The sequence below is a fragment of the Diuraphis noxia genome, unplaced genomic scaffold, assembly GCF_037042655.1.
Source record: "Diuraphis noxia isolate RWA-SAM2 unplaced genomic scaffold, SU_Dnox_SAM2 contig0004, whole genome shotgun sequence".
Lineage (NCBI taxonomy): Eukaryota > Metazoa > Arthropoda > Insecta > Hemiptera > Aphididae > Diuraphis > Diuraphis noxia.
The window spans coordinates 46,938,796-47,058,172 of NW_028301714.1; the positions used below are offsets into that span (position 1 = coordinate 46,938,796).

Below are 119,377 nucleotides of genomic sequence, written 5' to 3' on the forward strand. Positions count from 1 at the left end.
ATAAAACGGATAGGCCGGAGTGGGGGTATTGGCGACAACAGGCAAATGATTTTTAAGGATCAAAAAAGAAATTTAGAAAAAATTACTGTCTTGGAATACTCTATGAAGATTGTGCTATGTATTCTCAAGAAAAATTAATGAATTAAAATATGAAGGATAATTAAATCTTGATAACATTATGTTTTTTTATTGGCAAGTGGCTAATAAAGTTTAAACATTGTGTCCGAAAATAAAAAAAATAACTATATTTTGAAAATAAAAATCAAAAGGGGGTATTGGCGGCCAATGGCAAATGATTTTTAAGGAACAAATAAGATATTTGGAAAAAATTATATTCTTAGAATACTCAATGTAGACTGCTCTATGTATTCTAAAGAAAAATAAATGAAAGATACTTAAATTATTTTAAAATTATGTTTTTGGATGAGCATGGTTAAAAAATTTAGAAAATTTTAACCACAAAAATAAACAATAGCTCTATATTGAAAAAAAAAATGGAAAGGGGGTTATGGCGCCCGCAGGCAAATGATATTTAAGAATCAAAAACGAAATTTGGAAAAAATTATTGTTTTAGAATACACAATTAAGTCTGCAATATGTATTCTAAATAAAAATAAAAAATAAAGAATAATTAAATCATGATAAAATTATGTTTTGTAGTTTAAAATGGTTAAAAAAGTTTAAAAATTGTGACCACAAAAATAAACTAGAACAATAATTTGAAAATAAAAATAGACAGGGGGTATTGGCACCCGCAGGCAAATGATTTTTAAGTATCACAAAAGAAATTTGGATAAAATTATGGTCTCTGAATACAAAATGAAGACTGAACTATGTATTCTCTAGAAAAATAAATGAAGGAATAATAAATGAAATAAAAAATTAAGGATTATTATTATGATACAATTATGTTTTTTATTGGCAAATTTCTAATAAAGTTTGAAAATTAGGTCCACAAAAACAAACTAGATCCATATTTTGAATATAAAAACGGAAAGGGGGTATTGGCACCCGCAGGCAAATGATTTTTAAGGATCACAAAAGAAATTTGGATACAATTATGGTCTTGGAATAAGCAATGAAGACTGCACTATGTATTCTCAAGAAAAATAAAAGAAGGATATTTATATCATGATAAAATTATGTTTTTTAGTGACAAGTGGCTAATAAAGTTTAAAAGTTGTGTCCACAAAAATAAACTACATCCATATTTTTAAAATAAAAATGATAATGGGGGTGTTGTTACACGAAGTCACTTGATTTTTAAGGATCAAAAAAGAAATTTGGATACAATTATTGTCTTAGAATACACTATTAGGACTGCAATATGTATTATGAAGGAAAATAAATGGAATAAAAAATAAATAATAATTAAATCATGATAAAATTATGTTTTGTAGTTGAAAATGGTTAAAAAAGTTTAAAAATTGTGTCCACAAAAATAAACTAGAACTATATTTTGAAAATAAAAATGGAAAAGGAGTATTGGCGCCCGCAGGCAAATGATTTTTTTGAAGACTGTGATATGTATTCTCAAGAAATTAAATGAAATGAAAAATGTAGGATTATTAAATCATGATAAAATTATATTTTTTAGTGGCAAGTGGCTAATAAATTTTGAAAATTGTGTCCACAAAAACAAACTAGATCCATATTTTTAAAATAAAACGGATAGGCCGGAGTGGGGGTATTGGCGACAACAGGCAAATGATTTTTAAGGATCAAAAAAGAAATTTAGAAAAAATTACTGTCTTGGAATACTCTATGAAGATTGTGCTATGTATTCTCAAGAAAAATTAATGAATTAAAATATGAAGGATAATTAAATCTTGATAACATTATGTTTTTTTATTGGCAAGTGGCTAATAAAGTTTAAACATTGTGTCCGAAAATAAAAAAAATAACTATATTTTGAAAATAAAAATCAAAAGGGGGTATTGGCGGCCAATGGCAAATGATTTTTAAGGAACAAATAAGATATTTGGAAAAAATTATATTCTTAGAATACTCAATGTAGACTGCTCTATGTATTCTAAAGAAAAATAAATGAAAGATACTTAAATTATTTTAAAATTATGTTTTTGGATGAGCATGGTTAAAAAATTTAGAAAATTTTAACCACAAAAATAAACAATAGCTCTATATTGAAAAAAAAAATGGAAAGGGGGTTATGGCGCCCGCAGGCAAATGATATTTAAGAATCAAAAACGAAATTTGGAAAAAATTATTGTTTTAGAATACACAATTAAGTCTGCAATATGTATTCTAAATAAAAATAAAAAATAAAGAATAATTAAATCATGATAAAATTATGTTTTGTAGTTTAAAATGGTTAAAAAAGTTTAAAAATTGTGACCACAAAAATAAACTAGAACAATAATTTGAAAATAAAAATAGACAGGGGGTATTGGCACCCGCAGGCAAATGATTTTTAAGTATCACAAAAGAAATTTGGATAAAATTATGGTCTCTGAATACAAAATGAAGACTGAACTATGTATTCTCTAGAAAAATAAATGAAGGAATAATAAATGAAATAAAAAATTAAGGATTATTATTATGATACAATTATGTTTTTTATTGGCAAATTTCTAATAAAGTTTGAAAATTAGGTCCACAAAAACAAACTAGATCCATATTTTGAATATAAAAACGGAAAGGGGGTATTGGCACCCGCAGGCAAATGATTTTTAAGGATCACAAAAGAAATTTGGATACAATTATGGTCTTGGAATAAGCAATGAAGACTGCACTATGTATTCTCAAGAAAAATAAAAGAAGGATATTTATATCATGATAAAATTATGTTTTTTAGTGACAAGTGGCTAATAAAGTTTAAAAGTTGTGTCCACAAAAATAAACTACATCCATATTTTTAAAATAAAAATGATAATGGGGGTGTTGTTACACGAAGTCACTTGATTTTTAAGGATCAAAAAAGAAATTTGGATACAATTATTGTCTTAGAATACACTATTAGGACTGCAATATGTATTATGAAGGAAAATAAATGGAATAAAAAATAAATAATAATTAAATCATGATAAAATTATGTTTTGTAGTTGAAAATGGTTAAAAAAGTTTAAAAATTGTGTCCACAAAAATAAACTAGAACTATATTTTGAAAATAAAAATGGAAAAGGAGTATTGGCGCCCGCAGGCAAATGATTTTTTTGAAGACTGTGATATGTATTCTCAAGAAAATAAATGAAATGAAAAATGTAGGATTATTAAATCATGATAAAATTATATTTTTTAGTGGCAAGTGGCTAATAAATTTTGAAAATTGTGTCCACAAAAACAAACTAGATCCATATTTTTAAAATAAAACGGATAGGCCGGAGTGGGGGTATTGGCGACAACAGGCAAATGATTTTTAAGGATCAAAAAAGAAATTTAGAAAAAATTATATTCTTAGAATACTCAATGTAGACTGCTCTATGTATTCTAAAGAAAAATAAATGAAAGATACTTAAATTATTTTAAAATTATGTTTTTGGATGAGCATGGTTAAAAAATTTAGAAAATTTTAACCACAAAAATAAACAATAGCTCTATATTGAAAATAAAAACGGAAAGGGGGTATTGTGATCGTGAATGTGATTGAATTGTGAAAGACAATGACAATGACAATGACAATGACCATGACAATATGTATTCTCAGGAAAAATAAATGAAGGATAATTAATATATCATGATAAAATTTTGATTTTTAGTGGCAAGTGGATATTAAAGTTTAAAAATTGTGACCACAAAACTAAACTAGAGCTATATTATGAAAATAAAAATGGAAAGGGGGTATTGGCGCCCGCAGGCAAATGATTTTTAAGGATCAAAAAAGAAATTTGGAAAAAATTATGGTATTAAAATATTAAATGAAGACTGCAATATGTATTCTCAAGAAAAATAAAAGAAGGATAATTATATCATGATAAAATTATGATTTTTAGTGGCAAGTGGATAATTAAGTTTAAAAATTGTGCCCACAAAATAAACTATAGGTATATTTTGAAAACAAAAATGGAAAGGGGGGTATTGTTACACGAAGTCACTTGATTTTTAAGGATCAAAAAAGAAATTTAGAAAAAAATATTGTCTTAGAATACACTATTAGGACTGCAATATGTATTAAGAAGGAAAATATTTGGAAGATAATTAAATCATGATAAAATAATGTCCACAAAAATAAACTACATCACAAAATTCGCTTTGGAATTGGAATTGGAATTGGAATTGGTGTTGGCATTTGTAATGGAATTGGTATTGGTATTGGTATTGGTATTGGTATTGGTATTGGTATTTGAGCACGCAGGCAAATGTATTTTGAGAATCAAAAAAAAAATTTGGAAAAAGTATTGTCTTAGAATACACAATGAAGAATGCACTGTGTATAACCAAGAAAAATAAATGGAATAAAAAATAAAGAATAATTAAATCATGATAAAATTATGATTTTTAGTGGCAAGTGGCTTATAAAGTTTAAAAATTATGACCACAAAAATAAACAATAACTTTATATTGAAAATAAAAATGGAAAGGGGGTTATGGCGCCCGCAGGCAAATGATATTTAAGGATCAAAAAAGAAATTTGGATAAAATTATAGTCTTGGATAGACTATTAAGACTGCAGTATGTTTTACCAAGAAATAAAAATAAAAAACAAAGAATAATTAAATCATGATAAAATTGTGTTTTGTAGTTGAAAATGGTTAAAAATTTTAAAAAATTGTGACCACAAAAATAAACAATAACTTTATATTGAAAAAAAAAATGGAAAGGGGGTTATGGCGCCCGCAGGCAAATGATATTTAAGGATCAAAAAAGAAATTTGGAAAAAATTATTGTCTTAGAATACACTATTAAGACTGCAATATGTATTCTCAAGAAAAATAAATGAAATAAAGAATGAAGGATTATTAAATCATGATAAAATTATGTTTTTTAGTTGCAAATTGCTAATAAAGTTTAAAAATTGTGTCCACAAAAATAAACTACATCCATATTTTGAAAATAAAAATGATAATTGGGGTATTGTTACACGAAGTCACTTGATTTTTAAGGATCAAAAAAGAAATTTAGAAAAAATTATTGTCTTAGAATACACAATGAAGAATGCACTGTGTATAACCAAGAAAAATAAATGGAATAAAATATAAAGAATAATTAAATCATGATAAAATTATGATTTTTAGTGGCAAGTGGCTTATAAAGTTTAAAAATTATGACCACAAAAATAAACTAGAGCTATATTATGAAAAGAAAAATGGAAAGTGGGTATTGGCGGCCACAGGCAAATGATTTTTAAGAATCAAAAACGAAATTTGGAAAAAATAATTGTTTTAGAATACACAATTAAGTCTGCAATATGTATTCTAAATAAAAATAAAAAATAAAGAATAATTAAATCATGATAAAATTATGTTTTGTAGTTTAAAATGGTTAAAAAAGTTTAAAAATTGTGACCACAAAAATAAACTAGAACAATAATTTGAAAATAAAAATAGACAGGGGGTATTGGCACCCGCAGGCAAATGATTTTTAAGTATCACAAAAGAAATTTGGATAAAATTATGGTCTCTGAATACAAAATGAAGACTGAACTATGTATTCTCTAGAAAAATAAATGAAGGAATAATAAATGAAATAAAAAATTAAGGATTATTATTATGATACAATTATGTTTTTTATTGGCAAATTTCTAATAAAGTTTGAAAATTAGGTCCACAAAAACAAACTAGATCCATATTTTGAATATAAAAACGGAAAGGGGGTATTGGCACCCGCAGGCAAATGATTTTTAAGGATCACAAAAGAAATTTGGATACAATTATGGTCTTGGAATAAGCAATGAAGACTGCACTATGTATTCTCAAGAAAAATAAAAGAAGGATATTTATATCATGATAAAATTATGTTTTTTAGTGACAAGTGGCTAATAATGTTTAAAAGTTGTGTCCACAAAAATAAACTACATCCATATTTTTAAAATAAAAATGATAATGGGGGTGTTGTTACACGAAGTCACTTGATTTTTAAGGATCAAAAAAGAAATTTGGATACAATTATTGTCTTAGAATACACTATTAGGACTGCAATATGTATTATGAAGGAAAATAAATGGAATAAAAAATAAATAATAATTAAATCATGATAAAATTATGTTTTGTAGTTGAAAATGGTTAAAAAAGTTTAAAAATTGTGTCCACAAAAATAAACTAGAACTATATTTTGAAAATAAAAATGGAAAAGGAGTATTGGCGCCCGCAGGCAAATGATTTTTTTGAAGACTGTGATATGTATTCTCAAGAAAATAAATGAAATGAAAAATGTAGGATTATTAAATCATGATAAAATTATATTTTTTAGTGGCAAGTGGCTAATAAATTTTGAAAATTGTGTCCACAAAAACAAACTAGATCCATATTTTTAAAATAAAACGGATAGGCCGGAGTGGGGGTATTGGCGACAACAGGCAAATGATTTTTAAGGATCAAAAAAGAAATTTAGAAAAAATTACTGTCTTGGAATACTCTATGAAGATTGTGCTATGTATTCTCAAGAAAAATTAATGAATTAAAATATGAAGGATAATTAAATCTTGATAACATTATGTTTTTTTATTGGCAAGTGGCTAATAAAGTTTAAACATTGTGTCCAAACATAAAAAAAATAACTATATTTTGAAAATAAAAATCAAAAGGGGTATTGGCGGCCAATGGCTAATGATATCTAAGGAACAAATAAGAAATTTGGAAAAAATTATATTCTTAGAATACTCAATGTAGACTGCTCTATGTATTCTAAAGAAAAATAAAAGAAAGATACTTAAATTATTTTAAAATTATGTTTTTGGATGAGCATGGTTAATAAATTTAGAAAATTTTGACCACAAAAATAAACAATAGCTCTATATTGAAAATAAAAACGGGAAGGGAGTATTGTGATCGAGAATGTGATTGAATTGTGAAAGACAATGACAATGACAATGACAATATGTATTCTCAGGAAAAATAAATGAAGGATAATTAATATATCATGATACAATTATGATTTTTAGTGGCAAGTGGATATTAAAGTTTAAAAATTGTGCCCACAAAAATAAACTATAGATATATTTTGATAACAAAAATGGAAAGAGAGTATTGGCGCCCGCAGGCAAATGATTTTTAAGAATCAAAAAAAAAAATTTGGATCAAATTATGATATTAAAATATTAAATGAATACTGCACTATGTATTCTCAAGAAAAATAAAAGAAGGATAATCAAATCATGATAAAATTATGTTTTTTAGTGGCAATTGGCTAATAAAGTTTATAAAATTGTGTCCACAAAAATAAACTAGAGCTATATTTTGAAAATAAAATTGGAAAGGGGGTATTGGCAAACGCAGGCAAATGATTATAAGCATCAAAAAAGAAATTTGGATAAAATTATAGTCTCAGAATACACTTTTAAGACTGCAATAAGTATTACGAAGGAAAATAAATGAAGGATAATTAAATCATGATAAAATTATGTTTCGTAGTTGAATATGGTAGAACCAGTTTAAAAATTGTGCCCACAAAATAATCTATAGGTATATTATGAAAATAAAAATGGAAAGGGGGTATTGGCGCCCGCAGGCAAATGATTTTTAAGGATCAAAAAAGAAATTTGGAAAAAATTATGGTATTAAAATATTAAATGAAGACTGCACTATGTATTCTCAAGAAAAATAAAAGAAGGATAATTAAATCATGATAATATTATGCTTTTTAGTGGCATGTGGCTAAAAAAGTTTAAAAATTGTGTCCACAAAAATAAACTATAGATAAATTTTGATAACGAAAATGGAAATGAGGGTATTGTTACCCGAAGTCACTTGATTTTTAAGGATCAAAAAAGAAAATTAGAAAAAATTATTGTCTTAGAATACTCTATTAAGACTGCAATATGTATTACCTAGAAAAATAAATGGAATAAAAAATAAAGAATAATTAAATCATGATAAAATTATGATTTTTAGTGGCAAGTGGCTTATAAAGTTTAAAAATTATGACCACAAAAATAAACAATAACTTTATATTGAAAATAAAAATGGAATGGGGGTTATGGCGCCCGCAGGCAAATGATATTTAAGGATCAAAAAAGAAATTTGGAAAAAATTATTGTCTTAGAATACACTATTAAGACTGCAATATGTATAACCAAGAAAAAAAAATGGAATAAAAAATAAAGAATAATTAAATCATGATAAAATTGTGTTTTGTAGTTGAAAATGGTTAAAAAAGTTAAAAAATTATGACCACAAAAATAAACTAGAGCTATATTATGAAAAGAAAAATGGAAAGTGGGTATTGGCGGCCACAGGCAAATGATTTTTAAGAATCAAAAACGAAATTTGGAAAAAATTATTGTTTTAGAATACACTATTAAGTCTGCAATATGTATTCTAAAGAAAAATAAAAAATAAAGAATAATTAAATCATGATAAAATTATGTTTTGTAGTTTAAAATGGTTAAAAAAGTTTAAAAATTGTGTCCACAAAAATAAATTAGAGCTATATTTTGAAAATAAAAATCAAAAGGGGGTATTGGCGGCCAATGGCAAATGATTTTTAAGGAACAAATAAGATATTTGGAAAAAATTATATTCTTAGAATACTCAATGTAGACTGCTCTATGTATTCTAAAGAAAAATAAATGAAAGATACTTAAATTATTTTAAAATTATGTTTTTGGATGAGCATGGTTAAAAAATTTAGAAAATTTTAACCACAAAAATAAACAATAGCTCTATATTGAAAATAAAAACGGAAAGGGGGTATTGTGATCGTGAATGTGATTGAATTGTGAAAGACAATGACAATGACAATGACAATGACAATGACAATATGTATTCTCAGGAAAAATAAATGAAGGATAATTAATATATCGTGATAAAATTTTGATTTTTAGTGGCAAGTGGATATTAAAGTTTAAAAATTGTGCCCACAAAAATAAACTATAGATATATTTTGATAACAAAAATGGAAAGGGGGTATTGGCGCCCACAGGCAAATGATTTTTAAGAATCAAAAAAAAAAAATTTGGATCAAATTATGATATTAAAATATTAAATGAATACTGCATTATGTATTCTCAAGAAAAATAAAAGAAGGATAATCAAATCATGATGAAATTATGTTTTTTAGTGGCAATTGGCTAAAAAATAAACTATAGATAAATTTTGATAACGAAAATGGAAATGAGGGTATTGTTACCCGAAGTCACTTGATTTTTAAGGATCAAAAAAGAAAATTAGAAAAAATTATTGTCTTAGAATACACTATTAAGACTGCAATATGTTTTACCTAGAAAAATAAATGGAATAAAAAATAAAGAATAATTAAATCATGATAAAATTATGTTTTGTAGTTGAAAATGGTTAAAAAAGTTTAAAAATTGTGTCCACAAAAATAAACTAGAACTATATTTTGAAAATAAAAATGGAAAAGGAGTATTGGCGCCCGCAGGCAAATGATTTTTTTGAAGACTGTGATATGTATTCTCAAGAAAATAAATGAAATGAAAAATGTAGGATTATTAAATCATGATAAAATTATATTTTTTAGTGGCAAGTGGCTAATAAATTTTGAAAATTGTGTCCACAAAAACAAACTAGATCCATATTTTTAAAATAAAACGGATAGGCCGGAGTGGGGGTATTGGCGACAACAGGCAAATGATTTTTAAGGATCAAAAAAGAAATTTAGAAAAAATTACTGTCTTGGAATACACAATGAAGACTGCAATATATATTATCAAGAAAAATAAAAGGAGGATATTTATATCATGATAAAATTATGTTTTTTAGTGACAAGTGGCTAATAAAGTTTAAAAGTTGTGTCCACAAAAATAAACTACATCCATATTTTGAAAATAAAAATGATAATGGGGGTGTTGTTACACGAAGTCACTTGATTTTTAAGGATCAAAAAAGAAATTTGGATACAATTATTGTCTTAGAATACACTATTAGGACTGCAATATGTATTATGAAGGAAAATAAATGGAATAAAAAATAAATAATAATTAAATCATGATAAAATTGTGTTTTGTAGTTGAAAATGGTTAAAAAAGTTTAAAAATTGTGACCACAAAAATAAACTAGAACAATAATTTGAAAATAAAAATAGACAGGGGGTATTGGCGCCCGCAGGCAAATGATTTTTAAGGATCAAAAAAGAAATTTGGAAAAAATTATGGTATTAAAATATTAATCTTCTATTAATCTTAGAATACACAATGAAGACTGCAATATATATTATCAAGAAAAATAAAAGGAGGATATTTATATCATGATAAAATTATGTTTTTTAGTGACAAGTGGCTAATAAAGTTTAAAAATTGTGTCTACAAAAATAAACTACATCCATATTTTGAAAATAAAAATGATAATGGGAGTATTGTTACACGAAGTCACTTGATTTTTAAGGATCAAAAAAGAAATTTAGAAAAAATTATTGTCTTAGAATACACTATTAGGACTGCAATATGTATTACGAAGGAAAATAAATGGAAGATAATTAAATCATGATAAAATAATGTCCACAAAAATAAACTACATCACAAAATTCGCTTTGGAATTGGAATTGGAATTAGAATTGTTGTTGGCATTTGTAATGGTATTGGTATTGGTATTGGTATTGGTATTGGTATTGGTATTGGTATTGGTATTGGTATTGCTATTGCTATTGGTATTTGAGCACGCAGGCATATGTATTTTGAGAATCAAAAAAGAAATTTGGAAAAAATGGTAGTCTTAGAATACACAATGAAGACTGCAATATATATTATCAAGAAAAATAAATGAAATAAAGAATGAAGGATTATTAAATCATGATAAAATTATGTTTTTTAGTTGCAAATTGCTAATAAAGTTAAAAAATTGTGACCACAAAAATAAACGATAACTTTATATTGAAAATAAAAATGGAAAGGGGGTTATGGCGCCTGCAGGCAAATGATATTTAAGGATCATAAAAGAAATTTGGAAAAAAGTATTGTCTTAGAATACACTATTAAGACTGCAATATGTATTCTCAAGAAAAATAAATGAAATAAAGAATGAAGGATTATTAAATCATGATAAAATTATGTTGTTTAGTTGCAAATTGCTAATAAAGTTTAAAAATTGTGTCCACAAAAATAAACTACATCCATATTTTGAAAATAAAAATGATAATGGGGGTATTGTTACACGAAGTCACTTGATTTTTAAGGATCAAAAAAGAAATTTGAGAAAAGGAAGATAATTAAATCATGATAAAATAATGTCCACAAAAATAAACTACATCACAAAATTCGCTTTGGAATTGGAATTGGAATTAGAATTGTTATTGGCATTTGTAATGGTATTGGTATTGGTATTGGTATTGGTATTGGTATTGGTATTGGTATTGGTATTGGTATTGGTATTGGTATTGGTATTGGTAATGGTATTGGTATTGGTATTGGTATTGGTATTGCTATTGCTATTGGTATTGGTATTGGTATTTGAGCACGCAGGCAAATGTATTTAAGGATCAAAAAAGAAATTTGGATAAAATTATAGTCTTGGATAGACTATTAAGACTGCAGTATGTTTTACCAAGATATAAAAATAAAAAATAAAGAATAATTAAATCATGATAAAATTGTGTTTTGCAGTTGAAAATGGTTAAAAAAGTTAAAAAATTGTGACCATAAAAATAAACAATAACTTTATATTGAAAATAAAAATGGAAAGGGGGTTATGGCGCCCGCAGGCAAATGATATTTAAGGATCAAAAAAGAAATTTGGAAAAAATTATTGTCGTAGAATACACTATTAAGACTGCAGTATGTATAACCAAGAAAAATGAATGGAATAAAAAATAAAGAATAATTAAAATCATGATAAAATTGTGTTTTATAGTTGAAAATGGTTAAAAAAAGTTAAAAAATTGTGACCTCAAAAATAAACTAGAGCTATATTATGAAAAGAAAAATGGAAAGTGGGTATTGGCGGCCACAGGCAAATGATTTTTAAAAATCAAAAACGAAATTTGGAAAAAATTATTGTTTTAGAATACACAATTAAGTCTGCAATATGTATTCTAAAGAAAAATAAAAAATAAAGAATAATTAAATCATGATAAAATTATGTTTTGTAGTTTAAAATGGTTAAAAAAGTTTAAAAATTGTGACCACAAAAATAAACTAGAACAATAATTTGAAAATAAAAATAGACAGGGGGTATTGGCGCCCGCAGGCAAATGATTTTTAAGGATCAAAAAAGAAATTTGGAAAAAATTATGGTATTAAAATATTAAATGAAGACTGCACTATGTATTCTCAAGAAAAATAAAAGAAGGATAATTAAATCATGATAATATTATGCTTCTTAGTGGCATGTGGCTAAAAAAGTTTAAAAATTGTGTCCACAAAAATAAACTATAGATAAATTTTGATAACGAAAATGGAAATGAGGGTATTGTTACCCGAAGTCACTTGATTTTTGAGGATCAAAAAAGAAAATTAGAAAAAATTATTGTCTTAGAATACACTATTAAGACTGCAATATGTTTTACCTAGAAAAATAAATGGAATAAAAAATAAAGAATAAATAAATCATGATAAAATTATGTTTTGTAGTTGAAAATGGTTAAAAAAGTTTAAAAATTGTGACCACAAAAAGAAACTAGAGCTATATTATGAAAATGTAAATGGAAAGGGGGTATGGCAGCAATAGGCATATGATTTTTATGAATCAAAAAAGAAATTTGGAAAAAATGGTAGTCTTAGAATACACAATGAAGACTGCAATATATATTATCAAGAAAAATAAAAGGAAGATATTTATATCATGATAAAATTATGTTTTTTAGTGACAAGTGGCTAATAAAGTTTAAAAATTGTGTCCACAAAAATAAACTACATCCATATTTTGAAAATAAAAATGATAATGGGGGTATTGTTACACGAAGTCACTTGATTTTTAAGGATCAAAAAAAAAATTTAGAAAAAATTATTGTCTTAGAATACACTATTAGGACTGCAATATGTATTACGAAGGAAAATAAATGGAAGATAATTAAATCATGTTAAAATAATGTCCACAAAAATAAACTACATCACTAAAATTCGCTTTGGAATTGGAATTGGAATTAGAATTGTTGTTGGCATTTGTAATGGTATTGGTATTGGTATTGGTATTGGCATTGGTTTTGGTATTGGTATTGGTATTGGTATTGCTATTGCTATTGCTATTGCTATTGCTATTTCTATTGCTATTGCTATTGCTATTGCTATTGCTATTGCTATTGCTATTGCTATTGGTATTTGAGCACGCAGGCAAATGTATTTTGAGAATCAAAAAAAAAAATTTGGATAAATTATTGTCTTAGAATACACAATGAAGAATGCACTGTGTATAACCAAGAAAAATAAATGGAATAAAAAATAAAGAATAATTAAATCATGATAAAATTATGATTTTTAGTGGCAAGTGGCTTATAAAGTTTAAAAATTATGACCACAAAAATAAACTAGAGCTATATTATGAAAAGAAAAATGGAAAGTGGGTATTGGCGGCCACAGGCAAATTATTTTTAAGAATCAAAAACGAAATTTGGAAAAAATTATGGTCTTAGAATACACTATTAAGACTACAATATATTTTACCAAGAAAAATAAATGGAATAAAAAATAAATAATAATTAAATCATGATAAAATTATGTTTTGTAGTTGAAATGGATAAAAAAGTTTAAAAATTGTGTCCTTAAAAATAAACTAGAACTATATTTTGAAAATAAAAATGGAAAAGGAGTATTGGCGCCCGCAGGCAAATGATTTTTTTGAAGACTGTGCTATGTATTCTCAAGAAAATAAATGAAATGAAAAATGTAGGATTTTTAAATCATGATAAAATTATATTTTTTAGTGGCAAGTGGCTAATAAATTTTGAAAATTGTGTCCACAAAAACAAACTAGATCCATATTTTTAAAATAAAACGGATAGGCCGGAGTGGGGGTATTGGCGCCCGCAGGCAAATGATATTTAAGGATCAAAAAAGAAAGTTTGGAAAAAATTATTGTCTAAGAATACACTATTAAGACTGCAATATGTAAAACCAAGAAAAATAAATGGTAAATGGAATAAAAAATAAAGAATAATTAAATCATGATAAAATTATGATTTTTAGTGGCAAGTGGCTTATAAAGTTTAAAAAGTGTGTCCACAAAAAAACGAGCTATATTTTGAAAATAAAAATGGAAAGGGGGTATTGGCGGCCACAGGCAAATGATTTTTAAAAATCAAAAAAGAAATTTGGAAAAAATTATTTTTTTAGAATACACAATGAAGACTGCAATATGTATACTAAAGAAAAATAAAAAATAAAGAATAATTAAATCATGATAAAATTATGTTTTGTAGTTTAAAATGGTTAAAAAAGTTTAAAAATTATGTCCACAAAAATAAACTATAGATATATTTTGATAACAAAAATGGAAAGGGGGTATTGGCGCCCGCAGGCAAATGATTTTTAAGAATCAAAAAAAAAAATATGGATCAAATTATTATATTAAAATATTAAATGAATACTGCACTATGGATTCTCAAGAAAAATAAAAGAAGGATAATCAAATCATGATAAAATTATGTTTTTTAGTGGCAATTGGCTAATAAAGTTTATTAAATTGTGTCCACAAAAATAAACTAGAGCTATATTTTGAAAATAAAATTGAAAAGGGGGTATTGGCAAACGCAGGAAAATGATTATAAGCATCAAAAAAGAAATTTGGATAAAATTATAGTCTTGGAATAGACTATTAAGACTGCAGTATGTTTTACCAAGAAATAAAAATAAAAAATAAAGAATAATTAAACCATGATAAAATTGTGTTTTGTAGTTGAAAATGTTTAAAAAAGTTAAAAAATTGTGACCACAAAAATAAACTAGAGCTATATTATGAAAATGAAAATGGAAAGGGGGTATTGGCAGCAACAGTCATATGATTTTTATGAATCAAAAAAGAAATTTGGAAAAAATGGTAGTCTTAGAATACACAATGAAGACTGCAATATGTATTCTCAAGAAAAATAAAAGAAGGATATTTATATCATGATAAAATAATGTATACAAAAATAAACTACATCACAAAATTCGCTTTGGAATTGGAATTGGAATTGGAATTGGTGTTGGCATTTGTAATGGTATTGGTATTGGTATTGATATTGGTATTGGTATTGGTATTGGTATTGCTATTGGTATTGGTATTGGTATTGGTATTGGTATTGGTATTGGTATTGGTATTGGTATTGGTATTGGTATTGGTATTGGTATTTGTATTTGAGCACGCAGGCAAATGTATTTTGAGAATCAAAAAAAAAAAATTTGGATAAATTATTGTCTTAGAATACACAATGAAGAATGCACTATGGATTATCGAGAATAATAAAAGAAGGATAATTAAATCATGATAAAATTATGTTTTTTAGTGCCAAGTGCTTAATAAAGTTTAAAAATTGTGTCCACAAATATAAACTATAGGTATATTTTGAAAACAAAAATGGAAAGGGGGTATTGTCGCCCGCAAGCAAATGACTTTTAAGGATATAAAAATGAATTTTAAAAAGTGTGTCCACAAAAATACACTAGAGCTATATTTTGAATATAAAAATGGAAAGGGTGTTATGGCGCCCGCAGGCAAATGATATTTAAGGATCAAAAAAGAAATTTGGAAAAAATTATTGTCTTAGAATACACTATTAAGACTGCAATATGTTTTACCAAGAAATAAAAATAAAAAATAAAGAATAATTAAATCATGATAAAATTGTGTTTTGTAGTTGAAAATGGTTAAAAAAGTTTAAAAATTATGACCACAAAAATAAACAATAATTTTATATTGAAAATAAAAATGGAAAGGGGGTTATGGCGCCCGCAGGCAAATGATATTTAAGGATCAAAAAAGAAATTTGGAAAAAATTATGGTATTAATATATTAAATGAAGACTGCACTATGTATTCTCAAGAAAAATAAAAGAAGGATATTTATATCATGATAAAATTATGTTTTTTAGTGAAAAGTGGCTAATAAAGTTTAAAAATTGTGTCCACAAAAATAAACTACATCCATATTTTGAAAATAAAAATGATAATGGGGGTGTTGTTACACGAAGTCACTTGATTTTTAAGGATCAAAAAAGAAATTTAGAAAAAATTATTGTCTTAGAATACACTATTAGGACTGCAATATGTATTACGAAGGAAAATAAATGGAATAAAAAATAAATAATAATTAAATCATGATAAAATTATGTTTTGTAGTTGAAAATGGTTAAAAAAGTTTAAAAATTGTGTCCACAAAAATAAACTAGAACTATATTTTGAAAATAAAAATGGAAAAGGAGTATTGGCGCCCGCAGGCAAATGATTTTTTTGAAGACTGTGCTATGTATTCTCAAGAAAATAAATGAAATGAAAAATGTAGGATTATTAAATCATGATAAAATTATATTTTTTATTGGCAAGTGGCTAATAAAGTTTGAACATTGTTTTTTAAGGAACAAATAAGAAATTTGGAAAAAATTATAATCTTAGAATACACAATGTAGACTGCTCTATGTATTCTAAAGAAAAATAAAATAAAGAATAATTAAATCATGATAAAATTATGTTTCGTAGTTGGAGATGATAGAAAATGTTTGAAAATTGTGACCACAAAAATAAACAATAGCTATATATTGAAAGTAAAAACGGAAAGGGGGTATTGTGGTCGTGAATGTAATTGAATTGTGAAAGACAATGAGATGACAATGACGATGACAATGACAATGACAATGACAATGACAATGACAATGACAATGACAATGACAATGACAATGACAATGACATTGACATTGACAATGACAATGACAATGACAATGACAATGACAATGACAATGACAATGACAATGACAATGACAATGACAATGACAATGACAATGACAATGACAATGACAATGACAATGACAATGACAATGACAATGACAATATGTATTCTCAAGAAAAATAAAAGAAGGATAATCAAATCATGATAAAATTATGTTTTTTAGTGGCAATTGGCTAATAAAGTTTATAAAATTGTGTCCACAAAAATAAACTAGAGCTATATTTTGAAAATAAAATTGGAAAGGGGGTATTGGCAAACGCAGGCAAATGATTATAAGTAGCAAAAAAGAAATTTGGATAAAATTATAGTCTTGGAATATACAATGAAGACTGCAGTAGTGCACTATGTATTCTCAAGAAAAATAAATGAAATAACGAATGAAGGATAATTAAATCATGTTATAATTATGTTTTTTTTAGTGGCAAGTTGTTAAAAAGTTTAATGATTGTGTCCACAAAAATAAACTACATTTTTTTAGTGTTTGTTGAACAAATTATGATCAAAGGACGCATTATTTACTGTGATTGACATTAGTTCATATGAAATACTGGTATAACACTAATACTCGTATGGCTTTAAAACCGTGATCCAAATTATGTCAATATTAATCAGGTATATAATATTTTAAAATAAAATAAGATTTAAGCATTAATTTTTTATTGCGTAAGCTAAAAAAAAGAAGTATGTATTATATATTAATATATTAAGTATTGTATTAATATTTTCCTCGTTAATTTTTAAATATTTTCATCATTATTATGTTGACAATTTCGAATACCTTGTTAGTTAGTAAGAAAGGTTCTATGCAAATGTCACGACCAGTGATGATAGTCGTCTATCATCACTTGAGCTCAACTTACCATTGTCGATAGGTACCTAACCTAAACTAACCTTCTGATGACTTATGTAGGTAACCATCTACTTGTCCGCGGGGAAGGCAGTGCCGTAGCCAGGGTTAGGATTTGAGGAGGGAATAAGTGTATACAGTACTATACACCCAATACCCCTCGGGAAGGCTGACTACGACACTGGGTTTAATAAGTATCAATCTAAATGATCGTAGAACAATAAATGCTATTTGGGTAACGCGTGACAAACGGATGGTTAACTAGGACCCTTTGAATAAAAAGATCCTTAGTTGATTTCCGATATAAGTGTTTACTTATCAAGTTGCTCTATTGATTGTTAACCTCTTAGAAATAGCTCTTATTATTAAGATGTTGAGCCTCTTGAAATATTTTTCTCCCTACTAGATTTTTAGGACTTCGGTTCAACTGCTTCTTAGATAATATATTATGGATAGAGCCATGCCCATTTTTTTGGTGTATATAACTTTAAGCACATATTTATATGACGAGTGTCTGGTCGCGATGAGTGCATAAATGACTATACGTGATAGTACATTCTATCAAGTCCCAATCAAAAATTGTCATCTAAACTCGCAAGTATGATTGGATGTAAATTGTACAAGTAATAACTAATAATTATTAAAGATTTATGTGTTTGTATTGTCTCCGACTTACAAAAGTCCTGTTGATGAAAATGAGAGTGCGACAGAAATGGTGTAATATCTAAATATCTAAATTATTTCCCCTTCCAACACACTAAAATTATAGTTATCATGCTATTTTGGGAGCAAAAACGACGGGTGGTACCATAATGGTAATTTTATTTTTATTTTTATATACTTAATATACTTAATATTCTTAATAAAAACGACTCTAGACACCAGAAATTGAATTATTACGATTTTGAATATTTTTTAAAGAAACGATCTAAAAAAATGTTTACACAATCTTTTCTACAATAAAATATTATTATTTATTATTTCAACATAACATTTTGCAGTGTGATTTGTAATCTTTACATCACAGTGTCTGTACATTTTTGTGACAAAGATCAAGTGTCCAAAAGAAAATTTAATCATCTAAAATATCTCAAATTACATACTTATTGTTAATTATTATTATTAAAAAGTTATAGTATGAAGTAAAATATCTCATATAGACTTAAACAATGTACAATTGGTTTCTTATTATTTTATTATTACATAATATAGGTTTTTTTTTTTAAACAAATCCTTTGGCAATTATATATCCATATTGCGTGTGTTTGTTTAGAAACACGTGAGTATGTGGGGTAAGGATTCGTCACTAAGAACCCAGGTGGTCACCCATCCAGGAGCTAGTGACGCCAGGCGATGTTTGACCTCGGCAAACCACCGCGCCACACCATACCCCAAAATACAGTATACAACTAGTGTGCAGTGAATAAACCAGGCCAGAGGCAATTTTTTTGTTTTCAATATATCAACTGCATAACCTGATTTTACTGTTTGGTTTTAAACACATGTAAATAAGACGAGGATTCGTCACTAAGAACCCAGGTGGTTGCCCATCCGGGAGCTAGCGACGACAGTCGATGTGTTGACCTTTAGGTCCAAAATTTACTTTTTTAGCATATAGAAACCATATCTTTAATATGAGATAATTAGTACTAGTACGTCTATTTTTCATCAAGTTCAAGAATACTTTTTTATTTTTATAGCTAATAATAACAACAACACGTATGTCACTTAAAATATTGAATACCTAGGTAATAAATACATACGTGAACAACAAATTTTTTTTTTTATTTCTAAAATCATAAATTTAAAAATTCCATTAGACAAGTCGAAAAAGTATACAATTAACACTAGTATAGATTCCAACACTCAACTAAAATAATACTTTAAAAGTGATTGTATTTTTCTGAAAAACTACCTATCACCAGATCTTATTTCTTCTTTCCAGTATTAGAGATTTGGATTAATTTTAAAAAAAAACTAGTAATATAAGTTGCTTTCAATTTCATAATGAAATTCTTTTAACTTTTAATCACCTTCAAAAGTTGTTTTTCTTTTATCTGGACAAACTACTATTACAAATTTTTATTTTAAAACATTTTATGCTTTCTAGAGCAAAGACTTTTTATGCATTTTATATTTTTTTCTTTTTTGTAAGCTTTATTGTATGCTTATTTCTAGGTTAGTAGTAGTACACAGCATATTTAAAAACTTATGTGATAAAATTCTAAATGTTTTTAGTGCATCTTTTGATAGTATATCGAAAATCAAGCACTTAGGTAAATATTTGTATGGGTCGAAATATAATTATATTAAATATGAAAGAAAAATGAAATTTTTACTAGCGCTTTAATTTTTTTTTTTGTTTTTAATATATACAATATATCATGTGTCTCAAATAAGAGGGTACACTTTATTGCTCATTAACCTGTAAATATTTTTAATTCTGTTTGTTGGACATTAAACTAGACAAATCAATCATAAAATTCTTATAAGTCATGTATTTCTTCATTCTTTTTAAATGGAAATCCCTATTTTAAATATCATAACCTGGATATCATGAAATTCTCATACAAGGAATGGCTCATCTGATCACACCAATCTAGTTTGTCGGACTCCAAAAAAAAAATTTAATTTTCAATAATTTAAAAAATAAATTATACCGTTGTACACTATAAAAAAAAACCAAATTTACTGGAGACCAACCTAAAAAACTAAAAAGTATATATAACACAGAGATGTTTAGATTCAAATAAAATAAAAATATATTATAACTATATTATAGTCCAAACGACAACTAAATATAAATAAAATATAATCCAAAGAAGATTAATACAATTTTAATAAAAGAATTAAACACAGAGATGTTTAGATTCAAATAAAATAAAGGTATATTATAACTATATTATAGTCCAAATGATGACTAATAATAAATATAGACCAAATAAATATATTAATATAATATCAAATAAAATTAAAATTATAGTCAAAGTGTTGAACAATAATAAATAAAATAAGATAATCCAAAGACGATAAATAAATTTTTTATAAAATAATTAAACACATAGGTAGTCGTTAAGATTCAAATAAAATTAAGATTATAGACCAAACGATGACTATATAATAATAAATAAAACATAATCCATAGCAGATTATCGGGAATATAATTAATAGCCGACTTTTAACAAATAATTCTGATTTAAATACAAAAGAAAAAAATAATGATAAAAAAATTATTTAGACAAAAGTCACGGAATAGTAAGCTTTAATCCAGGTGACCAAGAATTAATAAAATTTCCATTTTCACAAATAGGCAAAACGCCTAAATTAGCACAAAAATACAGAGGCCAATTTAAAATTATTTAAAAATAATAAATAAATATCAGAATCAAATTATAAAGTAAAATAACCTAACCTAACTGAAAACATCATTCATGTTAGAAGAATAAAATCATATTATTACAAGTTAACCATACAACAAAAATACAAATTTAACATAATAACCAATTAAAATGTCACAATTTACAGATTTCTACAACAAAAAAATCTAATTGAATCTAATTACAAATCAATGTTCAAAAACAATAAAATAAAAATTTTTAATTTATAAAAATAAATAAATGTAAGCTACAAGAGATTAAATGGATTATCTATTCAGATTCCAGATCATAATCATGAAATCCTTATATAAGGAAGGGCTCATCTGATCATACTAAATCATTACAAAAACAAAATTCTAATTTTCAATGATTTACTAAATGAATAATGTCATTGAACACTATTGCCACAATCAAGCAAGTATTCCAAAAGTCTAAAGAAAAAGACAACAAAACATCAAATAAGAATAATACATTAGAGATTCTAATATCCAATCTCATACATATTAAGTAGGTACGTTATAAAAAGACGTTCGATATTCTACCACCTACATACCTACAAGTTATCAAGAGAAGACATTTCTACGATAAATTATTATGCCAGGAAACGCTTCATCATAAATATAGACAACAATAACAACATAATATACAAATATTAAAAGGCATCTTCACAAATCTTCTCAATTTACCTCGCATATACAACATGAAAATGAATTTAAAAAAAAAAAACACTAAAGATAATAAATTTAAAGTAGACGTAACATTTCAACATTATTCAATCACAACAACAAAATGCCTTGATAAAACCAAAATCAAAAACATTCAATGAAGCATCACCATACTAAACACAGGACTTAACATATCCCTACTATACCAAACTTTTGATTGGAGTATCAAAATATTAGCAAGACATTTTACTAATCTAACACAAAGTCTCATGAATAAACAACATAACAATATATTCAAAAAAAAAAAAATAATACTCAAGGGAAACAAAAAGTAGAAGTATACGCCAATCACAAAAACAACAAAACCAAGTTGTATGGATACCACTAAAATATTTGAGTTAAAAGAATTTTAAGTCATATAGGAATTTATGATTGATTACAGGGTATAATTAAAGGGTAATGAGTGATAAAGTGTAACTACCCTCTTTTGCGGGACACGCGATATATATATATAAACATATGATAAAATGCCTAAAATATTTAATTAAGTACATAAAAGTCCTAGCTCTACAGTTATTAATTATAACTTTTACTTCCAATCATGCCTACTTTCAATTTTATTTTTTTAATCACAATCATAATACAATCTTGTAAAGTAATATTAAACAAAAGTATTCAAATATTTTATTTTGAAATTGAAGTCCTAAGATGAATATTTTGAGAATGAGAATTTATAATATTTAAATTTTTTTACTTATCAAGCCACAACTCTAATACTTTTATTTTATTGAGCATTTCAATATTTTTCATAATAAGACTATTAACTATAATATGTTTAATGAAATTGTAAATTTGTATATAAAAATAAGATTTGTTATTTTAAAGATAATATTCATTTGATTGATGTGATATTTTAACAAAATATGTAATGACAAATTCATACTTTTTACAAGACTTATAATAATGTAAACAATCACAATCACAATCAAGAGCTTTTTTGACTTGATAACACTTAAGAGGATGTCAGTGCATTTATTTTTTTTCTCTCTGACCCACGCACAACATAGCAAATATTACGTTCACTATAATCATAATAATTTCTAAAATTAGAGTGAAATGGCCTCTTTTAAAATTTTAAGATACTTATGATTAATACCTAGAGCATCTTATAGGCTATATTTGAAGCGAGTTATGAATACTTTAAAATACTCATAACTCACTTTTTTAATTATAATAAGCCTATGATATGCCCTAGATAAAAATCTAACCATTCATTTTTCTCTAATTTTTGAAATTATTAAGATTATTGTGAACATAAAATTTGATATATTGCGCAAGAGTCAGAGAAAAAAAATTCCACTGACATCCTCTTGATCAGCCTAACCAACCTTCTCTTTTTATTCTATCCCATAAGTCGAAGGTTGTAAACCTTACCTAACCTGGTAGTATCACTCAAAGGGTCGAGTGACCTTTGCAATTTAAGATCCTTTCCTACATATTCAGAATTGTTAACATAACTATTCTACCTAACTATTCCCCTTCCCCCCCCCTAACCTAATCCTCTCTCACTGCCACTACCCCTCTTTCTTCCTATCCCTATCACGCCCTCCCCTTCACCTATCTCACTGTCTCTCACAACCTCTCACAATTCTCTCTCGCTTTTTGTTCTGTTCCCCCAACTAACCTTATCATCTCCCTTTAACACTACCTCTCTCTCACCCTATCAATTTCACACCATCCCCCTCACCTATCTCTCTCACACTCACTCGTCTGACATTCCCCCTCTACCCGTTTTTCTCACACTTGCACCCTCTCATTCACTTTATCTCCTTATCCTTCATCCTATCTACCTCTCTCACTCCCTCTCACACTATCCCTCTCTCGCCCTCTCTTTACAAGTCACTATAGTACCTACCTTACCTAACCTAACCTAATCTAACCTTACCTCACACTATCTATCTCTCTTACTATCCCTCCTTTTCTTTCTCACCCTTTCTCTCTATTTTTCTTCTGCTTCTATACCATCTCTCTACACTACTTCTCTCTCTCTCTCTCTCTCTCTCTCTCTCTCTCTCTCTCTCTCTCTCTCTCTCTCTCTCACTCTCTCTCTCTCTCTCTCTCTCTCTCTCTCTCTCACTCTCTCTCTGTCTCTCTCACTCTCCCTCTCTCACTCTCTCTCTCTCTCTCCTCCCTATCTCTTTATCCTTCTCTGCCCCCACTCTCAGACTCCCAGTCCCTATAGTACCTACAGGTCATCGTACCTGATAATTGGTGAAAATATTTAAATATCATTGAGGAAATTATTAAAAAAAAAAATTTTTAATATTATACCTAACCAACATCCTAATTTTTATCATGATTTTATTGATAACTTGAATAGTGTTATACCAGTGGTTACAAAACGAATAATTTAAAAATTTCAAGTAATCTATCCCCTGATCAATTAATAAGTTAATAAAATAAAAATAAACCTACCGAAAAATATGAAATCACTTACCCAATATCTGAATCTACTATAAATCATCATTTTCGAAACATTGTTAATACATTTCACACAGGCTTCACAACGAATATGATATTTAGTTGTCAAATCTTCACTGACGAATACCATCGCTGAAATTTCAATAAAATATTCAAAAATAATTTCTGACCTATTCATTTAAGATTCTGAACGAAATGATGAATGTATTGATTTTAAATGATGTGTGTTTTTTTTTTTTTTTTGTGTGTCTGTGTACAGCATAACTAGTCGAAATAATGATTCAATTTTGATACGTTGGGGGTGGTTTCCGATATAAAAGTGAATATCCTTGGTGCATTATAGAGGTCAAAAGTAATCATAGATTATTCTTATAGTGATTAAAAAATTATAAGAAAACATAGGCACAATTTTTTTTTATTAGCATTTGAAGTTCAAATATTGACAAAAATTCGTCAAAACCATGAATATATTTATTTTTTGTGTCTGTCATCACGTTTTGGGACAGTAAAAGTACTTTGATTTTTGACTTCAGTATCTTATTCGATCAGAAAGTGAATCTAGTTAGTACATTGGAGGTCAAAAGTATTCTTAATATTTTTCTAAATAATCGGGCTCAACAAACTAAAAATTAAGGGAAAAACGGGAAATTTTACGCACAATCAGTTTTCGACAAAATCAATTTTAATTTTTAATGTAACATTAAAACAAATGACCATTGATACATGAAATCTTCACCGAATGTTTATATAAGTATATATAAGTATACTGATATAATATAAGTATTCTATCCACCATGAAATTTTCAAAAATTTTTTACTTCAGTTGAACTATTCATAGGTATATGCAATTTTCGATCATTATTAGTTTTTTTTTAATTAATATAGATAAAAAAGCGGGTAAGTCGTGGATGTCGCTCTGCTGTACTGTAGGTTACTGTAATGGATGGGATTAAATTTGAATGCAATGATAGGTATCATTGTATACGAAAAACGATTCTGAACGGAGATGATTTGTCAGTCTAGGATATATTTAAATATTGTCATATATTCTATTTTGAAACAAATATTTTATTTTTCAATTAAGATGCATTTTGCATATGGCATGGTTAATCAATTAGTGTTGTTATCACGGCTTAAGATAGAAGTCTTCTATCTTAAGCCGTGGTCGTTATCATCTAGTTATCATAATTCATAATACCTTATATTATCATAGATATACATGTACCTGGTTTGAGGATAAATCGTTATCATTACGCGATTTCATAAAAATTTAAAACTCAAACGCTCAAAACATTTTTCCTATAATGACGCTTCACATTTTCTCTATAGCTATTTGAAGCAAAACTTATGGAAAACTTGGTGTTAAATTTAATAACCTTAGATATAAATACAAACAATATCATGAATTTTGAACTACTAAATAATTTGCAAATATTCATGGTTTTGACGAATTTTTGTCAATATTTGAAATTCAAATGCTAATAAAAATTTAATTTGAATTTCCGATGGAAATTTTTTTTGTGATAAAGATTGACAAATTTGTAAGGAATGTAGTATTGAATTATCAAATCTTAGATTTAAAAACAAAATATTTATGAATTTCTAACTTAAAACAATTTGCGAATTTTTGTGATTTTTACGTATGTTGTCAAAATTAAAATTTTAATGCATGTAAAAAAAAAAATGTGGGTATATATTTTTTTTATTTTTCAACTGCTATTGCAAAACTATATTATGAGCCTTGTATTAAACTCTCAAATCTTAGAATTAAAAAGAAAAACTTTTATGAATTTCTATCTAAGATAATTTGAACATTGCCGTATTTTTTATGTATTTAATCAAATTTTGAACTGTAAATTCTTGAAAAAAAAATTTGTGACTATGTATTTCTTTTATTTTTCAACTGCTATTGTAAAAATATGTTAGGAGCCTTGTATTAAATTTTCAAATCTTAGATCTAAAAAGAAAAACTTTTATGAATTTATATCTAAGATAGTTTGAAAATTGCAGTAATTTTTACGTATTAAGTCAATATTTGAACTTCAAATGCTATAAAAAAAAATTGTGCCTATGTATTTTTATAATTTTTTAATTACTATAAGAATAACTTATGAGGAACTTTGTATTCAATTTCCAAGTATTTTGATAGGGCCAAAAGTTTTTACCGACACTTCAAAAAAAAATTCTCAAAAAAGTCGAAAATTTCATTGGTCTATACCTACATAACTCAAAAAAGTCAAAAATTTAGATAGCACTACCATAAACATTTGGTGAAAATTTCAAGTATTTACAGTGATTAGTTTTTGAATTACAACCATATAAAAAAATTGATTTGGTCGAAAACTGATTTTGCGTAAAAATTCCCGATTTTCTGTCATTTTTTTTTTTTGTTTTTCTCGATTTTTTTGAAAAATGTTGGAAAATGTTTACTTTTGACCTCTATAATGCACCTAGGATCTTCAGTTTTACATCGGAAACCACCCCCAAAGTTTGAAATCGAAGCATTATTTCGACTAGTTATGCTGTACACAGACACAAAAACAAAAAAAAACACACATCATTTTGGGTAGAAAATCTTGAAAATTTAATACAAGGCTCTTAACATATTGTTACAATAGCAGTTGAAAAATAAAATAAATTCATAGTCACAATTTTTTTTATAAGCATTCAAATTTTGAATTTTGACAAAATACGAAAAAATCACAAAAATTCGCAAATTGTTTTAAGTTAGAAATTCATAAATATTTTGTTTTTAAATCTAAGATTTGATAATTCAATACTACATTCCTTACAAATTTGTCAATCTTTATCACAAAAAAAATTTCCATCGGAAATTCAAATTAAATTTTTATTAGCATTTGAATTTCAAATATTGACAAAAATTCGTCAAAACCGTGAATATTTGCAAATTATTTTGTAGTTCAAAATTCATAATATTGTTTGTATTTATATCTAAGGTTATAAAATTTAACAATAAGTTTTCCATAAGTTTTGTTTCAAATAGCTATAGAGAAAATTTGATGCGTCATTATATGAAAAATGTTTTGAGCGTTTGAGTTTTAAATTTTTATGAAATCGCGTAATGATAACGATTTATCCTCAAACCAAGTATATGTATATCTATGATAATACAAGGCATTATGAATTATAATAACTACATGCAATGTTTTTGAAAAAATTGATTAACCATGCGTCCATGCCTTATGCAAAATGCGTCCTGATTGAAAAATAAAATATTTGTTTCAAAATAGAATATATGACAATATTTAAATATAATATACCCTAGACTGACAAATCATCTACGTTCAGAATCGTTTTTCGTATACAAGGATACCTATCATTGCATTCAAATTTAACCTACTCTTGACAGAGGTCCACCCCACCCCCTAACCTGTACAGCAGAGGGACATCCACTTACCCACTTTTTTTTTATCATTACAGATAATATATAGCTAAACAATCCGTTTAATGTTATTATGTGTTTTGATTATTTTATTCAAGAACTTAATAATTTTATATGGCTATAAAAACATTATACCTACTGTATGGCTACAAAAACTCTAGTACCGATTCATTTTTATTTTAATAATTTTTTATACAAACTTTAATTATTATTGCGTATTTTAGTTTGATTATTTATTTTATTTCAAGAATTCTTGAATATTATAATTATTATTCTATAATAATTTTTGAAAGATTGATTTTTATAAAGTGAATAAAAATTCGATTGCAATAAATTAGAGTTTGGTTATTTACCTAACCTCACGTAACTTCATAATAAATAATGACTGTACAATTTTGAAGAAAATAATAACTCCTGTGTGTATGTATTAGGTAGATACACTATTTTAACAGATATTTATTATATGTATGATAACTAAGTTATAATATATTTTTCATAACCGCTTAGTTCACCACTCAGTGATCAATTCTTTTAGTCTTTAGGTCACAGGGCTTTATAGGTGTACCTACAATGTAATAACTTAATAAGTACCTATGATATTAGATATAAGATAAAGAATAAAGGTTATAAATAACTATAAATATCTATAATATACATAATTTATCGAAATAAAATATATTTTATTCTAAATTCCTGACTTCTAACGTTGGATTTCGAACAAATTACCATTTACGAATTAAAATTGATCCCTATGAGTTTTGGAGACTGGAGTTATCAGTTAAAACGGTTATTACAATTAACTAACTAAACAAAAATTGAAAAATGTCGATTACAAACACATACTTAGGTTATAATTATGAAATTATAATTATTATACGTCTGGCAACCTGAAAAACGACGCAGCGCGTTTATATTATTCGATCTCGCGTATTTCTTAATTTCGCGCTTAGAAATAAAATATGCGTCAACGATACTTGGAACTTGGGAATATATTTTTCGTGACGTTAAATATTTATTTAAAGCCTAACATAAGATTCGAACCTCAAAAGAATATGAAAATAAACTCACCTCAAACATCGACTCTTATTCGGGGTTATGGTGAAATCCGAGACGTGTATGGGTACACTCCGATACCGACGTAAGAACGCATCAGATATTCAGATACTTAATTGAAGTCTGAAAATATTATTAATTATGAAATTAAAATTATACGGAATACAGAATATTTTTAGTTCATGTTTGCTCTATAGTGTTCATTGAAATTATAATTTTAGAATTTTTAATCGACTGCCACTTCTGATTCTGAAAAGGCAATTGCCACAGATTATATTATGTTACGCTAATAGGATGAATCCAAAGATGTGTAATATTTCAATAAAACTTCTATTACCAAGGAGGTTCACGCTTATGAATAATGTTCATTTAAATAATTAAATGTGATACAACAATAAACAAAAAATATTTGTAATTTTAAATTTAAATTATAATATAATATATTATTTTTCTTAGCCTATTTTTGTTTGATTATTGATTACGATCATGCTTCTTTTATGCATTACAGGTATTATATATCTAAAATAATCCGATTAATGTTTAATTTTTATCTTCTCTACCTAGTTATAATGTGTTAATTTATGTTTTTTTTTTTTGAATATTTTATTCATGATCTTATTGTTTCTTCACTAGTTCACTAACCACAACGAGTTATCTACTAAAACTCGGATACTTACCGGTTCGTTTTTATTTTAATAACGTAAAGATTAGTTATAATTACTTGTATTAATGTGTATTTATTTTACTTCGATAATTTTTAAAAATATTATTCCAATTTATTATTTATTAATTTTTTGATATATTGTGTTTTTTTTAGAATATAAATAATAAATGCAATTTTAATAAATTATTGAATTAGGTACCTACGTAAAATATAAAATAACATATTCATGAAAAAATCTAGACATAATTAATTTTTTAAGAAAAATATATTATATTATATTATATAAATCTATGTCAGTTGTTGGCTTATTGTATATATTTTGTATAATATTATATACCCAAATAAATACCGAATGTAATTCATTCTATTAATCATTTTCTGATAATTTCTAATGTACAGAACCTTATCAACCATAAATTTTAATTTAATTGTGTTATTTTTCTATGAAAATTTTAACAGCTATTAAAAATGCAGAATTTAATATTACAAATAAAGTAATATTGGATGGTTAAATACTACTTCTTCAGTGATAAGTACATGAATATGAGAACAGTAAGTAGGTACTTAGCAGCTACACAGTTGCAATTTTTTACAAGCTATATTATTATAATATTTTTTTAGACGATTTACCATTGAAAACCACACATGACACATTCAAACAAATCAAATGAAAGTTCACAAAATTTCATTGAGCTAGTTACTAGCTGCTAGTAGGTGCCAATGGAAACTTAGTGTGATTAAATAACTGACTAATAATAAATAATAATTTTATGTTGATCTCAATGATCTCGTGTTTATATGAACTTTATGTTACAACACAGTTTGTATTCTGTTTACAGATTTAGATGATAGTATTAAAGACAGGGACTGGAAGGAAAATAAAAGCTCAGGAACATCATAACAAAGGTCTAAAATCAGAATTTGATGACATTTTAACTAGAACAAGGTGTCATAGTAAAGATTTTTGTAACAACTTTAATAAAAATAATATCGGTCAAATGGTTTTATAGAGAGATATTAAATTAATTAAAGTTAAAAAAGAATTCCCTGATAAATTGTTTTTACAACAATTTAAACAACTTACGGGCAAGCAAATTATCAATAAATTATAGTTTTAAAGAAAAATAGAAATTCAAAAATAAAATTACCAAACATACATTACATATGAAATTTGCATTTATTGAAAAGCCTGGAATCTTACAAATAAAAAAGATTTAATTAATCAAAACTTATTCCAGATACTTATTATCATTTTTATAAAAACTTAAAAATATCTGAAATTGATAATACTTAAAACAAATACTAATAAAATAATAATAATAAACTATATGAAGATGGTGATTAATTTATATAATAAAATGAGACTTTTTATTTATTTATTTTCAAAGCTATAGGTAGCATAATATTATTAAACATAAGGCCATGATAATTATAAAGAGTAACTTTTTTTTAAAATTGTATTTCAAACAAGTATTACCTATATTATTAAAATAATAATAAATTATTCAAATTCGTACATAATGTTATAGTCTTTTACTCTTGTTGTTCAAAAGCATTTGATAATTTTATAGTCATTATCAGGTTTGAATATATTTTTTTAATTTGTCATATTATTTTTTACTTTGATACATAAAAATAAGCTTATTGACTTAAAGACAAGCAGTATTTTATTTTTTATTTAGTGTTTTATAGTAGATTATTTTTAAAGATATTGATTACATACCTACAACTATTAAATGATTAATTTTCATCCTTATATATATTAGGTACCTGTACAATTATAAATTATAACACAACAATAATTTTAATCAAATTTAAAAAAAACTAACAGTTAATAATATTTTATTATTCATTAATAATTTAAAGTTCAATACTGCCATAATTGGATATATGAAACAAAAATAAACATAGCTTAAATTGGTATGTAATATAATTTGGTATGTCTGAAAATCAATTTCTGTATGCAATACCATGTAACATATCAAAATATGACAGTCTTGCATTTACTTAAAATATTGTAAAAGGCCATAATAAGTCTGACTTTTTGGGTTCAAGGGAATATTTTATTATATTTGAAAAAGTCACAATATAAAGTATGTTTAAAGTACCTATTGTAGTTTTTAATTTCAAATGCATAGGTGAAGAACTCTTTGCAAACATCACCATTGTAAAAGTGTACGAACGTGTACCTCAATTCTTTTATAATATTGAGTCGCAAAAGAATCGGTATTAAAACAAACTTACCTACCTTAAACATCAATTATTTTGGGCTTTGTTAGAGTCCGCGACGTGTATGCACTCCGACGCTGAAATGGAAACGCATCAGATACTGCTGAATTGAAGTCTAAAAATAATGTGATTTATGAAAAAAAATATTAAACGGAAAGCAGGATATTTTTCGTTCATGTCTACTTTGCTAGCAAACTGAAATGTTAGAATATTTAATAGACTGCGTCCTCCGCAACGACTTTGACAATCGCCATGGATTATATTGTAGTAAATCAATAAGAGAAATCCATAGATACCTAGGTATATATTATAATTTATAATACTACTTTTATATCAACGAGGCTCTTGTATACAATCTGTTCATTGCAGGGCATCGGGCAATAATTAAATGAGATAACTATACCGAAATAATGCATAACTTTAAATTAAAATTATGTATAATAAAATAAAGTACCTTGGTATTATTTAAATTTTTTTTTTTTTTATTTGATTATCGATTAAGAATATTTAAGATGGTGTTTAAATGTTAGAAGCACATACATATTTTTACTAAAATATATTTCTTTATGAACTATTAAATAAAAAATATGTTGATTTAAAATTTAAATAAATGTGATTATTGCTTTTTAAAGTTAAAATTAAGTTATACAGTGTACACATTAATTTTACGTACCGACCATGTCAGGTGACAGCTAGTTTGTAAAATTCCAAGTCAAAAGTTTTCTCCGAATACGAAACTAATACCTAATTAATTACAAATTTGTGATTTATTATAATAAATTAATTATCTACGGCAAAAGCCACCAATATGCCAATTATGTGCCACCACAATCTCATTAAACACATCTTCATCGTAGCATAATAATATTGTTAATCATAAGGTCATGACAATTATAATAAGTAGGGCTAGGGTTTTAAAGCAAATACTTCTTTTTTTCATATAGGTACGAGATAGAAATTTAATTTTTATATATATAAATTAGACTCACGCCATTCTTATTCCAAATAAACCAATTTATTTTGGCTTTTTTTTGTTTCTTTCAGTTATTTTAGTTGTATATAATGTTTATTATAGTAATAAAAACATTTTAATTTAAGTGATAAGAAAATACGGAATACGCATTGCAGACTAAATGAGTTATTGCATGGATTTTTATATGTATAAAAATTTTATGTCAGATATGTCTGTTGCAATAGTCAGTTTCACTACTGAAATCTTGCCAAATATAATATGGTAGGTAGTGAATTCTTTTAGATTCTGAACGGAGTGATGAAAATATTGATTTTACAATGATGTGTGTTTTATTTTTATTATTATTTTTTTTTTTTTGTGTGTCAGCATAACTAGTCGAATTAGTAGAATTTTATTGAGACAAATGGTTATTAATGTTTAAAAAATGTGTACACAAAAAAATAAACTATATTAAATTATGAAAAAAGGGGAAGGAGGGATTAGCAACCGCAGGCAAGTTTTTTTCAAGAAACAAAAAAAAAATTTGAAATATTAGAATATTAGAATTCATACTGAAGTTTGCGAAATGTATAATTCCAATAAAAAAAAATGAAATAAACTATTAGAATAATAAAATCGTCATATAATTGTATTTTTGGTTAAATGGTTATAATTGTTTAAAAATTTGTGTACTCAAAAATAAACTATATTATATAATGAAATAAGAAAATTGGGGAGGGGGGTTGGCACCCACAGGCAAATGTTTTTCAAGATGCAAAAATAAAAAATTAAAAGTTATATTGTTAGAATAAACACTGTAGACTGCAGTATGTAATCTCAAGAAAATTAAATGAATAAAACTATTGAGAATAATAAAATCGTGATAGAATTGTCTTTTCAGTTAAATGGTTATAATTGTTTAAAAATTGTGTACACAAAAATAAACTATATTAAATAATGAAAAAAAAAATTTTGAAATATTATGATGTAAGAACTAAGAATACACACTGAAGACTGCTGTATGTAATCTCAAGAAAATTAAATGAATTAAACTATTAAGAATAATAAAATCGTGATAGAATGAGTTTTATTGAGACAAATGGTTATATTAATGTTCAAAATATGTGTACACAAAAAAATAAACAATATTAAATTATGAAAAAAAAATGTTTGGAAGGGGGGAATGAGGCAAATTTTTTTCAAAAAGCAAAAAAACGAAATTAGGAAACCTAACCTATGACTGCAGTCCACAATCTCCAAACTCATAAGCCCAAAAACTTATTTCTAGTTATTATTTCTTTGATGAATGAAGATTTAGACAGCTCCTGTTTAGAATGTGGTGTATAAGAAAATTAATTGAAATTTATTGAATATCTAATCATTGTGTATAATTTTTACTATTACACCAATATTAGTTTATTAAATGAAAATATATATTATGAAGGCAACATGAGTGAACGCAATAAAACACCTTTAAATTTCAAACAATTTTAAAAATTAGGAAATCTATTGGCTTGTAGTCATGGACTGCCGTCAATTTTAAGTTCCATTTCAAATTGTATTTTATAAATCAAAATTATATTATAAATGATGATCAGAGGATGCATTATTTACTGTAATTTACATTTCTAAGTACTTATGAAATACTGGTATAACACTAATTTGGACTTAAAACCATGATAAAGATTACGAAAATATTAATCATGTGGCATAAATAGATTTAAAATAAGATTTAAGCATTAATTTTTTATTGCGTAAGCTAAAAAAAAGAAGTATGTATTATATATTAATATATTAAGTATTGTATTAATATTTTCCTCGTTAATTTTTAAATATTTTCATCATTATTATGTTGACAATTTCGAATACCTTGTTAGTTAGTAAGAAAGGTTCTATGCAAATGTCACGACCAGTGATGATAGTCGTCTATCATCACTTGAGCTCAACTTACCATTGTCGATAGGTACCTAACCTAAACTAACCTTCTGATGACTTATGTAGGTAACCATCTACTTGTCCGCGGGGAAGGAAGTGCCGTAGCCAGGGTTAGGATTTGAGGAGGGAATAAGTGTATACAGTACTATACACCCAATACCCCTCGGGAAGGCTGACTACGACTCTGGGTTTAATAAGTATCAATCTAAATGATCGTAGAACAATAAATGCTATTTGAGTAACGCGTGACAAACGAATGGTTAACTAGGACACTTTGAATAAAAAGATCCTTAGTTGATTTCCGATATAAGTGTTTACTTATCAAGTTGTTCTATTGATTGTTAACCTCTTAGAAATAGCTCTTATTATTAAGATGTTGAGCCTCTTGTAATATTTTTCTCCCTACTAGATTTTTAGGACTTCGGTGCAACTGCTTCTTAGATAAACATAGGCGGTCCTACGGGTGCAGCCACTGCAGCCTGTGCTGCACCTGACATTTCAACCGCCCTCCACGTTTGTTTTTTTTTATCAGTTGAAATAATAATATTAATTATAATTATTCATAACTGCTAAAAAATAAGATTTAAAATTCCAAGTAGAAAAATGGAATAAAATGTTTATTTGTGTGTGTGTATGTATGTATTTATATGTGTGGTAATGATATTAGGAATTTGGTATATAAGTATTAAATATAAGTATAATTTAATGTACTGCACCTGATGTAAATTCCTGGGACCGCTTAAGTAGATAATATATTATGGATAGAGCCATGCCCATTTTTTTGGTGTATATAACTTTAAGCACATATTTATATGACGACGAGTGTCTGGCCGCGATGAGTGCATAAATGACTATACGTGATAGTACATTCTATCAAGTCCCAATCAAAAATTGTCATCTAAACTCGCAAGTATGATTGGATGTAAATTGTACAAGTAATAACTAATAATTATTAAAGATTTATGTGTTTGTATTGTCTCCGACTTACAAAAGTCCTGTTGAAGAAAACGAGAGTGCGACAGAAATGGTTAGGAAATTATTTCCCCTTCCAACACACTACAATTATAGTTATCGTGCTTTTCTGGGCCCAAAAACGTCGGGTGGTACCATAATGGTAATTTTATTTTTATTTTTATATGGTACCTAATAAAAACGACCCTAGAAACCAGAAATTGAATTATTACGATTTTGAATATTTTTTAAAGAAACGATCTAAATAAATGTTTACACAATCTTTTCTACAATAAAATATTATTATTTATTATTTCAACATAACATTTTTCTGTGTGGTTGGTAATCTTTACATCACAGTGTCTGTACATTTTTGTGACAAAGATCAAGTGTCCAAAAGAAAATTTAATCATCTAAAATATCTCAAATTACATACTTATTGTTAATTATTATTATTAAAAAGTTATAGTATCTCATATAGACTTAAACAATGTACAATTGGTTTTTTATTATTTTTATTATTATATAATATACGTTTTTTTTTTAAAACAAATCCTTCGGCAATTATATATCCATATTGCGTGTGTTTGTTTAGAAACACGTGAGTATGTGGGGTAAGGATTCGTCAATAAGAACCCAGGTGGTCACCCATCCAGGAGCTAGTGACGCCAGGCGATGTGTTGACCTTTAGGTCCAAAATTTACTTTTTTAACATATAGAAACCATATCTATTATATGAGATAATTAGTACTTGTACGTCTATTTTTCATCAAGTTCAAGAATGTTTTTTTATTTTTATAGCTAATAATAACAACAACACGTATGTCACTTAAAATATTGAATACCTTAGGTAATAAATACATACGTGAACAACAACAATTTTTTTTTTATTTCTAAAATCTTAAATTTAAAAATTCCATTAGACAAGTCGAAAAAGTATACAATTAACACTAGTATAGATTCCAACACTCAACTAAAATAATACTTTAAAAATGATTGTATTTCTCAGAAAAATTATCTATCACCAGATCTTATTTCTTCTTTCCAGCATTAGAGATTTGGATTAATTTTAAAAAAACTAGACTAGTATTATAAATTGCTTTCAATTGCATAATAAAATTCTTTTAACTCTTAATCAACTACAAAAGTTGGTTTTCTTTTATCTGGACAAATTGCTATTACAAATTTTTATTTTAAAACGTTTTATGTTTTCTAGAGCAAAGACTTTTTATGCATTTTATATATTTTTTCTTTTTTGTAAGCTTTATTGTATGCTTATTTCTAGGTGAGTAGTAGACAGTAGTACACAGCATATTTAAAAACGTATGTGATAAAATTCTAAATGTTTTTAGTGCATCTTTTGATAGTTTATCGAAAATCAAGCACTTAGGTAAATATTTGTATGGGTCGAAATATAATTATATTAAATATAAAAGAAAAATGAAATTTTTACTAGCGCTTTAATTTTTTTTTTTTTTTTAATATATACAATATATCATGTGTCTCAAATAACAGGGTACACTTTATTGCTCATTAACCTGTAAATATCTTTCAATTCTGTTTGTTGGACATTAAATTAGACAAATCAATCATAAATTCCTATATGACTTAAAATTCTTTTAAGTCATGTATTTCTTCATTCTTTTTTTAAATGGAAATCCCTATTTTAAATATCATTTTTGGATATCATGAAATTCTCACACAAGGAAGGGCTCATCTGATCATACCAATCTAGTATGTCGCACTACAAAAAAAAAATTTAATTTTCAATAATTTACATAATAAATAATGCCATTGTACACTATAAAAAAAACCAAATTTACTGGAGACCAAACCAAAAAACTAAGAAGTATAAATAAAATATAAATCATCTACAAAAAATTGTTTAATCAATTATACTTATATTAACCAAAAAACCTATTTAATCAAAAAACAAAATTTTTAATCAACATTGTTATACTAAACTATTATAACTATAATTTTTATAAGATTTAAATAAAAATATTTAACCAATTTATTCACTTTATATAATTTTTTTTATTATTATTATTATTAAAAATTAGGTATACAACCAATAATTATTCATAGAAATAAGGCAAATTAATAACATGATATTATGAGAATAATATCAATAAAACTGGAGTGAATGTAATGATGTAGATATCATTACACTTATACAGCTTCATGATTCAATATCATTATAATACTATTAAATATGGCATTACCAAGGAAACACAAAAAATAACTGTACCCAAGTAGGTTTTATACCCATTATCCCATTACCCATTATATTATTCAAAATGTACAAAACTATTAATAGGTAATAACTAGGGTTAGGATTTATATGCAATAAAAAATTGTAAAATATGCATTTTATTTACCAAAATATATGCAAAAACAAATTTTTGTTATTATTTATTATAATTCATAATTTATTATTATTACTTATTATTAGCTCATATTATTACATTAAAATGTTAATTGTGTATTAAATTATTAATACATACTATTCTGTATAGTTTATAGTCTGTATACTGTATATATACAACATGACAAAATAGATCTGTTTTATCATGGTATACTGAGTGATCCATTTAAGTGGGTACACTAATTATCTCGAAAAATTTAACTTTTTTTAAACATTTTTTCTCTTGTTACTTTCAGGTTTATGTTTTTCTAAAACTACAAAAGGTAAAACCGTATATTTTAATTTTTTTCACCCTTATATTTATTGGTAAAACCACTATCAACTTTTAATTTTCAAATGGTAACATATAATATAAATATCACGAATTAATAAAACTATTTTTTTTAATGAATTTACGCATTAACATTTTTATTTTTTGTTGATTGGTTTGCGAAATTCAGATACAGCTCCTCAAAGTATTGGTGGTTGAGTTGAAGGAGGTATTATAGTCAGTAAATACAGCATTGTTAAATTGTTTATACTATTTCTTAATTTGTAAAGACTAGGAGCTTTAACTAATAAATTTGATACCGTAAAATTACCGTTCGACCTAATAGGTAACAATAGTCAATATTGAAAGCTGTTGTACTTAGTACCTGATTAATTAAATGTACTATTACACCCATATGCAAATTTGATCATAATTCTATGAAAAACATAAATCTAAAAGTTAAAACAAAATTTTTTTAAAAGTTAATACTTTTCGAGATAATTAGTGTACCCACTTAAATGGATCACCCTGTACAGTATACAGGTAACTAGGTACACTGAAAGTTTTTGCCACCACATCAAGAGATCAGTAAGTCACCAGGTAATAGGCTTAGATTATATATGATCTAAGGCAGCGGTTCTCAACCTTTTTATAGTCATGTACCACTTACACAATTTGAAAATTTTTACGTACCACCTGACCATTATTTTGCTTATTAATAATGTGTATGTTTATGTTATATGTATAGAATTTTATTAATAAATTAATTTTTTTTAAAGGTAGATTTTCTTCGCGTACCACCACTACCACCTATGAGCTTTCCTTTATTTTACCAAACTATTATATACATTGGAAAATTACAGATAATTTCTTACTTAACACCCCACAAAGTTCTGAGTATCTAATAGATTCATTTTCTTACTAAAAATTATGCTGATTCAAAAAGTAAGTAAGTTTAATAATATTATAAGAAATACATAAGTTTGAATTAATAATTATGTCATTCCATTATCAGGTATTTTAAATACAAATTAATGTTTGATTTCTCTGTATCTACACGTAGCTAGTTATTTACTCATTTAACTATTTAAGGTTTGATTTTTTGAACCTTTTTATTTTTTCTAGGGTAGGGGAGTGTTGATACTCTGGACCACCCATAAAATACAACATTGCCGAAAATATGTTGTCAATGCACTAATTGTTAAAATAACTATTTTTAGAATTTGGTATGTTCCAAATGTCGTTGTTTTATTTAGTTAAAAATAAAACTATAAATATAATTAATATACACAAACATTTTTTTAAATAATAAAAATACTCTTAAAATACTGATGATGCCGAGAACTTGGACCATGATGGTCCAAAGATGGTTTAGTTGTAGGTGATAATGTAATATTCAAAAATCATAATAACGAATGAATAAAACTATCTTTATAAAATGGTAAATATTTTATAATCTGTAAACAATGGAAACCAAAAAAATAAAATAAAATGTTTATGTAATATAATGATCATAATAATATAATAAACTATGTACTATGTAGCCAACCACATCTCTATAAAAAAAAACAAAATTATGATATTTGATGTGAATGAGCTACAGTAAAAATCTTGTATGTCAATTGTGTGAGCTATACTTCATCCATCAAGAGAGGTTGAAAAAATATGTTTTAAACCCTTTTCAAGTCTCAAGGTATCTCTATTGATATAATATTTATTGAAAACAATCTAGTAATTTTGAAATCATTATCTAATAAAATTTTAATTTAAATTTTTTAAATTTTAGTATACATAATGTTTATTTTCCTATGTAATTACTACAATTAATATTGTTTAATTTTTTAAAAATATAATATATTATTATACATGTTATTAATAATAACATAAAATAATTGTTTTCTTGTTTTATCAATGATTATGAATGGGATAAAATTTTAAATGTAAATAAAACAATTTAAATATTTCTAAATACAATCTAATACTATAAAATGCATAAACAATAATTTGGCATTTATTTGACTAGAGCACAAATGACAAATTTGATAACCATTTATACAAAAAATATAACCAAAATTTTAAAATAATAATAAAATTTACATAATATCTAATACAACAACATACATAATAATAAACCAGATAAAAAATAATACTATTAGTTAATTATACTACATACTTCATGTTTTACAACTTTCAAAATATTAACATTAGTATGTTAATATTATATATAATTAAGAACATTTATACTGAAATATGATGGAAAAAAAATTCAGCGTATATCAATTTAACATAAATACAACATGCAAGTTCATCTAAAATGTTTTTATAACATATCATATTTAATATTTAAACAATATTATTTTCTGTACAATCAGCGGTAAGTCTTAGAATACATTTGTTAAAAACACATGTTTGCAACAAAGTTTCTGATTTCCTGTTATAAGTAGTGACATAAATTTTTGATTCCGATAAATATAAATGTATCCAAAATCAGAACACAGCTTTAGGGTTACAAAACTCCAAACACCTCTTAATTTACCAAGTATAATTTAAAAAAAATAAAATAAAATAATTATTATCAAATACACATACAATAAGTTATCAAAATAAAATTAGATTAAGTATTATGTTATTTATATTGCCTTTAACATGTTTATTAGTGTTGGTGGTATTATTGCTATATTGATGATTAACTGTTACTTTCATATACTAATATACTGTGATAGTATATCAATGTTGTTAACAGTAATTATTGATGTACAAGTTACTCATTTTAACTTAATTATGATTTATTGATGATGGGTAAAAAATGAATGTGACAAGAAATGAATATTTGATTTTGTGCATAGTTCTACATAATGTTAAAGTAAAAATACATAATTTAATAAATATTTTATACATTAAGCAGTCCACTATATATTTTGAAGTGTTTAAAATACTGAAACTTAAGTTTCGTGTTTTTTCTAATTGTAAGCAATATTTTTTGTACATAATAATATTAATTATGTGACATTATGTTATTTCATTGATAATTTTGTGGGGTACATGATGTATACAATTTTACTAATTATTTCATTTAAATTACAAATGGTAATAATATTTTAAAAAGAGTTAAAACTTTGTATGGGAAATAGAAAAAAATTTTAAATCAAATATATATCTTATTAAGATTTGAGAGATCATAATAAATTGCATGAGTATTAAAATTACTCTTAAAGTATACTCAGTATAGATACCTTCATAAATTTGTTAAATTATTAGGTTTTAACAAGATGTTTGTATATCATATTGCGGTACCTGGTAATTTTATCCAAAAAAAAAAAAGATCAAAATATAGTGTAACATAGGGATTCTATACATCTCGTATTTTAATGAAGTGTCCCGGTGTTCCAACACAAATATTGTTAATTGCTGACATAACTCCCTTCAACCCCTCCCAAGGTTAATACCAATGTAATTCTAAAATATAGATATGATCTAAAATGTCCAATATTTTTAAATATAAATCTAGGATCCCAAGTGTAACATGGTCAGAGATTATCAGTTAAATAAAAGATATTTAGGGAAGAAGTTAGTTTCTTTTGAAAATATTTTAACTGTAGTTCGGGAGCAAAAATGGTAATTAGGACTTAAAAATAAAAAATAAATGTAGATTAATTCACATAATTATATCAATACATAAAAGTTTATTATTATTTACAAACTAAGTTTACCAACATTAGGGCTGTCTCGGAGTTCAGGTGTGTGTGATAGTAATCGTGGAGAACTGCTGTTCCCTTACATATTGATATTTGGCCTGAGCCTTACAATAATAAGTGTGCAACAAAACAAGAGGGGCTTAAAATCTAGTCAGCATATTGTTATGTTTATAAAATATAATTAATGAAGTAACAATTGTTACTATAGTAGAGACTAAATTATGACAAATACTTACTGGAGAGTAAATTGCTAATACTACCAGCACCATATTTAAGTATTTTAACAATCAAAAGTTTACTTAAAGTAATGAACTATAATCCAAACTATATTTACTTTAAGCCGCTTAGTCTAATACAAAACAATTCATAATTGCTATGATGATGGTTCATTTTCATTTGAGTGGTTACTTTTTTTTACATGTATCATTTCTAGTTGTTTTTTGAGGTTTTGGCTTAATTGTGTTAAATATTCCTAGATAAAATAATAAATCGAACATTATTCAAAATATCTATGTATAATCATATCAAAGTCATTCTTAGATTTACCCTGTGTATTGATTTTGAATCGCAGAAAAAAAAACCCATAGAAAAAATATACAAATTATTTATACCATAATAATATAGTAACAATATATATTAACATTATTTCTTAATTTAACAAATTGACTGAGAACTTAAAATTTGTATACTAAATGTAAATTCAATACATTAATACAGCAACCTATTCGATGATGAGGTACACTATACACCGATATAGTAAAGTATTTAATGTAGTAACCTATACATAAATATAAAATTATATAAGTAGGTATTTAATAATATAAATTGTAAGCTGCATAGGCGCGCGCAGATGGGATGCTGGACATGCCATGGCATCCCCTACGGTCTGCAGAGCCAGCTTGATACAAACAATTAAACAGATAAATTATGACAATGAATTAATGAGTTTAAAAATGTGCATCCTTTTTTATAGAAGATTAGAACTATAATTAAGTACAATAATATTATTTCGTAAAAATAAAATAATTTTATCACATTTCTAAAATAATTTTGTCATATTGCTGTAATAGGTATGTGTATTCAATATTCATACAATTTTTTTTTTTACTAATATTTTGCTTAGCCAATTTTGACATTAATAAATTTAATCCTGTATTATTTTATAGTTGTATAATTAATTAATTAATAATGATAAAAATAAAACACAATTTTATGATTTTTAATTTGACTGAAAGGTAAAAATACTAAACAAATACCCAATACAGTAGGTTACGCTGCCGGTAGATCACATACTAAACGAATACCTAATTTCAGTTTTTGTTTCAACATTGACAATACTTATAGATTAAGATGAAAAAAATGTTATCAATACTCACTTTTTCATTTTTGAGCTTTTTAATTTCTTCATCATCTTCATCTACTTCTTCATCGCACAAAATTTCTTCTTGACTTAATCGCTCTGCCAATTGCTCCATATGTCTTGATAAATATGCTCTTTCGGTTTGCACTTTTAAATATTCTTGAGCAAGCTAAAAATATGTATCTATTAGTTTATTTTTTCAATTTTGTAGTGGCTTGTTAATATTAAAAAATTAAAAAATAATAAAATATTTATCAATTATATAGGTACTGGATAAACTCAAAAACAGATAGTTTTTTACAGATTTAGTATTTTTTGAAAATCCTAAGAATTTATTATTTACACCTTATTAGTAACCTTACATTGAGATTGGAATAATTTATTAAAATTCATTCATTTAAATAATTTTCACTTTGGTTAATGTTAATTATAATTCAAAACATATAATTTCCATATAAACTATATATCAATAATTTTGGTTACTTAATTATTACAACAGTTATTAATTCCTGTAACAATTATAAATCCATTTATACAGAAATAAGACTATGATATATTTATAAAAGTAAATTTAAATAGCTTATATAGCATAAAAAAATAAAATAATTAAATTAAATTTAGGTACCTGTTTGTGTTCTTCAAATATTTGAACTGATTGTGGACAAGTGTTATCCGGGGGTATTGGATGTAACTGTTGATCTAACATCAAGTACAAATTATCCAGTTCAGGATGAGTTCCAGAAACATCTGGATAAATAACATTATATAAAATTGTTAAAATATTAATACACTAATCATTATATTATATTGACAGTTTCCAAATCAATAATTATTGGATTATGGATTGTGTTTAATAAATTGTAATTTAAGTAATTTTCTATCATATATTGATTTACAATAATATCTATTGATGAGGCAGATCATTAAGCAAACGAAGCCAAATAGATTGGCTACTTACTTACTATAGTATTCATTTGTGACGCACTCACTAAGCTCACACATAGTTGTTGTCCGTCAGGAATCGAGCAAGGAAATAAACAGACAAATACACAACACTAGGAAAACACTACTCTCTCTACAGCCGTGTCGTGTCTAAATCTAGCCGAATGACTCACACCCTTTACAACGTGAGCCAGATCACTCCAGACATCTGGACCACAGATCTGACATCCGTTAACCACAAATCATGAAAGTATTTTGTTGAATAAAAAAGGTGTCGTACCTTCATATTATAATGCGTAACTATATTAAAAACATAAATAAATATTTATTTTCAACTAAAATGTACAACAAATACATCATGTACATCTGTTTTGGAATGCATCATCCAAGGGCAATTACGCAATATTCTGATATTCTATTCAAATTAAAAGTGAAATAAGTACCAAGGTATTATTATTTAGTAAATTGTATGCGTAATTTGTTCAACTAATATATTCAAACTATTTCGAAGATGAATCATTGTAAGTTTATAACTGTTTCCTAATAACTATTAGTCTATCGTCTCACTGCCAATATATAATAATTGCAACATTTTTTGTTCAAATAAATACATCAATTCATGTTTTGAGTTTAAATATTAAATGTATCTTAAGTTTTGATATATAAAACAATATTTATTCATTATTGACCTTAAAGTTCAATTCGACGTTTTACCTGTAAAATAATTTTAGTAATAAGTAATAACCAGGGCTGTGAATTTAATGCATTTGCATGTTTTTTCACTACACTTTATAAAAAAATGGATTCGGCCAAAATTTGTTTTGACTTATTTGTAGTTCAAATACCAAATTTTATTTTGCATATTTTTGTATATTTCATGGGTTAGGGCATATAAATGTATGTTTTAATAATTTTTTTGTTTAAATGCTTTTTTTTCGTAATATTTACATTTTTTCGATCAATCTTATAGTATAAACTATAACTTTTATAGTTTTATCGAAATTATTCTATTTTTACTCGGGTATTTAACGTGTAATATTATTGACTATTGTACTATTGAAATCGAGATTAAATTAAGTTACTGAGATATCAACTCGACGAAGACCAAGACTAGTTAAGATTAATAACTCATATACTCATACCAAGAAGTAAAAATACTAATATTTAAACTAAAATTAATAAAAAAAAATTATACTAATGAAAAAAATAAAAATAAAAGTTTAATTTTTGCATATTTTAAGAATTTTTAGAGCATATTTTGTCAGATTTTAGTGCATATATGCATGCATATTTAATAGTTTTTAAGTGCATTAAATTCACAGCCCTGGTAATAACTAATAAATGACCACGAGGAAAAATAACCACGAAAAAAACTATTATAATAAAAAATTATTATTTAATATTATTTAAAAAATAATATTACGAAATTTCAATTCAATATTAAAGTAAATTAACTATTACTAATAACTAGTTAATTAAAAGAGTTATTTTAATTTTAACATTAACTGTTTTATTATTTTTTCGAATAAACGGTTGATATTTAAATTATTTTTATGTTTTGAATATGTATATAATGTATATGTATATTGCAATAGTTAATTTATTTACGCCAATACGACTACCAAGTACTATAGTATAATTAGTAGTTTAATACCTACTACCTACTAGTAGGCGTATTAGTGTATAACTTACTGTTACTTAAGTTTAAGGACTTATGATTATAAATTTATGATATTCTATAAACTATAAAGTACAGATAGGTATTATTCAATTTCTTGTAGTACAGTCATAATTAACTATATGAATGTGAGATGAAGATGCCATGACTAGACACCAGAGTGACTATAATATTATAGTGAGTACTGAGTAGTACTTTAAAGATACTTATTTTGTTGCGTTTTTAACTTTGCCAATATCTATTAATTAGTATACTCAAAACTGTATGCTACTACAAATTACAGTTAAGAATAATACGAAAATATTAATATGATTGATTATGAGTCATAATATTTATGACTTTGATCTATATTATAAATAGGGTTAATTTCACTAATAGTTGGAGTTATTTTAACATCGAATAATTTATTATAGTTACCCAAAACATAATTATTTCAAATAAGGTAGTGATTATTTCAACTCAACATTTTAACAAAGATAACTAATAATTACGTATTTAAAATAAATGTTTTAATCAACATTCAGTTTTTGTTAAATTGACAACAAATTAGGACTGGCTGGAAAACGACGTACAGTTACGCATATCATTGACACTTTCGAGAGTTAAATCAACTACACTTTTCTATGTGTGATACTGACGACTGCTATTTAAGAGATTACTAGCGTAGGAATTTGCAGTTTTTTTCTTTCTGACCAACACGCAATAATATGGTCATATGGCGAATTAAATTTAAGCTCAATCAATATTGTGTTGTAAGATTTAGTATTAGACTAAATTTACCAATTATCAAACTTAAAGTTACGAACATTTGAAAATTATTTGTTTGTATGGTTACATTTTTAATACATTTGAATTTTAATTTTAACTGTGAGTTTGTGAAATATTAAAAACGCTTAAAAATTTAAATATCGTTAAAAGAACGAAAAAATTAAGTAATTCGTGTAAGTTAGAGAGAAAACAAATAGTGTGCTGACATCTTATAAGGTACGTACGATGAACGAGATTATCAACCGTGCAATTAAAATTAAAATAGGTACACCTAAGTAAATAATAAGTTCTCAAACTGTTTGCCACTTAGTAATTTATTATTAATTGTAACATCGCCAATTACTTAATAGTGTTAGGCAGCCATTTAGTATACCGGGATTTTAAACACCGAACACGTCTTTGTGTTCCGCTATAGCTATTTACGTAAATTCTAAATTTATCTGGCCACGTTCTTTATTAAGAGACGTTTTCGTCGACTACCCTCTCGTTCAATCTCTTTACACAAATGTATTTTTATTATTATTCTAAACAATTGTAAAAAGGCTATATGAGCAAACGAGATAAATTTAACAAGTGACAACAAAATATTTTATATACAGCTAATATAAATTTAATATTCAAATGCAGAAGCCCAAATCCAATAGCCCTATTTTAGAAACAACGATACATTAAGAAAAATATATCATTTGCCTATTTAAATGTTTTGTTTGTATAGTGAAAAATGCATTTTCTGTGTTTATAAATATAATTTTTTTATTTAAATGTAGTAATTTTTTCTTAGAAAAAATGGATTTTAATAAATAAGATATACACTTTTTAAGGCAATTTTTAATAACATTATTTAAAATATTGTAATAAGTCAAATACATTATAATTTAGGCGTGAAAATAATTTTAAAACACTAAAAATAGATACGAGCGTATGAATATTTTGTATTTTGTATATACTAATAGATTAGTGTGGATTACTATCATAATAATTTATATTTTAAAAATTATACGTTTACTAGTAATAACCGAATAAAAACATCGTAAAAAGATTTTTTCGAACAAATTCATTAATTATAGTCAAACTATTTTGTTTTGAAATAAAATTTGAAATAGAACATCAGACTTTTTTTATTATTTAATAAAATAAGACTTTCCTCACCAATATCTATAAATCTACAAATATTGTAAAGTTAACAATTGTTTTCATAGATCAAATTGATTATAAATACATTTTTTACATAAGTGCTTTAAAGTAAAACATCGGACATTGATATTGGAATAACAAGAATATTAGTTGAACAACTATAAGGTCACGTCCTTCTGAGGCTATAAACACCGGAAACACTATGTTTGCATTGACATACTGTCCATACTGATACTGGCGAATAGCCACCTTACTCATAATACGAGGCAAAACTGGAATATACTGACTGACATGATGGACGTGCTCACGGGGGATAAGGGTGCAATTCCCTGCTTTGGCTTATTTTTGTCAAATAAAATGTATGACAAAACAAGGTCTAAGAATAGTTAAAAATTCATATTTGCGCCTATCTAACAGCAAAGCACATAATTAAAGATGGACATTGGGTTGTTTTTTTTTTTTTTTTGGAGGGAAGAGAAAGTATTAAGTCGTCCCATAAGTTCTTGATGTCTGCTTATGCCTGAATGAAAAAATATTGATTTCATTTACATTTGCAGGCCAGACCAATTTAAAAAGTAAGCACTAAACTCATCTCAGAAGGACGATTTAATTTAAATTCTTTATTTGAATAATTATTAAAGATAACTGTTAAATATACTTCTGTATTTACGTACACAAATAAATAATAATATAATGTAGGTGCATATCAATCTATTATTCAAGTTAGGTTAAGTAGAATATCTTCATAAAAACACTTTATGCATAAAATGTTATAGTATAAAATTGAATACAATTTTTATTTGTATAATATTAGTAGCTATTGTTAACATCTTCATAGATTATATTTATTTATGTTTATAAAAACATAAATAAATATATGTATACCTAAATACATTCTAAGAATATATGCTATTTTATCAAATTTTAAGATATTGAATTTAAAATTGTAAACAAAAACATTAATTAACAATATTGTTTAAACACTTCAGTCATAAAAATTGTGTAATTGTTATTGTTATGCTGTTGAGCATTAAAATTTTATAATTAACACCAAATAATAGCTGATTGCATATACACATAAGTGCATTATACAACAAATAATCTAAAAGCTTTTTTTTGGCCAAGCCATGGGTCATTCACCATATGACTCACGCTGATGTGATTTATTATTAAAATAGTAACTTGCATTCACGTGACATCAGGAAAATGATCTCTTTGATAGATCATTTAACTTTGCGGTCATTGCCTTAAAAATTTTTTTTAAATAAATCAGAGTACTCAAAAAGGGTACACAGTGGGGCAAATTTTAAAAGGGTATTTTTAGATTCTGAACGAAGTGATGAATGTATTGATTTTACAATGATGTGTTTTTTTTTTTTATGTTTGTTTTTGTGTCTGTGTACAGCATAACTAGTCGAAATAATGCTTCAATTTCAAACTTTGGGGTTGGTTTCCGACGTAAAAGTGAATATCCTTGGTGCATTATAGAGGTCAAAAGTAAACATTTTCCAACAATTTTCAAAAAAATCGAGAAAAACAAAAAAAAAATGACAGAAAAACGGGAATTTTTACGCAAAACCAGTTTTCGACCAAATCGATATTTTTATATGGTTGTAATTCAAAAAATAATCACTATAAATACTTGAAATTTTCATCAAATGTTAATGTTAGTGATATCTATATAATAATATAGTTTAATTTTCAAAAATTTTCGTCTATTTTTTAGTTATTTATAGACCACTTAAATTTTCGATTTTTTTGAGAATTTTTTTTTGAAGTGTCGGTGAAAAAATGATGGACAACCAAAAAAACATGAAAATTTAATACAAGGATCCTTATGAGTTGTTCTAATTGTAACTAAAAAAAATTAAAAATCGTTAGTCACAATTTTTTTTTATAAGCGTTTATAGTTCAAATTTTTACGAAATCTATCGAAAACGCGAATATTTGCAAGTAATTTTGAAGTTGAAAAATCATGAAATTGTTTGTGTTTATAACTAAGGATTAAAAATACAACACTAAGTTTTCCATAATTTTTCCTTCAAATAGCTATAGAGAAAACTCGAAGCATCATTATAGGAAAAATTTGCGTTTGAATTTCAAATTTTTACGAAATAGCGTAACGATAACGATTTATCCTCAAACGATTAAAACGAACTTTTTAATATATTTTAGTTTTGAAGCGAATTATAAGTATTTTAAGATGTACAAAATATTTATAATTTTATACATTTTATAACTCGATTCAAAATTAAAATATAGAAAAAACCCATGAGGTCGAATAAATAATATTCTTACCTTTAAATGTTATAAGAGGTCAATTCACTCTAATTTTTTAACTAACGGAGTTAAAAGTGATCTGCTGAGCATAAAATTTGGTATGTTACGCACATGTAAGACGGAGAAAACAAATAAGGGCACAAATCACGTCCTCTTAATAATAATGAACATAAACAATTTTTTTCACATGGTCAATATTTTTTCTTATACAATATATAATATTCATAATACAAATACAAATACACACATGTAAATGTAGATATTAAACACACACAGACCAACTTCTTTTATAAATAATTAATAAATATAAATCAAAAAGTATCCAACTATACAAATTTAATCATAGGAATATTTTAATCATGACATTTAAATATGACTGTGATTTGAGTGAAATTTATGACGAGTTTTTTTCCCTAAGAAACAGTTTGAATCTATTTTTGCTATTTATTCTGTTGGGTCTGATCCAATTAATTTCTATTGTTTCTGTATGACATAAATTTGATAAATGATACATAGACAAAACAAGAATCCAAATTCTTAAATATATGATTCAAATATAATCATTAGTTAAATATTTTGATTGAATTTATGTAAATGAGTATGAAATGTGTTCCATTAGTTCAGAAATCGTCATCCATTTTACTTATGCGGGCATATATTTTATTAGCTTTTTATTGAGGGGCGCATACTTAATTAAAATAATAGTTGTTAAAAATACAATTTTTATGAAAAGCAACAATCTTGTTATTAGATTCACATTGCGAGGTTTACTTATTAATTAATAATTCATTAGTAAAGAAAATTAAAAAAGGCGGGTAAGTCGTGGATGTCGCTCTGCTGTACAGTAGGTTACAAGTGAGTTACTGTAATGGATGGAATTAAATTTGAATCCAATGATATTATATCATTGTATACGAAAAACGATTCTGAGCGAAGACGGTTTATCAGTCTAGGATATATTATAAATTATTAAAAATTTTCAAATCTTAAATTTAAAAAGAAAATTTTTTATGAATTTCTAGTTTAAAATAATTTGCGAATTTTCGTGATTTTTACATAATATGTTGTCAAAATTCAAACTTTGAATGCTTAGAAAAAAAAATTAAGACTACGCATTTCTTTTATTGTTCAATTGCTAATGGTAAAAATATTTTAGGAGCCTTTTATTAAATTTTCAAATCTTGGATATAAAAGGAAAAAATTTTATGAATTTCTAACGTAAAATAATTTGCGAATTTTTGTGATTTTTACGTATTTTGTCAAAATTCAAACTTTGAATGATTATAAAAAAAAATCGTGCCTATGTATTTTTAATATTTTTTTTTACTATTGTTAAAATGTTTTAGAAGCCTTGTATTAAATTTTCAAGCTTTTCTAGCCAACAAATAAATTTTTATCGATATTTATAGAAAAAAAAACTAAAAAAGTTGAAAAATTAAGATGTCAGTTAACAGCTCAAAACAAATCTAAATATTTTGAAAATTTTATCAAATACAGAAAATGCCTATATAAACATTCAGTGAAAATTTCAAGTATCTGTGTTCATTCGTTTTAGACTTTTAGAGTTACACCAAAATAAGAAAATAGCTAAATGTGAAATCCAGTGAAAATCCAATGTTGTAAATTTCAAATGCTCATAAAAATTTAATTTGAATTTCCGGTGGACTATTTGTGATAAAAATTTACAAACTTGTAAGGAATCTTGTATTACATTTTCAAATCTTAGATTTAAAAAGAAATTTTTTTATGAATTTCTAGCTTAAAATAATTCGTGAATTTTCATGGTTTGTAGGTACATAATATGTTGTCAAAACTCAAACTTTGAATGCTTATAAAAAAAAATTGTGACTATGTATTTCTTTTATTTTTCAACTGCTATTGTAAAAATATGTTAGGAGCCTTGTATTAAATTTTCAAATCTTAGAATTAAAAAGAAAAAATTTTATGAATTTCTATCTAAGATAATTTGAACATTGTCGTAATTTTTACGTATTTAGTCAAAATTTGAACTTTAAATGCTTATAAAAAAAATTGTGACTATGTATTCCTTTTATTTTTCAATTGCTATTGTAAAAATATATTTATGAGCCTTGTATTAAATTTTCAAATCTTAGATATAAAAGGAAAATTTTTTATGAATTTCTAGCATAAAATAATTTACGAATTTTCGTGATATTTACATAATATGTTGTCAAAATTCAAACTTTGAATGCTTATAAAAAAAAAATTGTGACTATGTATTTATTTTATTTTTCAACTGCAATTGTAAAAATATGTTAGGAGCCTTGTATTAAATTTTCAAATCTTAGAATTAAAAAGAAAAACTTTTATGAATTTCTATCTAAGATAATTTGAACATTGCCGTAATTTTTACGTATTTAGTCAAAATTTTAACTTACATCAAGTTACATCAAAAATCAAAATCGATTTTGTCGAAAAATGAGTGTGCGTAAAATTTCCCGTTTTTCCCTTAATTTTTAGTTTGTTTTTCTCGATTATTCAGAAAAGTATTAAGAATTTTTTACTTTTGACCCCTCAAAGTACCAACTAGATTCACTTTCTGATCGAAAATCGAAGCATTTTTACTGCCCCAAAACGTGATGACAGTCGACAGACACATAAAGAAAAAAAAACACACATCATGGTAACATTCATCGCTCCGCTCAGAATCTAATATATATATATATAATATACATATTATAATATTACCCTAAACATCTTGCAAAATCTAAGCGTGATTTACTTTAGATAGATATACTATAACCATGCATAAACTGATAAACTCAGAACTCTTACATAATATACTTTAATTTTAACAATGAAAACTCTTTATAATGAAACTAAAAAATATTTATTTTAAAATAATCAAAAACCAAAATCGATTTTGTCGAAAAATGAGTGTGCGTAAAATTTCCCGTTTTTCCCTTAATTTTTAGTTTGTTTTTCTCGATTATTTAGAAAAGTATTAAGAATGTTTCACTTTTGGCCCCCCAAAGTACCAACTAGATTCACTTTCTGATCGAACGAGGTGCTGAAGTCAAAAATCGAAGCACTTTTACGGCCCCAAAACGTGATGACAGACACAAAAAAAAACACACACATTATGATGAAATCAATACATTCATCGCTCCGCTCAGAATCTAAAATAAATATTTATTAAATCCTTGAGTGCAAAAGTATTTAGTTTCTAGTGTGATTTTCGGGATTGAATTTTTCGGGCTTATTCGTTTATATCCGTTTTTATATTGAATGTTGATACTCTTAAAACTGTATTCATATGTTCGTCGTTTAAACGTGTACGATATTTATTTTTTCGAAATTTAAGTATTGAAAATGTCTGCTCTCAAACTGTTACCGGAAGCAGCAGGTAGCCAATTTTTAACAAAACTTTTTTTTAGGTAAATACTAGGGTGCAGATTTGTATGTATTAAAAATTCAAAAATATGTACATATATATGTATTTAATTTTATCTAAATATGTAATTAAAAATACAATATATGTAAAAAAAAAAAAAAAAAAATGTTTTTATTCTTAACTAAAATAATATAAAATGAGTACGTAAATATAAATTATACAACACTACATTATATTATTCTTTTATGAATATTAATTACTAATTACTATTTAGGAATACAAATTAAATTAAAAATTAAAAATTACAAGTATTCATTCATTGGAATCTACTTTGTCGTCAACAAAGAATTGACAATCATATACTTTTTTAGATTGTCAAAAGTAAATCGACGTCGATTAGGACGCAATATGTTTTTATAGCGGTTAAAGGATCTTTCCACATCGACGGAAGTTATAGGAGCAAATTTAAAAGCCCCTAATTCAGCAAGACTAAATTGAAAAGAAGTTTGCGTATAAGACTAATAATATAAGACTCAATAACTACGAAAAACACGAGGATACACGGACACTTCTCCAACGACTAAACAACAAATAACGAAATTAAATTTACTTTTATCGAAACGCGTATAGCGATACTGGGTCGATAATGTGTGGAGTATGGACTAATAGTCGCAGTAATCAGTGATTACTTTAGCAGTCTTAAGAACGGTTAGAACACGATTCAGAACGGTCCTTATCGGCCGTACTTTTTTTAATAACGTGATTGAGAACTTTTTTACCTGCTAACTTTTATGCAACGTTGCCACATTAATTAAAAATACAAAATAGAAATAAAATATACAATATACTCGTAAAAGGTGTCCCGTACCTATATTGTATATTTATCCCGATTTACCCATTGTAATATCTCCCGAAATAATGGTGATATCGAAATTCTGGTTTTGTAATAAGACTCACAGGGATAAGAACTGCAAGTATTTCATATTTTAATTGATTTTAATGTTATGGTAAAAAAGTTAAAAAAATATATTTTTTTATTTAATTAACCAAAAAAATTAAAGATAGCCATTCTGTAGAGTTTATTTTTTTGAAAATATTGACGTTTCAAAATTTTATTTTCATTAATTTCCTGATTTTTAATATTTTTTTTAGTTTCCAGAAAAATTGCGAATTATTTAACACCGTATGTTAATAAACATGGGACTCGCCGCGCCGCGCGCATTCCCATACGGAATTAATTTATAATCATATTTTATTTCTTCAAAACTAGAAAAAATATTAAAAATCAGGAAATGAATGAAAATAAAATTTTGAAACGTCAATATTTTCAGAAAAATAAACCCTACAAAATGGCTATCTTTAATATTTTTGGAAAAAATTAAATAAAAAAATATATTTTTTACATTTTTTATAAAAACATTAAAATAAATTAAAAAATGAAATAATTGTAATTCTTATCCCTGTGAATCTTATTATAAAACCAGAATTTTGATATCTCCATTATTTCGTGAGATATCGCAATGGTAAATCCCAGGGGCGTGACTAGGGGGGGGGGGTGTGTGTTCAACCCCCCCCCCCCCCCCCGAAAAATAAAAAAAAATTATTAATAAAAGTTGTACACTATATGATATATACGTGGAACTTGATTAGGCTAGGTTCACATGATGTCTTTGCATCGCTATCGTGAAACACGCTCATTGTTTCATATCATACTATCATGTGAGCAATATATCAATATATGTATAGGTATAGGAAATCCGTATACCCATAAATACGCGCGGATTCATTCTATGATTTTTTTCTTATATTATAATATATATGACGAGTGACGACAAATTGTTCAAAATTTATTTTAATGTATTATAAATTATTATTATTATTTTTTTTTAATATTATTACTATTGAATAATATGATGACACGATTATAGCGAATTAATATCTAGTAAAATAAAAATCGCGGTCTACCAGCGATTTACGAATATAGTATGCGGTCTACCGAATAAATAAATTAAAAATATCATAATATTATAGTATAATTATTGTAATAGTAATATCTAGTAAAAAATTAATCATTAAAAATTTATATTTTTTGACATCCCTTTCTCTTACAACGTAGAACTCTCCTTTCCTTACCTCTCTCCTTATACATAGGTATAAATTCATAGCACTTCCACACTTAATACATTCGGCATTTTCATTATTTGCCACAAGATTTTTGCTAATTAAAAAAATTGTGGTAGATTCGTCACTACTAATTATTATTACTTTTGCCAACATATTGGGTGTACAAAATATATGGTGTTAAAATGTGGTGACCCGCAATTAAAAATGACATACTGAACTATTGAGCCAATACTTTTACAAAATGTTGAAGTATTGTTATCTGTGTATAATACAATTAAGATAAAGTATATCTAAATGATAAAAAAGATTAAAATGTATCTATTAAAAATAAACTTAAGCCTAATATTTAAAAACCGCAGGTAGACCGCATCCTACAGCGGCCGGTAGAACGCATTTGCCTGTAGACCGCATACTATATATGACAGCCATACATAATATAATAAAACCTAAATATTTGTGTGATGGGTATTACCAGTGGGTGACTCCCCCTATCATGTGAATCATGTTATGTTCATTTCTAATTGTTATCATAATGACTTATTGTATAGATTATGTGAATAGATTTTCTTTTTCTTGATAAAAAAGGTATTTTTTTAAGATTAAAATTAAAAAAATTAAATTTTATTTTATTTTTATTTGTCAGTTTAAGATTAAAAATTTTAAAAAAATCAATTCAAACCAAAATCAAAAGCAAACCTGCCGAAAGTCTTTTGTTAATCGCAAGAATTTTCGTTCATTTTATAAACAAATTTAAGGTGAATTTTGTCAAGAAATGCAAAAGAAAATACAAAAAAAAAATCAATTTTAATCAGCAACAATTCAAACCATCAAAAAAGATGCCCTTGCATCGAAATCTCAGCCCTAAAAATTTACTAAAAGTTAAGATACAACACCGTTAAAAACATCTATCGTTGTTTTGTAATTCTATGTTTTCCATCTGTAAAATATTAGATTAACCATCGTCAATGTGAGCAGAAAAAGTGTTTTGAAGCAACAAGATTTTTATCTCTTGTACATAAAAATCTCAAAATCGTATATTTAAAATTTTAATTTTAAACACCGTAATATTTTTTCGCAAGGCCGCAGAAAAAAATTCCTATGACCACATATTTTTGAATTACACAACCATTACAATGACGTACTCGACAACTATACTGTACAGCAGAGCGGTAACCACTTGTTCACTTTTTTTTTTATACATACATGATGAATGATTATTGATGATATCAAATTTAATTCATTATACGTCAAAAAGCTTAAAAATGTAATATAAAATTCCTCCTAACTCCTAAGTTGTTAATAACAATTCAAAAATATTAAGGATACATAGACATGATATTTTTTCTATAAGAATGATAAGGTTAAGTAATAAATATATCAAATAATATCAAATAAACGTCATCAAAATCACACAAATTTTCAAATTATTTTGTAATTAGTAAAATATATACATGGAAATGTAGGCCAGCAGACACAAAATCGTTTTGCATTTTGTGAATGCAATGATTCGTATTCATTTTACGTATAGGCATTCAAATTTAACACAGCTATTACTGTGATCCACTCGACACCTACTGTACACTAGAACGGATGGTATAAAAAGTCTCGGGCGGGGAAAAAATGCTGTTTAATAAAGACCTTTGCAATCAAAAACCTTTCTCAAAGTTAAATCGAAGCATATCTTTAAATATTTTTCATGTATAAAGACTCACTACACACATTATTATAAAATCTTGATTGTTATGATAATTATTGTTATAAAATAGGTATGAAGGGGGTGCGTGTGTGTCTTAATAAAGGGGCAATATTTAGGCAATATATAATTTCGTATCTATCGACCATAGTTTTTGATTAGTAATCAATGATCGTATCTGTATGCTATTTATCAACGTACACGCTGCACGTGCCTACATGGTCAACGGCACTGCTGAATAAAAGTAAAAAGTACGATTTTTACTCAAAATACGCTTTACAGGAAAAAAAATTTACGTATCATAGTGAGTCTGATTTGATTGATTTTTTATTCATTACAAAGAGGATGATTTTTATAGGGTGCAATGCTCTTTGATTTTTAATTTCGTTGCTTAAAAGTTAACACAAATATAATAAAAGCTTGTGAAAACTGGCCATATTCAAAGTCGTATTATATGGTTTAGAATTATAAAAATCCAAGTTCAATGTCTTTTTTTGTAATTTTTTATAATTTAATTTTTTTTCCGTAAATTTATAGTAATTAAATTTAATATTTAGTTAATTCAAAATATATAATATATAATCTGAAAAATATGACAATATTTATTAGTCGTAGGTATTATGGTGGACGATAACTAGGGTTATAAATCATGTTTATGATCTTAAAAACTCAAAAAATGTATGCCAGAAAAAATATAAAAATATGCCCTTAAAACAATAAATATGACATAAAAACTTTAATTTTTGTTCAATTATCATACAATTGTGAAGAATAAATAACTAGATATAAAATTATTTTTAGTTTTTATTAAAAAAAAAAATTAATGTATCTGATTCTATGAAACAAATTTATAACATGATCTGCGATCTTCAAAACCAAAAAAATATGTATTAAAAAATTATTCATAAACATATTACATCCTAACTCAATAAATAAATTTTTTATCATATATAATTTAGTAGGTATGTAGGTTGTATCCTAATTAAGTACAGTTAAAATTGTATCTTGTTTTGATGATACTTTATTTTAAACTTTATGACACATTGGTTGGCAATCAAATTGACAATCAGCATACAAGCATAAATCACACACACAGTGTCAATATATTGACACATATGCTAGCCAAACAAAAAATTTGCTATGATTCATTTGAGTAGCTGAGTGGTCTTAATTATTTAAGGTTATTTATATTTTACAAATTTAAATGTCTAAACAATTTACACATTTTAATCAGATAAAAAACAATTATTTTTTTTAAATATTACTATTCTAAATATATATGATATACATTATATAATTTATATAATATATATACTATATAGTATATAAACATATAAAGCTATAAATGTGTAATTATTTAAAAAAAATACATCTATTATAGTTATATAATATATTATACTCATACATTTTCTTTAAATGACACAATCTTGTTTTGGAACTAGTTTAATTCTATTATAATCAAATTACATATTATATTTGTAACTAGGTATTTGCACATACAACATAGTTAGCTCCAGCCTCCAGTGGCATAATTTTTTTTTTTTATTATTGATTCTACATTTTTGCGGGCTACTTAAAATCATTACCAGGCCACAATTATGAACGCTCATTATTATGAGGGCAGAAGGGTCAAGCGAACACCATACTCTCTTTAAAATTTTTAAAAAACTGTAGAAAATTTGTGTTATTTATTAAATTATGTCAGAATTAAATTATTACCATTATCACATTTTTGGTCAAATTTTGTGCACTTATAATATATATTTATATTTGTATTTGTCTTGTAACAAATACATTTATGGGTATATGTGTCTAAATCATAAAATTAATTAATTCCATATAAAATTGTTTTATATACCAAACTAAATGCTCACAATGACACAAATGCGGTAAATGTAATATAATATACAGGCCACTTAATTTATAGTTTTTTATATTTTCATATATTATTTTAATCTAATAGCAAACTATGGAGTTATGAAAACAAAAATATATATTATTATAAAACAATATTATATAAGTGGATATCTTTGATTTTTCAACTTTTCAAATTTAGACATTGCATGTTTTAAGGTTAATTCTATTAGCCTTTCCTTTTTCTACACTTAAACTCCTTAACCTCCAATGAGAAACTTAGAAGCTTATCTTTTATAGTTAAATAAGTATGAAATTTAATTTTATTAACCCTTAAGAGATGAGAAGAAATTTTTTGTTTGGAGCCCTAACGTTAGAATTAAAAATATTATTTTGAATTTTTCTGAAGAATACAGGAAAATTTTTTAAGTAAGAAATAAATTCACCAAAATAAAATTGTTTTTTTTTTTTTTTAAATAATCAAGAGAATTTTTCAGATGGAAATTTGGATATAATTTTTGACTTATTAAATTAAAAATAGTTGTAGTGGCTTATCAATAATATTGAGTGAGGGCAGTTAGGATTAAAAAAAATATTGCTTAATACAGAAGCGCTCAACTTGGATAACACACAATAGCTGGTATCTTTCTAAACCTCTCAAAGTTAGATAAACTTTATTATAAACCATAACCATTTAGGAAACAGTAAATTAAAAATGTGATACAATGTAATTTTAAGTATTTGTGATAAAAAAGAACTTCTAAATAATAATTCAGGAGAATCTTACCTTTTTCATTATTAGTGCCATCTAGTTGACTTTGACACTTTGAATTTGTTTCATTTTCCCGGTCAGTTGAGTCAACAGTCTGATAAGCCCCAACTTTGTCAAATCCAGGCATGGTTAATATTTTTAAGTCTTCATACTGATCAAACTAATAAAACCATTATAACCAATTATAATATATGAATTAATAGTGCAATAAATTATAAGGTATAAAAATAAACATACCTTGTTCTCTACATTAACATTTAATGGTATTGATAAATTGGGATTAGATTTTAAACTATCATTTGTCAACATTCCATTAATTCCTTTATGACTTCCTACCAAATAAATAATTGTAAATTACTTATTTTTATTAAACAAACATTCAATGTGACATTTATATAAAAATTAAGATTGTTGATTGTAAGCTAATATTGGTGTGTTTTGGTAATGCAGTTTTGAGCAAAATGTATACTACTTTGAACAAACAAACTTATATCTAATTAGCAAAACTACATTGTTCAAAATTGCATCACTAAAACAAGTCTATTATAACCCCATAATGGGAGACGAGGTGGCCGAGCGGTCTAACGCGTCGGCTATGGCTCAGCCGGAACAGGTTCAATCCTCGACCATCAGGCGGCATTTTTCTCCGGGCAAGTCACGGTGTCTGGAGAACAAGTGCCGCCATCCCCCACTCTGGGGCATGGCAGAAACCTACCGGTGTGCCCATTAGGAATTCTGCCAAACAGGCCTCCGGTATAGGTTAGGTTAGTACACCCAGACAATAACGCCATACGAGTATTTTTTTAACCCCATAATCACTCATTAAATAACAGGATCAGAAACATTAAACCTACTTATACCATTTTTCTAAGAATTAAACAATTTTTCAAATTCATAATTTTGCGTATTGCGCTATTTTAATAACTATAGTATTTTAAATATGCAATAATATGCAACAAACATATTTGGATTTTAGGTGTAATTATGTAATATGAAACAGATTCATATCAAATCACATTTTGATTTGAAATTTCCTAAGAAGAAGACAAATGCATGAAGTTTCAAATCATAGTATAATAACATTTAATTTTATAAAAATAAATATTTAAGAATGAAAGAAATTCAACATAAAATACTTATAACAATGTCAGATTAGGTATCTAAAGGTCCAAAGATTTTTTCTCAAATGGAGACACCATAAGAAAAAAAATGAAGAAACTCTTTACCAACAAAATAATTGTTACAGATTATGTCTAAAAAGCACCAGAATGCTTAACAAAAAATTAGATTTGCAATGTTAAGGTTATCAGTTTCAACATAATAGTGTTAAAATAAATTTAACAATTTCTTAAAAAATGGCATACCCCTGAAATAGTCATATATGTATAGTTCTCGCATGTTTATGACTGCATATTTTTTTTGAGCAACCAAAATTATACCAGAGTATGATATAAATTCATGAAGTCTAGATTACTAAATACTAATATGCAAACTTATTTTGCATGTTTGATATTTTTGAGCATATAAATACATATATTAAACATATATTGAATATTTCTGCATTATTTAGCATATGTATATAATATTAAAAATTGTCCACATTGTTATCATTTACCATCATTCATTTGTGAAACTTCATCAAATAAAAAATTATCGCTAACATTTTTCTGTTTATGAGTGACATACTTATAGAATTAGAAGATTAGATATTTATAAGCCAGTAACACAGTGGCATGGAAACTGAAGACATTGTTAAATATTTAAGTATGCACTGATCAACTCTGAAAATGAGAAGTGGTTGTTTTCAATTTATAAAAATATATTGTCAGATCATTGAAGATCTTTCAAATAGTAAAAAATATCAGAAAAATAATTGTTACAGCGTAATCCTGATACTTAAAGTACCAAACCCATGTTAAGTTTAACTTTAATAGATAAGAATCTAATTAATCATATTTTCATATTTAATAACTGTATATTTTGTAATAAAGTAATTTTAAATACACTATACTCATTTAAAAAGAATAATTTTTTTTTAAATTAATGTTTACCCTTTTTAGCATATTTTTGTTGAAAAAATAGGTATATTTAATATATTTTATGGCTTATAATCGCAGATTTTGACTTTATTAAATGCATATTTTAATGACATTTTGGTCATTAACATCCGAGCTTTAGTCATATATTATTAAAACCAAGGGATTTAGATGAAAACATCTTCAGTGATACTTAAAAATCCAATTTTTTTAAGGATATAAAGTGAACAAATAGGTGAATAATGAGTCAAAGATAATTAAATAGGAATTCTGTCAACACTTCTAGGAGAAAAAAGATGAAGACAAAAACTCTGGTCTAAAAGAAATTAAAAAAAAATCCAAAAGTTCTAACTATTCAATTCATAAAATTTACATTTAAAATAAAAATAATAATATATATTTGATGTTATAAGCACAATTAGTTAATGTAATTACCAAAACTATTATTTATTAATTTTGATTCCATGAATTAAATAATTTGTATTTTTGGACTATTTATCTGGATTTTTTCAAATTAGACTTTTTTTCTGGGGTTTAATTAAATTAAACATGATTTAAATAAACATACTTAAGCTTTCAATATAAGAGTCAGAAATTTCTGGACAAGAATCTTCAGAAGTACAGTCTTCTTCAAATTCATTACCTATAAATAGAACAATATATTATAAAGTATAGAGAAAAAATACAATAGTTTTATACATACTAATGGAATAACAATAATTGGGATACATTAATGGTTGGTCATGTCCAGAACAAAATTGTATTAAAATCCTCATAACCTGAACAACATGATCTATTGATGGCCTAACATTTGGATTTTGATCCCAACACCTTTAAAAACAATATACAAGATAGTAAATTATTGAAATTAATTTGAAAAAAATATGATCCAATATGCTATATCTCTACAATTCAATTTTATTACTTAAAGCTAATAATTTTTATTGAATGCTATCAGAAAATACTTGTTGAATTTAGTTGAATTAATTTTCATGTGTACATTATATTATTATTGAACTTTTAAAGCAATGTTTGTATTAAAAACATAAAAAAAATTCTATAAATATTTAAACTATAGTGATTATTAAATTATTTGTTGTCCTTAAAACAAGGAAATCAAATACACAATAAAACATTATGTTGTTTATTAAAAAACAAATAATTAAAAATAAAGGAAATTATAGTAATTTAATGAAACAACTAACAATCAAAGAATAGTGTTTATTGTATTGTATGATTAAAACACATTGATCACTCTTACAGTTTTTAAAGGATATGTAACATATTTTTATTATATTTATTCAATAAAGTTGCTGGTATTTTTCTCTGATTAACTACTGGAGATTGTTTAAGTAGAGGAAATATTTGTGGGTGACCTGCATATCATCAACAAAAATTGATTGTAGATCAGGTCATTTCTTAAGTCGAATAGAGTAGAGTATGAAGATACCAGATTTAGGTAGATTTATACATTACTATTTAACTAAGTAGCATATATGATCATATTAAAAAAAAATATTTGTGTAATTATTTCCTACTCAGTAATCAATTCCTGGAACGGTCGAGGACATTGTTCAAATATTGGTGGTCTGGTTCCTTTATGTACAGCCCACATAATTCCATAAGCAGATCCTCCAATTTCATTAAATGGTTTCAGCCTTGTTAGAACTTGCCATAAAATAATACCCCAGCTATATATATCACATTTTTCAGTATAATTTGAACCTTAATAAAATATAATATTAATGGTAAAAAACTATTGCAATACAAATTATTAATTTCAAACCTTCAAATACTTCAGGTGCCATCCAAGCAGCACTACCTTTATTGTTGGTCATATATGTTTTTTTATCACAAGCAGTTCCAAAATCACATATTTTTAATGTTTTTCCTTCATTCACTAAGAGTAAATTTGGTGGCTTTAAATCGCTAAAAAAAAAATCATATTTTATGTATTCTATTTAGCTTTAAATGTTTATAGTTTATAAATCACAAATATAATTTGGTACCGGTGAATTAATGGTTTAGGTTTCATATTATGAAGATATGCTACACCTTCAGCACATTGTAATGTCCAACTAACAGCATGTCCCAAGTTGTATTGAGGTTCAGGTTTACAATGTAATACTATTAACATTTATCACAAAATACAATTAAAACATATTTAAATGATATTAATAGTCAGTAGAGTAATATATTAGAAGACAATTAGACTAAAATTTATTTTCTTTATTCATTATATTTTAAAATACGAAGATTGAAAAATAAATTAGGACTTTAGGTAAAAACCAGTGCAATACCATTATTGCACTGATTTTTTCTATCATTATTTTGTATAAATTTAAAATTTTAGTTTTTTCAATAAATACAATCTAACCGTTGTATAATGATCCTCCTTCTGCAAATTCCATAACTAAACATACAGGATTTGATGTGCATGCACCATATAGTTTGACAATATTAGGATGGTTGACTCGAGACAACTGTCGAACTTCGATTGTAAATGCTTTACGCTCAGCTTCAGTATCTATGTGTTTGACAGCCACATAGTTGTTACGCCACCGTCCACGGTAAACAACACCAAATGACCCTTTGCCAACAATCTACATAGGTAGCATAAAATAACACTGTCAATATATTTTAGACACCAAAAACACTATTATAGATATAAATTATGTACTTCAAGTTTTTCAATTTCATCGTAATCAATTTCTTCCACAAACTTTTGTTTGTGTCCGTGTGTCTCTTTAATAGCCATTTGATTTGTGCAAGTGCCTCGGATGGCATAGGATGTGTTCGGCACCGTACATCGCCCAAATAAACTGTGTAAATGTTGAAAAGAATGGATTAACAAAATATCAATACGCTTATGTATTTTATTATTTTTTTAAATATATATATATATTTTTTTTTTTTTTTGAATTATTGTTATCCTTTCATCACTAGTGAGTACTGAGTTGTGAATGTTTTGATTGATTGATTGAATGATTGATAAAAAAAATAAAGTGATAAATAACTCTTAAATTACGTTTATTTTTATTAAAAAAAAATAATATAAGTCACGTGATTACACTCGCTTTATCATTGATTCAAGTTATACCCACAGATAATAGATAATAGATAACGGAAACCATTGGCTGATCCGCCGAGAGGTATCTAACCATTAAACCAATAAACCATCAACGCACCTCGCAAATATAAAATACATTAGTTTTTATTCTTTAATTTTTATTTGTATCATGAATTATGAATTAAATTACTAAGATAGGTAAATGGTAATCATAATTCATAATTATTAATATTTAATTCTTGTTTTGTTTTTTTGTATCAATTTGTAAATTGTAATAACGATTTACTATTCAATTAAGTATTTAATATTCATGTCTTTTATCAATTTTCAATGCTTAGTCTCCTGAAAATAGATACCTTCTGAGAATTAAATAGAAAAAAAATGCGTGTAGAACGTAGTCAAAGCCCTACTGAGCAGGTTATCTAAGAAATATATTTTTAGTTCTAAAGAAAATAGTTTTCATTGTTGTCCATATTTAATTTGATTAGATGACCAGTATTTTAAATGAAGCTGCTGTGGCTCCTGATGAAAATACTAAACTTGATTTACTACTTAAGGCTAAAGAAGTGCTGTTGTATCAAGAACCAAAATTTTTACCACAATTTATTAATGATGTAATAGCGTATCAAAATGACCATAGTTCAACAATAAGAAAATTTGTTGTAGCGTTCATAGAAGAATGCTGGTAATTTAGTTTGAGAACTACTACTGTCAAAGGTATTTAATTACTTTTTTTTTCAGCAATAAAGACAAGTCGAATGTATGTGTCACATTACCAAATTTATTAATGTTACTGAAAGATCGATCACTTGTTGTCCAAAAAAGAGTGGTGCAAGCAGCTAGCAATATATACAGAGCTGGATTACAATGGATATCAATGATTGATTTACCTAGTTCTGATTTATCGAATGTATGGCAAGATTTATCAAATTTAAAATCGCATGTTATTAACATGATTGACAATGATAATGAAGGGTATTTAAGAGTTATTGTAAATTTTTCTCAACTATTATGAATAACCTAATTTAAATATATATATATATATTAGTATTCGTACTCAAGTAATTAAATTCATGGAAACAGTAATACTTGTACAAACATACAAAGGTGAAGGCGGTGTGGATCGTGAGAATGATATGTCACTTGAAGATATACCTTTAACTCTCAAAGTTACTCGCCGTAGAAGACTTGAAGATGAAGCAAAGTACTTACTATGCAATTACATTCTACTATATAAAACAAATAATATTATATTATATTGACAATGATTTTGATCTTAGGGTATTGTTTGATCTTCTGTCAAGATTTTGTCATTCTGGTAATGTAGGCTGTGCAAATTTAATGACTTGCATGGGATCATTAACACTGATTGCCAAATTTCGTGTGTCATTTATTGAAAAAGTCTTAACCACATTAGAAACATTAACTAGTAAGAAACATATAAAAAAGGTTTTCAAACAAATACAAATTAATTTGTATTTTTTTAATTAATCTTTTTTTTAGAAAATATACCAAATTCATTAACTCCGAGTCAATCAACCTCTGTTCAGAAAAATCTAAAGTTACAATTTTTAAGTTTATTGCGTCTCCCTGCTTCAACTGAACATCAGCAAACAATTGGGAGACTGTTATTAGATATTGGTGCTTCCAATCAAGAAGTAGTTTTACAAATATTTTATGATATATTTATTTTAAGTTCCATAACTTATTATTGTATTTAATTTTTAGATTATGAAAGCACTTCAAGTTTTGTCAAAAAATGAAGATAGTAAAAAGTTATTACGATCCTTAAAACGTAAAAATGATGACAAAGATGATAAAAAACTAGATAAAGATGACATTCCGGAAAAAAAGAGATGTACTGAAGGCACACCATCAGATCGACATATTAATTCAATTAAAACATGGGTTCTTGAAAAATTATCTCCAGAATCCATCACAAATCTTATTATGACATTCATGGTAAATATAAATAATTATACTTAGATACATAGTTATTTTTTTAGTTCTGAACCGTGCTCACCATACTTTAGATTCTGGTGGTAAAATAAATGTATTGGTTTAATACCAGTTTTTTATGTATGTTATCAATTATAAATTATGACATCTTAAATCAGAAAAAAATGATTCTTTCTCTAACTTCTGGTTTCTGGTAGCCAATTAGATCTAGTTGAAACTTCCCTTAAATAATAAAAGTTATATTATAATTCAAAAAATATTAATTGTTAATACTTGAAACTTTTCGGTATTATTTATAGACAATATTATTTTTAATGCACAGTCAATTTTTCAAAATATTAAGAATAATTTAAAACTATTTATTATATTAACACCATTCTACTGTATTTAAGTATTTACTTACAAGTTAATAACAATATTATGTGACATCATTTTTAAACAATTGATAGCGTATCATAATATGTAGAGAGCAGATTTTTAGATTTTCACTTATATTTATGGATTCTAGGACAAAATATCCAAATTTATCCGTTGTTACGTATATTAATAGATTATAATTTACTTTCTAATAAAATTAACGCAAATATCAAATTATTTAATTATAAAAATATACCTATATAATTAATATATTATATAATATATAAATTACTTTAGTTGTAATAATATCACAAAATATACTGCACACACATTAGTAAAATAGCCAAATAATATACTACACTATTTTCTAAAAATTTAGAAAATCATTTTTAAAAATTTACTAATTAGTAATTACTAATTATTACGAATTGTCAAATAAATTACATTAATAGTACCTAATAACATCATAAACTATACTGCACACACATTAGTCAAACCCCTGCTTTGAGTTTTTAATTGTTGTTGATATATGTCTATATATATATATATATATATATATATATTAATTACAATATATATAATATTAACAAAACTCGCCAAGCGGCCAAGCTCAGCTCATGGATCGACGCGCAGTGTACATAAACGCACATTTTTTTTTAAACATTTTTAAATTTTTAGAAAATAGTGTAGGTAGACATTTTTGTAGCACATTATTCCTGTATTCATAAAAACAAATTGTTTTACATTTTATTTTATATTATTTGACTATTAGACTAATGCATGTGCAGTATATTTTGTGATATTATTATACTAGTAACATAATTTATATATTTAATATTTAGGAGTTAATTTTATTAGAAAGTAAAGTGTAATCTACTAATTTACGTAAAATATGGATATTTTGACCGATTACCATATTTATGAACTATACAGCTCATTGTGAATGACTTATCTATTATAATTTGTTTTGCATTGTAAAGCCTATTTTAAATATAAGAGAATAATTCAACCTATATTTCATACTCAAAGTATATTATAGTTCATTAAATAATCATATTTGTTATATTTCCGAATAGAAGTTAAAAATGATCGAATTGGTCAATAACTTGCTTGTAATTAAATCACTATTTACTTAAATGTGATTAAATTTAATTAATTTACTAAATAAAAGGTGTACAATAATTGAGTTTGAGCTTAATATTATTACAGAATGTTTAGTAGCTAGATTGGTAATGTAAATATTATAAATGTTTAACGTTTAATGTTGACATATACTATATTAAACATAATTTACTTTTTACTTTCTTATTATTAGAAGTTATGCACACATTTTTAAACTGTTTGAAAAAAAAAAAATATATTTTACCTGTTTAAGGATTATTAAGAGAATATTTTGAGGATTATATTTACATATGTTTGGCAAAAATTAATACATCTTACCGTATTACTAATAGAAAATAGAAAAGTCTTATAAATAAATTATAAAATGGCCTTAGAAATAAAGACTAACATAACATATTCTCTTATAATCATTCATTTGTATACAATGATTTGTCATTCATATCCATAAATTTATTGTCATAAAATTGCCTGGATGGTTGCTTCATTAAAATAATAATTTATTGAATATTTGAATATTTTATCAATGAGTAATCTCAATTATGATTACTCAATATATTAATTTAATTATATTAATATTCTTAATGATAACGACATTAGTATCTATACAAAGCAAACTTTAAAGTTTAAATCCATTTAAAGGGATTGATTTAATATTTTTTGATGATGGTGATATCTACAATTTCCAAAACATTAGGATTCAATGTAATTCATAATACAATATTCATGGATAATCCTAATTAAAAATTGTCTTTTAATGTTACATTTTTCTAATAGTAGTTTTAATTTTAATTTATAGCCTAAATTACCATCAAAAATGCCCTCAGCTTTTGTAACAAATTATACTCCAATAGCTGCAGCTGGTACTGATAGCCACATAAAACATGTTGCAAAATTATTAGCTGCTCAGATTTGTGGATCAGATATTGTTATTCCTGATTTAAAGTACATAACTCTAAATGACGATGAATCATTAGAAGGAGTAAAAGAAGAAATTATAAAAATGGAGGAAGAAGATATACTTTTAGCTCAACCGGCAGAATTAAATACGAATAATTGTCAAATTGATCCTACTGAAGCTCAAGAACTATCTAATGATGCTTTACTTAGAGTTTTAGATACTAGTAAAATTGTTTTGTCAAAAAAGTTTAAAGAAGTGCACATTAAAGCTATAACTAAAGTGGCAGTTATGTGTAGTGATAATTTTCGTGACAGTAAGTAATACTTATTCATGTGTTTTGTTGAAAAAATAATTATGAACCTAGAATACATGTTTATTTATTCTTTGTTTAGTGATACTCGACTATATAAATCTGGATATCCCAAAAAATATGAATTTATGCTTATCATGGTTGTATGAAGAGTATAGTGTAAGTCAAGGATTTATTAAACTGCCAACAGCATTCAGAAATACTTTAACTTCAGAACAAAATTACAGTACTGTTTTATGCTCATTAATCAGAGGGGCATTAAATATTGGAGATCTCAAAGAAAAAGAAGAGTAAATTGAATTATTTTTACTGAAATAACATTTTGATAGATACTTTTGGTTTTAATTGTTATTTAAAATTTACAGTGCTATAACAACTTTTTATTTTGAAAGTCCATTTATTACTGATGATGCTGTAGATATTTTGAAAGAAATTTGTGGTGATCATGCGTTTGGTCTTTTCATTCTCAATGAATTGGTTACTAAACGTCCTCCAAGACAATTAGTGTATTTAAATGCACTTCTTTTCTTCACTTCACATAAGAATGATAAAGTAATGTATACTCAATATTTTATAAGTGTATTTAATGATTAAAGGTTGATAAAAAAAAATACTATAGTGAGACATCAATAAATACATACTAACCAGACATGTAACCATAAGAAACATATCATCCCACCACCAGACATAGTCTCTATTCTAAAATTTTAATATAAACATTATTATTAACTTATTATTTTAAAGATTTTGTTAAAAAATAACATTACGTGTTATTTTCCATAATATATTTTAATACTGACAATCAATTTTTACTACAAAAACACAACCATTAAAAAAAACAAAATATGTGATGTTTAAAGATCCTTGGTAAATCGCCTTATTTTTTATATTTATTTATGTGCAAATATGAAATATTAATTCTATGCTACTATTATCTGTTAACAATATATTATTATTATTTACTTTTCTTTGTAAATGTTATAATGATAGATAAAGAGGTGGCGAGATAATACATTTTATTTGTTGTGGTGGTGGGAAGATTAAAATCAAGTACTTAATTTCCTTGCAACAATACAGGTTTTTCCACTAAGTTTTGAGATTTGAAATGTTCTCTAACTTGTGTTTAATAGATTATAGAACAGTCATGATATCTTATATGTACAAAAAGTATACTAAACTCTTAAAGTTCTACAGAAGACCATAGATAACCAAAAGTTAACTGTATTTTAATTGTGTAATATCAATATTAAACTGTACATGTACAATGTACACAATAATATAATCATTCATCATTTATTTTATTTCCAATTACAGGAAAAATTGTATTTTTATTAAATATAAATACTTAAAGAAAAAAAAGCTTAATATCTTTGTTGACCAGTTGAATTGTGTTAAATATTTTTAGCTTCGAGAGATTGCGTTGAATTTTATCAGTAAATTGTATAAAAATAAGGATTTGAAAAATATTATTGAAGAATATGCTACTTTTTATTTGGGATTCTTAAGATTACAACTTCCCCCTGATGTACTCTTTGGTCATGAAACAGGCCGATTGGTCAAATCTGAAGTGTGGGATGAAGACTCAACTACAGCTTGCTTATACCTATATTTCATGTTAATGGCCGATAATTATGAACTTATTCATGAGTATGATTTTTATTCTTAATTCAATAATCTAACTTATGCAGTTAAATAATATGTATAATATATTTTATGATGCATTAGATTAGCGTCTGTATTTTCCAACTCGCAAGGAGAAGTAAAACGTTCAATCATAAAACTTTTACCACAACCTATTCAAAATATGCCAATGAATTCAGCTGAAATGTTTAGACTTCTTGAAGATATACCAAAAGGGTCTGAAACGATGATAACTAGAGTATTGCATACTATTACTGAAAAAGGTAAGTTGCTATTTTTAAGGACACATTACAAAATAATTTATGATAAAATGTCCATGGATAATAATGATTAAAACCAAACGGCTGGATCATTTGATCAGCTGACTACTTGATAGTTGGTTCTTTCATGGATATAGTTAAGAGTAAGTTATAAATGTTAAATGAAATAAATTAAACAAAAAATAATAAACTTTTACTTAATATTTTTAATACACATGATTTCAGTGGCGCCAAAGTCCAAAATTTTACCTATGACATTAGACACCTCCACATAAAATTTTGACACCCTCCTATTTCTTATAATTACCTTACCTTATAGTTTTTATGAAATAAACTTTTAGTTTACAATTGACAGTAATATCTAATACATGCAATTATCCATATCGTAATATATTTAAAATGACAAACGTAACCCTCCTACCTACTAAAATCATCTATGACAGCTGTCATAGGTAAATATATATTTTGGTGCCACTGCATGATTTTTAGTATTTGTACTATATATATTTTATAAAATTTACATAAACAATATTACACTTCATTCACTTTATTAAGTAAAAAATGTTATAAGTCTAAATAAAATATAATTTTGGTTATTGTGTCCAACATTTTCAAAATAATATTCATGTATTAAGATTATTGGGGAGGAGATTTATTTTTATTTTTTGATAGTTTATAACTATGATTCCACTTTATCAAATTCGTGTAAAGTTAAATGGAAATATAGTTTAATTTGTAAGTTTTAGATGGCCTATGTCATTTTATTGTTACCTACCTACCAATTAAATGTAAGAAATAACACAAAATAGTGTAATTGTAATCCAGCTATAGTCACAAAAACAATGAAGAATGAACATTTACATTTTGATACAAGTATACAACTATAGACTATTTGATTATGATAAATAATATTTAATAATGTTATAGGTTATAACCAGGTTTCAGGACTTATAGAATTTGCTTATTTTTATGGTTTGAAATAAAATTCAGCTGAGTGCTATGGAAGTGCATGGCATGTTACAACCATTTAATATTTAATTGTTTTTTTCATTTTTTTGGTAATTCAAAAAAAAATGCTTGCTCCCAACATTTCTGCTTTTTTGATAATTTTTTAATTTACAAATACATATTTCAATTTATTTCTGGGTACTTCTGCGTTATCGCGACTACCTTGATTTCACTTGTGCATTATCGCGACTATACCTTGATTTCGAACGCAACATATTTTTAATACGTTTATAATAATACAAAACTACCCATATAATCATATATTATATTTGATGACCCAAGACCAGTGTAGGCCACTGGATTTTAGATTTTAGACTACCCAGATTTTTCTCAATGGTTTTCCTCAACATTTGTTTTCGATAGAATGAAAGTGGAAGTAATTCTATTATTTTACTTCTAATGTTTCTAACTAACTTTTAAGTCACAATTTTGTTTTTACAAGGATTCAAAGTTTGAATTTTGACAACATACGTAAAAATCACGAAAATTCATAAATTATTTTATGCTAGAAATTCATAAAAAATTTTCCTTTTATATCTAAAATTTGAAAATTTAATACATGGCTCCTATCATATTTTTACAATAGCAATTGAAAAATAGAAGAAATGCGTAGTCACAATTTTTTTTTACAAGCATTCAAAGTTTGAATTTTGACATCATATGTCAAAATCCCGAAAATTCGCAAATTATTTCAAACTAGAAATTCATAAAAATTTTTCTTTTTAAATCTAAGATTTGAAAATTTTTTATAATCTATTATATATCCTAGACCAGATAAACCGTCTTCGCTCAGAATCGTTTTTCGTACACAATGATTTAATATCATTGGATTTAAATTTAATTTCATCCATTACAGTAACCCACTTGTAACCTACTGTACAGCAGAGCGACATCCACGACTTGCCCGCCTTTTTTTATATGGTTGTAATTCAAAAACTAATCACTGTAAATACTTGAAATTTTCACCAAATGTTTATGTTAGTGTTATCTATATGCAGTTTAATTTTCACAAATTGATGACTTTTTTGACTGAAATTTTCAATTTTTTTGAGAATTTTTTTTTGAAGTGACGGTAAAAAAATGTTGGACGTCCAAAAAACTTGAAAATTTAATACAAGGTTTTTTATGAGTTGTTCTAATTGTAGCTAAAAAAAATTAAAAATCGTAAGTCACAATTTTTTTTATAAGCGTTTATAGTTCAAATTTTTACGAAATCTGTTGAAAACGCGAAAATTTGCAAGTAATTTTTGAAGTTGAAAAATCATAAATTTTTTTGTGTTTATAACTAAGGATTAAAAATACAACACTAAGTTTTCTATTAGTTTTCCTTCAAGTAGCTATAGAGAAAACTCGAAACATCATTATAGGAAAAATTTTAAGTGCGTTTGAATTTTAAATTTTTACGAAATAGCGTAACGATAACGATTTATCCTCAAACGATTTTAAATATTTGTAATTATTCAAAAAGTATAAGTAGTAGATACTTGAAAATTTCACAAGTTATTTAGATTGACATTTTCTTTACATGATTTTCAAAATATTTTGACTTTTTTTGAGATATTTATAGACAACTGAAATTTTCAATTTTTCATAAATTTTCTTTTGAAGTGTCGATAAAATTTTTTGGCCCTATCAAAATACTTAAAAATTTAATACAAAGTTCCTCATAAGTTATTCTTATAGTAATTAAAAAATTATAAAAATACATAGGCACAATTTTTTTTTATAGCATTTGAAGTTCAAATATTGACTTAATACGTAAAAATTACGGCAATTTTCAAACTATCTTAGATAGAAATTCATAAAAGTTTTTCTTTTTAGATCTAAGATTTGAAAATTTAATACAAGGCTCCTAACATATTTTTACAATAGCAGTTGAAAAATAAAAGAAATATTTAGCCACAATTTTTTTTTACATGCATTCGAATTTTAATTTTGACAACATACGTAAAAATCACGAAAATTCGTAAATTATTTTATCCCAGAAATTCATAAAAAATTTTCCTTTGATATCTTAGATTTGAAAATTTAATAAAAGGTTCCTAAATTATTTTTACAATAGCAGTTGAAAAATAAAAGAAATGCATAGTCACATTTTTTTTTTTACAAGCATTTAAATTTAAATTTTGACAACATACGCAAAAATCACGAAAATTCGCAAATTATTTTAAGCTAGAAATTCATAAAAAAAATTCCATTTAAATCTAAGATTTGAAAATGTTTAATAATCTATAATATATCCTAGACAGATAAACCGTCTCCGTTCAGAATCGTTTTTCGTATACAATGATACCTATCATTGCATTCAAATTTAACCTACCTGAGTCAGTGGTCCACCCCACCCCCAATGTACAGCATAGCGATACCCACTACCCGCTTTTTTTATTTGTTTTTTTAGCTTCATTTTATGAGCTTATTCAATAAATGTTTAGTTTGATAGTTTTAAGTACATTAAGTCCCGCCGAGTCCTGGTTATAACCAAGGATGTAGTGGAGGGTATGCGTGAGTATTCGGCGCATACCCACTTTTCAATTTTTTAAAAGAGAGCATACTAAAGAAAATAACTTGAGACCGGGAGTATGCGCTGAAAATCATGCGTATACCCACTTCACAAAAATTGTTTTAAACTAGCTGACAGAACTATTATTATATTATGTATTATGTAAATAAATATACTTTATAATAATATTAATTACATTGTTAAAGTTATTATAATTTAAAATCAACTTAATAAAATAATAACTAATTATATGTTATTAATTTATATAAATGAAAGGAGGTGGAGGTGGAGGGGTTGATGCAGGCCGTAGTCATACCAAATTTTCTGGTGGGGCAAAGCAAACTTTAGGGGGGGGAGTTATATATAAAACAATGTCTGTCTAATATTTTTAAGGGGGCAACGCCCTTTCCCACCCCGTGGCTACGGGGGCCTGGGTTGATGACAAAAACTGCCACATATGTAGCATACTCACAAATAACTTTAGGACTACATGCCTGGTTATAACTAATGTCTATATGGTTTTCGGCTCCCGCTTTAAATGTAGACACCTTTTTGATTAAAATGATATACCTATTGTAATATTTCTTTGAGCAATTAAATAATAGTGGTTATAGAATTTTAAACTAGATAGCGCTTCTTGTTATTAAGATAAGGAGACCAACGTTTATAAAGTGGCCATAGATTATTCTGTGGCCATTCAAAAGTTATATTTTAATCTATGAAAGTGGACCAACAAAATGCGGACTGTTTTTGTCACCAGAAGTGCGTCATTCAATAGGAGGGCTACATTTTACAATTATAGCATTTAGTATAATAGTGTTTATGTACGTTTTTCGAATTAAACTTGATTTATTATTTCTTTAAAATGCTTTATGATTTGGATCAGATCTAAAACATGTACACACAAGTAGGTGACTCGGTTAAAATTGGGCGCTTATAAATTGCCCCCATAAGCAGGAAGTAAAAATACTATAGTATAATGCTCCAGGGATTTTTTGATTTCTAAAAATAAGTATTGTAAATTGCGCCCGAGATTTTTTGGGGTTTAAAATGGGTATAGTAAATTGCTCCCATAATAAAATGTTCACGATTATTTTAACTATGAATTAGTGCCAACGATGCCATGAAAATAATTGGCAATGTTCTTGCTATATTTTATTTGTTGATTTTTTTCCGAATATTTGGGCATCAGCTTCCGCAACATTAACACGGACAACTAATGCCAGCGAATCTTTCCACAGTCATTTAAATAAAAGCTTTTATATAGTCCATCCTCATATTTATAATTGCATGGCTAAAATATTAGAGTTACAATCTGAAATTTATATAAAATTAATAGCATAAAAAAATTGAAATAAATTATTCAACAATACAATGAAAACACTATTACGAGGATTGAAATTGTATTTTTTATTATTAACATTTTTAACCTAACAAAAAATATATAAAACTATAATTAATACCATAATATTTTAAAAAAAAGTTCTATTTTTATTAACTAACCAAGCAAACCAAAAAATATTTTTGGAGGACAGTGATAGCCGCTTCATCGGGTGTCCTCTGGGTAATGCCAAATAACTATTATAAAAAATATATTTCTATAGGGCGCAATTTACTTCACAGAAATTTGTACCTGATAAATACCCGGCGTAATTTACGTTTGCTCTTAAAATTGGTTTCAATAATAAAAATAAAATATATATTATATGATTCAGGGGCACAATTAGAAGTGACGAGGGGGGTAGACCCTCCCCCCTTTTATTTTACTGCTAACATTTTATATTTAGTGAGGTAGGTTACTGTATGAGGCTTACAGATTTTACTAAAAACATATAATCTCCCTCCCTCAACCAAATTCCTAATTATGCCATTGATATGATAATAGCTATTAAACACATGGACTTGGATGATTTATTATTATGCTTTGATTATTTAAATTAAATAATTATTCATCAAAGTATAGTAATTATTGTAATTTGTATTTTTGTTCCTACACATTAAAAATGGTTAAATGTTGTTTTGTACTAGGGTGTAAATGTGTAATATTGGTTATGAATTATGATCTAAATGTCAAACAAAAAACAATTCAATTAAAAAATAAAAGTTTATGTTAAAAGCACCCAAAGTAAAAAAAACAAAACATCTTTACCTTATTTATGAATAATTATTTTCCTATTTAATTATTTGTTACATATGTTATTTTGAATACAGAGCTGAGCTTTTAAAAAGATGGCATAGAGCTTTAAAAAAAAAAACCGTTAAATAATTGTCTTTTATAATAGATTTTTAAGAACAGTACTATACGTTGTAAGGGTTTTTATTACCTCTTCATTATCAATGTAATATCTTTTTCACATGATATAAGCATAAGTGATTCTAATCGATCTTCTCCCATAGTACTTCTCAATCTACTTTTGATTAGCTTCAATTTAGAAAAGGCTCTTTCAGGAGAAGAACTTGAAACCGGTAAAGTTAAACATATACATAATGCAATATAAATTGATGAATTGATTAACTCTTTGCTCTATCTTGATAACTATACAATGACTACTCTTCTACTGTTCCAAGACTGGTTTTCTATCACAGAACTAAAGTTTTAACTTTAAAGTTCCCAGTCCTCGGACCACCCACCCCCTTAAAAAGGTGTGGCGACTGCCACACCTAATACATGGGTTCGGCGCCACTGTAGAGCTATATCTAAATCTATTAGAAAACCCAGAATGCTAGATAATAAATGGATGTATGGATTAATTGATTATATTATAATATTTTGAATTTTAAATTTTTATATAGCAAAAACTGTTTGAACTTTAGTTAGGCACATTTTATCATGACCAGGCTAATCAATAACAAATAATAATTTACATTTCATACAAATTCAAATAAATAAAAAAGAAGTAAGAACGTATATTTATTATAGTAATAGTAAAGTACGTATAATAAGTGGTAAAATGTAGCCCCTCCTATCGAATGACGCGCTCCTGGTGACAGAATAACCGTGAAACTTATGGGGCCATATTTTGTATACCGACTAAACCGAGCATGAACATTAGAGGATTCCTCTAATGTTCATGATACCGAGTTTGGTCTCTTTATCTCTGCTCTTTATGGTTAATACATATTACATAATATTGTTTAGTTTTGTTCATGATTAAATAGATACCTAGGTATGTGGGCAAGTTTTTGATACGCATCGTTACGAGTAAACCCCGTCTTTTAGCAGGTTGGTTCAACTCTGTACTGTATATTGGCCGCAGAATATAACAGCCAATGAGATGAAGTGAACCACGACCATTGTTATGTATATCTATGACCACGCGACTATGGTTGGGGTGGGTGAGATGCGTGAACAGTAGTAACAGTACCAACTACCAGAACTCGTGTAGTTGCTGACATACTTATCTATTCTGTTATGGTTTTGTTTATGATTTTTCATCCAACTATTAACATTTTTAATTTTTGATTAGTTAATAGTTTTAACTGTTTTATTAATGTTAAATTAAATTAATAGTTATCAAATTGGTCGATTCCATATCAGTCGATTTTCTAATTTTAATATAAACCACGCTATTAAGTGTTAGTTTATGTTATGTATTCGTCAAGTGAAGAAGATTCACCTTCAAATCCTGTTGGAATATTAGTATCACATAGACAACTTGAAGGCTGGTTATCACAAGAAAATCCAATTCCTTCTCCGTCTGAATTATATACTTTTCGTTGTCCTTACACGTTACGCAAGACTGAACAGTTTCGATTTATGAATCAACTTTGGACTGTAGGTGATATTGTATCTTTGAGTGGATCAAAATCTAACAAAATCTTTTATGCACAAATTATTAAGTTACATGAAAATGAGCTATGTGAAAAACGAGCAAACATCATGTGGTTGGCACCTAAAGCAAATATAGGAGTTACTGATGAATCAAAAAAAGTGCATTATGATACTTTCAAACCTAATGACTTTGTACATGTTTCTGTCGATAGCAGATTAGTACCCATCCATTGCCTAACATTTGTTAGGAGTGTTCCAAACTTATTTGAGTATAAAAAATACATTGGTACTGATTACCTAGTCAATACACATATTGTATCACATGCCGAAAGATATGCAGAATCTGATGAAGACGATGGACCTAAGTCCAAGAGTAAAGTGAGACGGCTACTTAATAAGTGAATAAAATAATTATATTAATTATTTTATAATATACTTAATTTTAAGCCAAAAATTAACCATTGTTGATGTATTCCTAATTTTAATTAGATTATGAAATGTCTTATTAATATTAAATTAATGTAGATATTTAATTTTATGTTATAATAAAACCATTTTTGTTTCAAATATAATTCACACTATTATCTATTAATGCATTTATAAAAAAATATATTTTATAATTTGTTAAAATGAGCTATGTTAAAACATAATTTTGATAAATCATTGCATATTTATTTTTAATTCATTGTATTCTGTAAATGTGTAGTATTATTTTACATCTTTGTCATAAGTGACATTTGATAAATACAGAAATAAATAAATGTGCTTATGATAATAATATTTAAATAGGATAATAATATTTAGATAATATTTAATAATATTTAGATACTTACTCTATATAAAAAAATATAATATTTTAATTACATATTATAATATAGGTAAATATAATTTTTAAATACATTTTACCAATAGATATTAGGTATTGTACAGAATAGTATAATAATATATATTCAAGTCTGACACTTTTTGAATATTATTATTATTAATATTGTTATTGTTATTATTATATTATCTTCTTAATTTTGCTAACTATTAAAACACCACTTTTTCTGAAGGTACCTAAATATTTTAATGTATGCTCTACTCATACATTTATTTTGCTATGTATAATATTATTTTTTTGATGAATGGTGCTATATAAATTTAATTACATAGTTTATACTATATAGTGTATTTATATTTTTCAAAAATAAAGCAATTCATTTTTTACATACATAAATATTAATTAATATGTGTTTATAATGTTAATTTTGTGTAATTCTTAATGCTTATTTTAAGATTTTAAACAATTATAATTTATAAATTTACAAGATTAATGTTATGTCAAATATATATTTTATTTTTCTCTTAGAAATTCCATCAACAGAGTTAGTATCAAGAGTTAAAAAGTTATATGAAAATCAAATAGTTGAAGTACGTTTCTTGGTACCAATAATATCTGGTTTGGATAAGAAATATATTTTGAATGTCTTACCTCAACTAATAAAATTAAATCCAAATGTTGTAAAAGAGGTATAGCTTACAAATACATTTAGTTAAAAATATGTATTAATTGATTTATATAATCAAGTATATTTTTTTAACTGTAGGTTTTCAATAGGATTTTGGGCATTAACTATTCTAACTCAAATCCTCCCGTCAGTCCAGCTGAGCTATTAATTGCATTACATACAATGGAGTCTGATCCTAATGACCTCAAATACATTATTAAAGGTATAATAACAACTTATAAGTAATAATATTTCAGGACAGTTTATATTGTTAAGACTTATTGATTAAATATATTTTTTTCTAATTCATATTATCATTTTATTTTGATAGCTACATCATTGTGTTTTGCGGAAAAAACAGTATTCACGCAAGAGATATTGGCCATCGTCATGCAGAATTTAATGGATGTAAATCCATTACCAACTTTATTGATGCGTACAGTTATACAGTCTTTAACAACTTACCCCCGTTTGATTGCTTTTATAATGAATATTCTCCAGAGACTTATACTAAAAAAAGTATGGCACCAAAAGACACAATGGGAAGGATTCATAAAGTGTTGTCAGAAGACAAAACCTAATAGTTTTCAGGTGTTGTTACAATTGCCACCAGAACAGCTGGAAGATGTCTTATTTCAATGTCCAGAAATGAGAAAATCATTGTTAGATCATGTACTTAGTTTTACCGAAGTACAAGTAAGAGTTAATCATTTTAATTAGTATACATTTTTTAAGCTAAAATGGTTTTTAATTTTTAAGCGCTCACACATTCGTCAAGCAATTATGGATGTTATATTTGGAAAAAAAATGGAAGTACCAATGTATCAAAATTTAAAAGTGAAATGTGAACCTGTAAGCAATACAAACAATCAACAAGTTTTAGTGTCTGTAAGTAAATTAAAACAATTTATTTGGATAAACCTAGTTGTTGCCAAAGTATAAAATCCATATTAAAAACTTGGATTACTATGTAACTGACTATAAATAATAAAAAATTAAAAGTATATAAGCCATAGATTAAGTGCTATTAAGTTGCCCATAAGTGCCCCCTCCAATTTGCAATAACTGGTTGTTGTGTATGTCAAACACACGGACTCGGGACTCCAGCATATATAGAAGTCCAATGATAAAAACTGAAAAATATGTAAAAATAAATAAAATAAAACCATCGTATTTTAATAATTTTTAATGTAGATTAAACACTTGATCAATTGTTTTTTGTACTCATTACCGTACATTAACAATTCTTATTAAAAATAGTTTGGTTGCTGTTGATTAACACCAGCAAATGCAAATGCATGTTATGTGTAGTAACAAGGATTTTAACTTGCATAGTGTAATACATTTCAATTATTGATGTTTATTATTTCTGATTAAGCTGATATTATTGTTTAGAAGAGTTGACTTTTATATTATTTTCCAATGGATTTATCCTTATTATATTATTTTCGATTATAAAAAAGAGATATTACTTTACCTGAGCAGTCATTTTTTAAATTAATTTTATTTACCTGTGGGCCCAAATTAGTGTATTTGCGGCACTGGATTTGTCGCTTCTGATTTACTAAGCTATCACAAATTAATGCATAGATTTTGCATAAAAATTGTGCAATAGTTTAAATTACCTGCATTTACAGTAGATACTTTCAGTGGCATACATAATAATATAATATTTTTCAATGGTGAGGGGGCTTTAGTGGTCAACTACTTATTCTTATTAATATAACAGGCATAGTAAAATTTTAAATGTTTAAACAAATTTCATCTTCCTTAGCTTTTAGATTTGAAAAATCTTTAATTATCTAATTTTTCTAATTTTGACTTTGAAATCCTATTTTTTTCTTTATTGATCACAGCAAATTTTAAATGTCAATTCTCTGGTTACCTGAATTTTTTGTGATTTTATATTTTGAAAAGTATTTTTCAGTGGTTGTAACAATTACTAGCAGTTTTAATAACATTAAACAAGCTACTAAAATCTTGGAGCGAAATGTTGCAATATTATTATTTAGTTTGAAAGTGATACAATGTATTTAACAAAAATCAATTCAACCTACCTATATTATCCTTATAAAAACAATATTAAAATTAAATAAAATACTCTAGACTGACACTCTGTCTTTACTCAGATTTATTTATTGCATACAATTTTATGTCATTGAATACAAATTTAAAAGGATGCTGCACCCGTATGTGTTGTCTCTGTCTTATAAATGTAAAACACTGCAAAAACTGTTTTGCATGGGAAAGAACCACTCAAGCTGTAATCCAAGCTAAGCAGCCAAATATTCACACTTTAAAGAGGAGAATATTTACAGTACACTGTTGTATTTATTTTTTCGATGTCAGAACTAAAAAAAGTTATTCAAGTTTGGAAAACTCAAAAATAATGAACTCTTTTACAATAAGAACTTTTTTCGTATTTGTGATATCGAAAACTTAAAAACAACATTGCACAATAAATATTCTGCTCTTTATGGGTGGAAATTTGGTTGCTTAGCTTGGGTTACAGCTTAAGTGGTTCTTCTCATGCAAAATAGTTTTCACAATTTTTTACATTTGTAAGACAGAAACAACACATAGCGTCCTCCTAAAGTCCTAACACATCTATTACAGTGACCCACTTGACACTTACTGTATAGCATAGCAGATCCCACCATCCAATTTTTTATTTATTTAAGCTATGCTAATTAATTAAAAGATGATGTATGAATTTATGTCCTTGTTTACTATTTGACAATACAGACAATACAATATACATTTACTTTAATAAATATTTAAAAATTAATAATAATATGGGCGCAATGGTAGCGGGGATATAAATAGTACCTTATGATACAGTAACTATTAAACTATAGTTTATTGAATTTAGTAGGTTCAATATTTACTTTATTTTTCTAACAATATAAAGAAAACAAATTTATTGACTTTATTACCAATGATTGTTTACATATTATGATTAAAATTAAGCTATATATATTAATATTTTTCATATTTTTTACAGAAACAAGAAAAACTATCACCTGAAAAAATATCTAATATGAAAGAAGACGAGCTTAGGCCTCCAGGTGATTGTGATGAAGACTCAATTAACGGAATTTAGTTGTATTATTAATTTATAACATTATTACTATGTCCCATGTATTTGTACTTTTTTTTTAAATAATTACAATTAATCCAATAAAGTGTTGTATTGATTAACTGTAAATTGTAATTGAATAAACTTTTAGTTTAATATATTTATTAGTTTTGTGTATTTATATATATATTTTTCTAATTAAATACATAATTCTATAATAAAGAAAAAAATCAATAATACTCTTGTTTACTATGCCCTAAATTCCATAAGCTCCTTGGTAACAGTTTATGAAAACAAACAAAACACTCTAGCAAGTTATGATAAAGTGGTAGACAAGGTTTTTAAGTTCTTAAAAGAAGTATTAACTATAACAGTAGAATAAAAATTGTGAAATTTATCAGTTATTTATTTGTTTTACATCTAATAATACAATAATGTATAACAGAGAACATGTAACTAAGCTACCAAAAACCAGTTCAGAAATTATTAGTGAAGCGAAAGCAGCTCTAATTCCAACTCTTTATGTAAAGCCACTTACAACAAATAGACCATTTACCCCTCGAGAAAGGGTTTTCTTCTGTCATCGGCGAACAAATCGTCCACCTAGTGCTTTTAAGTATGTGAAAATGGTTTCAAAATTATAAACACTGGTGATATTCATGAGGTCTGTATGTATAATAGGTTGCAACACGTGCAATTTCAGGAAAAGAAAAAAACAAGTTGCACAAAACTACCAGCTCTTGATAATACAAAATATTCTACACCCAATAATTGTAAGAGACACTACGATTGTTTTAAATGTCTCAGTAAATTTAATATTTTATTTCTTATGTAGTAGATTGTAAAAAAGAAATCAAAAGACAAACACATAGCAGTTCACTAAGCATTATACGCCGACGTTCTAATTCAGATGTGGCCAACAACGTAAATATATCAAGAAAAAAAATATCATCATTATCTTTTCCTCTGTCAATTGACACACTACTTAAGGTACAATTTACTGTCTTGATAGTTGATTCAGTCAATTAATAGTATTGATATTATTGTTGTATACTCTTGATAGTTAAGTATTGTGTATTTATGTGATATGTATAGCATATCTTTCTGTGAGTAGACATAGATTGCTTTAAAATGTATATAGGCACATTAAAAATAAATATAACAACTACATATTGTATGGAAATCATTAAAGCATTATAATGTATTAATGTATGAACTACCTACAATGTTTTTATAGTATCTAGAGTAATTATAATTTATTTATTAGATTATAATATTAAGTTGGAACCTATTTATTATTGACTGTTATCTTTCAACTCTATATAATAATTTAGGTATATAAAATGTAATATTTGAAATGAATATACATTTAGTTCAAATTGTTTTTATGGAAATTAGAAATACCTATATATAAAGTTCACAATGTTTTTTTTTAAAGTTTTATTTGTTTTTATTAAGATTAAAAATCGCAAATTCATTTTAAATTTGAATGAATCAAGACTCTTGGCTAGTCTTAAATTTGGCAGGAGATTAGGACCTATAAAAATACCTATTAAGTTCCTTATAACAAATGTGCCCTCAAAAAATGAGCTCTCTATTATATTTTGAAGTAAAAATTATCAATAAATTGAAAAATGTTGTACTACTGGCTATAATATTTATTGAAGAATATAATATGTAGGTAGGTATTTACTTTGCTAATATTTTCCTAGTTAAAACACATTATGAAAATAATCTTTAGCTTATTTTAATGTTCAATAGAACAGGTCACAATACAAAATTCAGGGCCGCATAAATCGAGGTGCCAAAAGAGCATTTGCTCCAAATGTCAAATTTTGAGTAGCGGTAAAATATTTATTATTTGAACTACCTATCTGAAAAATATATTATATTAAATTAAATATTACTTAGAAGTTAACACTTTATTTTTATGAAGGTATTTTAAAATTTTAAGTAACAAAAATGAGTTAAATTAAAGATATTAATTACTCCATTTAAAACATCAATTTTAATTTATATTTACTAAACAGAAATTATTGTACAATAAGATAGGTTTAGAAATAAATCATAATGAAACAAAATATTTATTCACGTTTTTACATACCTACATTTCACTTAATAATTGATCAAGTGCTTTCAGGCATTGAATCATACTCAAATCAATCAAACAGATATTTTGAGCCCAACAATGAACATTTTGACCAAAGTCTATTTGATTTTTTTTGATTTCATGAACTAAGTTTTCTTTTTTTAGCTCACGAATTCCTTTTTTAAGTTTGTACCGCAAGTGAATAGTGTTTACGTTTGGATAATTTAATTTTAATTCATCTAATAATATGTCCATCGTCGTCGATCGATTGATCCTAATTGCTTCTAATACAACTTGCATTACTCTATTTAATTCGATATGCAAGGAAGAATCCATCATAATTATTATCATATATGCACCTATATTATATGTACTTAATATATAGTCAATCTCAATATATTATTATTATTACGTTAATTGTTAAATAATAATAAAATAAATAATAATGTAGATAAATTGTTGGTAGACGGTAACCTTAGGTACAAAATGCATCAAAATCATAAGTTGAAAAATATAAAAATCAATGTTTATACTTTATAGATACAAAAAAATAACGAATAGATATTAATATTACTTTAATACAATTTCATATATTATAATAGCTTGTTATATAAGATACCGCAAGCATCCCAAAACACGACGTGAATAGGGTTGTCGACCATCGTTTAAATAGGTATAATACAGGTACAGTATAAAATAATTTAAACAATAACGAAAGTTTTAAGTGCAAGTGAATTTTTTAATTACAATTAACATAATTTATATATATAAAATAAATATCATAAATACTTCCTTTAATATCAAATTTAAACCTAGAATTTTTATATAAAATTAAGAACAACTTGTGTAGAATCTTGTGTTATATTTTCGGTATATTTCTACTTTACGGGACACTTTTTTTTTTGTATAATTGCAGTTTAGCACGAAGCAATCTTTTTTTGAAAAATTTAAACATATATATTTCAACGAGAAGTTTTATTGTTCCAAACTTTGTGATATTACGTATGCGCGGAATATCTACTATATGCTTTAATGTCATGTGGAGGTAGCCACTATATAATAATACTTAATATGTTACTTTAACAGGCGGTTGAATCTGGCGACCTTAAGATGTTAAAATGAAATAATTGAGCATTTATACCTTATATGAATCTTTAAATAAGTACTAAACTATTTGATAATTGTCTTGATTCTGAAGAATTTCATCAAAATGGAATTCTAAACACTTATAATTATAAAACAATTGGCACTTTGTATTTTCGATGTATTTAATTGAGGTTTGATTGTTTGAACAATTTATGAGGAACCTTGAATTAGTGTTCAAGCTTTTTAACTAGAAAACAAAAATTTCAAATGTCTATAAATAGCACTAAAAAATCCAAGATAGTTGAAAAATTTCCCTATGGCTATAGAAAATGTAAACACAAAATAAATTTTTGATAAATTCAAATTCAAGTAATTAACCACAGTATTCATTTCAGAATAGATAACAAAAAAAGAAACAAAATTGTTAGATGAAAATACCAACTACATTAATATTGCTACCAACTAAATCACTCCAAAGTTGAAAACTTGAAACACTAGCTCCAAAAGGTGATGACCGATAATTGACACAAAAAACAAAAAGTTAAAAAAAAATACATTATTATTGTAATTCAAATTTAAAAAAATAAATTATATCTATATATATTTATAGATGTACCTATAGAATGCTTTTAACAGATAAGCTTGGTGTGTGACCTATTTTAAATAAATTACTTTATTATATTTTGGTTATACCTAATATTGTAAAATAAAAATACCTAGGTATTTAAAATTAATTAAAGCCATACTATTACTTAGTTAATTAACTATATAACTAGGCATGTAATATAAAACATAATAAATTATACATATATTAATAATTATAAATATTGAGATATTTTTTAATTAATCGCTTTAAAAAAAAACTTTTTAGAACCATGAACAAAACGTTTACGATCATGAATACATGAACCATGAAAACGAAATCAATGAAGCGAGAGCATTATGCTTTGATGTTCACACAGACTGCTTATGGATCATATCACTAATTGAAACCAAAATGAAAAAAAGTATTGAGTATTTGTGTGACAATTTATTTCATATCTACTTACTTAATATTAATTAGTGATGGGTCGAACCCTGATTTTGTAACTTGAACCGAACTTTAAATTTTTTTTCTAACCCGAACCAAACCTGGAATCAATTTAAGTTGAACTCGAACTCAACATATTTACTATTATTTTTAAAATTACATATAAAATATTATCGTTAATTAATAATTATATAGGTAGTAATTATTTCTAATCACTATTAATTTTTATTTTTTTTAAATAACTTTTGAATTGTACAAATATTTGGTCTTTGAATTATGGTGGCTTTAAGTGTCCGAAGTCTATTATACAAATTTATCATTATATACATAATGTATTATTAATACACTGCATAATTTATAATTTATAGTTTTACACACATGAATATATTATGTAAAATATAAATAAGTAGTATGTGCATTTTTAAATGAACTTAATAATTACATTTGTAGACTTTGAAACTAGTGAGATGTGCTCACTTTTGAATAAACTAGCAATGATCGTAAAACGGGAAAACCTATCGGTAATACGTGACGAAAATAAGAAAGAAACCATATTGAAAACAATATTCAAACTTGTTAACACTTCTCTTGATGATGAACTTACTGTCCATATATTATTAGTGTTACTTCAGGTAAGTTACATAATTTTTCAATATATAAGTGCAAAATATACAATATATTAATTAATTAAACAGATAAATGTTGATTTTTAGATGCAAGTGACTGGAAAATATTTAGCAACTGTTTGTAAACTAATATTCAAAATATCTCGTTCAGATAAAAACGATAATTTATTCCTCGAAACCAACGTGTTAACCCTTTTTGTAGATATACTTGGCTTAGCTACTCCACACGAAGATTCCGAGTCTTTGATTTACGGCTACGGAGCTTTAAAATTTCTTACAATGAATCCAGATTTAATGGAACGTGCCATGAATAACGGTTGTTTATCGCTAATGTTGTTACATTTAAAAATGATAAATTTAGAAAGAACAGAACGCCAAGTCTTGCCGGAGGCAATCAACCATGTACTATACCAGTTAACTGGTACACTCAGAAATGTAGTCAACGACAGAAAATTTTACGTTGAACTTTTGTCTTCCGGTGGTTTGGTGACTATTTACCGTGCTTTGGAATTGTTTTCTGGAGATATTGATGTGGTTACGAACATTTCTAGAATTTTAAGGTACCAACAATTTTTAACGGCATCCATAATAAGTAAATATTATAACATATTAATAAACATTATCAGTATTATGTCCACTGATGGGAAATGTTGCGAAGCACTTGTGGATTGCTGGTCAAATGTATCCGTATTGATGTCAATAATAGACAAATATCCAGGGCAAGAAGAAATAGTAGTTCGTATTACCTATACATTAGGAAACATACTGACCAATAATGAAAACGCTAGACACCAAGTAATATTACTTGAAAATGTTGACTGCAGTTAAAATACCAAGTACATTTTACCTATACTTTATTTACCTCCGTGTTTTATAGTTATACGAGACATATTGCTCTATGGGAACATTTTTAAATTTAATGCAATTATACTTGGAAAAAGATTTAAACAACATATCACGTGACGTTAAAATCAACGTTGTCGAGGATGTGCTCATCAAAGTAAAATAATTATTGTTTTTTTTTAAATATAAAACAATTAAACGTATATATTTGGTTAATATAGATAATACGCGTCATAGTAAATATGAGCATACAGCCAGAAATTGGTACTAAGTTAGTAAAGGCGGCAGACGATTATCATCCAATTCACAAAGTGAAAGAATGTGAACAATTTTTAGATTCTTTATTGACTATACTTAGACGAAAATCTATTGATGAAAACGAAGAACTTGTACTCGCTGCGTTAGCGGCTTTAAATAACTTATCCTATTATGCGGATATGTCAAACCCAAATTATGGTCCTTTTGGCGCTCGTCAGTTAGATATAACGCAAGGTGCCTACCTAGTTATAAGCCAAATGATTTTGAACTAGGTATAGGTATCCTATGTAGATAGGTATTAAATGCAATATTATAATTGTTTTAGCATTGAGTTTGTTACTTACAACTAGAAATCAGTCTTGCAAAGTGGAGGTAGCTAGAGTATTTGGAAACTTAACTAGATCATCTACAGTTCGAGATTACTTATTGGAGACAAGTGGTAAAATCAATTTTTAATTATGTTTATATTGTTTAGTTTATATTCCATTTAGCGAGGAATATCGAATGTGTTGCGTGTGAAACACGTAATGTTTAGGGAGAATCTCCCTGGGAGATTTATATCCCTATAATAAAAATAACTGTATGTATTACAACGTTAGATTATTACATATATGTATAATTATTTAGTAGACACAAATAGTAGGTAATACTAAGTATATAGTTGTTATATTAGTAAGACAGTTAATATATTGAAGATCAAGTTTTATTTATAAATTTTTATAAAGTTTAATAAGCATTATTCATAAAAAGACAAAAAACAAAATATGAATGCCCGAATATTACATAGTTAAGTTGAATATAATATATATTATTTACTCTTAAATTCGTAAATTAACTCTAAAATAATTTTAGAAAATAGGTAGTTATTATTTTTTTGCCTTAATTTTTTTTTTTCAAAAAACTATGAAATTCCTACCAAAATTAACAAAGCTTATATTTTGCAACCATTTCTGAATTTTGTCGTTTGAAGATGCAAAATAATTATAGAACACCTACAATTTACACCATGCAGGTCTCGGTTTAATTTGTGTGTAGGTAGTAGGTACGTGAGCCATGTTTTTGTGTATTCTGCATGCATGCCAGTTATCTTGGAACCTAATTAAATACTGATATTAGGCAGTGGTAAACTTTCTCGTTTTTTTGAATCTATATGGTAAACTCTCCCAGATCAACATTATATTTACTGTAAGGAGATATAATTTTATATTATTATTTATTAATTGTAATTTATATACTTGAAATTTGACTATTTAAAAATATGTATGGTCATATTCTATGCGCTATATAATGATACAAATATACAATAGTTTATTATGTACCTAGTAACGAAGTTTCAAGTTATTATAGACTCGGGAGAGTTAACTAATCATTGAAGTCAGAAGAGTTTACAATCGTTACTGAATTCTAATATAATACTTACATATCGCATCATATTTTACGTGTCCTTTATATATTTATATTTAATTTTTGAAGATCCTTTCTTTTTACAATTTTGCTTCAAATACTCTCATAATTACTCATACTTTATGTTGGCCTTTTATATACGTATTTCAGGATTATTAACGGTGACCAATTGCTTGGATAGTGGCAACAAAGAATTACTAGTCGTGTGTTGCGGCGTATTGGTTAATATGACCACTGATGAGAACAACCGAGAAGCGTTCAAAAATTACAACGGTGTTTCAAAAATGGTAAACATTCTTAGGTCGTCGGGTGAACACAATTGGACCTTGTCAGCGCTAATCTGCCAAACCCTGTGGAACGTGTGTTCAGGCAGTGACCATTTTCCTGGTGACCCTTTGGCAGTACTCGACACGCTGGTCAAACTCACAGGTAGAAGTCACAATCGTAATACAAAATTGATAATATTATAAACACATTTCTTTAATATTTTTCTATAAAATTATTATTTCATGTATTAGATGAAGAACGATTATTTGGTGAACTATTGTCGTTGAATGAGGAGAAAGTGGCAGAGTACAAGCAATGGGAAGATTTTGCTTCGGTGGCTACGAATCTTTTAGAGTGGTTAGATGAACTACTAGAAGGAAAATTTGATAACATAGAACAATAATAGGAACTGACCGTATAGTTCACGTATTATTTATTATTGTTCTCAATCTCAGATGTCTTTAGTACATCGTTGGTTAACAAATTAAGTGAATACCCGGTACCACATAACGCGTAATCACAACCAAATCAATTTGAAGAATAGAAAAATATATTCTAAAATAAAATAATAATAAATATTAAAATATTAAATTGCAATGTTTGAGAATATTAGAAGCACCTATATAATATATGTATTCAAAATTCAAATTTGTTTTGATTATTATTTCGTTTTAAAATATTTTTTTTTTATTCTTTAGACTTTTTAGAGTACGTTGTACCCACAGATATTGTAATATCTTCATAATATTATATTACCAAAGCATATAAAATTAAAATTTACGTTCAGCAGTTTCAATTTTGTATTATTCAAAAATTGGAAATTTTTATTCTTCGGTCCTATGGATTACAAAGTCTTTGGTGTGATGTCCTCTTAAAATTAAGTTTTTTGTCGATACCTTAAAAATTGCCAAAAACTATTACACCTATTACAGGTATAAAAAGTATGATTTGATTATTATCAATTTAAATTTCAAATATTTAATGTTTTTTGGAGAACATTAATTTCTTACTTTCTTATAGATTGTTAATCAATAATCATTATGCATCATACATGAGTCCCTCGTATATGACCATTTATTTATGAACTTAACAGTTTGCACTAATGATTCTTGTCTAACACATTATTAGCTTATTTAAGTTATTATAAACATTGAATGGTGGGTGGAGTGGCCGAGCGGACTAAGGCGTCTGTTGCCATGCACGCAGTCGCCGGTTCGAACCTCGGTCACGGGCGGCAACGCTCTTTGGGCATTTTCGCGGTGTCTGGAGATAGAGGCCGCCGCCCCCCTACCGGGCATGGCAGAAACCTACGGGTGCCCATTCAAAATTCTGCCAAAGTTACCCACGTGTTTAAAACCTACAGTACCTTCCCCTACAGTTCCCCCAGGCTAATGACCTCAGTTGTCGAAGCCTTAATCCTAAAAAAAAAAAAAAACATTGAATGTATTAGGTAGAATAGGTACTATAGAATGTACTATTATTAATATATTTGTATTATTGTTAGTTGTTACCTACCTTAAAATTACTTAAAAATAATTTAGCTGTTAGATAACACTTTTATATTTTGTAAATATATACTATTTAAACAACTTGAGTATACTTATTAGTGTTAAGTACATATTTTTTTTATATCAACAAACGCCTATTGAAGTATTGACTATCATCGGTATAAAGTGTTCAATGTTTTTAGTTAGAAATTATAACTTGGAATGTATGGCAGTTGTATGCTGTTCTGTATATTATTGAATAAATTAACTCTAATATTAATACTAAAATTAATGCTATTTACTAGTATTCTAGTATATAGTTGGGTACTAGGTGGGTTAGGTTAGTAAGAATGGTTAAAGTTTTTCATTCTATTTTATACTATTTTATTTTGTTATACTACAGCTGTACAATGTACATACTATACTAGTGTGTATAAAATAATATAATATTATGGTATTCATACGTAATTACTAATTACCTACCTATATACAATATAATTTAAAACTGAATAAAATAATACTCAATCTATTAATTAGGTTTAAGGATACTTAACTAAAATAATATGATTCATACATGTACGCATTAAGTTTTAAAGACGCTAGTAAGCAATACATAATGATTTATCATAAAATATAATATTAAATTATTAATGAAACATAAGAGTGAAGATAAAATAATTGATAATCTATCGAAGAAAGATAATATAAGATGATCTATTAATTCATTGATATTTGCAACAATAATTGAAAAATATAAATAATGAAGTAATTAATTGTGATAATGTGTACCTAATATACAATTACTACTGTTAACTGGTGATTTATTCAGAACTGTTTAAAAAGTTATAATTGGTATTTGGTTAATATAAACAGTCACTATAACAGTTGACAAGATATCAAAATGTAAATGCTAAATTGCTCCACAAATAATAGAAGTGTAAAAGAATTATTAATAACAAACAATATATTTAGATATAAATCGATAGTTAAATTGATTTAGCCTCAACCAGTTAACCATAATCCATGACACAATTTTCTTTTTTTTTATTCTTGAAAAATATTTTAAACAATTTTGAACAGTTGCCAATAACAAAAAGGATGTTGACCTCAGCAAAAGATTTTAAAACCAGTCGCGCATTGTTGAATAAAAATAATATAGTATATAATACATATTTTATTTACATAATTATAAATAGCAATAAATCTATACAACGAAAAAGGTATTATTATAATCCTATTTTTTAATACTTGAACACTTCTTCAAAATAGATTTTAACACATAGATTTTCACCTTCAATAACATTATAAATATTATTACCTTTGAGTACTATAAATATAGATACGAGATACCTATTATAGGTATTTATATATTATTATCACAGTGGCGTATTTGAGGTGGGGGGGGGGCGATGGGGCGATCGCCCTCCCCCCATTGCCCAAGTTATTTGTTTGTATATATTATTATAAACTTATTACTTATGTTAAGAAAATACTACTTTTAAAATTACGTGTCCATCTTTCATATAAATAAAAACATCGATAACTTTATCATTAAAATCCAACGTGTCGTTAATAATATAATGTAATGTTAAAAATAAAATATTTTCATTGCGGTCTTAATTTGTGACAATAATTGCATGCATAGTATATTAGTATCATAGGCGTAACTAAAGGAGGCGGGTTTGGTAGGCTTCAGTCCCCTCAGAATTCTTGAGTAAATATATGTGCTTATATATACATGTTAGTACATTAACTTTATTTCTGCCTAAAACATAAAAAATATAGTATTTCATATAAACGAATAACCATTCAAGTCAGCTGTAAACACCAATAGAAACAATTTTAGGAATCTAGCCCCCCTAACTTAAGGACTATAGTTACGCCTATGATTAGTATATATAGTTAGTATTTAACCATGTTTATATATTTCAGCAATTACAATTTTAAAAATAGTTTTTGTAAGCTTTTCAATAATAAATAATTTACCATCAAAATTATTAATAAATTATTAAAATGAATTTAAAAGTAATTCATTTACTGTTGTACAAAATATCATAGATTAAATTTAATGAAAATATTTTCTAATTTATAGTAGTTGAATCTTATCTTTTACTTTTATTAAATTACGTGTCTTTACACTGTTATTTAATACAGTAATTGTAGGGAATACTTTCGAAATTATTCTAGTGATAATAAACACACAACCACGACGATGATATTGCGGTATATTAAATATCACAAAAGATCCCCGATTTCAGAACAAGTCTGTACAGCCCTATATGTAGGTACATAATATAAGTCCACACTCTGCCTTACATGTGGGACAAACATGGACATATTTCAGCTGTGCGCACTGCACCTGCACCTTTCAAGGGTCATACACCCTCTTACCATATCCACGCAAATCTATATACATACAGTATATGTATATATGAGTCTTTTATGATGCCTCACATGGTCTGTTAATATAATTTATTAGGGTGTCTAAATCGTGTCCCTTTAGGTAGTTCAGTAAAATAACTCAAATAAAGAAAAATAACGATGTGTATATTGTATATATTCCAGAAAGGTATACCTATACGACTAGAAAATTGTATACACTCTAATTTTTTGATTTATAAGCTTTACTATAAGACTAGTATGATATTGATTATTATGTGCTAGATACCAACTTCTAAATTATAAATTATAATTAATGTTTTAATGACAGTGCTTTTTCGATTCAGATTGTTTTAAACCGATAAATACATAATTAAATTACCAACGATCACATTGTAAGAATAATAGATGACGAAGATAATAATCATTAATCCATCATAACCAAAATTCATCATCAGCTACTTTTATATTTGTTGCATAGATTGAAAATAATATAATGTCACATTTCATCATTAATCGTAAATAATATAATTAAAATATATTATCTCATAATATTGTTGATACAATCTTATCATTCTTATCACTAGTAGTGAAAATAAACTAAATAATTTGTGAATATTGTGCACCTATAAACTATGCTATATAGGTACCAACGCGTCCTTCGCACCTATTATTTAAAAACAATATTATGTATCTGATATGCGTGCAAAAACATATTTTTAAAATGCTCACGCACGTAAGTTACTGGCATATTCTCCGATTGCGATATAAAGGTCGAATGACCGTATTATTATCAATTATATTAAATATTACAATGTATTATGTGTATATATATATATATATATTAATCGTTTAACACCGAAGCACGTCAGACCACTCAGACCGTGGGATATTCACTAATAGTACCATATCCCACACGGTATAATAGATATTATATTTAATTTATTTAACTATATTCAATAATATTATGCAAGTATAATCAATTTGACGTGGCTGATGAAAGGGAAACAATATATTAAAACCCAACCCATTGGAAATATAGAATAGGTAAATCTAATCAGAAAATTGTTTGAACTCGACACTGGTGAATTAAGTGAATGCTCATTGCCCATATTATTATATTAAATATGGATAGTGATTATAGAGTTTTTTTAGGGTACACCTATTATTATCATTTGGTTAATTAGCATTATATACCATGTAAAAATAGTACAAATAATACGCACGTAGACGTTCGAATATTTTTTAAAAATTAAGCAATCCGTATTCGTTTTCTATGATTTATAGAGTCGTATGGAATTTATCAATCGTCTAAGTAAGTTAGAATCGTGTAACAAATGATTATTATTGGTTATTACTTATTACTTATTACCACATATAAGTAATACGTTTTTCCTATATAAAATATTGGTATCGTTCGTAACTGCAATTATTGCAGTTTTTTTTTGTTTTTTAATATTCGTGTCGCCACCATCAAAGTGTAATAATTTCATTTCCAAGATAATTATCATACTAAATTCTATGAAACGTTAAAAATAACCTGTGAGGATATGAAATAGTTTTTAGAAGGTAGGTACCTACTTAGGTTCATAAATAAAAATTAGGAAAATCACAAGAAATGTTTTTTTGTATAGTTCATGAATTTGTAAATGTAGTACGTAAGAGCTTTGCAAAATAATTGTTCTTGACGTTTTTAAGGGTTGAATGTAGTTTTGGGTTTATAAAATCAGAAATATTCATTACATATTTGCATAAACGCCATAGCATGAGTATATTATGCCCGTATAATAACCTATTTTTTTTTTTTTACAAAAACACCGTTGCACGCATACATTCAAGGCTACACTCTGTACAGTGTTGAAATTATAGAATAATATAGTGATCCATTTTTGTTTTTGTAGGTGTAGAATATCGATCGCTAGCCAGTAACCTCTTGACGTCGAGTTGGTTAAACAGTCTACACTCTACACCTATAAACCATTTAAGCGATTTCACGACACAGGTAATCGATGTGTATCTGCATGCAGCAGAGGCAGGCTTCGTGTACCACCCCTCCTCTACACGAGGGTTGCTGTACACAATGCCATGTGATTATGTGAATATAGGTACAAGATTTCCATGCTCTCGGGCAATATTTAATTCCTTCTCCCATTAGCCTTAACACAAAAATTAATAATAATACAAAACCAGTATATAATATACGTGGACCTAAATTCACGAATGTAAATATGTAAAACTTTGAATGTTATTATAATATTATAGTTATTGCTTATATTATAATAGTATATTTCAAGATTGTGTGTATAAACGAAGCAATCATATTCTATTCTCTACATGAATGTTTTTATTTTCCGCCCCTGCCATAGTTAAGTAGGTACTACACCCAAGGGCTTAAATTACTAATTTTAGTTGTTATTTTATACTAGAGAAGGAAATACTCGTATATTATGATCGACGTTCTTTTTTATAAAGTCTCAATATGAAATAATAATAATAAATTAATAAATTATATATACAGTACCTTATATATTATTATGTGTGTATATTTTAGAGCAATTATAGAGTATACAACTACGCTCTTTCAATATATTATGTTACCAACACGAGTCCACGCCGCTATTATGTAAACATGTTCCTTACACGACAGTCGACAATATTAATTAACGTTTGTCAAGCAAAAACGTTGATTGAGTAAAAGCATGATTAGTTATAAATTATAACTTATAACAATAAACCTATTATACCTACAACACTATATAGGTACTGCCGAATTGAGCAGTGTTTTGAATAAATATTTTAAAATTTTTTAAAAAGACATATTATACATCCAATTAGTTTTTTTGTTTCTTGTAAAACTATGGAATAGGTCCATAATCTACAGGCGTATATTCAGAAAAGAAAAAAATCAAGGTGTGAGGGATAATTTAAAAAAATTATTTTAAATTAATTTATTTGAACCCCTAAATTCCTTCATGTATACGTATCTGATAATCTCTATCTTATACAATCAGCCAGTATCAGGACATCAGGTATTTACTTTAACGCTCTATAACGAACCTCCATTACAGTAAAAAACAAGTTTTCATCGAAAAATATGCTGTAGAAAAGCGTATGACTAGTAGTCAAAAATATAATAGGTGTCTTTTCCTCTTCAACCGTTTCATTTTTCCACCATGTGAACAATATTTAAAGGATATCAAGTGTTAGCCTTCGTGGAAATTCCGTAAATATGTTAATTATTTACTTTCTATGATCAGTGTAATGATAAAATAATGTTCCTACCTAGGAAATAACTAAACATCGCTATATTAATTTATCATAGAAAAATTAAAATGTTTATTATTATTTTTCATAAATGTCATATTATTCATACTTCTGTTTTTTTTTTCATTAGGGGCAACCCGGGGAAACATAGGTTATGGATGTGGGGTGGTACGGCAGGGGTTATTTTTGTATATTTTATTTATAGGATTTTAAATTGGTATGATGGTACGTACATATGTGTTTTGTTTATGTGTGGCAAGGATATGTTGCTAAAAATTCCGGGTGGTCACCTATCCAAGAGCTAGGAACTGCGACTGGTACGTACGCTCAACGTGTTTCAGCTGATTGAGCGTACGACAACACCTCACCAAGCCACTCATATTTTTTTATAAAATAATGTTATAATGTTACTACCAATATTTTCTATTATTTCTATTAATCTTAAATGTTTACCCTAATTTTAATAAGTTGTAATGATGATTAATTTTTATTTTTACGTGATAATAATAGTAGGTAGTATAAGTAATAGTAATATACCATATACGTAGTAATCGTAGTATGCATTACTACCAGTGGCGTATTTTGGTTGATTTCTCGGGGGGTGTCAACATTTGTTGAATCTCAAAAACAAAATTTTTAGTATTATTTACTAATGTAAAAATACATTGAATTAATTTTTTAACAAATTAATATGTTAGGAATTGACAAGAAGTTTTACATTTGATAAAAATAGTATACTATAAAATAAGTGACAACACTAATGTCCAATATATTAGGACTTTTTTTAAATTTCGGGGGGTGTCAAGACATGGAGGACATCCCCCCAAAATACGCCACTGATTACTACACTGCTCCCTATAAACTTTCAATATTTTGTAAATGTGTTGACCAGAACAGTAAGTGTAGGTACTTGACACGTTATAAATAATAATAAAGCAAGAAAAACTCTCTGATACAGTAGGTATATCTTGTATAATGGAATGCCGCATGTATATGCAATATTATTCCGTATAAGTCCAAACATTAAAAAAACATGGTATACAATACGTCAGTAAGTAGGTAGTTACTGTAAGTACTTGTATAGATTATTTATAATATGCACATTCAACAAATACGTAATATGTCCTAAATATAGTTATAGATACCGGGAATTCCGGAATTGAATGCACAATGCGTTTATAAAATATAATATAACATTATATGCACGAAAAAAGGACAAAACCATAAAATAACATCATGCAAGAAAAAATAACAAAATATAATAAGCTAGGTACATAACAAACGAAATAAAATGCCCGATTTGAACGGGAACGAACATTATTTTTAATAATTATTATTTAGAATATAATAAAAACTATCAGTATAATTTTTTTCACAATTTTCAAATTGAGAGAGAGAGACGGATAATGCAAAACATTTTTTTTTTCATTTATAATAAGTATTTAAAACGTGTCAACATATTACATGTTATTACAAGTTTATTAATACAATTAAATGCAAAATATAAGCAGTGACATGTTTCAGGGGATGATGTCGATGATGGGGCAAAGAATGGGATTGTCTTCCCCTGAGAATTTTTAAAATAATCATTTTTTTAATGTATTCATAATAGTATCAATAATTAATAATGAACAAATTTTGAATTGTATTAAAAATAATTCAAAAAGTTAATAAATATGGGTTCTATCAAGAGTTATGTAAAATAATATAATTATCTCGCGAACCCCCAATGAGGTGGTGTCGTGATGAATCTATAACGTAAAATGTATGTTTTAGCAGGGCCTGATTAAGAGGCAGAGAGGGCCATGGCCCTTGGACCACAATGGGTATCAAACAACAGTGGGTCCTCCTTGAAGTTAAACGTTAAACTGCAAATTGTATTCAGGTTGTTTTTGTACGAAAGGTTGTACAGTTATTAGTTGAAGTCATGTAGGTACTCGTAACTCATAACTTGACACTTTGACAGCTAGCACTATCTGGGTAGTGGGCGTCGCGACAACATTATAGTGGGAAAAGTTTACATTATTATGTTGGTGTTTTGTTTTACAATTATAAGTATTGAAGTATATATTCAAAAATTGTTATAATAACAAAATCTTTTTTTATTTCTGGCATATATTTATTCATGGGTCACCATTATTTTGATTATATTTATGGACCCCTAAAATTGTGGCCCAAAATTATCTAAGTGCGGGCTTAGTTATTATAATGTCGTGATTAAAGTGTTTATTAAAAAGTCGACCAAGAGCATTAGATGCTTCATTTGATTTTATAAAATATTATACAATTTCAATAAATTTGTTTATCTTGTATTATTTATATAGTTTTCATAAATATTAATTATAAGAAAAGTTATAACAAAGTTATTGACAAAGACAAACATAATACGAGGGCTTCCTAAATAATGTGTAGACATATTGTCGTACTTATACTGCGGAAAACTTTTAAAAACATACAATTTATAGGCTGAATGAAACAATAATTTTAATAAAATATCAAAATCAAAGGGATATAATTTAAGATAAATGACATATATTCTCAGATGTCAGATGTACCTAATATCGACTTTCATCGACACACAAAACTTATCGACTACCATTTTGGACGATTGCGAGTTGGTTCTCAATTTTTGAATTGGTTTTTTGGTTGACAACAGAAAACATATGAGTTAGTTCCCGAAAGTTTTCATGATAACACAACCTTGTTAAATTAACTTATCAAATTCTATTATGACATATTCAACCAGCAATAATTTCTTTCCATTTATATAAACTAATGACTGTCTAGAGTAACTAGAATTATAGATATATAAAATATTTTATTACTTCAGTATAATAGTTCAAATACTATCTAGAATACCTATATAGGGATGGTTAATACGCACGCTAGGTTAGTTGTCACAAGACTGACTACAAACATAGTCAATCTATTAGATTTAAAATTATATTTATAAACTTTCCCACGCATCATAAAACCTAATAAAACACTACAAGATTATCTGTGATTGTACATATTTTGTAATAGTTAGGTATATACTAATTACTAATTTTTTCGGAGACCAATTCGTACACATCATTTCACGCGGAAACCAATTCCGCATCATCTGTCATATATTATCGCTAGTACTTTCAGTCATCACAATTCAAACATTGTTAGTTGATTGTGTTAGCCGTTAGGTAAACGTTTTCATGTGAGCTTTGCTTACATAATTTTATCAAAAGATATTAATAAAATTAGATATATCATTTATGAAACGAAATTAAAATAATTTCTTTATAGACTCATTGTTTATGGATGAATTCTGGAAATAAAAAAATTAAGGAAGTGAATTTTGAATAAAATTAGACATCGTTATTCTTACTCTTACGACGCATATATCAGCAGAAAACTTAAATGCAAGTCAAATTACTGAAAAATGCATATAAAATGTTGCTAATTTTGTGATTCGTAAGTTTCTATAGACCACTTTTGATTTAACGTCGATAAAATAGGTATAATAAAATGTTTTTCTTAGAAAAGTACGCATGAAAAGTGTTTTCTATGTCCATAATATACACATTAGTCTCATAAAGCCATTTATGGCATAAACCTACTACTATATACTATATTGGTAAATTATTCACTGGTGAACACTTCCGTGATGTACGACGATTATGTGATATTGCTGTTTCTATAAACGAGTTGGCCTCACAATGCAAGCGGACACTTATGATAAATCGTTACATCAAGGAGAACACCTTAATAATTTAATAAATAGTAATATAATCTATTCCATACAGTTTATAAAATTAATATTTAGAGTATAATGCATCATGTAAATAAAATTCAATTCGATGAAAAAATTATTTAAGAAAACATTTTTTTATGATAGAATCTAGATTATTTATTTTTTTTAAATTTTAAATTTGTGACTGAAATAAAGTAACGAAATATCAATTTAAAGTTTATTATAAATTATAATACACGTTTATAAATCTTTGATTATTCTTAAATTGTAAATTGCAATGTAAATTTGACAACGTTGCAGTTGTTTACATAAATAAATATCTCCAAACAACATGTACAAAATATTAAATCTATCACATTTTTTTAGTGCTTATGTGATATTATTGGTACATATAGACATATAGTATATCTATACTTCAATATCTCCACCTTTATAACTACATAGGTAATGACTATTTAAAATTAATAAAATAAAATAACATATTTAAATAATTTTCGTCGGTACGATTATAATATTTGATCAATATACTTTTATTTTTTATCAAATGTAGACAAACGTGGTGGTATATTTTGCTCTACTGTAAGTTAGGTACATCATACGATAGTACTTAAGACAACGCAATATTAATTATAGGTTTTTGTATACATAATACATAATACATGTTATGTATATAATACTATACTTTATGTACAATGTAAGACGTAGGTGTACAGTGTACATATAACATGAAATATGTTCAATTGTCTATATAGTATATTATATTTTTATGATACGTATACATACTACGTACCTACTAACAAATTATAGTCTAATCACGAAAACAAATCAAAATTAAATTAGGTTTGCTATACATAACATATTACAACATTTTTTTATGCAATTTTCATTTGATCGCTAGAGTTGCATACTATTAATCATAATCAATTTGATTGAATAAGCACGTGATGGACAAAATGCCACTCATAGTTTTTATATTTTAATTGTTACTGAGATATAACTGTCAGTCGATATAAATAAATTATACTGTTAGACGTTAGTTGAAAAATATTCTATACCTATGTATTACGCATCACTTGGAATTCGTGATTCGATTAACTTAATAACATTTCAATTTTTAAGATTGTAGTACAAAACAATAATTATGCCTGTTATAATCATATAAATACAATGCGCATTTTAATATATAGGTAATAGACTTTTCTTAGATCTTTTTTTTTGAGTTTAAAAAGGAATAACATAACTTATAATTTTTGATTAAAGATTTGGTTATGCTTCATTTTTATTTTTTTTAACTTATTAATTATTATTCTAATGTATAAAAAGTTAATAAAATTATAATTTACTTTATTATCTCTAAGATGGATAATTTATTTATATTGGGTTTATTGTATTTTTTTTTTAAACATGGGAAATCAATCTTTTGGTTTTATTTTATATTACATTTTACATATTATAATATATTTTATTTTATTTTAATCAGATATTAATATGTTAGAATAACGAGTTCATATAATAATATATTAATAATAATTGTTAGACCTAAAATTAAATAACAATGATTACCTATAAAGTTATAACCTATACCGTATACTTTTAATATCAATGCATTATTTAATATTGTTGATTTAATTGCCCATAAAATATTTGTACTTATTTTAAACCAGTGTTTTTCCCGTTAACCGGTATAAATTATAATTACATATTTAATTTATGTACGAATATTTCATACAACATTTTGTATCATCATATTTCATCTGTTTAAATGTAATTTAACTTATTATATTTGTGTTTAATAATTATTTTAATATCTTTAAATTTTCATTTGAACTAGTTATAATGTTTTAATACTTATTTCCTACCAATTAATTTAACACAACTGTAATGTCGAAATATGTTATAAAACCATCAACTTCAATATTAGACTTTTTTTTAAACTATAAGAGAATATTATTTATGAAGGTTTATACTGTTAATTAACAGTAATTTTCACGGTACTAATGTGATCTCATTCGTCACATTGTCTAACAAATCGATTTTGCTTTAATTTCCGGAAGATTTATTTTATTGAAACTTATGAAACAATAATTAATCATCCAAATATATATATATATATGTGTTACCTATAATAGAATTATTATTTTTTTGATAAAAATATGATTTTCTTAGATAAATATCTGCACAAAGATAGGTACAATTGTTATAAAAATGCGTTACATACTATCACTGGGTAAATAAAACCGTAAAATTAAGTGCTCACGTTTATAAAATAGTGACAAATTATTTTGCTTTCACTTCATCCGTCATTCTCTTATTATATTATAATTTAAATACTTATACCTTCTATAAACATTAAGCGTCGTACATATTATAATAATTTGTTCGCATTGTTTTAAAATGGTATATAAAAAAAAAACGTTTACTTGTTAAAATAACCAAAAATTGTGTTTCTATTACTTTCTAGATTCTCATTCTCTCGAAACCCCTTTACAGATTTATGTATGCATTTCTACAGACATAATGTTCTAAGTTTAAAAAACATTTGAACACAGATATATGTATGATATATGTATCATGTATCCTGTACATTGGACGTTTACACTTTATAGTCGTACAGTTTTTGATAGGCGTTTCATCATAAATAGCATTGATTTGTAAATAACTCGATTTTTGATCAATTTTATTTAACTATTTAAGCACTTGCTGGTACTGCTGGTAGCAACAAAATATACAATTACAGACGTTTTTCGTTACACCGAGTTGTGGCAACGATATAATTTAACGTATATTAATAAATATTATGATCATTTCAGAGATAATAGAGGTTTATTTGATGAATTCATAGTTTTTTAACTAATAATCTGATTTATTTTCAATTAAATAAAATGTTCTCGTTATAAACGTCAAATATTGTGTTTAAAATAATGTAGTATGTATTTTATGTTGTTATTAATTTTATTAAGAGGTCAAATGAATAATCTTTTAACTTTTTAAGATTATTTTTTGCCGGTGAAAATGTGATAAGTTATATAAAACAACGTAACTGCATTAGTCGAGTGTTTTTTACTTAATCAAAAATATGTATATTTTTGTTAATTAACCGAGTTAACCGAGTTTAATATAAAATTATACTTTTATTTTTTGTAACTATTCTATAAAAGTTATTAATCAGTGTAAAATAGTCTTCAAAAAATGTACTTTTATAACTCCTACGTCATATGACTTGTATATAGACGAATCAAAAAAATTCTGATGATAAACAAGTGACCCTCTATCGAACCCTATTGTGTATACGTCCTTGAAAACTAAACGATTAACTTAAAACCTGTTTATTATCTATAACCAGACGTTATTAAATTTTTAAATTATTGGAATAAAACCCTTATTTTTTTTATACATAATATACTTATAATGTTTTGAATTAATTAATTATTTTCTGAATTGTAGTGTACAGGTATTATACCTCTAGATGCGTTATTTGAGAAAAACAACTAAACTATAGTTTAGATTTTAAGAAATGATATTTATACCATTTTATTTATTAATACTAAGCTTTGAATGTAATGTGCATTGTACATACTACATAATATATGTATACTACATATAATTTATTTCTCATATAACTCTCGCTTAACTTTTTGATCCTTTAACAGAGAGTAGTAAGTAGGTAAAAGTGTATTCTGTTTACATTTATTTCTATAGTTCGTATACTCATTGAGTTTATACATTGTAATATAACCGTGTGATTGATGGACGATAGTTCATAATTATGTTTATTATTATGTGTGCGCTAGTCTGAGTGTATGTGACGTGTGTATAGGAAATGTGAATGGAAACGGATGGTAACACAATAATACAAAATTATATAATAATTAAGAATCAATACGTTTTTTTTTCAGTTAGTAACGTTTGTTGTTATACAAATATTAATCAATTAATTTCCGTTGTTACTTTTGTTTATAATTGTTTTCTTATTTTGTAGAATGTATTATGATATAATAGTAATAGGCATAACAGAACAAATATGTAATTGTAGAAAAATTATGATGTGGAAAGAATAAGTTATTCTTTAATCTTAGACATTTAAAAGTCTACTATTGTATTTTGTGTATATATTTTTTATATGAATAATGACGTTAAATGGTACCTATACCTATATATAATAAAATCTACACGTCTCTACGTCATACACACCTTCCACTTTTGTTATACAATGATAAACTAAAAAAAACGGTAACTGATAAGTGATAGGGTAATATATATAACTCATACATATTCATTGAAAATTGATTAGGTATACTTAACTTGTATTTAATTTTTAGTTTGAAACAATACATTATTATTAAAACCAGCACAACCGAAAACGTCAATAATAGATAGTTGTGGTTACACAGCGTATTTGGTATATAATATACAATTGATTCTTAGTTAATATTTAAGTTATTAAATATTATTTATATTTTTTGTATTTCTGTGTTGATACTTAGTAGTTTATACTATGACAAATAATTATGTGGTTTTCTTGAAGGCGCTACATTACCAGAGCCACTCGGCAGTCATAGGTACTATATTACTATAATACTATCATAGTGTCATCAACACTATTATAGAATCATACTCTTCATGGTCATCACTAATAACTAATCGGTAATCACTAATCAGTATCAATGAAAATATTATCAAATAAAATATATTATCATCATTTTTATATATTGCATTATCTTTAATAAACGGAATAAAAAACTATATTAGGGGCCGATATTATAATCAGAAAATTAAAAATAAAACTAATGGAATATTTCATTTCTTTATTAAACAATACCTGTGCACATTCATAAGGTATATTATTATTTATTATTACATTGTTTTTTATACCATTCAATATTATAGATGAATAATAGGTAATTTAAGACATGGCTACTAATTCAGCAGATAACATTTGCAATATTGATTAAACATGCTATTTTTTGGATTTTAATTTTTAGTTCAAATATTGAACAAAAAATCTTAGAAATCATACTCTTCTGAATGTTCTACAGTAAAATATAATCAATCTTTGAAAGAATATTATTATTATTGTTAACTGTTAACTAAAATTCTATACACAATATTTACCTATTATGGTTTTTGTCCTTTTCCAAACAATAGGTAAAACTATTCAAAATAATAAATTTAACAGTGAACACCTTGTATGTGAATAGTGTGGTTAGTATATTTTACTTGCATTGGAAAAAATGTTTTCATTTTTTTCTTTTGTATTACGCGATTACGCCCCTTCTTTGTTCATCTTTTCATAATAAAGACCATTGCTAAATTTTATAGAACAAGGGTCTTCAAATTAGGACCCACCTGCTGATTTCGGCCAATAAAGATTCTAAACCAGTCCGATAAGCTGACTGATGTCTTGTTCACTAGACTATACGATTGTAAAGATGCTTACTATTTATTATATACTATACATGCATGTGTATCAAATCAGTCGGATAAATAAAATAATAAAATGATTCTTCTCCTTTTTTCAATCAAATTGACGTGATTCTCTCTAAAAGATTCAACCTTTTTTTTATTATTATTATTTTTAAACTAGAATTTTTACAATCTATACAACAACAAAAAATGTACAATAAGCATGGTGGATGTTAACTTTAAGTGCAGTAGCTTGAGAGAAGAACCAACCAGCGAAGAGACTTCGACAAGAATTAACGCCTACCAACATAAATGATTAAGTCTTCTGCAGACAGACTTGATAATATTATATAAGAGAGCGGCGATAGACAAAAGTTTGTGTTGACGAGTCGAACTATAACTATAACGCTTATTTGGTGGCGGAGTGGAAAAACAGAAATTAAAGTTATAATAAAAATATTAAACGACAATAGTATTATTATCGATAATTATTAATTATTATTATGTCAATTAATAGCTATGATATACTGCCGCATTGTTTGGGGAGGGGAGTAGCGAGCGTCATGTCGGTCGGGCGGCGAGCTCGTCGAAAACACGTGACGCGAGACGACGTACGTTGTACACACGGCGATAATAATATTATCATCTGTGCGGTGGCGGCGACCTTGAACAGGTGGGGAATTATGCGAGGGGTGGTGCGAGCTCGGTAACGTGCGGAGCAGAGAAAACGCACAACACCGTCGGCGGGTCGGGCGGGCTCGGTGCGGCGGCTGTAAGAGAGGGTTCGACGGGAAGACGTTGTCGCGCGTGGTGTGTGGCGTATGGCGGCGGGGTGGGGGGGCAAACTAGTCCGTCTGTCGGGCGGCGGCCGATCTCGACTGTTCCTCCGCATACGCTCGTCAGTCCGAATAACGCGATCGGCACGTTCATACGCGCCCCAACGAGACAACCACGCTACTTACCTGCAAACAATCACACGGCGTTTTTCAGTATATTTTTAGCGACTTGTGCCTAGCGACTACGAATGCGTGAGCTTTTCGATTCGATACACAATATACAATAATTGTTTTTTTACCTCTTGACCACGGTCGTCGATTGGCAAAGTCGTTGTTCATTACACGAAATCGCCCAGTGTTACATTACATAATAATAATTTTATTATTATAACAATAATATTGTATTTATACACTTATTATTATAGTATATTGTTATATAATAACCGGTGTGTTGTTTTGTTTTCCGATTCGGTTTTTTACGCAACGCGCTGAAATTAGCCAAACGGTAAATCAATTTATTATTTATTAAAAACGAAATAATAAAACGAGTGCGTCTCAAAAATATTTAACTTAACAAAAAAGTTTTTACAATCTACGTGAAAAAATGACCAACTCGTTGTTCAACAGTGGAGAGACAGTCGCTAAGGTAAACACCACACACATTTAATGATAATATTAATACAGTTACAAATACTATAACACATTTATAAGTTATTAGTATCAATCATGTTTTAATTATGAAAGTAGTGTCGCCATAAGTGGTGCGGATCACGCACGTAAAGCACGTTGTCAGACGACCACGTGGGCCACGTGCTTGCCGAAGGGCTTTTGTTTTCCACATTATTGTTATAACTTGCATTATCGTTGGTGTATTCCCCACACCCTGCTACAGTGCTTACATTTTGTTCAATCGAGCCGCCATAGCGAACGTTTACGTCGAATTTATCACAGATACGTGCGTCATGATGATATCGATATAAATTATAGATGAAATTAATAATAATATATTGTTGTATAATGTTGTATGGTCGAAACATTGAGTTTCTCCGATGCGGCCCTACTGCGTTACGGCTAATCACGTGCTCGTCTGCGATAACGGAGTCTTTAAAATTGGTCTATAGGTTATGCTGACTTAAAAACCTAACCAACTAATAATTTAAAAGACACTCGAACGAGTTTGTAATTTTGAAAAAATATTCCTGAAAGTCAATTTTGTATAAGTTGTTATCGGAAGGCAAGCCATTTTCCGTTTGGGTTTAATGTTTTAGGTCCATAAGGTTTATGAACTATCGGCCATCAATAATGTTTTCGGTGCGTCTTTGTCTGTTTTTGTGCTGCGCAAACACAATAACGAAAAATCATCTGTACACACACACACACACACACACACACTCGTAGGCCGTAATAATAATATATAAACATGTTGGTCGTTTTTTCTACCCAACGCCATATCCACCCAAAGGGACGACCGAATCTTCGGGTGGTATTAGTCCTACACAGCAACCACCTGTTCGATCCCCTTTGTGTGCTCAGCGAGGGTCCATCCCGCCCCACCCGTTTTCGTTATATATTTCGTCTTATACGCACAAAGCATGAAGATTGCCGTATATGCAGACACATTTTCTATTCCAACAGGTTTTTTTTCTATTCCAACAGAACACAGGGGTACACGAGCGCACACGTGATTATACAACTGATAATGTGCCGTACGGTTTTAAAGGCCAGATACGTTTGATTGGTCGCCACTTGTCATTTTAGGTATGTAGGTACGTATATTATATGTTATGAAGGCCACTGCGTTTATTCGATTGTAGTGTGTTTGTCCCTACTAGTGCTGAATATTCCAATTGATTGTTGTGTTTACTATCTTATTGTAAGTGTAAAATGTAGTATGGTTCAAAATTTTGTTCACTACAGTCTGCAATACTCCACACAAGTTAATATTACCTTGTGACTTAGACTGAAATTCTCTCATTATTATTATTAAGTATGGGGATGAATCAAATTTGCATATAAAAATAACAATATTTTTCTTAAAACCGATTTTGTCATAGATTACGTGTACAGTAACAGTAATAATAATTTATATTAAACTCCATAACGAGCAGGTAAAGCGATAAACTCTAAGGTCACAGTAAATATCTAACGTTTCATAGTATGATATCGCCTTTTATTGTTATCGATTTCGATAACCCATCCTCATAGCGTGTTTACATTTTCGCTATTTACACCATTTAAGTACTCCAATCAAAATCCCTAAAGCGATAAGATAATAATATATGATAATAATAAATAATAATGATTTCGAATTGTTGAATAAGTAAATTAACCGCTGTTTGCATGGTTTCATAAAAATCGAAAGTGGTCACGGTTCGAGACTCCTCCGTTATACACCAGTCTTCCGGTTTTCTCTGCTCTTGGGAAAACCGTTAAGACAATGTTTCACCAAAAACAAACAGACGACCACAATTTTCTCATAAATTCTGCTGTCACGTTTCAATCATCGATAACAAATACAGTTTTTATACACTCTAATTCCAAATGAATTTCAAGGTATAAATACGAAAAAAAAAACTATTATCTAGAATTGATATTGGATTAAAATTTTAAAAAAACGCACATTTTTAAATATACCATCATCATGTCATCGACCCGCATTGTTGATTGTAATAGACATAAATATGTAGTCGTACCTATGTCTCTTAGTATTTAGGTAAACGAACGACGCGATAAATTAACGTTTTATTTGGTTCGAAGAAATACCATGCCATTCATGTGTATGTCTGTGCCGTCTGTGGGGTCCGATGGCGTGTTAAAAAGCGACCGAATAATGTTCAAACACAGACGTTAGGTACCTTTATTAGTATATGGTTCTGTATTGTTTGTAGTGTACAATGTTCAATTATACTTATTACTTAGTAATACTATATGTTATCGTACATTTTTAAAAAAGCAGCATTAAAAATAAGGACAAACGATTTATAGTTTAAGACGTTTAGGTTATCGAACACGTCCTTGCCCCTGGGGGGGTCAACGTTTAAACTAAACAAGAGAAAGGAAATTCGCTACACGACCAGGAAGTTAACGTCGTCGCCGCCGCTGTTACCTCCACCACACCCCGCGCACAAACCGCATGGGAACCGTCGACCATTAGTTGTGAGCAGAGAGGCCCAATAAATATAAATAACACGTAGGCAGCTGCAAGTTCAAATAAGTTTCGAACAAATATAAATTGCTACTGTCCCAATTTTTTTCAATTTTTGAACATAACCTGTAGTAATAAAGCTTGTAGAAAAAACAAAATAAAGAATGTAGTTGAAAAATTAAGACTCACTCTTCCATCCCTAAATAATTATTAAAATACATAGATATGCGTAGCGACCTTATAGTTGAATATCATTAATATTACTATTATTAGGTATTATTAAATTATGTATAAATGCTATCCCGGTAGTATTAACCGCTGCGTATAATTGCGCACACTGCGTGACCTTGTCACTAAAAAATCGTCCACACAAGAAGACGTCCTACATATATAACATAATATAAGTGTTTGTGTGTGTTTAACAATATTGTAGACGGTGACAATGGGTAATCATTATCAATTCAATATCGTTTTGAGTTAACGCTCAATTTGACTGCAACTTCGCTTGTTGACGCTGCGTTGCGTTTTTTGGCAAACGCATTTCGCGGATGACATACATTTTTCACTCGGTTACATCTATCTATCTTTATTAGAGTTTTTATCATTAGTCACGTGTTATCGACTTGAATATATTTTTTTTCACTTTCTTCGTCCTTCCCGAAGTTGTCGCGTAATCGCATACATGTGTGTGTGTGTGTATGTGTGCACCGACCGCGTGTGTGTTTGCATCGCGTGTATGTGCCTGTGTGACGTGTTTCCCACGACGGCTACATAGTCGGCGACGTCTTGAAGGGAATAAAAATAGATTAAAAGAGAGAATACTGATGTAATGCATAAACGTCATCGTAATTTTTTTCGGACTTATCGGTGTGGGACACAATAAACGATGATAATTTTTTTTCTTTTTTGTTACTACACGTGAAAATATTGTGTGTGCGCGTGGAGTATCGCAATAGCCTTATGCAACAGCGTTCAAGACCGCACCGGTTATATTTTCACTTTCTAAACACTGACCGTGTCCGTTTGTTGTAATATTTTTGTCTGCATATATTTTCGTTATTAAACAAAAAAAAAACCAATATTATAGTAAAGAATGTAGTCACGGTATAAAAACCAGGCGAAACGCGCACAGATGACAAAATAGTATCATGGAGAAAAATTGTCTTTGTTTTGATTTCGAACATTTTTGTTTGCATGAAACCTAACACGTAGTCTCGGGCCGTTCAAAAAACGTTTAATTATTATTAGTTTATTATGAAAACAATATATCGTCTTACTAACAATTATATCTTTAGATTAGAATGTATTATTAATTATTATGATCTCTGATTACCTATCTCTGGAAAAACTGATAAACACGTCATGATAATTTTATAGTATTTTTTGTTACAAAAGGTCTAACCCATAGTCTTTTCCTAATTTGTTAAATAATAACTATTATTATTTACTAGTCGATTAGTCCGTTGTATACGCAGTTACTCAGAAAATTAGTAGGTCACAATAAATATGTTAATGTCAAATAAATTAGTAAAATCTCGAACTTGATTGTTCATATGTAAATATTACCCTGTTAATCTATTTTTCCTTCAACAAAAATCATGTACTATTTACGAATATCGAACATTATAATTTATAAGTAGGTACTGACATCTTTTTGATTTAATTTCGTTGATATAGTTGACTTGTATTCTTCATTCTAAGTGTAAAGTGTGTGATCGTTGAAAAAAAAAATCAAAGAATTTATTTAATAAATAATAATTTATAAGTTATAACTATTTGAAATGGCAGATATGAGTAATGCCTGTATAAATATATGCGTTTGTTAGTTTGACTTTTATTTTTTCCATACCTCTGTTTAAGAGTATCGTCTGTCGAAAAGCAAAAAACACAATACAATTAATTATAAAGTTATAAATTACCATTCTAAAGTGTGCGATGTTTTTTTCCGTCTAGACAGCTCTCCGAATGCGCAGTTTGTACCTATATAGATAATGAGTAATGACCGGATATATGTGTGTATGTATATCATGTTATATTGTGTATAGATGCGGAACTCTTCGTCTAGTACATCAAAAATGATTACATAATCTATGCCAATAATATTATTGGAAGACATTTGAAAATAAAGACGTCTATTTTTTCTTAACATTTTTTACGCGTTCAATCATGTGTGTTTACTTGTGAGAAGTGAATACAAATAAATCTCTTGTGCGACATGTTGACTAAAAAAATTAATTTTTTATAACCTTGTTATATTAGTATAATATAAGCTACGCGAATCTGACAATTAATGTTACATATCAATTCGTGTATTTCCTTACAAATGTGTGTACTTGGATTGTAGTTTTATATTTAAAACGTGAATTATTCATTTTTTCTATATGTTTCAAAAATAAATAAAATTCTTACTATTCTATCTCAGCATATATACAGTCAACAGATAAATCATTATCAGTTATCTCAAACATAATATGCTGATGTGCCATATGCGGGAAAAATGTTGTTACAGTATTACACACGTTGTAATTTTACTTAAACAGTTAAACCTAAAAATGATTAAAAAAAAGTTACAGTACATTATAGTTATACTATTATTCTTATTGAATTGTCGCAGTGTATACTCTGGAAATTGTTCTCAAAAAATTAATATGTTAAGCTATTATTAAATATATTATTTTATATAATATATTATATATTATATATATTATATTAACACATTATATCAATATCACATACGACTTATAGGTATGCAATTAAAAATGTACGTATCCTATCAATAATTTACGTAATATATAAACATTTTTGAATGCATTTTGAAAAATAAACAAATAAATAATAGATATAATGTATAGCATTATAGGCGATTAAGTGGTTCTGTAAATCTGTAGTATTAATGTAATATTGTAGTGACTAAACTAGGTATTATTTTTACTGTTAGGGAATAACAGTTTTAATTATTGTTATATCTTGGAAATTAATAATTGGTTACCTTGTTTAGATAGGTTTTATTTTCGCTAATTATCTATTATAAAGTGGAATAATTGCGTTATATGTATATCAAAAATCTGAGCCTGAATTGGCATGAAGTCTTTCATTGCACGTACACGAAACACGAAAGTACAAAAACAAAACTACAGGTAAACATAGAAAATATCAAAAAACTCTTTTGTAATATTTCCAAACGAATAACTTGATACCGGTCGCCGTGTGTGCAAATGTTGTAACTTGTAATATGATGATCGCATTATTATAAAATAAAACTAGGTTTCTCTTTACGCACCGCATCGCTCGAGTACCTACATGACGTATATTAATACTTATATAACATATTTTATTATATTATAAAATAAATACTTATTAGTCCACCTCTCACGTTTCTCCCTATAAATAAAAAAATCATAGTATACAAATTTAATTGTATTTTATTTTTCCGCAGACACAGAACCGACCGCGCTCAGTGGCCACGGAAGTGGAACACTGGTGGCAAGAGATGGTGTCGTCGACTGGCAGCAGCAACAGTGGTAGCAGCAATCAGGGATCCGTGTCATCGGAACCCAGACGCCGCCAGGGACAGGGTCGTCGCGGGGGTGGTGGATCTGGTAAGCAGCAACAGCAACAACAGCAACTGACTGACGATCAACAGCAATTGCCGCCGCAAGCACCGATGGGCTCGCGATACAAGACGGAAATGTGCCGTCAGTACATCGAGAAAATCAAGTGTGCGTACGGTGACAAATGTCAGTTCGCGCACGGTGAACAGGATTTGCGCCCGGTGTTCCGTCACCCTAAGTACAAGACAGAACCGTGTCGCTCGTTCAATTCAGCCGGTTACTGCCCTTACGGTCAACGATGCCATTTCGTGCACAAAGGCGACGGTTACATACAACCCGCATCGCCAGCTTCACCGCCGTTGTCCACCTCGTCGTCGTCCGGCATCGGCAGCGATGGTTCGCTGGCCGACCTCGGGCTCAGCATGCTCGACAGCATGTTCACGCCTCCGCAGTCACCCGAGGGTCGATTACCAGTGTTCAACAGGCTGTCCGGCTCTCCCCCGGCCACAGGCGACGTGTTCTCGTTCCACGTGCCGGCCACTATCGTACCGCGTCGCCTCAGCGAACCCGAACCAGATTTTGGTTTTTACGGGTTCTGAGCGCCCCTCCCCTCCCATCGGCCGTTGCCACATTGTTCTAATTTTTTTTTTTATATACCAAAACGTGATAACTGTCTTGTACATAGTTTAAATTATATTTCTCGTTAATTAATTTAGTATTTTTTTTTCTTTTTTTTTTTACAACTTTAACGGCGTTCGTTTTACAGACAATTATTATGATATTATAATTCTGATGTTCCGAATTTTTATACTTACGCTTAACTTATGTAATATTATTATGTCGTATATTATGTACTGTATATAGGTACTGTTCTACTATACTATGTAATCATTCCTATCGTATTCGCACACACACATACTCTCTCTCTTTCTCCCTCTCTTTTTCTCCCACTCATCCAAATCACTCTCCCTTGCTCGCGATTAAAAGAAAAAGAAAAAGAAACCGATAACTATACGCCTGTAACGATTTTACTCGATTTATTCTTATTAATTATTATTATTATTACTTATTAATTATTATACTCGTATATTATTATTATTATTATTACGTTATTTAGCATTAGTTTTGGTCCGCGTTAACCGGTGCACCTCGCCATAACGCGCGGGGTGCCGTTATTTTTATTATTATTTTTATAATTATTATTATTATTATTATTATTATGATTTTGACCGTACGTATCTGGACGTGATAAAGTTTAGATGATCGTAATCGGTGGGCTATATGCGTTCTACGAGGAACATTTCTGAAAGATAAGGAACCGAGCGCGGTGTCTGATTGCAACCGGAAACTGGCCGGAAGTCGCGTTTTTCGGATCTGTATCGGTGTACGTGCTTTCAGCTACTGCGCTCGTTGCTTCTCGCGTTTTTCTCAGAATTTGTCCTTTAGAACTGTACTGCCCACCGATCACGTCAAGTACGTATTGCGTTCTTACGCGTGCGGCAAACTATTATTATTATTATTATTATTATTCTAATTATTACTACATACTTTCATCAAACTGACTTCAATGTTATGATTATTATTATTACTCCTCCTCTCTTTTATAACTACTGTTCACATAACTTAACTAAAAAATTTAAAAAAAACTGTTTATTTATTTAATTATTATTATTAATATTATACGCACGCTGACCGACTCGCATAACTTTAATATTATTATATTATGTACATTTAAATAAACACGCCACGCGCAACGTCCTACCATACGCGCCATCCATTCTATGAAATGTAACGCGTGTAAACCTTACGACACAGGTGTGAGCGTGTGTGTGTGTGTGTGTGTGTATACAGCTACACACCGGTAACGTTTTTTCTTTTAATATTTCGTTTTATAAAAAATTAACACGACCAACCCGTTTTGCTGGAACTCATTCGATTTAATTTATACATTATTAATGTCTGATTCCGTGTAAGTTTGTAAAAAAAAATATAAAAATTACCCAATCTTTTCCAATATCCTATCCGTGTTCTACGCAGAATTAACTCGACTTAAAACTTAATTGTGTGTACATGTGCTCGTCGTGTGTGACTTATTTATCTTTTTATTTGTATTCGTGTGTTAAGCTCGTATTTACTATACTGTAGAATCGTAATTTATTAATTTATTATTTTGACAGAACGTACCTCCCAGTCGTTCTTTTTGTACTTTTAATATTTTTTAAAAAATCGATTGTATTGAGTTTTTATTTATTTTTTTCTATATTTATGTATTTAGCCAACCCTCGTTAGCTTATCTTAAACTACTCAGCTGTTTGATGTATAACAACAAATTAATTACCTTTGTCTTTTGGTTATGTTGAAAAAATAATATTTATGTATTATGTGTGTTCTATCGAAATTGTACTTAATTATTATCCAAATGTCATCCCGACATACCAGTTTTGTATTACTCTTATTTTTATTACTATTATATTATTATTATTATTATTATTATAACGTGTGTTTGGTTGATAGTGAAAACGGAAAAAGTAATAATAAAAATATATCGATAAAAAAAAATCTCGCTTGTATTGTTTTAATCCTTTTGTCTATAATATAACATCCTCTCGATTATTATGCGCTCCCCGAAAGTTGAAATTTGAAAGCCGGCAGTCCGGTTGTGCCGTCGGTTTGTGAAAAAGTATATTGGCCATAGTCACCACTCACCACTCGGCTACCTGCCCACGCAACGAAATCACTGTATATCCATTTAGTATATCATGTCATCGTATTGAATCGCAGAGCAGCGCATTATAATGTTATATATAGAATATTGGCCGCTGCTGTTCTCATTCTTCCATGTATGATTATTTATGATATAGTATACGCCATCACAACGTGTACAACGCCAACTCGGTATATTATATGATGACGAGAGAAAGAGGAAGTGATTTCGAGGCAAAAACCGTACGCAATAACGAGTTCGGCGGTGGGGGTCACCGGTAAAATAATACCCATGTGGATATCGGATAATATATAATGTACACTTAAATGGCACATAAGAAGGCATAGTACGCGCGTGTTATTATTTGTTATACAAGTACAATCCATAAATATATATATATATATACGATGGCGTACAGACCGGTATTGTGAATAGTATTGTTGCAGTACACATAGTTATAGTATAGGTAGTATATAATAATAATAATACAGTGAACGGCCGTGTTGCGTAATACGTGTTACGGACCGGATCGCTTGTGCCGGGGAAAGTGGTTTTTTTTATCCCTATTACTTTTTAATCGCATCGTGCGCCCGAGGCTTTTTCCGCGTCTAGTCGTCGTCGTAACACGCACGCCGCCTCAAATCGCAATGATACTACTACTACGATGATGATGTTGCGATTTGTTATGGTATATTATTATTATTATTATTATGTCCGTACAAACAATATATTACATGTATATGGGTAGATATGCATAAATCATACGAGCTTTATAGATTTACGTCCGCACGGGTTGGCGGTCCATCGGCGTCGGTTTATTTACAATCAGTTATTCTCGTACCTACCTACTAATTAATATTCGTTGCTAGAAAATAGAAATGAGAACGGTTTTTATTCCCACAAACTTACTCGACACGTGCGTGACTTAACAAGGTTTTTCGGTCGTTGTGTGGAAACAACACACCACCTACATCAAGCCTATACAACGAATCGGTTCGACAAACAATATTATGCAAAACGTATCTAAAAAAAAAATGTGAATTGTCGGCCAATCGATCAGTCCCGATTGCGATATTCGGCTGGCTATCTATATAATATAAGCGATTGTTTAGGAAATCCGCTGGCGAGTGCGGAGGGGAAAAAAAGAGGAGAGGCGCTATCACACTTCAAACTTAATAAGAAGAGCCACGCGCTACTGGCGCTGCAGACTAACTTGTTAAAAAATAATTATGTAACTGTGGAAGTATAGGTATTAGGTATATGACTCGCGTTTCACATAACATTATAAATTATACAATATAATATTATAATCAGTAAAAATAATTTTACCTACCCATACATTCGAGTACGACGCGAAACGCTTCGAAAACCTGTTACTTTTGGTTTTATTCATTATTTACATAATATGTAAGTATCGCTGCAGGCCAGTGGAATACGTTAACATTTAGGTACACAAAACAATCAACGTCACATTGAAATAAGTGAGCATGATATTTGCATTACGCACGTGTTGTTCGTTTCGGTAAAAAATAAATCAATTTCGAGCTCAACAAATTGCAGACATAAAATTGTTTAATATATTGTATGATAACAATACGACGCCTTAATGTTGTAATGCAAATGGAAATTGTTTTCCACGGAAGCCGGAAGGGATCCAAAATAATAAATATTGGTAGGTACGAAAAGCTTATAATTATTTTAACATATTAATTATACAATAAATAATCATCACTTGATAATATAAAATATTTATTTTATTGAGCGTAGTCTTAAGATTGCCCCCCTCCCCAAAAAAAAATCTAAATTCACGACACTGATATGGCAGTTTTAAGTCACATATTATCAGATTATTAAACTTTGTGAATTTTCAAAAATTTGTTAAGGCAGTCGAACACTATTTCCGGCAGTTGAAGAATTGCATTTTGTTTTCGATTGCCATTGAGGCATTGAATCGCGATTATTTTTTCACTAGAGAGCACATTGACGTTGTAATATTATTTTATTTGTAAAACGATAAAATTTAA

At 27.1% G+C, this 119,377-nt stretch overlaps 5 protein-coding genes across 7 annotated transcripts; 4 read left to right on the forward strand and 1 right to left on the reverse strand.

Annotated features, from left to right (window-relative positions):
* Positions 1–41,820: 41,820 nt before the first annotated feature.
* On the reverse strand, positions 41,821–64,833 carry LOC107169096 (mitogen-activated protein kinase kinase kinase 7-like). 2 transcript variants are annotated; one of them, XM_015518735.2, is made up of 12 exons: positions 64,529–64,826; positions 64,226–64,451; positions 63,858–63,975; positions 63,635–63,777; positions 63,387–63,573; positions 62,552–62,679; positions 62,417–62,491; positions 60,050–60,144; positions 59,828–59,972; positions 43,838–43,959; positions 43,229–43,381; positions 41,821–42,324 (listed from the first exon to the last, which is right to left on the reverse strand). In XM_015518735.2, the coding sequence occupies exons 1-12, from the start codon at positions 64,604–64,606 to the stop codon at positions 42,226–42,228; spliced, it is 1,569 nt and encodes a 522-aa protein (XP_015374221.2). In that variant the 5' UTR covers positions 64,607–64,826; the 3' UTR covers positions 41,821–42,225. The 2 variants fall into 2 exon arrangements, with proteins under 2 accessions (XP_015374221.2, XP_015374222.2); XM_015518736.2 differs by lacking the exon at positions 41,821–42,324 and having other exon boundaries at positions 43,235–43,371; positions 64,529–64,833.
* Positions 64,834–65,078: 245 nt separating this feature from the next.
* On the forward strand, positions 65,079–83,551 carry Sym (symplekin scaffold protein). Its single transcript, XM_015518732.2, has 17 exons — positions 65,079–65,335; positions 65,407–65,603; positions 65,660–65,893; positions 65,967–66,122; positions 66,199–66,347; positions 66,422–66,576; positions 66,647–66,880; positions 69,153–69,567; positions 69,647–69,854; positions 69,930–70,116; positions 70,970–71,211; positions 71,290–71,468; positions 80,097–80,257; positions 80,335–80,458; positions 80,567–80,931; positions 80,995–81,123; positions 83,240–83,551. The coding sequence occupies exons 1-17, from the start codon at positions 65,300–65,302 to the stop codon at positions 83,336–83,338; spliced, it is 3,270 nt and encodes a 1,089-aa protein (XP_015374218.1). The 5' UTR covers positions 65,079–65,299; the 3' UTR covers positions 83,339–83,551.
* Positions 78,215–79,333, forward strand: LOC149056132 (uncharacterized). Its single transcript, XM_089227454.1, has one exon. It carries the CDS (start codon positions 78,563–78,565, stop codon positions 79,145–79,147), a length of 585 nt encoding a protein of 194 aa, XP_089083580.1. The 5' UTR covers positions 78,215–78,562; the 3' UTR covers positions 79,148–79,333.
* A 55-nt stretch (positions 83,552–83,606) lies between the features above and the next one.
* Positions 83,607–92,706, forward strand: LOC107169093 (armadillo repeat-containing protein 2). 2 transcript variants are annotated; one of them, XM_089227453.1, is made up of 12 exons: positions 83,607–83,930; positions 83,996–84,087; positions 84,153–84,304; positions 87,361–87,496; positions 87,970–88,151; positions 88,233–88,705; positions 88,772–88,940; positions 89,023–89,145; positions 89,210–89,480; positions 89,572–89,685; positions 90,801–91,079; positions 91,169–92,706. In XM_089227453.1, exons 1-12 carry the CDS (start codon positions 83,749–83,751, stop codon positions 91,318–91,320), a joined length of 2,325 nt encoding a protein of 774 aa, XP_089083579.1. In that variant the 5' UTR covers positions 83,607–83,748; the 3' UTR covers positions 91,321–92,706. The 2 variants fall into 2 exon arrangements, with proteins under 2 accessions (XP_089083579.1, XP_015374216.2); XM_015518730.2 differs by having other exon boundaries at positions 84,150–84,304; positions 91,169–92,705.
* Positions 92,707–108,060: 15,354 nt separating this feature from the next.
* Positions 108,061–116,659, forward strand: Tis11 (Tis11 zinc finger protein). Its single transcript, XM_015518734.2, has 2 exons — positions 108,061–108,599; positions 114,535–116,659. Exons 1-2 carry the CDS (start codon positions 108,558–108,560, stop codon positions 115,246–115,248), a joined length of 756 nt encoding a protein of 251 aa, XP_015374220.1. The 5' UTR covers positions 108,061–108,557; the 3' UTR covers positions 115,249–116,659.
* The last annotated feature ends 2,718 nt before the right edge of the window (positions 116,660–119,377 follow it).

Excerpts from the sequence above, each read along its gene's own strand:
- LOC107169093 (XM_015518730.2), top strand. The coding sequence starts at position 83,749 with ATGTATAACAGAGAACATGTAACTAAGCTACCAAAAACCAGTTCAGAA. Across the intron at positions 88,706-88,771 it reads AACATTTCTAGAATTTTAAG|TATTATGTCCACTGATGGGA; the intron begins GTACCAACAATT and ends AAACATTATCAG. Across the intron at positions 89,146-89,209 it reads TCGAGGATGTGCTCATCAAA|ATAATACGCGTCATAGTAAA; the intron begins GTAAAATAATTA and ends TGGTTAATATAG.
- Sym (XM_015518732.2), top strand. The coding sequence starts at position 65,300 with ATGCGTGTAGAACGTAGTCAAAGCCCTACTGAGCAG. Across the intron at positions 69,855-69,929 it reads GATCTCAAAGAAAAAGAAGA|TGCTATAACAACTTTTTATT; the intron begins GTAAATTGAATT and ends TAAAATTTACAG. Across the intron at positions 71,212-71,289 it reads AATTATGAACTTATTCATGA|ATTAGCGTCTGTATTTTCCA; the intron begins GTATGATTTTTA and ends ATGATGCATTAG.
- LOC107169096 (XM_015518735.2), bottom strand. The coding sequence starts at position 64,606 with ATGGCTATTAAAGAGACACACGGACACAAACAAAAGTTTGTGGAAGAA. Across the intron at positions 63,778-63,857 it reads CCTAAACCATTAATTCACCG|CGATTTAAAGCCACCAAATT; the intron begins GTACCAAATTAT and ends TTTTTTTTTTAG. Across the intron at positions 43,960-59,827 it reads TGGCACTAATAATGAAAAAG|ATGTTTCTGGAACTCATCCT; the intron begins GTAAGATTCTCC and ends TTATTTATCCAG.
- LOC149056132 (XM_089227454.1), top strand. The coding sequence starts at position 78,563 with ATGTATTCGTCAAGTGAAGAAGATTCACCTTCAAATCCTGTTGGAATA.
- Tis11 (XM_015518734.2), top strand. The coding sequence starts at position 108,558 with ATGACCAACTCGTTGTTCAACAGTGGAGAGACAGTCGCTAAG. Across the intron at positions 108,600-114,534 it reads GTGGAGAGACAGTCGCTAAG|ACACAGAACCGACCGCGCTC; the intron begins GTAAACACCACA and ends ATTTTTCCGCAG.